General features: G+C 43.8%; 1 protein-coding gene across 1 annotated transcript; it reads left to right on the forward strand.

Annotated features, from left to right (window-relative positions):
* Nucleotides 1–58,165: 58,165 nt before the first annotated feature.
* Nucleotides 58,166–121,129, forward strand: pcdh17 (protocadherin 17; the record flags this gene model as incomplete). Its single annotated transcript, XM_079737052.1, has 5 exons — nt 58,166–58,767; nt 59,519–62,299; nt 83,449–83,507; nt 84,502–84,674; nt 120,456–121,129. Exons 2-5 carry the CDS (start codon nt 59,804–59,806, stop codon nt 121,127–121,129), a joined length of 3,402 nt encoding a protein of 1,133 aa, XP_079593178.1. The 5' UTR covers nt 58,166–58,767; nt 59,519–59,803.
* Between the last annotated feature and the right edge of the window lie 11,504 nt (nt 121,130–132,633).

Raw genomic sequence — 132,633 nt, forward strand, 5'->3', positions numbered from 1 at the left:
TTGCAATGGAAGATAAATGTATTCTGGAGCTATCCATCAAGCCATAGTAGCTTCTAATCCGTTTTTTAAAACATTGATTATAGAATAATACTGTTACCTTTCCCTCTGTATCTGCAGTTTTCTGGAAAGTACTACAACCACTACCAACAGAGCTGTTGTACGGCACCTGTGGTATTTGATGGACAGAGAGGTGATGACTTTCCTATGTGAAGGACACTCTGTAAAGGCCCTTCACTTTGGGGATGCTCAATGTTCAAACGCTGCTGTTTCATAAGTGAAAAGAGTTGATTCAGCACATAAAACACTTCCATGACAGACACTATCTACACACACCGCAGGTATGGATGTAATCAATATATATATATATATATATATATATATATATGTGAAGATGTGAATGGCATCTTCACTGGGTTCATGTTTTAAAAGATGCACATGTTCCTGTCCGGCTGTTAGCCATAATAGTCTGCAGCTGTGGCTCATAGGTTAATTGAGCCACACCCATTCTGGTGCTCCTTAAGAGGGCCAGAGTTCTAGATTGGGGGAGGCTCGAGTTGTGCAAGTGAATTGACTGTTGTGCTATTGTTTGTTTTAAGTAAAAAATTTGCTTTTTACCAACAACATTGTGCGTCAAGGAAACTCTTTCTCACATTTGGTGGCAGTGGTGGGATGAGTCCTCTAGCCGAGTGGAGGGGACCCACATTTTGATAAACATTGTTCAAGGAGCGTCAAGGTGGACCGCAGTGAAAGGTGAGCAGGTAGACAAAGAGACCTGCTTGGAGAAGAGGTCACTGGTGGAGTTGAACTGCTGTCCTGTGGGGTTGGCCAGAGCCTGAAGGAGGAATAGCTTGGGAACCCCTTGTTGCTGACGTGAGCCTTGTGGGGAGCTATCGCCAAGCCTTGACAGAACAGCAGTGGCGGAGGACAGCAACGGCTGAGGACTTCCTGATGAGATCCAGTGGTGGACCAGTCTGCGGCCCAGGGAAAGGGCCGGTGCTCGGAGGCCAAGTTATCTGCTGGTACTGCAGAGGCCTGAGCGGATTTTGCAGGTGGTCTGGAGGTCTGGATGGAGGAAGTCTCAGAGCTGGGCTGTTTACTGTGAAGAGTGCAGTGTTTGGCCAAGAAGGAGTGATCTTGGAATGAAAATTGGAGGTCACCTGAGAGTCTTTTTGAACTGTTTATTTAGCATAAATGACTGACCACACAATATTTTACCCTTTTTATCTACTGCGCTTGAAACTGTTTTTGCAAGCTTAAAAGAGGGGGAAGGTAATGTGAAGATGGGAATGGCATCTTCACTGGGTTAAACCATGTTTTAAAAGATGCACATGTTCCTGTCCGGCTGTTAGCCGTAATAGTCTGCAGCTGTGGCTCATAGGTTAATTGAGCCACACCCATTCTGGTGCTCCTTAAGAGGGCCAGAGTTCTAGATTGGGGGAGGCTCGAGTTGTGGAAGTGAATTGACTGTTGTGCTATTGTTTTTTTTTAAGTAAAAAATGTGCTTTTTACCAACAACATTGTGCGTAAAGGAAACTCTTTCTCACTATCTGTATGTGTGTGTGTATCTGTGTATATATGTGTATAAAGTACTGGAAGGCCTTTTTTGAACTTAAAGGCCTTCCAGTACTTTCCATGTTGTACCCTCCTACACACATCTACAAATAGAGAAAGCTCTCTTTGACATGTTAAACTTCCCCTTTCTGTTTCACCAAGCGATGTTTCATTCTACACCATGAACTTGGAACTAGAATACTGAAGTATATAAAATAAATAAATCATACCCACTGTGTGTGCCTTCCTTCTATAGCTCAAATTGTCTGTTCAAACATTTTGTTTGTCGTGAGTTAACCACATTTAGCTGCTTCACATCCAAGCTCTAAAATAATTATAGCCATTCATCTTTTTTAAAGCAGGCACAACAAAGAAAGGGAAAGGCGCTCATTAGCTTCACAACCTAGCTAGCACCCTGCATTACTCAGCCTGTGTGATGGTTCCAGTTTTCTGGCTGGGGTGGATAATTGAGACATTGTATTGGAATATTAGCCAATTGACACCGGGGCCGAGGCCAATAGTGAGATTGTTACGTTCTCCTTTTCACGCTCCCAGTGTGTTGATCGGCCCTTCATGAGGCTGAAATCTTAATCCCAGTATATGCTTCTTAATCAGAAATAATCACCCTACATGGATCCATTGACCGTTAAATAAAGCGTTTACACTTTTAAATGACTAAATAACGGCCAGCGGAGTTTAGGTGAGGGAAAATAATGGAGGACACCACTGCTATTTACCTTGTTTAAAGGTCCCCTATTTATCACCAGGTGTAATGTTTAAATAAAACATAAATGCCTATAGTGACATCACAAGAGGAAGTGTCCCCCTAAATGTATGATAGACATTAGGTCAGGGTACCAGTCTTTACAATCCACCAGGTAGGCTGGTAGGTTTATCTGTTAATCATATTCCTGTGGACACTCCAACTTGTACTGTCACTATAGGCATAGATTTTTATGGCTATTCAACATCACAACTGGCGGTAGAATAGAGGCCATTTGAAGCCACCCTGCTCACCCTGCCCCCCTCTCCAGGAGGGGGGCAGGAGGGGCAAGCATAGTTCTGAAAGAAGGCGGTCTCTAAACTTTGAGATAAGAGCGACCCCCACGCTAGTATTTGTCCTTAGCAGGCATGTCGGTGCCTTTCAATGAGTTAATTTAGGAACGATAAATGACTTATTCAATGACTCAATGAATTTGGGGAAAATAAACAGAGGAGACAGTCCACTTATTACACCACAACAAATGGATTTCATTTCACGCATGATCGGCTCCTAATTGAAGAGGGTCACAATAGGAGACGAAGATAGCCTGCCAAAGAGCTCTATGGCCGTCACATAGAGCAGGTAGCCAGCATTCTAATCTCTACAAACATTTAGCATGATAGCACGCTAACCTCAACCAACACTTAACATGATAGCAAGGTAATCTCTACCAACAAACTGTAAACCAAGACTTACCATGGTAGCATGCTTCTGTCAACCAACACCCATCATCACCATGGAGTGTCAGAATCTGATAGGTTTCAAAAAAATATTTGTTGAAGCATTGATTAGCCATCAATAGCCACAGAAACACTTTACAATAAGGGTACTTCAAAAAACATAAGCTTATACAATAATAGTAATAAGTATTAACTAACAATTAATTAACAGGTAAAAAATGGTGTTCATGTTTAATAATGGTATGAATGTTAACTATGTTAATCGTGTTAATAATAATAACAATGGATAATGGTTAACCCTACCCTTAAAACTATCCCCTATGGTAATGCTAATGCTCTTCTTAATGCTGTAGAATGTTCCATTAACTTGAATGGTACTTCCAAACGTTCGGCGGTCAATTATTTTTGTGTAATTGACCATTGCCAAGAATAATTGACTGCTGTGTGACTCACGTCTTTCGTATGACTCCGCAAGAAGTCCTGTTACTTATCAATCCCAGCATATTCGGTTGCTAAGCAACGTCAACGTCTTTGGCAAACAATCTCTCAATTAATGAATGGTAACAAATAAATTGTAAAAAGACAAGCTGTGTGAAGTTATTTTTTCAGGGCGCAAGTCCGGTTTGCCTTGTCTGCGCTTATTTTCCGGATACTGACCGGCGTTCTATCCATCATCCCTTACATAATCCATTAGTTTACTGTCTATTAATTATTTATTGATTGCTTGATTACATTAATAATAGTCTTTTGAGTTTCTTATACTTGTTAATAAAAGCATTACAAAACCATTTATTGAGTCTGACTGCTAATTATGCTCTTTGCAGGTACGGGATCTTCACGTCTTTATATGCCCTTGATTACACATATGTTGATTGTGGATTTAAATGATAATTTTTCATGCCAAGAGTTAGACAATTTATTGTGCAATTGTTCAGTTAAAGGCTGTAGAGAAAACACAATGAGAAAGACTACACGTCTCGTATGTGACGTCACGCTCCCTGCGACTGGCGTGGACAAGACCGACAATCTCCCCATCGGCATAACTGAAAAGATCTACACATGCCCCGATTTATAATGGTTTTCACCTCTTTCGATGCTGTAATCCTCCCCTTGGAAAAAGGCGGTTAAGTGGAGCAGAGAGATCGCCATGTCTGTACAAGAGTGGTGGTGACGTATATCATTTGCGTCGAGAGCAGCGAGGGGCTGTAGTTCACAAAGCGGCCTCACACAAAACCTCAACATTATCAAACTTCTTCGGGAATTTTTTTTGTTTTCTTTGAATGAACAATTATAATTTAAACCCACAAACAACATATGTGTAATCCAAGGCATATAAAGACTGGGACCAGAAAATAATTACTTTCTCTCCATTGAAACCCATTCATATTTTACGATCTCATAAATCCCATGAAGGTCTACCGGAAGGGCCGGATTTACGAGCTCTATATATCCTTTGAAGGCTTTTATTTTGAAGGTAACTTTAAACCGGAAGTTCTGTTTATGCAAGTGGATTATGGCTTGACGCATATGCTTGATGAAGTGTTTGACGAACGTATGGAGAACATGTCGGAATTGTCAGCACGAGCACCCCAGACCAACAACTGACAGAGAAAAGACCGGAACAAGCACAGAAAAGATGGATACTAGGAAGAGGTCCCAACTAGAGAATGACTCTGCTAAGTTTGAGAATGTAATGCTATGGTAACGGTAGCTGGTTCTAGCTAGCTAGCTGTTTGCTAGCAAACTTTTTTGGCTTACATCACTTTCTTTTAGAGGCTTTGGCGTGCTATATTTGAGCTAGCGTATTCTATCATATGAAACTAGGTAACCAAACGTATTTAATTCTAACAGTTGCGTCATGAATCCAAGTGTAAACGGCTTAATGCTTATTGTAACCTGTCGGCTCACTGTCTATGTGGTCAATGTTCTTTGTGTTTCTTTATGCAGTAACTAGAAAGACCAGCCAGAAGAATTCTCAAACATCCCCTGAGGCCATGGAGGAGCCGGATTCGGCTCCCCCAGACCAGTCCGGGGGTCAATATCAGGCGGACCGTGGTCCGGGTCCGGAACCAGACGCCGTCCTATACGGACCCGGTAATATAGTCAATAAATTATGAAAGTATTTCAAATTTTGACGGGGTGCTTCTATTTTTTACCGGTGCAGCGTTTCTAGACTTTACGGTACTGGTTTAGCAAATCAGGAAATCCACTGACCAATTGCATTCGAGTTAAGCCATCCCACATGATGCTACTCAGCCAATCGAATCTGTGCATACCCGGAACAGGCTGCCTGGCTCACAGACAGTGAGACAGTGAGCGATCATGCGAGAGATGACAGAGGGAAGTGCAAGAATTACAGAAAAATAAGTCAGATATGTGTGAGTAATACAGCGGGAGAAGAGTGAGAAAGACAGCGGGAGAAGAGTGAGAAAGACAGCGGGAGAAGAGTGAGAGACAGCGGGAGAAGAGTGAGTAATACAGCGGGAAAAGAGTGAGTAATACAGCGGGAAAAGAGTGAGTAATACAGCGGGAGAACAGTGAGTAATACAGCGGGAGAAGAGTGAGGAAGACAGCGGGAGAAGAGTGAGGAAGACAGCGGGAGAAGAGTGAGGAAGACAGCGGGAGAAGAGTGAGGAAGACAGCGGGAGAAGAGTGAGGAAGACAGCGGGAGAAGAGTGAGGAAGACAGCGGGAGAAGAGTGAGTAATACAAAGGGAGAAGAGTGAGAAAGACAGCGGGAGAACAGTGAGAAATACAGCGAGACAGAAAGGAGACAGAGTGAGCCGGAGAAAAATAACTACACATGGCGCTCTCTAAGAAGAGAAAAGTGGACAGCGAAAACAGAGCTTTCAACCAAGAATGGACGGACTCATTCATGTTCATTCTTCCCACTGGGAACACAAAACCAGTCCGGCTCGTATGCTCAGAGACAGTGGCACTCATAAAAAGTGCCAACGTGAAAAGCCACTATGGCAATCACAAAGTTTTTCACCAAACATACCCACTTAAGTCTGAACTGCGGTCACAGAAAATAAGCAGTCTCAGAGCCCAATATGAACAATCCACCCGGATCCTGACCCATTCATTCACTGCCCAACAATGTGCTAATGAATGTTCCCTCAGAGTCACTTAGATTTTGGGTCAACACAAAAAGCCATTTACTGATGGAGGGGTTGCCACGGAGTGCATCAGTGCAGTAGCAGAGCTACTAATTGCAGAGCTTTCGGACAAAGAGAGCTTTCGGACAAAATAAAGCAACTACCCATGTCAGCATCATCAGCCCCAAAGAAAAGGGAAATGTTAACCCAGGATGTGCTAGCCCAGCTGGATGAAGCCATTCATAAGGCTTAGCTGTAGATGAGTCAACTGATGTGTCTGACAATGCTCAGCTGTTCATTTATGTAAGGTTCTTCAACCAAGAAAAGAGAGTTCTGTGAAGATGTGTTAGGTGTAACATCCCTTAAGACCAGTACAAGAGGAGAGGACATCTATCTGGCCATTTAGGAGATGTTAACAAAGCGAGGAATAGAGCCAAAACAAGTGGTTTCAATAACCACAGATGGAGCCCCTGCCTGGGAGAGAGAAAGGAGCTCTGGCAAGAATGAAAGAGGACAATCCTGAGCTCATCTCTTACCACTGTATAATACATCAATCTGTCCTGTGCTCCACCCTGTCAGATGAGCATACTGAAATGATGAACACAATGATGAAGATGATCCATTTTCTCAGGGCATCATCTTCCTATCAGCATCGCATGCTTAGGGAATTCCTCAGAGAAGTTGTTGCAAACGCTGATGATCTGTTGCTGCACAACAACATGAGATGGCATAGCAAAGGCAGGGTGTTAGAGCGCTTTTGGTCCATCAGAAGGGAAGTAGCAGCTTTCTTGGAAGACCTGAGAAGTCAGAAGGCATCAGAGTTATCTCTCTTTTTAAAAGATGAGAAAAGGATGGATATTGTGACCTTTTTGGTTGATATCACTTCAAACCTTAATGAAATTAATTTGAAGCTACAGGGCAAGGACAATACAATTTGTGAACTGATGACAGCTGTCCGCTCCTTTCAGAAGAAACTTGAGGTGTTCAAGGAAGACCTGCAGGGAGACTGTGCACATTTCCCAGCAGTGCAGGAACAGGTTCAGGGACAGAGAGATGAGTCTTCTTTTGGTGAGTTTCTCGATAAGCTGATTGTAAACTTCTCCAAACGTTTTTACAGCTTCCGCTTTGGACAGCAGCTCACCTTGTTCATTCAGAACCCATTTTTAATCACAGATGTCAGTGGGTTCTCAAAGGAAGTCACACAGCACTTCAAATGGGCAAATGAGGTTTCTGGCTCCAAATGGTCTCTGAGACAGCTTTCCCAGAGGAAAGTTTCCCTCTGAGGAAAGTAGCCCTGTACCCATTGACCATGTTTGGCTCCACATACAGCTGCGAGGCAGCTTTCTCTGCAATGAACATAATTTAAAGTAAATATAACCGCAAGCAGTGATTAACGGGGTCCGAGCAAAATGAAAAGTCAAGAACACACTAATGGAAGATATATAAATATGACATATAATTATGAAGGAAAGATGTTGATGTTCCCCTTAATGCCATACTGTGCCTCAGCTTTCAGGTGACTGGACTGCAGAGCAATGGCCAAATGTCATGTTCAGCATGTTCATAATTGTCTAATCGAGATTCAAACTCTCAAACTAAGGATTACAGTACAAGGCATTATCCCATTGAGCCACTGACAAACCTGAAATGTAGCCTCATTCACATGGTGAAAATGTCGATTGATAAGCACACAACATCCAGAAAACTCCAAGCAAACATTTCTCATATGAATTAAGGGCTTTCTTAAAAGCAAAAACCTGGAAAATCGTTGCAATTCTGGGGAAATTAAACATTTGTTGTCAAGAACACTAACGGAAGAAATATTGATATGACAGAGTTCATTAGTCAGATTCTTGGAAACTAATGAGCCGGAATATTGATTGCCTGATGAATTTCAGGTGCTGTTCAATATTGTGTTTCTTAAATGAGTGGCAATGACAGAATGTCATGTTCAGCTTTTCAAAATGCTCTAATCAGGTTTTGAACACTCAACCTAAGGATCACCAGTACAAGGCATTATCCCATTGAGCCACTGACATTCCTGGACTGCACAAAACCTCATTCTCATCGTGAAAATGTAGATTGATAAGCACACAACATCAAGAAAACTCCAAGCACATATTTCACAAAAGAATTAAGGGCTTTCTTAAAAGAGTATAGATCTGAAAATGTGCAATGTTAATGGTATCCACCTAATGATAGTCGTATGGTAGTTATATAATAACAAAATGGTCATATAGGCAAAATGGGTTGAGACTGTGGACGTTTGGCTTTTCTATGAAATTGTGGGAAAAATAAACATTTTTAGGGCAGAAGACCGGGGTGAAAAAGATGCATCTGATTTTAGAGATTAATATGATGAAAGAATTTTGAGTCCAGGTAAATCTGGTGAGGAGAAATAAGCCTAATTCATGATTTTTTTTACAATAGCGCCACCTTTGGGTGCAGTAACACAAATTTGGGTTTATGGGTAGTGGGGGTTATTGGTAACCATACCTGAAGAAGGCATACTGCAGCCTATACCGTAAATTGAAGCGTTTTCAATTTACGGTATAGGCTGCAGTATGACTTTAACAGAATTTGAGGGAAAAAAAAATGTTACAGAAACAATAGGGGACCAAGCAGATTCGCTGCTCGGACCCCTAAACATTGATTCAGGCTCACCAATGAGCACCTGCACATGTGCAAGAGAATGGCCCTGACATCATTCCAGCCTAGATTTAAACTCCCGGCCATACAAGCTAGATCTCAGTTCTCTCACTGAACATCAGAAAGTGGGGCAGTTGGATAAAAGAGGGAAAGAAAGAGAAGCTAAAACTGTTCAATTGTTAAGATGTGTTGGGATATCTGTTTTTGAAATTGGTTGAGACTGTTAAAACATTCATAAAAGAAAGAGGGGAAACACAAGCTGCTGCTATACTTTATTTTTCAAAATTGAAGTATATATTTTATCTTTATTTTAAGATTAGTATTATATTTATTTTCCCCATTTTGACTTTAAATGCAGCCCTTCTTTTCCTTGAAGAGATTAGTTTCAGTTGAGTCAGTTGAACCTCCTTAAATAATACATATCTTCAGTATTATCTGTATAATTGTATAAAAGTGAAAATAAATATTGTCAAAATGTTTTTGAATTGTTCTTCCTATATTGATCTGCCAGTCAGTTGTTGATTACATGCAGACGTTGATACAACTACTAGGCTACTTCAATATATATCACACTGAATCATAACGCAAGTTAGACATTATGATGTTCCGGACCTTTGCTTGAGGACATTTTCTCCAACTGAACCTATTTGAATTTTAGTGGAATACCCCAGGTCTAGTCCGTTTTTTTCTTAAATGTTGATGTTCAAGAATACGTTCTTAAAGTTTATAAAATTAAAATAATATACGTTTTTTAAAAGAGCTGTCTGAAAGTGTGTTTTTGTGCTTCACCGCCATAACATTGTATTTACAGTATGTCTTTTGTTATTTGACCTTTTATCAACCTTGATAACATATAGTACTCATTAACTGTTAATAAGTGCATATTAAAGGACTTATTAACCTTAATAAGCATTGTTCCTGCTTTAGATCCCGTACCTGCAAAATGCATAATTAGCAGTTTAATAAAGGACTTAATAACGTTAATAAGCATTGTTCCCCCACAAGGACCTTAATATAAAGCGGTACCAGAGTTTTCACCCAGACATATGACGAATAAATCAGCCAGATCAGTCTGTACAATGGACTGTACCAACTGGTAGGTTGGTCTAATAGTCATACATCTCAGTGGACACTCCCTCGTGCTGTCGCTCCATTTTGAAAGGTTCATGTCCACCAGAAGCCAAGACAAATTTAGCTTTGGTAGGGTTTTTTAAATGAGGTGGTGCTTAAAGCCAATGGCGGGCATAAAAATAATCATTACATCGTCTGTTTGAGCGCGTCTTGGCTGTCTACGTGATTTAGCAGGAGTTTTTTCGGGAAAGGAGGGAGGACAAAGGAAGGGATATAGCGTTTGTAAGGCTGCATGGAAAGCAACCCTGTTTCAGTTGGACGATATTCATATTACAGATGCAAGAAACACTCAAATCTTGAATCCATACAAGAGGTCGTAAGTGCAGGAAATAATATTTGCTTGGAATTTAGTACGTTTCTTTAAACCATAGTGCTTTCTAAAAGAGTATTATACTTTGCAGCCAAATATATATAGCAATTGTGAAACATAATAGGCAGAAACTCTTAGTATGTAGAAAGATGGGACTTGGGTGTTCATTTTGTCAAATGTAATAGGGGCAATCTTTATTAGAGCTAAAAAAAAAATATATAATATATACTGTATCTATATAAATAAAATATGCACATAATCGGTGTAGCAGAAATTGAGGTGCAAAAGAATATGAACGGTGTATACATATTTACTCTTTATGGAGATCACACATTTACATTACATTTACATTCACATTTAGGGCATTTAGCAGATGCTTTTATCCAAAGCGGCATTTTGTCTGTTGACATTTGGCAGGAGAAGACACAGTGGCCCTTAATAACCTTGCCTCTACAACATTACCTGGTCTATTCTCTCCAGGAAACATGTGCATTTCATTTACATTTACATTTAGGAAATTTAGCAGATACTTTTATTAAAAGCGACTTACAATAATTACATTTGTCAGAGAAAAAATTCAGTCCCTAGCTCCACCTTATGTATGGCAGGGTTAAAACCACCTTCACCAGCTTCGGAGGTTGGGCATAGCCGTAAGCCTTTGAAGACGGACTGCAGGCATTCAGGTTCCACATTCATCCCCTCCCACGAGGAGTTTGTGAGGAGGGCTTGACCGTGGCAACCGTCACCTCTACTACACTCTCCACCTTCTAAAACCCCAAGGTCTCAACATCACTTAACAGCCGCTCAAGAGCTCTCAATGATGATTCTGTTAATAAGGCAGATAATGGCAGATTGGGCTTTGTAATCCTGATTTGCTGATTAATAGAGGCACCCGTGAATGGGACATGGTTACCATGGCATTAAAAGTATACATATAATCAGTACCCTCTCTTCTACTGTAATAACCTGCCACTGCCTCAGGGCTCCATCATTCTGGCGGGATGAGGAGCGACGTGTTGTTATAGCAACGCATAATGCAGAGGCACCGTATTCAATAACATGCCCACACAAAGTCCCATGGTTGCCGATGAATTCTCATTTTAAAAACATTGATTATGTCATGTCACATTGACACACATCAATTTAGAAATCAATAAGGGGTCCTTAGTATTATCAAGTCAAAAGCTTTCGGCCATCAACTTGTTGCCATGGAGTTTTGGCACCATTTGGAAATGTTTTTTGATGCGATTCCCCGACAAAAAACTAGGTTATGGAACGAAGGGGCAAAATCTCATTCAGAAATATCATTTTCATCTACAAAATTTGAGCGACGTGTAGAGACGTTGGGGTTGGCTTTTTTTTTAAAGACGCTGGCATGCAGAGACGCAGCAGACTTGTGTATTGATGCCGGCTGCTTTTCAAAGCGTTGTATTTAGAGAGCAGTGTGGTGCCTGCTGGGACAGATATTAGGGAGAAGAATCCGAGGCTTAAGTCTGAAGAATCGCAGACACTCAATCCTCTCCTTTCAAAAAACACCTCTGTTTATCCCCCCCCCCCCCAGACTATAAATATCACCAAGTGTTCAATGAACCAGCAGAGTATTGTACTGTTGGCGTTTTAAGTTTTCTTCTCAATAACATGTTTCATTGAAACTAAACTGATCCACTTAATATTTAGCATTCAGGGCAAATGAGTTGCCAATATTTTTGGACATTGATTGGTGTTCTCACTGAAATATATCTTACCCCTAATTTGCGGTTGTGAAACCTCTCATTTGTGCTAATCCAAAACATCCAGACAGAGAAAATTATGTGTTATATGTAGGAACCATCGCTCTGGATCACTGTAAAGAAACTTTTGGTTCATCTGCTCCAAAACAACATCTATCTCCAAATGAAAAGTAGATGACAGCTCTACAGAATCCTCTCTCTTTACAACTCTATCTTTGAGTTGAGCCCTTTATATCTCTAATTCTTTATAACCCTCTCATATAAATATAGAAGCATGGATGTGAGGTAAGAGTTGAGGTGTGTGTGTGTGTGTGTGTGTGTGTGTGTACGCATCCGTGTGGTTAAACAGGCAGTTGATAGTTTCTCTCTCTCTCTCTCTCTCTCTCTCTCTCTCTCTCTCTCTCTCTCTCTCTCTCTCTCTCTCTCTCATTGTCAAGGGATAGGAACATTTTCATTGCGAAAAAAACACAATATAATACTTCTTTAAATCATATTTACAGTCAAAAGTGGTTCTCTAATATTATGTAAGGGAGTAATGGTCAGGGTAGAGCTGACTTAATCAAAGCAATTTCCGGTCCGAGGCCATAGAATGGCTATGAGTTACCCATTACGCAAACATTATTGTCTCGTTCTTGCTCATACTCTGGCTCTCTCTCAGATCCGATTTTTCTGACTTAAATATATGATCTACGTAGCTATATTATACTCATTCTAACGTATCACGTTCATCTGGTCATTGATGATAATTATTTTATATCAATGTATTAAATATATAAATTCACTTCTCAATCATTAGTAATACCAACAGTATGATTTATTCAGTCAATTCACATCTCCCATATTGAGCCTCAGACCTGTATTTTGGATTGAAAAAGTGGCATTTATGATAAACAAGCCAGAGACAGTTGTCTCGATCCTCCCCTTGTCCTGTCACCTTGTCCCCTCACCTTGTCTCCTCACCTTGTCTCCTCATCTTGTCTCCCCCCCCTTGTTTCATCACCCTTTTTCCTAACCTGTCTCCTGTATTTTGTCTATGAAACATTGCTATCGCTGCTCTCTACAGCACCTTACACATGATTGAAAAGTGCTGCCTGTTACCCAGGGCCACCTACATGAATAATGTAGAGCCCAGAGACGGGCCTTCCTATTGGACGGCCAATGGTCCTGACGATTTACTGTAAGGGAGGGACTACAGCTACCACAGCTCTGCCAAGACTGATGTGAGGCTTCCAATGCACTTGAAGGACACTGAAATCCTCTATACTAATTAGTCATTTAGCAGGTACACTTTTATCTAGATTGGCATACTGTGAATTCCAATACATGTCATTAAAAGTGTATGTGTGTGTAAAAGAAACACACCCTCCTACACTAACCCTTTTGACTTATTTAAATGTTGCTCTGCATTCAGAGTTCAGAATTATCCGACTGCTTATAACGCAGCCACTGTCTTGGCAAAGAATTCTAACTTTGTCTGTTAGCATTCACAGTTGTGCGTAAACACAGAATCGAAACTTGTGGATTTGTTTGTTTTTGGGGCTGATTAACATCTTGACATAGACAATGTGAACAATTAACTTGAGGTCTTAATAAACCAGCCACATCCTTTGAGGAACAGGTAGTGGTTAGGTGGTAGCTTGCTCAAGGATGCCAACAGGTAAACTGAGGATATTTGGCCTTACAAGACCACACCCCATTCAGGCCTGAGAAATGTTCTGAATAAACAGTTTGCCTGTTTTGATCAAGATCTGATCTGTCTCATTTTGTAAATACAGTTTTGTAAAATAAATAATAAAAAGCTTTTAACAAACTACTTAAAAAATGCAGTTAGAATAAAGTGGCATCTGAATTCCATACGTGCCAGTAGGCATTCCAAAAAGGTGTCATCGTCTACGATGCGATGAGTAGTTTAAAGTGATGAGGTTCCTCCATAAAACTCAAGGTCATGGCTTACAAGGAAGATAACAATTATGATTAGAAATGTTAAACGCGTCATCTAGAGCTGTTTGTCTGCTCTAGGCTACATTAGAAACATTCTAGTTCATTCTAGTTAACGAAAACCTCAAATTATTATTTTTAGTATTGTTACACTAATTAAAACATCCCTCTTAATATTATAATCTGATCCGCTAGATGATACTAAACTTTAAAAACTGCACCTTTGTCTATTCGTCAATGTAAGGGTTCACTGGGTCGTAGTTATAGTGTTGATTACATGTGACTGTGTGCTTAATGAGTTCATAACCAAAATGATCCATGAATGGACGGACACTCAAAGCCATCGCTTCCAATTAATCCCTATGGAAAAGAATTCCCACACCTAATGTTGCTCGAATTAGAGAGCTATTTTTGCCATGTGTCGTTTGACGAGCATTAGTGTGGCTGTTGTAAGTTGATCATAAAGAGTGGGAGCCAGCTGTCTGGACCTCCCCAAGTCGTGTACAGCATAATGCACACTCCTACTTCTTGTTAGTGCATATCATCCTCTGACTACCTGGCTCATCACTTAACACTGTTAATACTCAGCCATATGGTTCTGTATGCCCTGCCCTAGTCAACGTCTAAAATTAAACTTATTGATGAAGCGTTGGGTAAGCACTGTTCAACTGGTGAAAATGCTAAGTTAAATACACAATGAACTAAAATAGAATAGCTGTCTGCTGTTTAGATGAAGTTTTAATTGTAGGTCTATTAGTTTACTAATATTGAATTGAGCTGCTGGTCATCTGTCCAACAGTTGGTTCTATAAATGGATGTCCTGTGAAGCTCAGCGTGTGGAGGAGCATGAAATGCATGAAGAGCACAGCTGCTGTGACCTCCTCCCTCTGGGTTGATATCATCCATACAGTTGACACACACGCAAGTTAAACATGATGATTACAGATACAAAGCGTTCGCATGTAGCTATTTGCCACGGGGCACCATTAGCATTAGTACATTGATGATCATCATGGATATAACGCTTCCGTTCTTCCAGTTAGGCTAATAAGCTAAAATAAATGACCTCACTCAGCATGTCATTAGCACCCTTAGCAGGGTGCAGATGTGGAGGCCTCTGTTCGCTGCGGAATGACATTTATTCATATAGAGCTAAAAAGAGAAAGGACATATTATTTCTTGGCTGTGAATTGTCCTCAAACAATGCATTCATAACCAAGACTCTCCCAGTCAACTTCAATAGTTCAGCATAAATGAAAAATCCTTTCACAAGAAACTAAAATAAACAATGAGAAATGAAGCTTCGCACAATTGAATTTGCGAAGGGACGCGAGGCATCCAGGCTGATAAGTGACTCTCCGGTGGGTTTACACCGAGGTGATTACACCACAACTCTTATTCTCCCATCAACCGTTTGAATAGCGGAACACGGTGGCACGCTTAGTATGAATCACAACAATAGTCGGCCAGATGCTTATTCCGCCAGACGACTGTCTCCCCTCTACGGTCCTTTGTACTCCTCCATTCACACGAATCAGACGGCCCTGCTGTGCGTTCGCCAGTTTAGACATTTTCATGACCGCCACGCGCACGCAAAGAGACGTGTTGACAAAGGAGTAGGTTAGTCGCTTTTATGCTGAAGTACTGCTATGACTTTGGAATGGCACTGCAGTGGAAACGACCACGCAAAGGACAAACTAAATAGACCCAAAATGTTTCTTAATAGTCCATTAGCTTTCTTTTAAAACATCCAACATTCTTCGAATAAACATGCCAAATGTGAGATTTATTGGGATATTTTAAGTGGATTTATGACCGTCATAACCGACAGTTTAGCCATGGCTTATCGGTTGTCTGTTAACAGATAAACACCAATCATTGTGAAATTGCGCATTCATATTTAGATGTATGGAAGTAATCATTCTGTAATGACTTGTTCTTTTCCAGAATATATTTTGTAATGCGATATTTGATATGACTTTATGACCTTTTATTATAGAATCTTGTTAAGATATATTATGTATGTTTGTGTGTGTGTGTGTGTGTGTGTGTGTGTTCTTCTCTACATATTATTTTAAATTGGTGAACGACCCTGTCAACGTTCACCAATTATTTTCATAAATTCACAATTGTTTTATATACCAACAAACATCTTGAAGGAGGTTGAGTTTTATCTTCTGAACTAAACCGTCCTGCTTCCTGCTTTTCGGTAATGAGAGATATTTCACCGTGTGTGTGTGTGATGAATGACTAAGGAAGCTTTAATCAGGTTTTGATATTGAGACAGGGTGAGAGATTTGGTTGGAAATAAAAGGAGCACAAGAGATCAAACCTCCAACAGTGACACCCACCTGCTGGGTGTCATCCAAGCGAGCTCCCCTTAATAAAGCAAAGCATCGCTCACATCTTCAATATCCATCTCGAAATATTTCAGGACCTGCTCATCGCTCACCATTATCAATACTGATCATCTCTATTGCATCTGCATATTCTAATGTTCCCCTTTTATGAGACACACAATATTATATACCCAGCTTCAGGGCTACCAATTAGGCTCAGATATGTATGTGTGTGTGTTCATGACAGAGAGAGAGAGAGAGAGAGTTTATGTTAGAGACTGTGTGTATGTTTATGTGTGTGTGTGAGTGTGAATATAAGTTAGTGAGTGTGTGAAGGAGAGAAAGAGAGAGAGTCTGAGTCTGTTAATTTGTAAGAGAGAGAGTTGTGTGTGTGTTAGTGAGAAAGCGTGTTTGTGTGTGTGTGAGTGTGTCAGTGTGTGTGTGCATGTGAGTGAGTGAGTATGTCAGGGAGAGCGAGACAGAGAGATATTGTGTGTGTGCCCCTGTGAGAGAGAAAGTGTTTGTGTGTGAGAGGGAGAGCATGTGTGTGTGTGTCTGTGTTTGTGTGAGTGAGAGAGCGAGAGCATTTGTTTGTGTGCGATTAAGAGCATACAGGTGTGTGAGGGTGTGCATGAGCATCATCTTCCTCCCTGGCGGGCGTTCTGGTCTGATTTAATTTCCCTCCCTGGAGGTAAGGAGTGACGCCGTTCCTTAGCGTCATTACATAAACGCAGGCAGAGATGACCTCTTTGTCTCCGAGGCGAGTCATTTAACCTCCCCTTCGACCGCCCCTACCGTTTGTCTCCTCCAAATTCTGGCAGGACGCCGACGCCGAAGGGGGCGAGGGGGATGGAAGGGGGTGGACATACCAAGGTCGCCGGAGAGGGAAATGAATTAGCAGGATGGGTGCCAGCAAGGCTTTCTACAGCGGGGGTGAACTCACTCCTGGGAGACAGACTGCTGTCTAAGTTATGTGGTAAAGACTGAGGAACAGATGACAGAACAAGCTCCGTAGCGGTCGCTTCACGCTGCAGCGTCGAACAGAGCCAATGAGGAAAGTCCTGTCATTCACACGTGCTACGATGAGAAGTAATTAGGGTGTCAGCTGCTGGGCCAAATGATCACAAAGCGTTCTTACTTATGCAAACACACACACACAAACACACACAGGATGGATGGTGGGTAAAGTTGTATAGTTTAGTGGATCATTTCGTAATCTCAGATGAGGGAACACCATGATGAGAGTGGTTCTATGTTATTGAGCATGAGAACAGCCTAGAGGACGATGTAGACCAGTGGATGTGTAGCAAGAATACTAACAAGCGGTGTGATCACAATATCATCCTGGGTCCAATGAATATATAGACGTAAATATGCTAATCAATTCTGACATCAGACGTGTACACGCTGTTCGAATCACATATTTATGTGCATATTCACCAGACATTGCATGTGTGTATGGCTGAGCGTTTGTGCTGATATATTTGGGTGTGTGCGGGACATAGCGGGCCGCAGTGGAGGGCAGCCAGCACTGCGTCCCGGGAACATGAATAATGCAGGAGCTCAGCGGCAGAAAGGCTCTCAAAGAAGACATCCATCCCCGCACATGACAACATTTTGTTTTTGATGATCATACATGTGGAGTCGACCTAATCTCCCAATTTGACAGAGCCTGTCTCCCCAGTGGACGGAAGCCCTCCCCCCGCACTAGACAGAGAGGAATTTAAGCGGTCGCATGGCGCGCAGAACGGAAAACCTTCAGTCAAACGATAAGAAAGACGGAGAAATACAATAAACCGTGTCCTTTTGAATCAGGCCTGTCAGTCATGTTGCATTGAGAGAGAGAGAGAGAGAGAGAGAGAGAGAGAGAGAGAGAGAGAGAGCGAGAGAGTGAGGGGAAAAGAGAGAGAGAGACAGAGAGAGAGAGAAAGAGAGCTGAAATCCTGCAGAAGCTGCTGTAGAGCTCAGAGCCCATCGCAGTGAGAGTAGAGATCAGCGGGGCGCTGATTCCACCCAACACGAATACTTCCCTAATTTGTCCCTGAAGGGTTCTCGACGGCTGAGATCAGTTTAGAGGAAGACCTGCTTGGCCCTACTCCTGACGCAAGCCCGGGCCCCTAGGCCCTACACAGGCTGCTCTCTCTCTTTCTTCTCAAGCCCCTCCCAGGTTATTGCTCCAAAGGTCAAACCTCAATCTTCCTCACTTGGATGAAAGGCCTGCAGACTGTAGTATTTCAGGTAGGCGATGTCTGTGTGGTAGGGCATCAGATTAAACCCAACAATCGTTTGTACTACCATTTTGGAGAATAGTTTAGGTTATCATTGCCTTTTTGTTTACACAGGTTGTATTTAGTTGTTGGGTACTTACAATATAATAATTAGAATAACTGTGACTGTGTGTTTTTACTCTCCTGTTATGTATTTTTTATAAATACTTGTTTTGCTGTGCTTTTTAAACTCACAGGAGAAGGGATTTTCAGCTGGTCTACACTCCCAACTATCCTAAAACCTTCCCTAAAAAAATTAACAAAAGTATCTATTTCTCACTGATTCTGCAAATGGATAATGGTTGTCAAAGCGCCCTTAGAAAGACATAAAAGCAGGCCGACGGGCAGGCAGACAGTCAGGGTGAAAGATAGACAAGCAGGCAGTCAAAGATGTAGACAGACCAGGCAGACAGTCGTGGACATAGATAGAAAGGCAGGCAAAACCGTGTTGAGAATGTGAAGCATCGTACCTTATCGATTATGAGACAGAAGGTGAGATTTCATCTGGAGACAGGCCTTTCTATTCACAGAGCAGCGGTGTTGCTCTGTTTTATTATTTGTGATTAAATATGCATTAGCAAGACAGGCATGACCCTGCCACCATACCGACTGACAGGAAGTGTTCTCCACGGTGTAGTACTGGCTCAGGTATATACTCTCCTCTTACTGTCTTTGGGATGCTCTGAGCTTCACTCCGAGGCCAAACCGTATTATTAGACATGCCTGCTGCTGCCTCTCCAGGTTTCCTCCAGCCTGGGGAGGAAAACAGTGGGAGTATATGTAGGGCTATTCTGGGGCCACATACACTTCAGCACCATATTACATTTATTATGATGTGTCTAAAACATGTGGAGAAAAGAGAGCATGTGAGCCATCTTGAGCCCCGGCTGTCAACACAGCTAAGACGCTGTGGATGGTAGGAGGTGATTGAGGACTTGGTGTAGGTGGTGGTGGAGGAAGAGCTGGTAGTGGTGATGTTGGTGGTGAAGGAGAAGGAGGATGCGGAGGAAGTGGTAGTGTTGGTAGTCAAGGAGGAAGAGGTGGTGGTGGAGGAGGTGTTGGTGACATTGGTTGTGACTTTGCTGGTGGTGGTGGTGGAGGAGGAAGAGGTGGTGGTGGAGGAGAAAGAGGTGGTGGTGGAGGAGGAAAAGGTGGTGGTGGAGGAGGACATGTTGGTGGTGGTTGAGGAGGAAGAGGTGGTGGTGGAGGAGGAAGAGGTGCTGGTGGAGGAGGAAGAGGTGGTGGTGGAGGAGAAAGGTGGTGGTGGAGGAGGAAAAGGTGGTGGTGGAGGAGGAAAAGGTGGTGGTGGAGGAGGAAGAGGTGCTGGTGGAGGAGGACATGTTGGTGGTGGTTGAGGAGGAAGAGGTGGTGGTGGAGGAGGAAGAGGTGGTGGTGGAGGAGGAAGAGGTGCTGGTGGAGGAGGACCTGGTGGTGGTGGAGGAGGACCTGGTGGTGGTGGTGGAGGAAGAGGTGGTGGTGGAGGAGGACCTGGTGGTGGTGGAGGAGGACCTGGTGGTGGTGGAGGAGGACCTGGTGGTGGTGGTGGAGGACCTGGTGGTGGTGGTGGAGGAGGACCTGGTGGTGGTGGAGGAGGACCTGGTGGTGGTGGAGGAGGACCTGGTGGTGGAGGAGGAGGACCTGGTGGTGGTGGTGGAGGACCTGGTGGTGGTGGTGGAGGACCTGGTGGTGGTGGAGGAGAGCAGCGTTACTGAGCAGGGGTTGGGATCAGGGACTTTGAAAGCAGCCTTAATAAATACTCAATCCTGGTTAAACAATACGACTAGAGACAGACGAAGAGAGCAGTGACGCTCAAGCAGAGACATAGAAAGAGAAAGAAAGAAAAAAGCAAGAGAGTGAGATCGTTCGAGAGTGGGGCAGGGAGAGAGGAAGAGACAGGGAGGGAAAGAGAGATAGACAGAGAGGGAGGGAGAGAGAGCGATAGGAGTAGGGAGGGAGAGTGAGACAGAGAGAGTTAAGTGTGTGAAAAGATGTGTGAAATGTGAATGTGAAAGAGAGAAAAGGGAAAGAAGATAAAGAGTGAGGAGTTGAGAGAGGTAAAGTTAGAGAGGGAGAGAGGGAGAGAGAGTATCTGGTAAAAGGGTGGAAGACAGAGAGTGAGAGATAAATTAATCCTATGGCAAGTCAACTAAACAGGCTTTTGAAAAACTCCATCAAGGGGTAATGTCTCAAAATGAGTTTCCTGTGTATACATATTGACTGGTGGAATGGAGGTTTCACAAAACGATGACAACATCGACCTTGATTTACACATTGCAAATGTTCCTTCACATGACGCCTCAGAACTCTGAGGTTTCAACTCAAAGATCCCGACCTCCGGCTTTCTTTCCCGCTCTGTTAACTCAAGGGGGGGAACATGAATGCCCGAAGGAATATTGCCTTAAAAATATACAGCACCAATTTATTCTTCTCAGTATGAAACTTGAAGAAGGGAGGAGATGACTACTTGCTGGCTAATTCAATGTATGAAATAGCTGTTGAATGTTTGCAGTCATGTCTGATATTGTTACTGATGAATGATGAAGTTGGTGCGCCGACTTTTTACTCGCCAGATCAGACGATTTGTTTAATTCCAAATATCATTGTGTGTCCAGAAGGGGAGTTTGCTGGGTAAGCAATTGCTTTCCATTAGCCTCTTCCATTGACTTGAAGAGTAGATAATCTGAGGGGAATACACTTTTAATAACTCTTTTTTTAAACAAATGATAGATACAAGATATATATTTGGGCATTATTTTCAGCGCTGTGATTATTAGACCTGCGATGCGCAACTGACAGGTTACCCTGTCAAGGCTACGGCCTTGCGTCCTGTCATTTTGTGTGTTTTGACATTTTTTCCTTTCCGCTGTGTCTCCTGTGTTCTCCAGGCTGTTTCCCTCTCTTGGTGTGTGAGTCTGTTCGGTGGGCGTGGCAAGCCATTAAATATCTGGGCTCCCTTATTACAATTCATCCCATTCACCTGTTCCAAGCCGCACACCTGCTATCCAACTCCATCTCATTAACCCTGCAGTATAAATACCCCAGTTCTTCACTCACTCATCACCAGATTGTTGTTTCAACCACAGTTGTTCGATTAATTGGTACCCTAGCCTGGTACGGAGGTAGCCTACCAATTAGTCAATGGGGCAAGCAAGAGGAAAATAATCGCTAACCAAGCCAACTCTCCTCTGGTATTATGCATATTAGTATCTGCTACATGTGAACTTCCTAAAATGGCGCAATTTGATTGGTTTGCTATCTCGGGATAGCAAATGATTGAGATGTCAAACTCAGAATATTGTTTTCATCGAAAAATGTCTGTCTCGTCACGCTAATTGAAACAAATAAATCCCGGCAAAAGGTGTTATCTTGTTTAATTTTGGAGTGTTCATGTGTAGTATATACTAAACAAATTATTAGTGGGGAGTGGGGAATAGCCCCCTCGAGGGGGCTATTCCCCACTATTCACTGAGCCTGAGGCGAATAATTGTTAAATGATGAATTTGGAATTAAACAAACAACTGAATCTGTGAAAACAGGAGAACGGACAATTTACATTTATTTCGATGTATCCCTTTTATTACATGTTTACAAGTCAACCTAGCGCTACTTCATCATTACACCACTGTGCTGTGAAGTTGTTGTATTCATCGCTCAAGAAGAAGCCTATCGACACACGCTCCTAATGTTCTTCTGTGGTGTTTGTGTGGACAAGTTCTTACTTTGAAAATCAAAAGCTTATCTAAAATTCCAGAGAGAGAGAGAGAGGGATATGTATGGGGGGGAGGGAGAGCTAGAGTTTAATAGGGAGGGATGGAGGGAGGGAAGGATGGATGGAGAAGGAGGGAGGGAGGGATGGAGGGAGGGAGGGATGGATGGAGAAGGAGGGAAGGAGAGAGAGGGAGAGTGTGATAGAGGGGGAAGGAGAGGTAGAGAGAGTGATAGGTAGAGCAGGAGCGAGGGAAAGGAAGAGAGAGGTAGAGAGGGAGGGAGGGAGAGCTAGATAGAGTGATAGGTAGAGAGGGAGGTAGAGGTAGTGAGAGTGATAGGTAGAGAGGGGGGAGGAAGGAAGGGAGAGGGAGAGTGTGATGGGGAGGGAGTGATGGGTGGAGAAGGAGGGAGGGAGAGAGTGATAAATAAAGAGGGAAGGAGGGAGAGGTAGTGTGTGATAGGGAGAGAGGGAGGGAGAGAGTGAGTAATAGATAGAGAGGGAGGGAGAGGTAGAGAGAGTGATAGGTAGAGATGGAGGGAGGGAGAAGTAAGAGAGTGATAGGTAGAAAGGGAGGAAGGGGACAGGTAGAGAGAGTGATGGGTAGAGAGGGAGGGAGAGGTAGGGAGCAAGGGAGGGAGAGGTAGATAGTGATAGTTAGAGAGGGAGGAAGGGAGGGAGAGTGATGGGTGCAGATGGAGGGAGGGAGAGGTAGGGAGGGAAGGCGGGAGAGAGAGTGAAAGGTACAGAGGGAAGGAGGGAGGGTGATGGGTGGGGAAGGAGGGAGGGAGAGAGTGATAGGTAGAGGGTGAAACATAGAGAGAGATTATTATTTATTCAGTTGAAGGTAGAGAAAGTGAAAGGGAGAGGCAGACAAGAGAGCAATGGAAGGAGAAGGATAGAGGAAGAGTGAGCATGGATCCGTGTGAAAGCTGATGTAATCCAAAGGAAGCCCTTCTCCAAGCATATCTTCAGAATGTTTTTCAGCTCCGTGTGACTCAGTGTCGTTGCCCCGGGCAACCTGTCAATGCCTGTCTCTAACCCGTTGAACTTTGGCTTCCAGGGGTTTGCTTGTCAATTCTGATATAATTTTGTCTTTCTTCGTGTGCATTGCTGTACTGCCTGGATATGGAGTGTGACTTCAGCGTTTAGACCTATGAGATTCTTGGTGCTGGCAGACCTAATGTACATCAGAAATGTATTTTATTTATACAAACCATGCATAGATGACTTTCTGATACCATTCGGAACGAGAGAAGCCTGTTCTGGTGTTAACACGGCCTAGGTCACACCATGATAACATTATATTCCCTGACACTAGTTTTAGACATTTTTGGTAAGAGCAAACCTCACTTCTACCAAATCGTTTTGGTAGAAGTGACCTGTACAATCATAAATAATTGCATTTTACTTGTTTATTTCCATTGCATTAAAAGTAAACAATGTTTCTCCATTTGTTTGTGCTGCTATCAAGTCTTCCAACGACAGATGGTGTCCAAGATGTTCTCCAGAACTGAGGCCACAGTTTGTGTGGGTAGGACTAAAAGTCTAGCCTGAACTCTGCAGAGAGTTGTGTCTACACAGAGTAATCCTCTCCAGGAACAGGACAGGGCTGGGTGTCGAGGTGTAGTAGGGTCCCCACAGACACCCAGTGAGAACCAGCCCTCCGAGCAACACACCAGGCCTCTCCTTGACTCTGCTGGCCTTCTGAACGCCTGCCAAGTGAAGACCCGACTCTGAGGTCAAACATCACTGGAGGGTTAACGTGAAGGATATCCCTCACAGCTGAGCCAGCACTGGAGGCCCAGCGGTGTATTCCGTACAGCAGAGCGTGCTCCTAAGATGGGTGAGGTGTTGAACTAACTTGGAAAGCACCGAGGTCGTGTACTCGGTGGTTCTCTTCATCTCCTTTTCCCAAGTTGTGTTTCTTGATTAATTGCCTGAGTAAAGGAACGTAAGCAGACCCTCTTCCCCCTCTGGTTCCCCTGGCTCCCCCACCTCCCGCTGGGTCTCCTTTCAGTTGCTGCCAGCCAGCCTGGGTGAGGGTAAGGGAGGGTGGCGTGCATGTGAGGCAGGGGAAGGCTGTGCAAGCAAAGGTTTGATGGTGATTTAATAGAGAATCGATTCCACACACACATTTTTTGCCCTCTAGCTTTGATAGACGTGGACATAGAGAATCGTATTACTTTTCTCATTAAAGATCTATTTTTGAATAACTGATTAGTACGTAACATTTGCCTCTGCTTTGTTTTGTGTTAACATATGTCTGTCCATGCGGTACCTATTACCCTGCTAACTGTCCCTGAAAGGAGGGATCCGTCTTTTGGGTCTCTTCTCAAGGTTTGTTCCTTCTGGGTTTTGGGGACCTTCCTTTTAAGTCCTTCAAAGGGCTTAGGGCAAGGGAGGGTGGGTATAATGTGGGCCTGTGAAGTCCTTTGAGGCTGGAACTGGGATTAACGGTTATACTAATACAATTGACCTGAGCTGACTTTTGGCTGCTGCTTGTTGTGATTGACGTCAGAGTTAGATAGCGGACTGAGGGCTGTATTGTGTTTGATGTGTGGTGTGGTATATGTGGTGTCCTAGTTAGCAGGGTGACAGTGTGTACAGGATCTGGACTGGAGGAGGTACTTTATGAACCTCATCAGTGCAAATAATTATTCTAGGCTTGATCCATACAAGATGGGCAGGAGCCCTCTTTTTTGTTTTGTTTTTTTCTAATTAGATTAATTAATCTCCCTGCAGAATGGTATTAAACATCCGGCTAACAGGGTGTCTGTCCTCTCACTGCCCATCTGATACCAGGCTCCCCAGCGAACTGTTTGTTTTCAATTAGCCGGGAAACCGAAAAATGTTTGGCAGAGATGGAGGAAAGAGAGAGAAGAGAGAGGGAGGGGAGGGGGAGCGAGAGAGAGAGAAAGAGAGAGAGAGAGAGAGAGAGAGAGAGAGAGAGAGAGGGAGAGAGAAAGAGAGAGAGAGCGAGAGAGAGGGGCAGAGAAGGAAGAGAGAGGAGATAGAGGAGAAAGACGAAGCAGGGGAATGAATAGCAGTGAAGAGAGAGAAGGAGGAGACAGAGGGAAGAGAGACAATAGGGGGAGAGGAGAGAGAGTCTCTGATTCTCTCTCACAGACACACACACACAACACAAAACAATTAATTAATTAGTCAAATACAAAATGTTACCAGCTCATCTAACTAGATTCACAGCTAATGAGAATATTATAAACAAATGTCTTAAGTTCGAACTGCTCTCTCTGATTCTGAGTCCCTCATCCATCCTAGACCCCCAAGTAATGCAATTACAGCTCACCAGAGTTTACACACCAAATCCCACCTGGCCTGTCAGGCTCCATGCAGGAGAGAAGGGTGAGGAGGAGACAGCGTTGATTTGGTTAAGCTGGGAGGAGCCGAGGCACATGCTGATAGAGAGGAAATTAATGGAAGGTCTCCTTCTCTCTTCTCCTCCTCCTCCCTCCCTCCTCCCCCACTCCTCCTCTCTGCCGCGACTCCTTCTCTCCTCCTCTACCCCTACACCATCCTTCCTAATCCTCCTCTGTTGCTGTCTAAGTTGTCTTGAAGACATTTCCTCCTTTAGAGGAAGTACAAAATCAGGTGTGTGTGTGTGTGTGTGTGTGTGTTTGCGTGTGCGTGTGTTTGTGCGTGTGTGTGTGTGCGTGTGCGCGTGCGTGCTTGTGTGTGTGTGTGTGTGAGTGTGTGTGTGTGTGAGAGAGACAGAGAGAATGAGGTAGATGGACTGTGAGAGAGAGAAATTGGCTGAGAGTGTGATGCTTGACCTCACTTGAACCGTATCGATCGGCATGGAGGTGAAGGGCACACTGGCTGCACATGGAAATGAGATGGAGAGGAGCACGGAGGAGGAGCTGGGGAATAGATGGGAGTAGGATGACAAGAGGGGATGAAAAAAAAGTCAGTAGAGAGAGAAAAGGGAAATGCGTAATGAGGAAATGGCCTGTTCTTTAAAGAACACACATATATATATATATATATATATATCACACACACCAACCCGACCGAAAACTGAAGTCAGTCTTAATCACGTTAATCTCGACATGGCCGCGCCCCATGATCAACCTGAATACATCAGACCAATGTAGTGCTCCCACCCCACCTCAGATAGGAGAGAGAGTAGAAGTGGAGGAGAAGGAGAGAAGGAGAAGACGAGATGGACAAAGGGGAGAAGGGAAGGAAAGGAGGAGAAGGGAGGATTGAGGGAGGAGGAGAGGATGGACGGAGGAGGGAAGGTTATCATCCCAGCTGATATACAGGTGTGCTGGACACGCGGTGGCGGCAGTGTTTGAGGGATGCGCAGAGACGCTCTCCACTCATCTCCACCTGCTCTGCGACGACAGCAGCCGATTTATGACCTCTGTGCATCCCTCAAACACAGCGCCGCACGTTGGGGAGATGATGGGTGGAGTATGGCAGAGCCAGAAGGAGGAGGAGACGCATTACAGCTGACGGAGATGTTGTCAGGATTCTAAACACCTGTGTGCACTAAACGCCTCCCCCCCCCCATACCCCCCAACTCCAGATGTTTGTTGTTTTGTTCTTACCGGCGCAGTACTTCTTTTCCCACATTGTCTGTCCGTCTGTGCGTATGTCTGCAGCATGCGTTGGCCTGCTGCTCATCTGCTGTAGCGGTTTGTTTTGTCATCAGTCTTTTGTGTTTTAAAGTGTCTTTGTGTGGTAAATAGTGTGGGCTGCAACACAGTGAGCAATGGGTACTGAAGGACACGAATGATAGCAGAATCTTAACCAGGTGGCTGCCCTGCCAAGGAAACTATGATGGTAGAATAGGAAAATAGAAGTAGGTAGAGAGTCACTCGCTCTGTTGTTCAGTCTCTCTCTGTCCATCTCTTTCTCTCAGTCTATCTCTCCCTCTCCCTCAGTCTCTCTCTCTCTCCCTCTCTCTCTCTCTCTCTCTCTCTCTCTCTCACACACACACACACTCAGTCTCTCTCTCTCAGTCTGTCTGTCTCTCAAAGTGCAAGTCTTTGTTTCTCTCTCCCTCTCTCTGTCTCTCTATTTTCTCTCTCTCTCTCTCTCTCACTCTCTCTCTCTGTCTCTCTCTCCCTCTCTCTCTCTCTCTATCTCTCTCTCCTGAATAAATGTAATGCATCATACAGTGGGATAAGTCCTCTGCCTGGAGTTGAGGTGGATTAAAGCATCAAGTTTTATTAAAAAAGGGAAATTGCGAGTGCAACTACCTTCAACTCAAACTTGGCTCAAGTGTCTGGGCAAATATATGGATGCATTGAACTTGGAGAGGCAAAGCTCTTCTTCCAATCCTTATCATTATGTTTTAATATTGGCTCATATTTTCTGCTAAAGCTACTGACAGGACCTGCGCATTCTCTGGCCTTTACCACCAGAGGAAGCATGGGCTCTCAGATTGCCTGTACAGTACAGTAAATTCACACTCGATTTTGGGATTAATTCAAATTAAAATGACTGAAATACTAAATGCTGAATCCATGTTGGCAAAACGATAGGTGGAGCTGCCAGAGGAGTGTAGAGTTAAACAGAGGGAAACAGCCACTGAGTCCCTATATATATATACTGTATATCATATATATATATATATATATATATATATATATATATATATATATATATATAGATATATACACTGTATATGTATATGTACTGAGAAAGAGATAAAAGACAGATAGAGAGTGAGAGAGAGTGATTGCGACAACTAGCATATTCCCTTTGATCGCACCCATCTGTGCAACGTAAAGAAATATATAAAGAGTGACCACCAAGTCAAACCCCTCTCTCTGTGTCAGTCGTGTTTATGTCCCCTGGTCCATGACGGTCTGCAGTTTCTAATTACACAGATTGATTAAAATGACCTCCCGGTTGGGTTGGTGTTGGTGTGTGTGTGTGTGTGTGTGTGTGTGTGTGTGTGCGTGTGTGTGTCTGTGTGTGTGTGTGTGTGTGTGTGTGTGTGTTTGTTTGTCTGTGTGTTCATGCAGGCCTGTGTGTGTTAGTGGACGGCTGGCAGTTTGGAAAGTCTCTGACACTCAACCGTCTTGCTTCGGGGACAGGGTCAGACTACCAATGACGGGGACTGCAGCGCGATGCCTCCAGTCCCTGTGGTCTGTGTATTGGTAACGTTGATGACCCCTGCCTGCAGGGCCTCGCGATTATCAACTCGCACCCAAGCAGGTTGTCGCCATGGCGTGGAAGGCAACCCGTTTCCACTCAATTATCCCGTCTTGGGCAGACAAGCCGGCGCCCAGGCGGGAACAGCTGTTGTTCCGCCCGTCAGCCTGTCTAGACGACGCGGTTCATCAGCTGTCTTCGCCACGTCTGTGAGGAACCTCTCGGTGTCGCCGACCGCGTCTATCTGTGATTTCAGAGACGTGTGATGGCTAATATGGCACGCATCAGCAGTCATGTTTCTCGCGTAAGGACGTTCATTAATTTACAGCGTAATTGAAATGTCGCTTTGTCGCTTTTTCTGTCTTGGGCGGTGACCAGATCATCCCCGCCCTGATGGTCTCAAACAAACCCTCCCAAGTGTGTGCGCACCGACACACAACTCACACGCAACACACACACACACACACACACACACACACACACACACAAACACACACACAAACAAAACAAACAAAGGCTTGCCGATGCTCATCAACACAGATAACACACGGATCAAACTAACACACATGTTCATCTGACACAAATCATTTCCTTAAGCTTATAGTTTTGTTGCGATTGTTGATGTTTTCAATTTGGTAGATTTCTTGTGCATGTGGGATTTGATATTATGTTTTAACAGGCTTGGAGAGAGCTCAGCACAATAGGACTGTTTGATAATCAAGGGATCAGACCGCAATGTTGTTAATAATCGCACAAATAACAAGCGGGCAAGACATTGTTCAGATATATATAAAGATGGTGATGAATTTCAAGATATTGTCTTGATTTACTGTCAGACAGACTCCCTCTCCATGTTTTTATTACTTTTAAATGATGAGCTCCACAGCAGCCTTCAACACTTCATACTGTTGACTGACAGTATGAATGCCAAAGTGACATCTGTCGCCAAAGTTCTCGTAGCTACTTCATACAGAAAGAGTGCGACGGTAAAATTGTGTACATGTGTAAAACACATGTACACAAAAAGTCTTCAGTACTCACCAGACAAGAAGAGGATTTTTTTACTGCATACATTTTGGATCAGGAACAAATTCTAGAAAATTATTCTGTTGCTTCCAAACCAATTCACCTCTGTTCTAATCTCCAATATAATCCCAGATCTAATATAGGACTGGCTGTACCAAGGGCCTGGGCAAGGCCCCTGGAGGCTGTATCAAGAGATTAAAACATCCAAAACCTCCAACATTTCACATTTCAAACTTTTCAATTAATCACTCTACACCCCACCCCCACTTCTCACCACCACCACAAGCACCACCACAAGCAGCAGGCCTACAGTTAATTCCTTTAGGAGATGAAGGCATTAGCATGCCCTTACCTCGCTAAGCTCTTCATTTCAACAGATTTAAAACAACAATGAGTGTTGGAGCCCACAACAGGCTGGCGCTTCCTGGTTGTTCAACAAGTAATACTCTCCTAATCTCTTCGTTTTGTGTGTGTGCCAGAGAAAGCGCTGCAACTAAGCCACCACCACCCAATAACAGCGAATAACTCCATTCCGCTAAAGCAGCTTAGCGATACGGCAAAATTACACATTTCACCCCATCATCTGCGGTCCACTTCACCTTAAGTATCCCATGATTGCCTCACACAAGATCAGCCGTTGCAGATGTGTTGTGTGCTTCTTATGTTCGGTAGTGTTGACGGTGGACTAATGTAGGAAACAAAGTCTAAACATGGCCAGCCTTTTTTGGGTTCAACAAAACAATACGAACGAGAAATGTTCAAAAGCTCAATTAGATTCTGCATAGTTTGGGGATAATGTATTCTCTCCTGTTCAACCATTAATTGCGTGTTGGAGTGTGTTAGTGAGGAGCACCTTCAAATTGATTGTTTTGGTCACAACGGGTGTATGAGGCTGTGTTTGCATGTCGCCCCTACATACAAGGACAATTATTTGGATTGGCAGTGGACATATGGGCTTGTTAGCGAAGGTAATTACAGCGCCGCTCCTCTGCTTTGGATCCTGAAGGATAATAGAGACATTTATTATGATGTTTTGACTTTAATAAGCTTTCATTGAGACAAGTTAAATGCAGAGGCCTTAACAATCATGAATGCCTTTCGACTCAATTAGTTTTGACATTTTGTTTGAGCCTCTGCTATCAAAATCTGTTCAAAATAGACGCCATGCAGGAACGCACGTTTATGTTAGGAGGAAGAAAATGGCCATGTAGCTGAACAACAGTTCAATTATTCTACCTTCTTTTTTTTTTCTATTGCTATCTGAAATATATTTCTTCTCCTTTCCAGCCATCTCAAGCTAGCAAATTGATGGATCTCCTGTGTAGTCTTCCCAGCTTATCTTTTGAATTGAGTTCAAAACATCACAGTGTTGGTCGTTCGAGAGGCCAGGACGAAAGCGGCACAGAGTAGAAGTGGGGTATGATTAGAATTGGTGAATTGTTGGCTTTGGTTTACAACAAAAAGTAACAAATCCTCATGATGTCATCGAAAAAACAACAAACAACGAGTAGTTTCATTAGTATAATTGCAAATGGAATGAGGGTTGTTTTAAGGCTATACCTGTCTATTTGTGTATCTATCTGTGTCTTTTACGGTGGAAAAATAGCCGAGAACTTCATGTTCAATTGTCCCATTAGAAAGAGAAGATTACATTGTTTATTGACATTTTATTTTATTTTTTTACTCATCATCTATTTTGTCAATAAAATGTCTTTGACTGCTAGTAAAGCGCAGTATAAATGAAATCTGTTCTTATTCTTAGATATTATTTCCCGTGTGATTGGATGAGAATGTTTTCATATCTTTATCTATCCCACCTCCACCTCAAGGCTGGTCCTTACTTCAGTAGAGAACACTCAACATTGTCATATAAATAATCACACGCATATCATATCTATCCTCACACCCACACGCTCACACACACTCATATGTTTACCCACACACAATACATGCTTAGCTACACAAAACACACACACAAAACACACTGTTACCCTGCTCACACAGACACACGTCTGTATGGCACAATTCATAGCTAATGGTATTTTTGCGATTGTTGATGTTTTTAACTTGGTAGGTGTCTTAACGGCCTATGTAATGGGCGTGTGGGAGTTTAATATTATGTTACGGGAATAAAAGGAATGGAAAGAGCACAGCACAACTGATAGCACTGTTTGATAAACAAGAGATCAGAGAGCAATGGTTTTAATAATATCCCAAATAACAAGCTGGCAAGGTGTTGTGGCTGTATTAAAAAAAATACAAATACATTATACATATACATTTAATGTTAGTCTCTCCAACACATCACATAGACACCTCCATCAAATTTGTTTAATGCCTTTAAACATTTTCAAGTATTTGAATTACACAGCAGCCTTTAATAATCCTAAATTGAATGTTTCTCCGTCCCTCCACTTCATCATTGCTATTCTCTATTTGTCATACATTTTATAGAAATCTCTATATTCTAGGCATCTCTATAATCTTTTTGTCACTATATTCAATCCATCTTTCATGTATCTCTCTAAATACACTCCATCGTTCGATCTAGCCTTATTTATGGTCCGTCCATCTCTATATTCCCTCCATCTTTATTTTATCTTTTTCTTTCGTTCAATCATTCTAAATTCAATCGATCGTTACATCCTTTCATCTTTAGATTCTATTCATCTTTAAATTGTATTCATCTTCCATCTTTATATTATATTATATCTTTCTCTATGAACTGATTTTCTACATTTAATGTTATTCTCACCATCACTCCCCTGGGTCTTCTAGGGGTCGTGTGGGGGTCACGGTTGGTCATTAGGCCCCTACTAGAAAAAAAACCTGTTCCTCCATCCTTCATGATGACCTCTGACCTCAGCTGGGCGGCTCCTCTTCTCCTGGGATGATGCAGCCCCTATATCCCTCTCTCTTTCTCTCTCTCTCTGACCTCCACTCTTCCCCTTGCTCTCATTCATCCTTGATATCTATCATTTTAACTTATTTTCTTATACACACCCTCCCTGACTCTATCGCTCTGGCTCTATCTGCCTCTCTCTCTACTATTTTCTGAGACCAACTGTCTCTCACTCATATACTCTCTATTTGTCCATCTCTCTCATCCTCATTTTATATATCTCTCTCATCCTCCCTCTCACTCCATCCCTCACACTCTTATTCCTCTCTCCCGCTCTTTTTTTCTCCCTTTCTCCCTCCCTTCTCTCTAATCGTCTCTCTCTCTTTCTCTATCTGTTTCTCTCATTCTCATATTTCACTCATCATGCTCCTTCTCACTCATTCACTCCTATCCCCCCCCCCCCCTCCAATCAGTCCCAGGGCATGCGTCAATGTCCTCTACAGTGACGAGTAAGAGATAAGGATGCGGGTCACATGATCGGTCACGTCACACGATGACAGCGTTTTTCAATGTCACCTTATTTTGTGCTTGGTTGTTAGCATGACACCAGGGTACAGCACTTGCCTGTTTACCTCTGCACGTGCTGCACTTTTATAAGCCCGCCAGAGTAGCTGGCTACCTCAAGTCTCTTTCCCCCGGCCTGCTGCCCTGTAATGGAACAAGGTGGAGGAGACGTGTGTACCAGCAAGTCATCCTCAACCGCTGCGCTAAAAGCTGCCAGCGCTAATAAAGTGTTGTCTCACTAACACAGTTATATGGGCTAGCCGTGTACATGAATGCGCATGTAGGGCTCCCTGTGTGTGTGTGTGCACGTGTGTGTGTGCGTTTGTGTGTGTGCGTACGTGTGTGTGTGCGTGCATGCGTGTGTTTGTGTGCGTGCGTGCGTGCTTGCGTGCGTGTGTGACAGTGAGAGAAAGAGAGTTAAAGTTCCTGATTAAACATCTGAGCCGCTGGAAGGGCCTAGTCTTCTGTTAAGAGGTGTGAAGGCTGAGAGGAAAATGTTGTCCTCCACATTGTGGTCCTTTTGTTAGGAAGCACACTGAGACTTTTTTACTGCCCGGTCTCTTGAACGTTGGGTAGTTCCAAACTGAAGTCCAAACTGAGTCGCAAATAAACAGCTGATCGTCTTTTTAATGTATTTTCACTGCCTAGTCACTTAGTTTTGACTTTATCTAAAGTGACTTACAGTGAAGTTACAGTGATATGTCCTGAAAGAGAAAGTATGGTTATGGCATCTTTCTCCAGGACGCCTACAGGTAGACTCTGGACATGGTGATCGAACCCAGTACTTATTGGTTGAGAATCACACACCCTTACCATTAACCATTTTCTCTCCCCCGCCCCTCTCCCCCGCACACACACACACACACACACACACACACACACACACACACACACACACACACACACACACACACACACACACACACACAGACACACACACACACACACTGCGAACAAAATACTGCTTTCATAAATACCACAACAAGCCCAAAGAAAGAAATCAACGTCATTTAAATGTCATTCAAATGTCGCCTACACGTGTCATTACATGTTTAGGCTGCTCTTAATGCTTTTATGTATTTGGAGATAAAGTCATCGTTCATTAACCCAGCTAATACGACAATAATCTCTTTGAAGCTTTTCTGCAAATGTCAGTTCACAGTAATGTGTTTTTGTAATGGCCAACTAATGTGGCCGTGGATGGTTAGGTTATTTTGCCTTATCGGCTGGTTCACAGGAAGGTCTGATTCCAGGTCTGATACCAGGTCTGGTAGCAGGTCTGATAGGAGGTCTCACACCAGGTCTGCTATAAGGTCTGGTACCAGGTCTGACGCCGAGTCTCATACTAGCTCTGAGACCAGGTCTGCTATGAGGTCTGCTACCAAGTATAATACCACAGCCTGTTCTCCCACCTAAACAACAGATTATGTACTCGGTCATTATGATCCAAAAAGTTCATTCCAAATGTTAATTTTATGAATACATTTTGTTCAACCAGATAATCATTCCAAATTAATTATATTTAAAATGTGCATTTCGCTCATAACTTTTGCAATGAGATAGAGGACTGATTCTCAAATATCTGTGTAGGATCGGTAGGGTGTATGTCAAGGAAGTACTTCAGCTGAAAAACTTGAAGGGGGCTCATACCATGTATGAACACAGGGCACACACGTAACCGTTTTAGACATGCTGTATGTATGCCAGCCTGTGTGCATGTCTTTGAGACATTCTTGACTTTTAACTTGTTTTGAAGCATGTCTACATCACGCATTTTGTGACCTTGACATATAGCGGCCCCTGTGCAACAGAGTAGCGTATCGTGCTGCATGACACAAAGCTTTGTGCTCATAGTGGTGCTAAATCATGGTCGTTATGTTCATCTCCCCTCGCCAACACCAATAAGGAAGACGTTTGTGGTTGCACTTCTCCCCCGTGTTTTATTCACTTTTTCATTCCTTTGTATTCAGACTTATGCCTTATTTTGACTTGTCGGTTAAATAAAAGTAGAAGTGATGATTAAAGCATGAATTATTAATACTTCTCTTGAAGTAACAGTCCCCCATATGACAGTTATAAAATATTCAGCATTTTCCCTCTCTGCTGCTGCTGAGGCACTGAGCAAAACCCTAAACAACACAGTCACATGAAAACTACCATGTCATTTTCCCCTTGTCTGGGACCAGGTACAATTCCAGGTCTGATACCAGGTCTGGTACCAGGTAAGATACCAGGTCTTAAACCAGGACTTGCACCAGTTGTTCGTAATGTTGGCCCTTGAGGTCATGTTTCCAGAATGCTGTTAGAACAACAAACCATATAGTCTTACGGTGTGATAACGGTTTTTTTGTGTATTTGCAGTGTCTATATGACGCATGTAGAACACATGTATGCTAATATTAGAATGTATGTAAACATGTCTGATACTAACCCTCAGGGGCGTAGGAATGAGTTTAACATTGGGGGGGACACATATCGGAAACCTGACAGATCCGGTATAATTTTTAGGTGGGACAAATGCGCCTGTCTCTGATATTGGAGGGGACACGTCCCCTCCATCCCCCCCCGGTTCCTACGCCCTTGCTAACCCTACATGTCTATGTTAATTGTAGACAACCTACATGTATGCTAGCCTTCGTGCATTTCTTTGAGCTACTCTTGAACTGTTTGGAAGCATGTCTACATCACACATTTTGTTACCTTGGCTTATAGCGGCTCTTGTGCAACAGAGTAACGTATTGTGCTGCATGAAACAAAGCTTTGTGCTCGTAGCGTGGTGCTAAATTCTGGTTAGGCTAATCTAACCTTAGGTTCACAACACCTATAAGGAAGGCATTTGTGGTCGCACTTCTCTCCTGTGTTTTATTCACTTTTTTATTCCTTTTTATTCTGACTTATATCTAATTTTGACCTAATCGGTTGCATAAAAGTTCAAGTGAAGATTAAAGTATGAATAATTAACGCCTGCAGTTACAGTACCCCATATGACAAAATATCAAATATTCACCACTTCCACAGTTTTCTCTCTCTCTGCATCTGCAGGGGAACTGAGCCAAACCGTTAACAACATAGTGAAGTATAGTATTAATACCATCTACCTTTACCTGGTAACTAACATCTCACCATCACCTGCTAACCATGTAACTATCACTTGATAACCATCATGTAACTATTAACTGGTAACTACCATTTTACCATCGCCCGTCTAATAACTACCATGTAACAATCACCTGGTTACTACCATGTAACCAACACCTGGTAACCATGTACCTATCACCTGATAACCACCATGTATCCCTCACCTGGTTACTACCATTTTACCATCACCCATCTAATAGCTACCATGTAACTATTATCTGGTTACTACCATGTAACCATCACCTGGTTAATACCACGTAACCATCACCTGGTTACTATCATGTCAACGTCACCTGGTACCTGCCATGTAACCATCACCTTGTATCTGCCATGTTACCATCACCTGGTAATGTAACCATAACTTGGTCTATCTATGTTACCATCAATTGGTAACTTGCATGTTACCATCGCCTTGTCTCCACCATGAAACTTTCCCCTCGTCCCTTTTATGTAACCATCACTTAGTGACAACCATATTACCATAAGCTGGTCAATATATGTAGCCATCACCTGATAACTAACTACCTTGTAACAATCACGTGGTATCCAGCATGTAACAATCACCTGGTTATTACCATGTAACTATCAGCCGCTAACAACCTTGTAACTATCCCCTGGTAAATACCATGTAACCATCTCCTGGTCTCTACCATGCAGCCATCACCCGGTAACCAAAATGTAACAATCGCCATATCCACAGCTTCATAAAAGGTTCATTGTACGTCAAACAAGTATGGCTTCATGTTTATGTGCACTGTATGTTTCTAAAGATGGTGAAAATAATGTCCCATATGTCTTCCTTGTCAATTGAAAAACCTTCAGGCAGGCATTAGCAGACTTGTTATCAGCATGCAGGTATAGGACAATATATAACAATATATATCCAGTCAGGTCATTTTTATAAGTAAAGCCCTTAATCACAGTTACCGTCTCAAAGGCCTTCAGGCTTACATTTTATGGCAACCCCTAACCCTGAACCCTCTAAAGAACAAGGAACCACTCCCCTAATTATATAGAGCAAATATCGCCAACATTGCAGCCATTTTACAGCCTATATGTGCCCTGCCAATAGCTTACAGGTTGAATTGAGTAGTTGGCGTAAAACAGCAGTTCAACTACAATATCTGGTGGCGGTGGAGGTTTGGAGGTGCCGTTGTATGTGTGAATGAGAGGCATTTTATGCTTCATGAATGCATTCCTTTCGAACTCAAAAAAATGCATTCCTTTCAAACGGAGAACCACTAATTATGGAAGACAGAGCATTCTTCCCTTTGTGGTCACAAAAGCATTGGGAGATCAAGATCCTTTGTCAACTCATTGTCCTTTGATTCCTGTGTATGCTCATCTTACACATCATACAGATGTATAGAAATAAATCTTACACCTCGTACAAACTAATCCACTGATATACATATATATATATATATATATATATATATATATATATATATATGCATGTACATGGAATGTCTTTATGTTGAGATAACCAGTTATTTGTTTTATTATTATTATTATATATTAAAAATGTCAACAATTCAATAATATTTTCTTATTTTATTTGCTATTACTATTGGTAGGCTATTATAGTATTATGTTAGTGAATGCCAATCGTAATTGTTATATATGTATTATTATAATTAAGATATTTATTGCTTATGATACTATAATGCAACTAATAATACTACTAATAATACTTACACTACCAATATTAATAATATTAATAATCATTATAAACCTAACAACATATGTTAAAGGATAATTCCGGTGTAAAATGGATTTGGGATATGTTTTGTATGATAACGAGTTGAAACGTTCGTTTTGAAGCACAAAAAACGCATATAGACGCTTTCTTGGCTGTTTTAAGCCGATTCTATCAAAACACTATAAACTTGGAACGATGGGGGCACTGGTTATGGTAAAAACTAAATATTTTAAACCACTTAAAAGGCTAAAATGAAAACAAGGCCGTCGGCGCCATTTTGTTTTTAAGCCTCGATAGGTAGATTGACGAACACAGAGATTGTGACATCCGTCAGCAACACGCAAACTCTGTGTTCGTCAATCTATTTATCGAGTCTTAAAACAAAATGGCGTCGACGGGTGATCTTCGAATGGTATTGTGTGTATAAAATGTCATTTTTAATAAACAATCTGTACACCTACAAAGTTCTCAATGCCTCGTTTTATATGTTAAGACCCTTATTATACTACCAAGGAAGTGTCGGGCTACTTTTAGCCTTTTAAGTGGTTTAAAATAGCGATTTAGTTTTTACCATAACCAGTGCCCCCATCGTTCCAAGTTTATAGCGTTTTGATAGAATCGGCTAAAAACAGCCAACTGAAGAAAGCGTCTATATACAGTTTTTGTGCTCCAAAACGAACGTTTCAACTCGTTATCATACAAAACATATCCCAAATCCATTTTACACCGGAATTACCCTTTAACAGTTTCCCGATAGTCAGAGTCCTCTTATCTTAGGCTGTTATATCTCCAGGTTTCCTCTATTGATTGACTCTGTAAAAATTAAAAGTAAAAAATAAGTAAAAATGACACCTCGTGTATGTTAACTTTGGTGGACCAGGTTTTCGTTCGGACGGTCCAACGCAAACCTGGGCCAGTTTGATGATCAACATGGAACCATGGCCCACTGATACAGTCTCCCAAAGCCCTATCTCGAATCCCAAACTACTGCAATATCTAAAGGTTGTTTTAGACTAAGGTATCAGGTATTTTGTGAGGGAGAAATCACAAAAGGCTCTTACATTTGCTGTCATTCTGTCACATCGCACTGGCTGTTAGCGTTGGTTGTTAGTTTTGACTGTTTAGCTTCAGCTGTTAGCTCCAGCTGCTGCTTTCGTTATTGTTGAGCAGAAATAAGCATTTCAGAGCACAGAGAAATATTCTGACACAAAGACACTCCTGTCCCATAAGGTAACCCTAACCTATCTTTAGCCCTTACCCTGGCTACAGCTCCTACTCCTAGCCTTGAAACATAGCCCTAAACCTGGGCTTTGCACTAGCCCCCTAACCCCATTAACCATAACCCTGAGCCCGTAAGCGTCCAGCTAGCCATAACAACCACCTCCGTGGACACAATCACCTGGCAAAAGAGAGCGAGTGGGAGAGCGAGAGAGAGAGTGAGGGAGCGAGAGAGCCAGATATGAAAAAGCCTGAGTCTGAAATGCCATTGAGAATTTATGACTCCCCTCCTCGGCAAGAAGCCAGGTGATTGGAAGGCAGTAAAGCCAGGCAGCTACAAAACCGTTTTCATCCTGGCGTCTCTGAATTCTGGATTAGAGTCGGTCTTTAAAAGACAACAGCTCCGCTATCATGCCTACTACCCATTCCCAATCAAGGTCTCCACAGCACAACAACCTTTCTTTGACCATGGCCAGTGAGAAGAAACTCAGGGTTGAAATCGACTTAAGTTGCTTTATCTAAAGCCTCCGTGTATATAAGACTTGAGAGAGTAGAGACTGGACTTTATCTGGGTTATTAATCATGGTTCCCCTCTGCAGAGAAAACAGGCTAGGACATGGTTATGGATCATGAGCCATCAAGACTAGGAGAAAATTATCTATTGGTTCAAGGTCATTTTGTACTTGACGCAACTGAACAGACTGAAAACGAATCACAATTGTTTCCTTCAGAATATGTCCCTTCCCCTCCTAAAACAAACCCTGAGGAACATATCCTCGAAAGGGCTGAGGGTCCAACACAGCCCCCATCAAAACCGTAAAACAAAGGATGGTTTGCAAAAGATTTCCTTCCCTTTATTGTGTTTCATAGTATTCATAGCAATGTTACGTATTTTAAACACATAAAGCTACCCACACATAGCCACTAGGAAGTAGGATCGAACACATAAGCCGTAATTACCATACATAGCCACTAGGAAGTAGGATCGAACACATAAGCTGTAATTACCACACATAGCCACTAGGAAGCAGGACCCGACATATAAGCTGCAATAACTATTCCAGCCACAGAGGGCAGCACCTTTAGACAGGTGAGGAGGGCGAAATCAATACGTTACATAGGCCACGCCTACTCGGTATTAAATCAGGGCCTGAAGCCAACAAGGGTATAAACATCCGGCAGTCCATACTAGGGAGTTAGATACAGAGGCCTGCAGTTTGTCGCTCACACGCGTGTCCATACAATTCCCCTCCTTTTGCTTCATAGTTACCATACCGAAATACTTTAACAAATAAAGTCAGTTAAAAGCGATCCGAATTAGACTACTTTCTTCAAGAACGCAACATCAACAAAAAAGAAAGCTCTGGTCCCGAAAGACAAGCGAAACATTAACTCTCCTTTTTTATGTGTCATAGTCAGTGTTGGGAGTAACGGAGTTTAAGTATAACGGCGTTCTTTTTTCAGTAACGGAGTAATCTAATTACTTTTCTCATCGTTGCAACGCCGTTATCGTTACTGATAATGTAAAGTGGCGCGTTACTAAAATTTGGTTGAATTAAGCGCGCGGTGTCATATTACACACCAGCTGCCTGGAGAGAGCAGGGGTGGGGTTGATGACACCGTTGCAAACGCGATGATGATTGGCTGGGTGGGCGGATGCCCTGCTCACGCTGTCTCACTGTACGCTCTGACTACAGCTCAAGACGACGACAATGGCGACGAGCCAGGGAAATACAAAGGTAGCGTTCTCTAACTGGGAGTACCGGCAGTACTTCTCACTCATGGAAATTAAAGGCAAGAATGTGTATGTATCATGCACGCTATGCCCAGGGAAAAAAAACTGTATCCACGTATGCCTCAAGTAACTCAAATCTAATGAAGCACCTTATATCAACCCATGCGACTATGATTACAGAGATTTGCACTACTTAATGGCCAGATCTTCCTTTGTTTCTTTTGACCCAAGTTTACTTTTATGTGTTTTATTTGTGTGTTTTTGCAATCAAATATTTAAGAGTTGGATAGTGTTCTGTTTATTGTGCAATTGTATACAGGTACAGAGAATTACACTACTTAATGGCCAGATTTCCCTTTATTTATTTTTACCTAAGTTTACACATGTGTGTCTTAATTTTGCACTTGAATTTTATTTTCAATATTTATTTTCTATTTGTTTTTATTTCTATGCATCATATGGCAGGCTGCAATCTATTGAGTTCAAATAAATACCAAATGTTCTAAATTACTGTATATAGTGTTTTTATTCTTCAATCAGTTAATATAAACATCTTTGACGTTAAATATGTTATAGAACGTAGCAGCGTTATAGAACATGAAAAATAACGCCACAGTTACTTTGCTGAGTAACTAATTACCTTTACAATGTGGTTACTGAGTTACTAACTCAATTACGTTTTTGGGAGAAGTAATTTGTAACTAACTAATTTCTTTTTAAAAGTAACTTGACCAACACTGGTCATAGTAGTCATAGCAACAAAAAATATAGTTCTCAACTTGGATTCTGTTCTCTAACAATGACAAGGACTTCTGTCTTTGGTCAAAACGTTGTCAGATATGAATATATAATAACTGCATAAAGGTGGTAAACCTTGAGACAGTAGAATATCTGTTTTACTGAATATTTTATGGACTTTAGATTTTCTGAAGACCTTACTTCCATTATGTCTAGTAATATTCCCCTACATTTTTCCCTGACACACAGTCAGGGAAGGGTTGATAATCATGGATTATGAAAGTGCGAGGAACACAAATTTGCAGTCTGTGTTTGCAACTTCTCTGTAAGATTGACAGATATTTCTGGAAATGGTAGGGTGGAAAATACACACATTCAAACTTGCGTTTCTTGAATCGATGGTGGAGGTTGTTGGTGAGATGAATCTCTGATTGATTGCTCAGCGATTCATTGCATAAGAAGAGAAATAGGAACAACTGCATGAATATATTGTCATGGACAGAAAATGTATTACTGCATGTTTCACAGATACATATTTCACTTAGGATTCTGTCATTGTTCCCCTGACTTTACCTTTAACCAGAGAGGTTGTAGTTGATGAGGGGTGTTGTTATTAACATGATATTGAGTAAGGCATCTTCTGGTTTCTCCTTCCAATTCCCGCACTCATTCGCTAAGAAATATATATTCTTTATGTAACATATATAAAATTGAACTTGAACTTGAACTAGATTCCTAATATCAGCAATTCCTTTAACTCACGCTCTTGACTCAGGTTTCTAAACACACCTTTTGCCTGTCACGCCAAAATCCATGGCTTAACCAATTGCAAAATATTTGTCTGCGCCTCTTCTTCTCTACTTCCCAGACCAAAAGCAAAGGTTTGGTCAATTCAATGAGAGTTGCAACAGTCATGAGTGATGTGAAAATTTAAAAAGTTGGTAAACGCTAGGCTATTTTGCTTCATTGATACCGGTAACCTTATAAAAAATTACTTGAAAGTCGGCCCTAGTTGTCTGCAGTTCTTTGGCGCATGGAAGAGTAGAATACAACCAGCAGAATGGGAGAGTCTCTCTCTCTCTCTCTCTCTCTCTCTCTCTCTCTCTCTCTCTCTATCTCTCTCTCTGCCTCTCTCCCTCACTCTCTCTCTCTCTGCCTTTCTCGCGCTCTTTCTCTCTCTCTGTCGCTTGCCCGCTCTCTTTTACACATCTGATTGGCTGAAGATCTTTCTGCAACCACACCATCAGTTTAGAGTTGTAAGTGAAGCATTTTGTCTGAATGGAAGACATAATCGTTCTCCTATGGACGCCAGGCCGCTACCCATCATATCAAGGGATACCAAGGCCAGCCACACAGCACTTCCAGAGAGTCTGGGTTCCAAAAAGCAAAGCAAACAGTGTCATGACGGCACGGGTATTGTGACAGTTTGTGGAATCACTTGCGAACGCAGGGCCAGAGTTGATCATCCGGTTCCCTGCTTGGTACGAAAGTGATTGGCAAGGCGTCCCTTCGCAGACTAGAAGTCATATCTAGTTGCCCCCTCTCCCTCCGCCTGCAGATCTGATCTGCATCCTAAAGACCCGCCTGGCTCTCATTAGTATCCAGGGGATGGGCGCAAGCAGGGACCAGTGGTTGTATTTGCATTCCAGCATTAACACCTGCATTCTAATGCTGGAGCAGAGAATAAACAGGAGTTATGGTTCCATTACCATGTTGTACTGTATTCAAACCAGCACTGAGGCTTCTCTACACGTCCACAAAGAGCTCTGAGACATTCTGCGAGAGCAGCTGTATGCTGATTCTGTAACCCCCACGTCTCCTGAAGAAGCAATGTAAACAGGACTGGATGTGTAAAACAGGTTTCCACCATGGATTCCGATCGTTACTGTATCCTCCTGCATACATATGGTCTGTGATGGTCTAAATTGGAGATTTTTTAAAAAAGTATTTGATATGTATTTTGAGTATGACAACCATCACGGGAGCTCAGGCAAAGGAATGGACAGCATGATGATGAGGAATACATATTGTTATGGTTGGATGTGCATTGTTGAACTTTAAGGTTTATGATGCTGATTGATTTTACCAAGGATGAATTGTGTTCAGATTCATTTGAAAATGTTGGTAGCATGAATCTTTCTGGATCTGCATGAATTCAGATTGAGATTTTTCTTATTGTCTAGCAACAAGGTGACAGTTTAACAATAAAACACTGAAAAAGCAAACTGACAAATGGGTTGCAAACCAACCTGTTAGAGGACATTTTGAGTCTGATTCTCCGCTGACGGCTTCCAGCACAGATTGAATAAATCACCCCGTTCTCACGCTGTGTGTTCACATGCATTTCGCTGTGCATGTTTGTTGAAGGAGCTGAAAGTCACTGTAAGTCAACTGTACACACACCCACACATACACCCACACACACGCCTGCACGCCCACACACCTACACACACACACACACACACACACAAAATCACACACACACACGCCATCACCTTGGTCAATACAACATACAACACACAAACCTGGAGTTTGTACACATGTACTAATTTGACCCAAATAGGCTCTTTGAGACTCTAACCACACCACTGTGTCGTAATAATTTTTGTGTTTTCCAGTGTTCAAGTGTTCCAGTGTTCAGCTGAACTGGGACAGAAAGACTGCAGAATTGTAGTGAATCCCTGATGTTTGCTGTTGGTGCTTGTGACCTGACTGATGCCGAATGTTTGTGCATGACATTCATACCTAATCATGGACTAATGTGTATCTTATGAGGACACCCTTTGAAATTATTTGTAATTTTGTCCCTGTGAACAGTTACAAAAAACTATGTTTTCCGGCTCATGTTGGTGAGCTACTGAACCTAGCACATTGGTAGTGCCGGCGAGTGTGGATGTGGTATTCAGGGGCAGGCTAGACAGGTGGTTAGAGTTTGTGACTCATAGACCAATGATTTATCGTCAACCTGTTGGCATTCTAAACTTTCGTTTTTCAAGTTGCCGCTGTAAATATGATGTGTTTGATCCAGCCTTTAATGTAACAATATCTGCCCAGTGACTAGGTATGCCAGACCTTATAATGTGATACAATGCACCATCTTCTCATTGAGACTCATGTCTTTGCAAATTGACCCTGACAAATTGACAAAATGAACTAAACTACGCTACACTATATTTGCTGTACTACACTAGTATATTACCATGCTGTGCTGTGGCTGAGTAATGTTATGGTCCCAAGGTTAAGAGGGTGTTATAAACAGGTACAGTGAGCGAAAGTGGACTCCAAGCTAGCGGCCATGTCCCTAGGAAAGCAATAGTCGCTCTAGGGATTGTGGGATATATTAAGAGAGGAGAGGATGTTGAAGAGGTCAACCTGAGAGGTCAGGACCTCTCAGGTGATGTTGTTTACTGTTACTAATGTCTTGTCATTCTGACCAAGCATCGGACCACACCAGGAAATCCCTTATCTCCTCCTATTCTTCCTCAACACCTCCTTCCATTCACTTAATCTATAATCCTCTCATGCTTTCCTCCCCTGCTCTCCTTGCCTCCCTTCATTTCCCATATCCTTTACTCTTCCCTGGTCCGCTTCTCCCTTCCTCTGCTCCTTGTTTCCTCCTGCGTATTCCCTACATCATCATTTAGGAGCAGGCAGGGGTAATAGGACACATTTCTCCGGCGTGCCTACAGGTTGGAACGTGTGGTCATTGGTTGTGCAACCCGCAACCTTCTGACTGAAAGTGGACCAGCGTAAGAGCAACGTGACGCTTGTGGTTGCTAAGAAACAGCGTTGCTGAAGTGGAGAGGCAGGTGGAGAACAACGGAGCAGGAAAACACTGAAGAACAAGAAATGGGTGCAGCGTGGGACTTCTTATAGAAAGGGAGGGGGTGAGAGAGAGGGAGGGAGACGGACGGAGAGGTAAAGCTGCGCGAGAAGGACAGCGGAGTGTGTGTGTGTGTGTGAGAAATAGAGAGAATGAGAGATGGAGGATGTATGTGTGAGATACAGAGTCTATCTGTAGTGCATGTGTGGATGTGAGTGTGTGTGAGTGAGGGAGAGCATATGTATTAGGGAGATATAGTGTATATGGGTGAGAGAGAGAGAGAGCGAGAGAGAGAGAGCACAGTCCACAAGTATATTCGAGAGAGATAGAGTTTTTGTGTGAGAGGAAAATAGAACCAGTATGAAGTAGGTGGTGTGTGTGTGTGTGTGTGTGTGTGTGTGTGTGTGTGTGTGTGTGAGAGAGAAAGAGCGAGAGAGGGAGCATGGCACAGCAGTATGGAGAGAGAGACGAGAAAGACAGCATGGGGCAGCAGCATAATTTCCGTCTGTGTAATTGTGCGACTCCACCAGATCTCTCCAAGCTATGTGACTAGAATACTGTAATTACACCCGAGTGTCTTTAATTCTCCACAGTTATGGGCCGGCTTCCTCCCACAAACAGCCTCACATAGGCTAATGATGACCCGTCTCCACTGCTAGGCCTCTTCGGTCGTGGTAATGCCAATGAAATACAAAAGTATTAAACAGCACAAGGTATAGGGAAATGATGTTGTGTTACACAAAGCAATGAAAGGTAGAAGAGTACACAAGTACACTGTAAGTTAAAATGGCTTTCTTTAGGAGAGGATACTAAGCAATGTTCTGGCTTCCCCTTTGAATGTTACTATTTAGTTATGCATCAGGCGCCATTATCCAGCCATCTGAATTAATGTCATTACGGACGGAGCAGGTAGAGGTTAGGGCATCCGGCTCAGGGATGCATAAAGGTAAGACTGTGGACCTTGGGGATTAGACCGAGTAGTTGGAATTTAACACCTAGTAGAATGCAGGATGCCGGCAATAAGGTGACAAAAGAAAGAAACATGCTTTGTGAGTCGAGGTATTTTACAACTCGGCAACATACATCTCCCGTACTGAAGCTATCCGCTATATCTGCTGCTAGGCAGCCAAAACTGCATGTAGGCTGTGTCAGTGGGGATTCAGCCAATGAGCAAAAAACCCACCGCCTCTGTCGTTTAGGTTGTCTTTGTTGACCTTTGAAATATGGCTGGAAATAATTTGCATTCATAAAGCTTTCAATCATATCTGTGTACAACACTGCCAGGCGTGTGGACACTGTTAGCTATCAGCTCATCTCTGACCAGCATTTCTCCCGCCTACGCCCTGTTTGGCCTCGACTACGTGAGCTGAAGCGGTCTGGAAAGTAACTCAATCAGTTACTGTTTCCTTCACACTTAAACTTTGAGCGGAGAAATTAATCCAAATGCAACATTTGTGTGTTTTTTTAAAAAGACCTTCAAGTTGAAGGCATGATCTGCTGCTGTTGCTGCTGCTGTGGTGGTTGGGCTTCTAGATGTTTCTTAGAGTTTTCTAAAAGGGTTAGGGTTAGGGTATTTTGTTTTGTTATACCTGTCATCATGTGTTTATACTTTAATGGAATATTTATTATTTATTGACAATGATTAAGATGATATAATCTGTTCTGTACTCCATTGTTTCGTTTTATTCTCCTTTCGATATGTTGCTTTGTCCTATGTTTGATTGTCTGATGATATATGGGCCTAGGTTCTGTATCTCTATTGTTATTTTTTCCTCTTTTTCATCGTTCTATAATGATCTATGTGTAAACTGTGAGGGATGATTTGATTCTCCTGCTCCATGTAAAAAATGAGAGACACTTTTAGAAACCCTGTGTGGAACGACAGACACGAGATGGTAAACGGCTGGCAAATGTGTCAGATGGTTTCTATCTGTGAGTGTGCGTGTGTGTGTATTCTTGCCTGAGAAATGTGAAAGACTGCATGAAATATTAAAATACCTGTGTGTATGTGTGTGTGTGTGTGTGTGTGTGTGTGTGTGTGTGTGTGTGTGTGTGTGTGTGTGTGTGTATGAGTTATATGTGAGCCTCCCAAATATAGAAAAATAATTGTTGTCATTTCTTGCAGAAAGAAAAGGCAATTGTCTATGTTCTTTCATTGGGTACTTCTTTCTACTGCTATTCATTCATTGATTAATATTGTTAATGCGTTCTTTATCCATGAAGGACTCGCATGATACTGTCTAAGAGAAGGAAACAGAACTTTTACATTTTCAGAAAACATGCAATAAAAAATGATATTATCACCTTGTCAGCCCATTTTGCCAAATGCAATGAGACAGGATTTAACATTCTAAATAACAAAAGTAATAAATAAAGAACTATTCTTTACAGCTGAACTTGATTTTATGAAAATGAAAACATTACGATGAGAACACTCCACCTAGGTGTTTTCCTTTAATAACTTAACATATTTTAGTTTGAGTTCTGTGATACCACAGAGGTTAGTCAGGTTGTTCTCAAGTAATTTTTATCCAACATTGGGGTCGGGACCCAACTTGTGATCAGAAAAGCACATTCTGAGAATTCTGAAATTCAAGGTATGGATAATTGATGGCAAGTAAATGACAAATAATGTAAAAGGTTTGAAAGGTGTTATTGAAGGTCTTTATATCAACAGGCTGACTATTCATTCGTAGCCACCAACTAACTGTTAGTAACCACTTAGTGTATTACTGTGAATCACTTAGTGTGGCGTGATGTGCATACGTTCATTGGGACATTTATATCATGGTCAGATCTGATTAGGTTTAAACAACAATGTGCGGGGAAGCGGTCACAAAAAAAACAAGAAGGTGGGTTGTAAAAATGTTCAGTCCTGAGAGTGGGGTCATAGGCAAAGGAGGATGGGAAGCACAGCTTTAAGGTGACTTTTATTTAAAGGGAATCTTAAGGATTGTTTTCTATTCAGGGTCCTGTCACTCTACCGTTGGAGGGTTGTTGGGGATAGCCAATAGTTTCCATGATGTAGAACCAAAATACTAATTAAAGGTATATCCAAACATAAAATATACTCATAAAATCTCCCGTAAAAAAATCAATAGCGAAGTTAACAAACAGCCGAAGAGACAAACAAAGCAAGATGAGGGAGTTGATAGTTAATTCTTTGGATTGTTTTTCCGGCCAGGTTAAACAACATTATTTTACAGACTTCCCTCCCGCTTGATGGAGGAGGTTGTGAAGCGATGTAGAAATTGGCAAGACTCTGGCTCGGAGCTCTCATCCAAGCATCCGCACCTCCCGGCTCATTAAGCACTGCAAACGACTCAAACTACAGGTGTACGCAAATCTATGGGAAGCTATGCATCTTTTGGAAAGGTAACACCCACTGCCACGCCCCCTTTTTGCTGATGGGCATCTTAAGTGAAGCACTTCTTACTTGGCCCAAAACCAACCTGCACACCAATTTTGACACAGATGGGCCAAAAGTTTAAAAATAATAGTACAAATTATGAAAACGATGTATTATCGACTACATCATTTTTTTTAACCAAATCAAAGAATAACAATCAAGTGAAAATAAGAACAAGGCAGACTGAAAAATAATGATATCAGCCTACACATTCCTGTTGTCGTACCTGATGGTGCCCCGGGTAACATCTACAGGGGCTTCACAATCACAGACACAGCCACTGCATTGCTCGATGTTCATATATTTCAGCGTTTCTAAACATACCTACAATACTAATGTCGTTAACCTCTGGGGCATAACATTTGAACTACTTGTGAGTGAAAGAATGAAAGAAAAATATATATTATTTAAATGTATGTAGTTTTGGATTCCGAGTAAATGCCAGCTGATGATAATATTTACTACAGATATATGGTATTAGCTATTTGCTTTGATACAGGAAAAAGTGACACAATTGTATTTCCGTAAGAATCAGATGAATCACAGTAATGAACACATGCTTCCAACTGACCTTCGGCTAAAAATAATAAAATTGTGGGACAGATACATTGATGAAATACTTATATACAAATATAAAAACGTATATGTAGCCATTTGTAGTAATTATATTTAAAATGTTTACACCACTTGGTATTCCTTATTATAAATAAAATGTTCTACAAGTACTATTTGTCTTTAAAAAGGTTAATGTCGACAATTAAAGAAGAATGCATATGAAAACACAGGTGTATAATGTGGTCTTTAGAACCTTACTTCAGCCAAAGTTATTTTATTTGAGGATGTTTTACTCCTGATTGAATAAATATAATGAGTAATTGGACTAAGCCATGGATGCTCACAGACAGACAGGTCGACAACCGAACATACAGAGTTTCTTTAATAATTATTTGCCCTTTCAAATCACAATTAAACTAATTGATTTAATTTGGAAGTGATACCTAAGTCGCCACTAGATGGCACTAATGAGTTGCTTGTCTCCTGCCAAATCGTTCAACAATATTTTTGTGATTGAACCATTTAAAGCAGACAGCGGCAGCCTGGCATTAAATATAGAGTTTATAATTCGAAAACAAAATTGACACTTTTCTTCTAAAACTACAAAAGGCAAATCCCCAAAAATACAGTGGAGTTGTTCAGTTGCCCTACAGAGTGGGAGTCGTGTTGGCTGACAACTGATGTCAAACGTGTCTATAACCCAGTACGTCTTTTATTTTTACGTTGACGTCTTCTCAAAAGTAAAAAGTACGTTAACGAACATCTTGCCGAACCTTAGCAGTGTGTAGCGTGCGTGTGCGTGTGCGTGTGTGTGTGTGTGTGTGTGTGTGTGGGGGGGGGGGGGGGGGGGGGGGGGGGGGGGGGGCACGTCTGTGCTGTGGGAGTTATACACGCACACACTAACACGCCCACACACGAACGCTGGTGTGGCACAGCCGACGTTCTCTCACTACTGCTGGTGGTGGTGGTTAGTGAGGTCCCCCCTTCACTGTAAAGCTTCTTTGAGTGTCTAGAAAAGCGCTATATAAATTCAATCCATTATTATTATTATTACTGCGGGAGGTGTCTGTAGCGTGAGATGCGGCATACCGCGGCGCGGCCTGGTACGCCGCAGGGGGGGGGGGGGATAAATATAGGAGGACTGAATGTTAAATATATATGCATCTATAGAAAGAATTACAAATAAACGATATATGTAGAGCTATATCTTTCAAGAAAGTTATTTTCACCACAGGCTTAAAATCAAAAAAATGAAAACGTAAGTGTCAAAGGTCTTTGACGCTTTCAGAGCTAAAGTGTCACTGAACAAACAAAAGGAGGGAATAGTCACAATTCAGTCGTTTTCTGTTTGTACATTCATTGTATACTTCCATACAACAACAAGACTAGTGAACAAGTGCCGAAAGAAAGAGAGAAAGAAAGAAAGAATACTCTGGGTCATGGATGGGTCAAGGAGGTGTGTAGCTTTGTTCTATTTATGAGCACATAAGTCAGACACGGTGAAACCATGAATGGCGGCAGCACAGATCGCTTTGTCGCTTATGTTATGATACTAATATTTTATATAAATATACATTATTAGTTTAGCCGTATGAGAGCAACAAAGTAGGCACACACACAAACACACAAACAGTGTCTGTGCGAGAAAGTAAGAGAACGCAAGTATGCAGAGTTTGTGTAAGTGCGTGTTAGAGAGAGAGAGAGAGAGAGAGAGAGAGAGGGAGAGAGTGAGACCCCATAGATAACCCAACTGTGTGTGTGTGCGTGTGTGTGTGTGTGTGTGTGTATTTGTGTGTGAGTGTGTTTGTGTGTGTGTTTGTGTGTGTGTGTTCGTGTGTGTGCGTGTGTGTGTGCGTGTGTGTGTGAGAGAGAGAGAAAGTATGTGAGAGAGAGGGAGAGAAAGAGAGAGAGCGAGAATGTGTGTTTTTAGAGAGAATGAATGTGCATGTGTTTGGGTGTATGTGTGTGTGTTTGTGTGTGTACTTTTACCTGAGAAATGTGAAAGACTGGATGAAATATTAAAATACCTGTGTGTGTGTGTGTGTGTGTGTGTGTGTGTGTGTGTGTGTGTGTGTGTGTGTGTGCGTGTGTGTGTGTGTGTGTGTGTGTCTGTCTTGATGAAGCAGGCTTTTCCCCTGGCCTGTGTGTGGGGACCAGGGTTGAGGGGGGTCTGCTGGGACACTGGGGGGTAATGAAGAGTTAGGGAGACAGACAGATACAACGCACACACACACACACACACACACACACACACACACACACAGGGCAGCGCCAGTCTAGTCTCCTAGACAGAGGAGAGAAAGAGAGAGAGAGAGAGAGAGCCGTTTAAGAGACCCATCCTGAGCGCCACTATCTGTTCCATGTCAGAGGACTTGATTGAGGCCTTACACAGGACAAGACCTCCAGAGAGATCACGGAGCGCTTAACACGGCCTACTCCTACAATCACAGTCTTCTCCAATTTAGTCGTCAAGCAGAAGCTTTTGTCCAAAGTGATGTACAGTGAATTGATATGCATGTCCTTAAGGGGCGTCTAGCAGGGATGCTTACAGTTTTGACTGTGGCAATTGTGTATTGGAAATCCAGAACTTTTAGTCTGGGAGTTAAACACACAGATCACTCTAGGACACGCTGCCTCTTTGTGCTGAAGTTAAGTTGTTTGAGTGTGGGAACAACGCAAATGTATTTTTTTAAAACAGTGGCATGAACATAATGAGTGTTCATTATGAAGTATTTATATGTGTGTATATATATATATTGTATAGCAGCAGGGGCGTAGCCACACGGGGGACAGGGGGGGCCCAGCCACCATTGGACAGAGGTTGGTCACCCCGCTGACACCCCCCCCATATCCTGAACAGAAACGGTCTAAAGAAAGCTGAAAGATGTGCATTATTATTTTGATCTTACTTTGACTTATTATTTGTATCTAAAGTGCTATATGTCCATATTACAAATAAATTTTGCACTTATAATTGCACTTTAAAACTGAACCCCCAACATGAGTCCTTAGGGCCATGAGAGATAGCAAAAGAGAGATGTACTTCTCAATACAGGAGGACTAATGCACGACACAGATATAGACTCTGTAGTAGGTGACCTATATAGGATTAGTGTGGTAATTTCCAACATTCACACAACACACTTCCTTTTTCGGAATCACCAGAAATAATGCACTGACCCACTATGATTCCATCGGCACTGTAAGAAATTACTTTGACCCATTTAAACCCTTTAGGATTTAGTCCAGGCTCTCTTTTCTCTGGGTTTTTAGAGATTGAGACGTAAAACAGTTAAGACTGGTAAAGCGTTAGGATAGGAAGGACCGGGACAGCATTAGCCTTTCATCCTGTACTGTACGGCTGTGGCTGCGGTGCATTTAACATGTGGAAGAGGCTAATAGTATTTAGGATGCTGTAATTGAGGCTAGTTGTATTGAGCATGTAGATGAGGCTAATAGTACTTTGCCTGCTGTGATTGAGACTAATAGCATTTAGCATGTTGTGGATGATTTTAGAAGTATCAACCACAGCATGCAAAATATCGTTGTCCAGACTTATAGCACTTGTTGTGGATGATGCTACCATAATTGATAATGTGGATGATGCTAATAGCATTTAGCGAGAATCGGATGAAGCTAATAGTATTTAGCATGTTGTAGATGAGACTGATAGTATTCAGCCTTTAGCAGATGAGGCTTATAGCATTGGGCATGCAGGGGTTATGGCTAATAGCGCTGTGCTTTATTGGTAAAACACAGACAGTAGATAGTATCTCTAAGTGGGGCCGGTTTACTGTAGAAGTATCAAGGTTAGTGTCAGAGTAAAGATTTAAGTAGACAAGTAAAGATCTCGGTGTAAAGTTAAAAGTTTAGGGTAGAAGTAAAACCTCTTTGTTACATCGTAAACTGACAGTAAATTACTGCATTCAAGCTGTTTTGTTTACGAAACCAAAACAAAGCAAGATAAAATTGGTGTTCACAACCTCTATTTTCATTTACAACGTCCATATAAAGTTTAGCTTGTGTGTCAACGATAAAAACAAGTCCAACAAAGTTGTTTTATATTGACAAGTGGATGTAATGAATAATCTCTGATAATAATTAACATCACCATGCATCTCATGCCAATGTTTGAGTTGGCACTGATCCCAATCATTACCGGGCCCAGACTTATTTCATTCTACTTTAGAAAATGACAAAGAAATAATTAAAACCGAGCCCTTATCACAGGCCCTCAGGTGATGTTAAATTAATAAAATCCTTGATTGTGCTGAAGGTCTGACCCGTAATGATTCATTACGGGTCACGGATGCTGAGGTAAACTTTGTTGGTATACCTGGTTAGAGAGGTTCAATAGAGGTTGCTGGTAGAAGATATCCAAACGTTATTGGTGAGGGTACTACGGGTGGAATATGTGTGGCTATTCACATAATGTGGTTAGTATGAGTTTGAAACTCTACATATTCTTCGTTAGTGCAAGTTTAGGCTCTCGTTAATATGAGTTTCACGCTCTAAATATTGTCTGTTAGTACAATGTTAAATCTCTTGTGAGAATGAGTTTGAAGCTCTACGTATTGTTTGTTTGCACAAGTTTGAATCACTTTAGTTAGACTTTGAGGCTCTACATATTATTTGTTAGTACAAGGTTTAATCTCTGGTTAGTATGAGCTTGAAGCTCTACATATTGATTGTAGTGCACGTTTGAAGCTCGTTAGTGAGACTTTGAGGCTCTACACATAATTTGTTAGGACAAGGTTTAATCTCTGGTTAGTATGAGTTTGAAGCTCTACATATTGATTGTAGTACATGTTGGAATCTCTGAGTTAGAAGTTCCTAAGTATGAGGTTGAAGCTCCACAAACTGTTTGTTAGAAGTGTGAAATGTTCAAGCACTGCTAGTGTTCCCTGTCCACTGCGGAGGGTGCTGAAGTTAAACATAACTGAGTGCAGCTATCAACACTTAACTAACTTTTTTGAGCTGATTCAAATCTGCTCAAATGTAATGTTCCATTTCCAGCGGGGACGTGAGTATGGATGTCTCCGTGTCCACAACAGTGACTAGCATGTCATCACAGGAGTGAGGCTAAAATTAAACCTTTTTTCTCTGCTCTGAAATTAAACTTTTGAGTTGAAAATGAATTGGTGGAAAAATGCAACTTTTGAACACTGACTTGATTGGGAGAAAAGCTTCATCATGCGTCACTATTTGTGATCCTAAATCCTATGGAAAGTTACATGGCCTTTAGAGAAACAGGAAGGACTGCTTTTCTGATATCTGAGAGAATTTTTTGAAATTACACTGTGTCCGTTGTCAGAAACAAAGCTGCTGTGTTTTCTATTTCTGTTTGTGTTGGATCTGAGAGAAAACGGATGGAACTTTAGTAACAGGAGTATTAGTCTCAAAAAATCAAACTTTAGATCAACATCTTAAGCCTGATGGCAGACTTGCTCAAATCCAGCTAAACGGGGCGTTTCACTTTCTTTCACTTCAAATTAGTTTTGATGATCATGTGCTGGGAGCTGGCATCTATAAACACATGTGACATGGAATGGATCATTTACATTTACATTTAGGGCATTTAGCAGACGCTTTTATCCAAAGCGACTTACAATAAGTGCATTTGTTACAATAACTACATTTGTCGTAAGAAGTGAAACAATATATCGCTGTCGGTACAGTAAAGATGTTCATAGAACCAAGTGCAAGTATTACCATCGCTAGGCTAACCCATTCCCCGTGTAAAGCAATGATAGCAGCTACTGTAGATGCTGGAAACAACCTCACTACTGGAAACAACCTGACTGGAACCACAACAACAGATACAAACTCGTCTGATAGGAAGAAAAGATAAAATGTCCTGTACAGACTACCACGTCCTGAGAAAAAGGGTCTGTAAAAGTTTCTAATCAAACCTGTGTAGTAGGTGTGCTATGAAAAACAATTGCTTGAATCTTCTTCTGATACCTCTTTCTTGCCACTTGCAAATTTGTTACTCTTCGGAAGAATATCTTTGTTACAAAACGGGGAACATTGCGTAACTCCACCACCCGTATTTTCTTAACTGAAGATTACAGTTTTAAAAATCCATGAAGATGTCCCATAATAATGACAAAAGCAATAGAATGCTTAACCACGTTTCATAATCAAAGCTGAATCTACACTTCCATCTATTTTCAAATATGGGAGAGTATTGCCTCATATGCGTGTTGCTGACCAGTTGGACCACTGCAACATCCGTACGTGATTTTCATTTCCAATTGATAGGACAAATGAAGTCAAGGGACTAAATTGTTTGAGTGACATACATATAAATTAAGCAGTTCTCTCCAATATTACAAAGAAGCTGTGTGTGAAGGTTCCCTTTAAAAAATATCCTGCCAAAATAATTCAAAATGTTATAGTTAACTTGTGATAGTTGAACTACCATGGAGTAGTAAAACCCCTCCATGGTAGAGAAACTCCATGTGTTTCGATGCAGGCCAGCTGTGTCATGGGTGTGTGAAATCAAAGGAATGGGTGAGCAGAGCAGACTGAAAGTCTCTTTCTCCCCTCCAAGAGCAGTACCCCCACCGCTCCACTTAGGATAGAGGGTTGTAGTACAGATGCTCACCTCCAGGCCGTTTGAAATGCCTGTATGGCTGCTGGCTTCCTGACGGCTGGGCTGATGAAGAACGCCGCTAATAGCCGTTTCCTCTGCACACTCAGGTGATATTTCAAGATGTTGCTTCCCAGATGTTGAAGCTTAGTGAGCTGCATGTGGATTGTTTTGGAAGCAGCTCTCCTTTTCACTTGCTCCTCTTTGCTTTAAAGGTTGGTTAACAGCCCGTTTGTCTTCTCCCGGGGAATAAAATGTGATGTTGAACGGTTCCTTATTTCCGCCAAAATCGCGGAGCTGCTTGTCTTGTTATGCAAGCGGCGGGGTTATCGCCAGCAGACGGTTCTGTAAATACTTGAACTATCATCCCGACCTCCGATGTCTCCCAAAGGTCACGTGGGCTGCATCACCTGCTCCCCCGCATATAAATATACAGTGGCAGTAAACTGTGTATTCTAAAAAACGTTTCACTTCAACTCACACACACATAGGAATGCACATACGCATACAGACATACACACACACACACACACACACACATACTGACACACACAAACATACACACATACACACACACACACACTTACTGACATACACAGACCGACATGCACACACACACACATACACACACACATACACACAGATACACACACATAGATACACAGACACAGAGTCAGTCACACAAACAAGCATGCACACACGCAAACAGACACACACATGCGCACACATATATATAAACACATGCACACATTCATAAATGCACACTCACTCACACACACACACACACACACAAACACACACACACACACATACACACTGACATATGCACACACACACACACACAAACACACACACACACAAATGCACAGATGTGCAGTCTGAGTGTGTGCAGATGTGAAGAGGAGTAGACAGTGACATGTGACATTTGCATTCATTACTGATTAGTGTCTGGACATGCAGGCATCAAACCTGCGGGCTGGCGCGCCAGCTCCCTGCCTGTCATCTTCCCTGACGGCCGCGGCGCTGTCAGTCCCCGGCGTCAGACAGGAAGTGTGCGAGAGAAGGTCAAGGACTTCCTGTGAAGCAGATCATCCTCACCACTGAGGTCTCTTGACACGTCCTCCCTACAAAAGAACATACACGCAATGATATTATGTAGTCTTAATTATAGACATAAGTAAAACAACAACCACTGGTTTTAATATATATTTCATTATTTTATTTATTTGCATAATCATAATACTGCTTCTAATATATCTATCTATTTATCTATGTATCTATCTATACATATGATCACATGATCTAGATCTATATTTATATTGTATGTTATTTATCTTACATAATCGTGTACATCTTGTATATATATTGTACATAGATATTCATATAATAGTTTTTATAAAGCCCATTTTGAAATTATAAATATGTATTTATATGGAATATCTTTTCATAATCAGACCAATTATTAATCCAGCACCTTAAAAAATATGCTGTAAAAATGCTTCAAAAAGAACACTTTTACACTTTGTTTATGTGCAGTAAAATACTGCACTAGTCTAGTGTATTATGCCGAGTTCATGATTATGAACGACTTTAAAAACCGAGGTGAAAATGTTGTGTTAAGTGCAATGATGTGAGAGTGACTCCAATTTACCCTTCTGCTTCCCCATCTCTCTGCGTCCCAACATATAGCGGTAATAAAGACTAAATCAACTATAAAACTCTACTAAATGATCAATGTAAAAAGGCTATTGCTATGTTCTTATTGTCGCCTGACCGATTGTTACTTTCTACTATAGGCTACCATTTTATCCATCGCTAAACATAACTACAGATAAAAGTCATACTATTGCCAATATGTTTATGAATAGAAAAGAAACGGGACACATTGTCCAATTAGGCAAGTAAAATGACGATCGATATCAGGACGTCAATAGTTTTTTGACGCCCCCCCCCCCGTCTGTCACTCCTCCAAAACATCTCACCAGCCATCATTAAGAAGAGGACAAATGCAAACTGACGATGAATCCACACAGACTGCAACCTTGTCATATAAATACAGACTATGACAGCAACCGAAAAAAGCTGACACGCATATGTGCATTAGGCCAAACGACTTAGGCACACACTTCACAGCTTGTCTTGTTTTCAAGTGATTCTAATTTAAAATAGAGAGTGCAAGTGCGCATTGAAAGTAATTTGAAATGAACCATTCGATTAAATTACATAGCCAGCCTTAGTGAATCCTAAACAGAGTCTATACTTTATGTTCATGTTTTCATATTTTTTTCCATCATCAGGCTGGGAACGTTAAAGCTGTTGACTGTTGAAACACAACAATGCTCCGTGAGATTTGAAAAGATGCATCGCCGGTAAAACGCCAGCGACCAATCAGCTACTCTATATACAGAGAGCCGTTTTTAAACCCCGCCCTCTTTCCCGCCTCTTCAACCTGATTGGCTGGTGGCAGCGCAGCGACAATGTTTAATGCACCATGCGGTGCATGCACAGTTCAGTCAGTGAGGAGGCGCTCGTTGTTGCGACGCTACGCGGACGTGCGTAAAATACCAAAATCACTTTCTATTTCACTGTCATTGAAAAACGGATTCGGTGACGAGCATAAGATAAGGTGGGGGAGGTTAGACGGGACGTTGTCACTGGAAACACGCCTTTCCTCTCCAAGCTGCTGTCGCTCAGGTGGACCTGAGCTGGGCAGCGGGCAACGGCAAGGACACGACACCCGGGTATCCCACACATCGCTTCTCTCGCTGTGCTTTAACGTTCCCATCGGATATAGATTCTCCATCCGGATTGTTCACCGTCTCAGAAACAGTTTAGTCCAGAGAGTGACACTCCGTGACTCCAAAGCCGGCGAGACATCCTGACAGCTTGGGGGACGTCTCGGAGCGCCCTGGCTCATTGACATTACAGGCAGACTTTTCTGGACCACTTTTTTTTTCTTCTTCCGACGTCGTTCGGCCGCTGCGCGTTGGAGGACTTGTGGCTTCGCGGGCGCACGGGGGAAGAGAACAGTGCTGGTCCAGAGGGTGCCGGGACTATAGGGCGCTGGGTGATTTTCTAACTCTGCTCTGGATATTACTCACTGTTGTGGAGGATGAATTGTGCCAGTGTTAGGTAAGTGGTGGCTGTGTCTGTTTCTCTAGGTGTCAAATGTTATTTGCGTGGAGTTAGATGTGTGAAACCGCTTCCTCAACAACGGGCACACGCCTCACTCCCCCAAGCCAGCCGACGCAACAGCTACTTGGTGTATTGAATCTGCCAGGGAGGGACGGACGGAGATGGAGAAGGGGGAGATAGATTGAGAGAGGGGACGGAGAGAGACAGAGAGGAGAGCAATGTTGGAGAAGTACTATATATGATTTAAGCGGCAGTGTCTCAGGTGACTCCGAAATTTGATGTTTTGTAGGGTTTTGTCTTAATGTGCGGATTATGCGGATTTGTTAATGCGCGTAAGAGGCTCAAGCGTGACACATTTCAGTTTGGTCCATTAGTCTTTAGTTCCGCACAATTACGAAAAATTGTATTATTTCAATTATTATAGTAGCCTACCTATTTATTATGGGGGGAATGCATGTAAGACTGTTATAGTTTCTATAATAGTTTTATTTAGCGTGCGAGCTTCCCAACAAACCTACATTTACACATATTTTCATTCTAAATCTCTTGATTAATTATTGAATTTAGAAATCAACCCTTTTCTAATGCTGTATTACAAGGTTACGGCGATTCTCTCGCCAAGGTGAAATTGTGAAGAATCTACCGTAGAGATGATTTACGCAAAGAACACGTTTCAATAACCTATGCAAAAAAAGCGATTTATATAATACCTCGATGGCTAACCTACTTTCTCTATCTTCACTCTTAGGTGGTAACGCAACGCAACGCAAGTACAATGACTATTCTGTTTGGTGGAGAGCGGACTGCCATTATTGCTCCAATGAGTCCGGGTACTCAGCTGAATATCAATTAGGATCGTCGGGAGAGAGCGGAGAGCGAGGGAGAAAAAGACAATCAAAGGTGGATCTCCGGGACCACACACAATGAACACAAGTGGTTGTTTAGCGCTGAGTACACATAATACCTTGGCCCGTCACATCAACAGGTCGGAGTAAACACACAAAGGTTATCAGCGTTCTTGCGGAAGAGGGGGATGTATCTTTCTATTTTCTTTTTCCTACTGTTATGGGCTCAAGCCCTGACGCTGAAAAACTTAAATTATTCTGTCCCAGAGGAGGAAGGGCCAGGGACGGTGATCGGAAACATTGCCAAAGATGCAAGAATTGGGTTGGAGCAGACGGGGCAGGGGCAGGCAAAAAAAGCAAATTTCAGAGTGCTTGAGAATTCTGCCCCGCATCTCATTGACGTTGACCCCCAAAGCGGACTTCTTTACACCAAACTGCGCATCGACAGAGAAACACTGTGTCGCAGGAACCCAAAGTGCCAGCTCTCCATGGAGGTGTTTGCCAACGACAAGGATATCTGCATGATCAAAATAGACATCCAAGACATAAATGACAATTCTCCAACCTTCCCCTCGGACCAGATTGATATTGACATTTCAGAGAATGCAGTCCCAGGCACACGCTTCCCTTTGACCAGCGCGCACGACCCGGATGCAGGGGAAAACGGTCTTAAAACCTATCAAATAACCCGGGACGACTACAATCTATTTTCCTTGGAGGTTAAATCCCGAGGGGATGGCACTAAATTTCCAGAATTAGTTATTCAACGGCCCTTGGACCGAGAGGAGCGCAGCCATCACACGCTAATTCTATCAGCCACGGACGGCGGTGAGTACCCCCGGTCAGGCACGATGCAGATCAATGTTAAAGTTATTGATTCGAACGACAACAGTCCTGTGTTTGACCAGCCTTCATATGTCGTGGAAATCCCTGAAAATTCCCCCCCTGGTAAAGTACTTATTGATTTAAACGCCACTGATCCTGACGAGGGCAACAATGGTCAGGTTGTGTATTCTTTTAGTGGCTATGCCCCAGAGAGGATCCGGGAGTTGTTCTCCATAGACTCTAGGACGGGGGTCATAAAGATCCAGGGGGAGATTGACTACGAAGAGAGCCCAATTATTGAGATTGACATCCAGGCCAAGGATTTAGGGCCCAACCCAATTCCCGGTCATTGTAAAGTGACTGTGAAAGTGCTGGACCGGAATGACAACTGGCCTTATATAGGCTTCGTGTCTGTAAGACAGGGAGCGATCAGTGAGGCGCGACCCCCGGGCACCGTTATCGCTCTCGTTCGCGTCACTGACAAAGACTCCGGCAGGAACGGCCAGCTGCAGTGCAGAGTGCTTGGCAACGTCCCATTTAAACTTGAGGAGAATTATGACAATTTATACACGGTGGTGACGGACCGACCGCTGGACAGAGAGGTCCAGGACGAGTACAACGTTACCATCGTGGCCAAAGACAACGGCATCCCTCCCCTGAACTCCACCAAGTCCTTCACCGTGAAGATTCTGGACGAGAACGACAACGTTCCACGCTTCACCAAGGTGGTGTACCTGCTGCAGATCCCCGAGAACAACATCCCTGGGGAGTACCTGGGCTCGGTTCTAGCTCACGACCCCGACCTGGGCCAGAACGGCACGGTGTACTACAGCATTATCAATTCCAACGTCAGCGGCGGGGACGTCAACACCTATGTCAACGTCAACGCTGCCAATGGTGCCATCTATGCAGTGCGATCCTTCAACTATGAGCAGATCAAGTACTTTGACTTCAAAGTGTTGGCGAAGGACGCCGGTTCGCCCCACCTTGAGAGCAACACCTCAGTGCGCATCACCGTGCTCGACGTCAATGACAACATCCCGGTCATCGTCCTGCCGCTTCTGCAGAACGACACCGCCGAGATCCACGTCCCACGGAACGTGGGCGTGGGCTACATCGTTACCACGGTGAGGGCAGTGGACAACGACTACGGCGAGAGCGGGCGGCTCACCTACGAGATCTCTGACGGGAACGAAGACCACCTGTTTGAGATGGACCCGGTGACGGGGGAAGTGCGGACCGCCCACCCCTTCTGGGAGGACGTGAACCCCGTGGTGGAGCTGATCATCCGGGTGATGGACCACGGCAAGCCCACGCTGACCGCCGCTGCGCGCCTCATCGTCAAGGCCTACAACGGGCCGGTTGCGGGAGGCGAACCCAGGATCAACGAGGAGAACCGCAACTGGGACATGTCGCTGCCGCTCATCGTCACGCTCAGCATAATCTCCATTATGCTGCTTGCTGCCATGGTAACCATCGCCATCAAGTGCAAGCGGGAAAACAAAGAGATACGCACGTACAATTGCCGCATCGCAGAGTACTCGCACCCGCAGCTGGGGAAGGGCAAGAAGAAGAAGATCAACAAGAACGACATCATGCTGGTGCAGAGCGAGGTGGAGGAGCGGGACGCCATGAACGTGATGAACGTGGTGAGCAGCCCCTCCCTCGCCACTTCCCCAATGTACTTTGACTACCAGACCCGCCTTCCACTCAGCTCCCCCAGGTCAGAGGTCATGTACCTCAAGCCCACCGCTAACAACCTCAGTGTACCCCAGGGGCACGTGGGGTGTCACACCAGCTTCACTGGCCCAGCCACCAGCACCACGGAAACGCCCGCCAACCGCATGTCCATCATCCAGGTAAGACCTGTAACGATTGGAACGCCTGTCCTGTGTGTTGTCTTCCCGACCAACACCTCCCTCCACCACCACCACCACCATGTCATGTCTCATTCCACACTGCTAGTTTGTGAAGATGAGGAATATTCATGATATAAAGGTTTTTTGTTACGTGCGCAATCGTGCATGTTAAATGAGCAGTATATGGAGGAGCATTAGGAGTCAGGGCATTTATAAGAAGAAGGTGATAAAAGGGATTTCTCCCAGCCGATCAAAGGATGACGTAGAGCCCTAAACAACTCCATTATCATTCAGTTTGCATCATACTTAACTATTTATTCCTTTGTTCTATATAAAGTAGTGCTGATTCACCTCCTCGGAAGCTGGGTCTTATTGACAGGAGTATTTGGAGAGCAAGCGCAGAGGTCTTGACAAGTGGTTATGAACCGATGACCTCTCCCTCGGAAGGGAATAGATTATCTTTTCATGTTATGTATAAATAATTACCTCTTTGGGGTTAGAAATATACGGTGCTGTGCTGAATCTAATGAAAGAACTTAATCAATAAGGTACTGAGGGCTTTTCTTCATGTATCATATTATCTCTCCGCGGCTTCATTTGGTATTCCACAGATTCACGCAGACCTTGATAACTCATGAATTGCAAATCGCAATAAATAGAAACCCACTGTCTCTGTTAATAATTAACCAGATGCTTGTTTAGATTCAGAATTGAGTCTTTGGTTCAACTCAAGTTGTTTTCAAGTAGTCCAATCAGCGTTCGTATCTGTATATATTCTGGATTCTTTTTTTAATTAGCGGCATTGTAGGATTTTGAGACATACCTGACCTGATCTCTTGTTTTGGTCTTGGAGGATTTAATTTATTGAGATAAGCAGGTTGTGCTTCTCTTTTCATGGTCATTTAATAGCTCTTTGCAGGGAGTACTTAGGGGTATAAGTCTGGAACGTGACGACGTCTGTGTCTTTGTGGCACTAAGCCCATTTAAAGTCTGTTGTGTCGAAGCCGGATTAAGCCCGCTTCTTAACGAACCAGTATAAAGCCATAGGTGGCATACCCATAGAAAGGAAACCCAGCCTTTTATTTCTGAATTGAAATAAAAGCATAACAAATAAAATGGTTTATTTTGACATGAATATTATATGCCTTTTATGAACATAAACACCAAACAGGCGTTGGCCCTGTTTGGGAGCATCGTTGTGGGAAAGGTCATTGGCTTACTGAGATAAAGTCTAGAACTGCACCACAAGCATAACCACATGATGAAACATGTGTGTGTGTACATGTATACATGTTTGTCTGCAAGCTTCAGTAAGTCAGTATGTGTGTCTATATGTGTATCAGTACGTGCGTGTTCGAATTTGCAAAGCAGCACAGGATGATTTGAAACCAGTTTGGTGTGATCCGTTCCTCTTAATAACGTCAATGATGATGTTGGTGATGATGATGATGAGGATGATGATGGTGGTGCATTGGTGATGATGATGATGATAATGGAGGTGGTGATGATGATGATGATGAGGATGGTGGTGTTGATGATGGTGACAATGATGATCGGTGGTGGTGGTGGTGGTGATGTTTGGGACATGGGGTTAGTACCCGATCACAGGCGGCCGTGTGGTTGTTAGTTCCTGGCCCAGGTCATCCCATCCAGCCGAGGGATTAGTCTTTCCCTCCACCCCGGGTTCTGTCCTGGCCAAGGGGATGTGTTTGTTTGTGTGCGTGTGCCTGAGTGTGTGGGTGTGTATCTGGTTGGGAGGGGGCTTAGTGTGGATGACTGTGATCAGAAACGACGTGTTCTCACCAGGGAACACTCCCATCCCACCCCCCACCCCCCTGCTCCAGTTCTGCTCCTAATTCGCCAGATGAATAGGGCAAAGATCAACGCACAGACCATTATGGGGCCTGTCCAATCCGAGCAGCTGACTACATGTGGTGCCGTCGGTCCTGCCCACGACACCCTTCCTGCACAGAGCATCGCGTCCATTAGCGGCCGTGCAGTAGTCGCGTTGGGGAGCTGGTTGAAGAAACAAGACGCCATGTTCCCCGGTGCTCTGTGTTTGTTTACAGGGCTGCTCCAACACGCGGTGCTGTGCCGCTACTCGCTGTATTATTCAACACAACCTGTGTACTGGGAGATGGCTGCCGGCATCCGGTTTCCTCTTAATTCGAACACAACCATATCCTCTTTCTCCCTTTGGTCCCTCGCTCTCCATCCCTCCATCTCCCGTCTTTTTTCTGTCTTGCTCTCTTTTTCTCTGGTCTGATTCGCCTCTCTCTCCTCTTCCATTCAATCCCCCTCTATCTCCCCCCTTCCTCCCTCCCTCCCTCCATCCCTTTTTCCTCCTCTCCCTCCCTCTCTATTTCTGTATCCGTCCATCTCTCTGGGAGCGAGGTATGTAAGCTGAGAGGGATCTGAATCTAGGGATGGAGTGCATGTCAGGAGCCAGGGCAGAATTCTCTTTCCATCGATCTCTGGCCTATCTGCTGTCTCCGAGTCGCTGGGCTCCGCTCTAGAAGAAGGAGGGGAATAAATAAATAGATGACGACAACTTAACCACATCAGCTCTGCCTTGTCCACAAGGACATCTCAGGTCTGCTCTGGGCGTTCAGGCCTAAAATGGAGCTATTGCTAGCTCCCAAGTTCCTACTGATGTATATCATATCACAGGCACACACGCACCCACACACGCACACATTCACGTACGCCTGAACCATAACGCGGAGCATAGAGTTGAAAAGAGGAAATAGAGAGTGTGATAGAGAAGAAAGAGATGTAGAGAAGGAGCAATGGGGGACTTCAGAGGAGATAGTGATGGGGGAAAAGAGATTGATAGGGGAGGAGTGATGGAAAGGGATAGTGAGAGAGAAAAGAGAGTAGAGGGAAGGAATCGATTTAGCATTTTATCGTTCACTGTTTCATTTATTATATCTGAATATATATATCATTATTCTTTTTGGGATAATTTTACACTCGACAAGCTTTGTCAATGTAAATGCACATGTCCCAAGCCAATACAGCCCTTTGAATTGAACAGAAGTGAGTCATCTGAGAAGGGTGTGATTGAGTGGGACAGAGTGAAGGAGAGAATAGAGTGATAGGACAGAAGAGTGACAGAGAGAAGCAACTGATACAGATAATGCAGTGCCAGGGGGACTAGAGAAGAAAGTGTATCTGTGTATCTTGAGGTTTCCATCTCTGTTCGTTACCCCAGATCCAGCAGAGATCTTGCCTTCATTAGCCGGTTGGAGGGCACCACCCCCCAGCAGATAGTCGGGCGTAATAACTTCTAATTCCTCTTGAGGCGTTGAGGGTATGACTTAGTGAGGAATCAAGACTGCAGCCAATCCGCCCCGAGATTAAATCCTCTTGGAAGAAGGGATCCCAGTAAGTCTCTCTAGAGGCTCACTGCCGGGAACATCACACAGGATTTGGTCAGAATACCATAAGGCCACTGTGTCATTCGAGGAACTTTTACCTATCTCCATCACTGATTCTATCTTGTTCTCTCATGTTTACCTCCCAACCCCTGCAGATTAAACAAATCTTTAATAAGCCTTAAATGATCATATCTTGCATTAGTTGGATAATTAGTGTGATGATTTGATTTGCCGTGGAAGTGCTTTTATGAAACATTAAACACTCACACAGCACAGGGAGGGACACGTGGAAAAGCTGTTACACGGAGGTGACAGTGGTAGCTGATCTCACCTATAGGGGGCGACAGAAAGCATTTGAGGTGGAGTGATGAGGGGAGGGCGAGGTTGGGTCAGGACAGGGTGGAGTGCTGAGGCAAGAGAGAGGGAGGTGAGGAGGAGAGAGGTTTGGCGAAAGAAGAAGAGTGTTATCAGTGTGTGTGTAGTGTGTGACCTAGCCGGAGTGTATTCTTCTGAATAGATTGACACCAGGTCCCCCCGTTGATGGTACGAAACCACAGCTTCCTCGGTCTACTCATTAAATATAAATTAGGAGTGTCATTCAGAGGTCTGTTGGTTCACACGATGCACTCTTCCTTGCCAAGGAGTGTGTGTGTGTGCGTGTGTGTGTGTGTGTGTGTGTAATGTGCGTGTGTGTGTGTGTTGAATGTATTATGCTGTGGTGTAATACCCCTATTGAGGGTTTAAAAGGGGGATGAATGGAGGGAAGAGGCTTAAGCTGCATATTGTCTGTGATTGAAGTGTGTGTTGGTGTGTGGGGGAATACAGCGGCTGTGTGTGTGTTGGTGTGTGGGACTGGGAAGTATAACGTGTGTGTGTGTGTGTATGGAGTATAGCGTGTTTGTGTGTGTGGTGTCCTTGGGTGTGTTACAGTGTATTGTGGGTGTGTGTGTTGATAGTTTAGGGGCTTGGGCTCTTCTTCGATGTGTAGGTTTGGTTTGGTTTTTGTGTACAAATACACTCTGTCTTTATATACTTGATGAGCATTTTAATGTGTGTGTTGTCGGGGGGGTGTCAAAGGATGAGTGGTGGGTAAGAGGATATGTATTTCTGTGTGGGAAAGTATTTGTGCGCTTGTCTTAGGGGGTTTTGAGGAAGGCATGGGTGTGATAAGTGTTAGTGTGTGTGTTTGTGGGTGTTGGAGTTTTGTGTGTGTGTGTGTGTGTGTGTGTGTGTGTGTGCGTGCGAGAGTCAAAGCAGAAACAGTTTGTGTGGGGTCAATAAGTGTGTGTAGGTCATTGTGTATTCCAGCCATCTCTCTAGTTGTCTTTAGGAGGGGAACAATCTTGTATTTGTCCGAACCGCACATAGCCCTCCTCTGACACACATGCACCCACACAGGCACCCACATACACACAAACACACGCACTATACACCCTCCTCTCTGACACACACACACACACACACGTACAAACACACACACCCACACACAAATTATCCACACACATACTGGCATCCTCCTCTGAAACACATACTCACCCACATACATTCTATACACACATACACAAACACACACACACATATACTCTCCTCTCTGACACACACACATAAACACACACACACGCGTAAAAACACACACACATACGCGCATCCTCCTCTGACACACACACATCCACATACATTCTATACACACACACACACATAAGCAAGCACATGCACATAAACACACACACTATACACCCTCCTCTTTGACACCCACACACCCTCCTCTGACACACATCCACATACATCGCTGACACACAAACATGCACACACACCGAGACACACATTCACAATCCACAATTTCCTCTGAAGCTTGTTTCTTGCTGTATTTTCAATGAAACCCAACACTTCAATCGCCATCGAGCCAGAGAATTGAAAAACACTCTCTATTTAATTTCACCTCTCTTTTTCTTCCTGTGTCTGTGTGTGTGTGTGTGTGTGTGAGTGTGTCTCTCTCTCTCTCTCTCTCTCTCTCTCTCTCTCTCTCTCTCTCTCTCTCTCTCTCTCTCTCTCTCTCTCTCTCTCACTCACTCTCACTCTCACTCTCACTCAGTCTGTGTGCGCACACGAAGGGACTGATAACTGTGGGACTGTTAGTCAGGCGGATCTCCAGCTTATAAAGAGAGATGGTCAGTTCTGGGAGGCGTGCATGTTCTTAAGAGTCTGTGTGGCTCCTCGTTGGTTCTCCGTACTTTAAACGGTTACATTAAGGAGACTCTTGTATGTTGGGATGTACTGGACCGGGGCAAGTAGTGCTGCTGTACACACAACGCTACATGCTGACAGTTTGAATTATTAATATTCAAGTTTATTTTATCTACCCTAAGCTCACATGATCAACGTTTGAGGGGGAGGTGGAGACAGCTCTGCAGCCAGAGGGGTTGGGGGTAGGGGAGTGAAAAATGACATCTATATTTTTCCCTATGTGGTTCGAGAATATGCGTCCCTATATGGCTGCAGGATTGTCATGCATCTGTGTATGTGTCAGTAAGTGTACCTGAGTGTGTGTCTGTGTGTGTTTTTTTGTGCATGGGTATGTGTTTGATGATGTAGCAGCAATAGACCTGAGAACAAAATGTGTCTATATTTACCTCCCATCCAATGAATAACTTATATTGTTTAACAACCTGCGCACACACACACACACACACACACACACATACACACGCACACAAGCGCATGCACAGATGCACACAAACACGTACACACATGTTCATCAACCCCACCATGTCAGGGAGGGGTTTAAAACCTTCAAACTCCATAATAAATCAACTCTCAATCCCAAAATAATCCAATTTCAGGCAAAATACTTTACATGTCTGCAAGAGTGCAGACAGGGCTGTATATGTATTATGCATTTATCTATAGGTGAATACAGATAAATAGATTAAGGCTATGGTTGAGTATATATATATATATATATATATATATATATATATATATATGTGTGTGTGTGTGTGTGTGTGTGTGTGTATATATATGTGTATATTTATGTGTACATATACATATTTTATATATATATAATGTATATGTTTTAGGTGAACTTGGGATTTATCGGATGTTCATGATTGTTGATCATGAACATCTATCATATTGTAATGATTTTAAATGTATGGTTTGGTACTTCGCTTATTTTTGGTGATCATTAAGCGGTCATCATATTTAATAGATGGTTCTTTTGATGATCCTAATCAGTGTAAATGAGAGCTACTGTATCATGTAAAAATACATATTTCTAAAAGGGACTCCACCCACCCACTTGATCTTCTTTCTTTCTCAAAGAAGAGCAAGTGGCTTTTAATTAATTACACAATTAAAAGCCTGTGTGAGACGCAGAGCGGCGAGAACGGAGCGACGGGAGGAAAGTGTGGTTGTGATGGATGAAATCGGTGGTAGAGGTGGAAGTAAATGTTTTATGACACGCAGTTAGAACCCTAACCCTGGTGAATAGTGAAGTATGAGGCTTGTAGACCAAGGTCAGACTAACATTCTCACATGAAAGAGATACGCATGGAAACACATTGACAGACAGGACGGATACAAAGACATACAGACTGACAGGAAGAGAGACAGACGGTAAGACAAGTGATGAGACTGGCAGACGGACACAGAGTGATACAGACAGACAAACTGACTGAGATCCGAACAGTGAGTTCTCTGTGTGTGTGTGTGTGTGTGTGTTTGTGTGTAGTAGTAGTGTGTTTCATATTTAATGAGCCAACAACAACAGATCAGTGTGTTCTGGCCCATGTGGAATCACTGGTTGACCTCTGACCTCAAGCTTTCAGTTCCTCTGTGAAGGAGACATGACCACTCAAATTAGCCTCAAAGCATTCATTCAGCCTGTGTGTGTGTGTGTGTGTGCGTGTGCGTGTGCGTGCGCGCTGGACAGTGGTGCGGCTTTTAGTTCCTACTCCAACATGGATACATGTTGCTCACAAAAATAGTGGCATCACCAACTGGGCCAGACAAAGGTAACATCATCAGCTTGATCTTTTCAGTCTATGATTCCATCCTTCTGTTACCAGCAGGGATATTATAGAATTATTATCAATATAATAAATATTATTTATTTCTAAGGATTTTGACCTGCCTGATTCTGGTTACACTTAGCGCGCATACTTGGTCCAATCAGAACAGCCGACAGCAAATAGTCTATGTGTGTGTGTGTGTGTGTGGGTTGTCACAGTGTATTTGGTGTAGTGTGCCTAATGCCTAGTGTGCGTGTATTTGTATGTGTGTGTCTGTTGAAGGGTTTTCCACTGTCCGGGCTGAATGGGCCCCAGGGCCTCCTGTACGTCCCTCCTGGGGTGCTGGCTCTGTCATTCCCTGCGGGGGGTAGTCAGGGGAGATGGGGGGTGAGGCGAGGGAGAAGAGTGAGGCTGTTGGATGTCGTCTCTCTCAGCCGTAAATCAGATATTCTTCCAAAGTCAAACAAAATGGAGGCCGCATAGTGAGCTGCTGGCACTGGTCCAACCTGAGGGTCTACTATCGCTACCTACCTGACCTTGACTGAAACACACACACATGCATGAACGCACACACAGGCACCGCACACACACACACGCCCGCACACTTGCACACATACACACGCACACACAGCACACATGTACACACAAACTCCTTACCCACAAATATGCTCACACAACGCTCACACACCCACCTCAGCGCTTACAAATACCCTCCACCTCAGCACACACCAATTCTCACACACATACACACATACACACAACGACACTCTCCTGAGCCAAGGCAGTAAGTAATGTGAGTTTCCTCTACCCTCATTTCTCATTAGTACGTGAGAAATAATGTTCTTGTCCTCTGTCCAGCATTCTCTCACTTTCCCTGGCTCGGTCACTCCATGTCTTCATCTATTCTCTCTCTCTCTCTCTCTCTCTCTCTCTCTCTCTCTCTCTCTCTCTCTCTCTCTCTTGCTATCCCCCTTCCTCTCTCCATCATTCTCACTCTGTCACTATCTATATCTATCTCTTTCCCTTTCTTTTCCAGTCCTTCAAAGTAGCCTACAGTATAGTGAATAAAGTAAATGAAATAATTGGAAATGTCTTACACAACCTGTTCATTGATCGATGGAGTTCAATCAATCGTGAATCTAAAAAATCATTCCACATCCCGGCTTTGTGTTTTGGTTTAAAGTCGCCCCACGGACACAGCACACCGTCGATACGGAAATGACATTTCAGCCTTCCGTTTAACGAGTGTTCTGCCAATACTGGATGTGTGTCTGTGTCTGGGTGTTAGTGCTTGTGTGTGTGTGTGTGTGTGTGTGTGTGTGTGTGTGGGGGTAGGTGTGTGTGCGATGTGGGTGCTTGCATGCGTATGAGTGTGTGTAATAATAATAGTGGAGCTCCTGCTGTCTGGGTTGTTTCCCGTCGTCTCCGGAGCGCCGCTGGAAACACGATGCGTTGATGGAGCGCAGCGTCAGACGGAACGGAAAACCCCAGTCTCTAGAACCTCCTCACCATGTGGGGGAGGAAGCATCGAACAAGCCCAGTCTCTAGAACCTCCTGACGAGATGGGGGAGGGGTCCCGGACAACACCAGTCTCTAGAACCTCCTGACGAGTCGTGGAAGGAGGGAACGAACAACACCAGTCTTTAGAACCTGCCGATGAGGTGGGGCAAGTGGATGAGAGAGGAGTGGAGGGAGAGCTGGGGGTGGAGGAGGTGTGTCTTCTTCTCGGTTGCGCTTTACAGATGAGGCCTAGCGGACCCCAAGCTGCTTTTATGTCTTGGAGGGAAGTCATTTTTAAAACCTTTCTACAATCAAATCAATCAAGCTCACCACTATACTCTATTGATCCCATATCTGTTCGGTGCAGATGCATCTCTCTCTCTCTCTCTCTCTCTCTCTATCTCTCTATCTCTCTATCTCTCTCTCTCTCTCTCTCTCTCTCTCTCTCTCTCTCTCTCTCTCTCTCTCTCTCTCTCTCTCTCTCTCTCACTTCTCTCTCTCTCTTTCTATATATCCCTCTTTCGCTCTCCCTCTCCCTCTCTATTTTCCTCTCACTCTTACGCTCTCCTCCCCCACCTTCCCTATCGCTCTTCTCCCCCCATTCCCTCATATCTGTCTCTCTGTCTGTGTGTGTGTGTGTCTTTTTCTCTCGCTCTCTCTCTCTCTCTCTCTCTCTCTCTTTGACCCTACCTCTCTCTACCTCTTTTCAACCTCTCCCTCACCCCTCCCCTGGCCTGTTTCCATGGCGTTGTGTGGGTGTCATATCAGATGAGCGTAGTGATAGCTCATGTTACTGCTTCACCAGCGGCAGATTATCCTGTCACCAGGGCCTATTGATCCGTGAGCACTCTTAATAAATAAAGTAGCGCGGCGGAGACGTCGGATCCATGATCACTCCGGACAACACCCTGATATTTATACCACCCGGCGGGTAGCGCATGATGGATGTCGATAGTCTCTCTTCTTCTCCTTGCTCTACTGTCTACCTAACTCCTCCCCTCCTTTGGTTCTCTTCTCCTCTCTTTTCTTCTCCATATCGCTCCTCTCCACCTCTCTAATCATTTCTGTCCTCTCGCCTCTCCTCTCTCTTCTTCTGCCCTCCTCTCCGCTCCTCTCTTCTACTGCTCTCCTTTCCTCTCCTCTCCTCTTGCATTTCCACTCCCTTCTTCTGCTCTCCTCTCCTCTCGCATTTCCTCTCTTCTGCTCTCCCCTCTCTTCTTCTGCTCTCCCCTCCCTTCCTTTCCTCCCCCCCTTCTTCTGCTATCCTCTCCCGTTTCCTCTCTCTTCTCCTGCTCTCCTTCCCTCTCCGGTCCTCTCGTGTCTCCTCTCTCTTCTCCTGCTCTCCTTCCCTCTCCGGTCCTCTCGTGTCTCCTCTCTCTTCTTCTGCTCTCCTCTCCTTCCCTCTCCGATCCTCTCGTGTCTCCTCTCTCTTCTTATGCTCTCTGCTCCTTCCTTCTCCGGCCCTCTCTCCTCCTTGGTTCTCCTCACTCTCCTCTGCTCCTCTCGTGTTCCAAAATGCGTATTTCTCCCATTCCCTGCTCATGTTGCCACGTTGATCAGGAATGAAATAGACCCTCTGCTCCTACCCCTCCCCCTCCTTCTCTCCTCCTCCTCTCTCCGGTTGCTTTCATGTCCTCTCAGAGGTCCTTGCGGAGGTCGAGTCGACACACGGGGATGATGTACTCCCAGGTGGGAGAGACATGAGGAGAGCCCAGGGAGTAACCAATCAAATGAGCTACTGGTGGGGGTCGAGGGATGTGTTGAAGAGAGCGAGGCCAATGGAGTGTCTCTGAGGGCCTGGGGGGGAGGGGAAGGAGGAGGAGAAGGAGGCAGGGTCAGATGGGGTCAGAGCCCCAGATTAGGGCTGATTGTTTCCTCTGCAGCCTGGCTGATGGAAGGTAAATCTGGACTGACACGCAGCTCTTTGGTGGGATGCATCAAAGAAACGTCACGTTGCCTTAAAGCACTCCCCTTCTCCAATTCTTCCCTTCCCTGATTCTCCCTGTTTTCACCTCTCACCCCCCCCCCCCCCCCCCCCCCCCCCCCCCCCGCTTAAACATCCCTGATGACCCAGCATGTTGTCAAGGTCACCTTCAAGAATCACTGACTTTATCCTCCCACCTTGAACAGAGGAGTAGTATATGTGTATGTTTGTCTGTGGGTGTGTGTTTGTGCGTAGTGCGTTATCGTTCCTGTGTGTGTGTGTGTTGTGTTGTGGTGTGTGTGTGTGTGTGTGTGTTTTTGTGTGCTTATATGTCTGCGTAGTGTAGTGTTGGTGTGTGCTCTGTCCTGGGCTGTTGGGGTATATTCTGGAATCCTTTAATCTGCGGAACGGAGGATTTCAGATGGAAATATTGTCTTTCCTTTCATGTGTTTAGCCCACATGGATCTTCTCCCTTCAATCATAAAAAACTCTCATTGATTTTTTTTTTTATTCATGAAACATTTCTTCTCATTGGTCGTTCTGTTTTCATCAAGAAAACTGGCTCCTGTTGGTCGGTTTCTTTTAAATTATGAAACATTTGTTCTGTTTTTTAATCAAATATCATTGTCTCTAATTGGTAGGTTTTAAAAAAAAAAAAAACATGAAACACCTGTACCATTGTTCGGATTTGTCGTTTGGTCTAATAACAAATCATTCCCTCTCATTTCTTTTTTAACATGAAACACTCGTTCTCATTGGTAGGTTTTAACAGAAGAAAAGGGCTTTAATCATCTCCTTAACAAATGGAATGTTCCTACTTCGAAAAATTACCACAGAAAACAGGTGTTTTTCTTGACAACTGTAAGAAAAAATCAAAACCTCCGAAGTAATTAGGTTGTATTGGATGAAATGTATATATTTGTGAATATATAAGAACTTTACACCAGATGTAGTAGATGCTCATTATATATATATATATATATATATACATGTACATATATATATATATATATATATATATATATATATATATATATATATATATATATATATACAGGGTGCGATTTGTGAAAAAACCAGAGAGGGGGATAATTTGGAGAAACATTTTAAAATGTTTCAAAATGAAGACGGACCCTGTGTATTTTGGTTGTTAATTATTACGATGTAATCGTGAAAATACTTTGGGTGGGGGGGATAATTTTTATCCCCACCGAGGATAAAAATAATTCAGCAGAGGGTAGGACGTGTAAACCAGAGGGGGGGATAATCCCCACCATCCCCACCGGCAAATCGCACCCTGTATATATATATATATATATATATATATATATATATATATATATATATATATATATATATTATATGAACTCAAGAGTCAGGGGTTCTAACTCAACATTTTGCAGTTAGCTTAATTGACTCCTAAGTGAGGTAGCTCCTAAATGAGGTAATAGGTTCTTAGGTATAACTAGGCTGTGATCTGTCTCAAGTTCAGAGCTAGCTGACGGATAAGCTAACCAGAGATAACGACTTGGCTTATCTTGGAATCACATGGATAAAGCTTGTTTAAGATGTTAATTCTATTTCTATACCTACAGTACAGTTACAGAGATATACATATGATCATTCCACACCATCTATGGATTTTTTGGGCTTGTATCTCGCCCCTGCATCGATATCAACCTGACCTTGTGTCAAGAGGTCATTGCTTTGGTGTGGGAGAACTTAGGTCATAGCAGCAGAGCTGTTAAATGTGGTAATATGCTACTGGATGCAATATTTGGATTGTATATGGGATAACAATGTATGTAATAGCAGAAAGCAGCAGTCGGATATTGGATCAATCAGTCCTAATAGATTATACTAGAGCTTCTGGGGTCAGAGCCTACAAAAAGCCTGGGCCGGAAACAAATAACTGCATGGGCGGAGCATCGCCTTGTTACGCCCCTGTTTTGTTACGGAGATATTCTACCAAAGAAACCATAACGGCTCGAGTCACTGGAGAGGAGATTAAAATTTCTGTATTCTTATGGTGGCCAGTCTACAGTGTTGATTTGAATCCTTAACAGACAGTTTTTTGTAGTTTTCTTCAGCTAGCTAAGTTTGTCAGTGAGTCAAATTACTCCGTGACCCATCCTACATAACATCAATTTGTATTAAAAGTCGTACCAAATATGACGTGAAAGAAAGTGAAATGCCGCGTTCACTCAATTGTTACTGAAACCAACAACGTTAGACCTGCTAGAGAGTAACTATATAAAAGACTACCTACCTTCAAACACATACACAGTTACACATACACCCACACCCACACGAATCACAAATTATACATTTCTAACATCTCACAAGCATTCCTTTATAAATTGTAGAACTTGGGTTACTCTTTTAAAACTATTACAGTTTGATAAAATGTATTAAAATGTTGTTGTCTTCAGTGTATATCTATCCGTGGGCGTTTAAATATGTCTAGTTAAATATATGGACTATGTGTTTTAACATGCATTCAGGGATTTATTATCTTTGGACCTGTCTCTAAATAATTCCTGATTTTTAAACCATATTCATAGTTAAAGTTCTGCACACAGTCTAAGTCTTTCCACAAGTTTTTGCCATAAATACATAGAAAGCAGGGAGAAACATGAACGTTGTTCTTGCTCTGTGAATATATACTAATGAGAGTTCACATAGCATGTAGGACAAAGGGATTTCGAAAGTGTCCAAATTGACACAACGAGCGTATTAAGGGTTATATTTATTCACTCAGTAATCCCACTCCCTCTGGGTGTGTGGGTCAACCATGTAATGGATGGTAAAGTTGTTGTTTGTTGTTGTTTTGGTTAAGAACAGAATTACCCCAGAATGTGTAAATATGGACATTGATAAATCAATCACACGCGTAGATGAGGGGAATATAATTATTGCCAAGGATGTCATGCTTGTTGGTGTTCTCTGTGTTTGGACAGGATTTAGCTAAGCCCTTGATTTAATTTCACATGCATCGCAAAAGAGTTTCCTTATTGTGTGTGTGTGTGTGTGTGTTTTTGTGTGTACAAAACCTAGTAAAGGGCAAATTTGATACCAATTTCAATACCACAACGACAAACTGACACAAATGAGGGCATTGAATGTTATATTTATATAAAAAGATAAATATATCAAGGATATAACAGTATAACAAGGACCGACCAGCAGAATGACAGTGGTACACATTAACAATCATTTAGAAAGAAAGACATTGATGAAAACAATTTTTGTCTCTTGGTTATTCCCATAGTAAAAGGCCTCTGAGATTGTCAAGCATGCATAAGGTTCAAGTAACGAATGACAGACATGCTTGACAGAAAACCTTATTTGGCTGTGATCCTGTGTGTATGAGTTAATCAAAGGTCAAGGTCATTATATTCACCTGTTATTCCAATTCGTTGCTCAATTCATTGCTGACTTTTCAATTAACAATTTAACTCTGATAAATACCAGTTGATAATGGCAATTTAGCCTGGACAGTTTAACCGCGTGCAACTCTGAAAAGACAAGTTAATAATGAACGGTTTATCTCAGTTTCACGTTTGAACTTTTTTCAAATCTGATAATGTCCAAGTGATAACCTAACTCTGTTTCCAAAGTCTAAAATTGGGCTCCTCAGGGGTTCTGCTGGGTCCTTTGCCGTTCTTCATGGCACTGTCTCGACCAGGTTGCATTATCCCCAACATCTGGGAATCTGGTTTGCAAAAATATAGCCTGAATGTTTCAAAGTAAAGAGGTTTTGATTTAAATAGAGAGATTTTGCCGTGTTTGGATCCCATTAACCTGCGATTGGTCTTATACTCACCAAGCGCGTCTTCAATCATAAGGTTGTCTTCCAGGGCCCACATTTACAGCGTGTGGTAATCTATACAGAAACAGTAGGGGGAGGAGGAAGAGGAGGAGGATGAGGAGGTGGGTGAGAATGAGGCAGGGATGAGCAAGAGCGGGAAGGGGGAGATGAGCAAGAGGGGGTTGAGGAGGCGATAGAAGAGGTGACGAGGTTGAGGAAAAATAAGGGGGGAGGAGAGTGGATGAGCTGGAGACATTGGAGGGGGTGAAGAGCAGAAGGAGGAAGAGGTGGTTGTGAGGAGGAAGAAGAGAACGGGTGAGGAAGAGGAGGGGATAAAGAGGAAGGTTGAGGTAGAGGAGGAAGATGGGTGGTTGGGTTAGGATGAGGGGGGGGGATGAGGAAGACGTGGGACAAGATGGGGATGGGTGAGAAGGTGGAAGTGGAAGAAGAGGGAGTGAAGAGGCAGAGAAGGAGGGATGAGGAGGAGGCAGAGGAGAGGTTGGCGGTAGTGAGGAAGTCTTCTGCGTTGCTCTTAAGGAATAATAAAAAGGCATTAGCGGGGCAGGTTGGAGCATTTCAGCTTTGAAGTGTGATGTGCTCTGTTCTCATACCTCTGGCCTATACCCCCACACCTTCACCTCTCTTCCATTATCTCACGCTGTCTTCTCCTCTCTCCTCGTTTATTCACTCCTCTCTTCTTGCCTCTCTTCTCTTTCCTCTTTCTTCTCATCTTTACCCAGTCCTTCACTCCCGTATTTTCTCCTGATTTCTTCTCTTTTCTTGACTTTTCCGATCTCCTCCTGACCTCTTCTCCTTTCTTCTCTTTTCTCTCCTCTTATCTCTTCCCTCTCTCCTAATTTTCCTCTCCTTTTATCGCTTCTCCCTTACAGCAACACTGATATTACTCTCACAGGATCTTCTTTCTGTTATCGAATCCCTGCAACACTGTCGGCTTGTGATATATCGCGCTCACAGTTCACACGGTGCACACCACTTCCGCTCCGAGTCCTTGAAATACTAACGCTTTTAAAAAGCGGGCTAATCTTAATTGATCCCAAGTTATGTTTCCATTAATACACGCTCATACTCATGTTTCATGCGTTTTTTGAACCACAGACATATGGGGAAACATACAAGGTTTCTGCTTTGAAGTGAAGGCCATCAGAGAGATGCTTTTTGTCCACGCAGAAATACGGGCACGGGATGGATGTGAGGAAACATTATGACATCGGCCAATTAAGGCGGTGACACTGGGCTAGGGCCCAGCGTCTCTGCCAAACTGCCAGCAGAACTGCTCTGGTTGGCTGGACATAACTTCACGACGCAACACGATTAGCTAAATTCAACTTGAATCACTGGCATTTGCGTGTCGCATTCAAATCGAACAGCTTCTGTATCTGTGATCGTGAAATACGATGACTGTTTGGTATTTTTATAACTCGCCTTTTTTCAAAGCTATTTGTGCCTTGATTTACCGGCTCTCTCTCCTCTCTCAGAAGAGACATGGCTCACACGTGGCGAAGCGCACCGAGACCTGCCCGGTATAACTACCGTGTTATCTCCTACACTGAATACCAGGCGCATTGTCAGGCCCCAGGGGCCTCACGTGATGCGGGGGCATGAGACGTGGCAAGGATCACAGCGCCGGTGATAAACGTCCCCGGGCCTTAGCCTTAGCTTTGCTAATTCAGATTTGGATTCAGAAGTTGAACGACCACACAGACATAGGCTTGCTTTTGGTTCATCAGCTGAGCATAGAAACAAACATCATAAAGCAGTCCATATAATGTGCAGGGCATGTTGTAATACACATTACCTTATGTACGTATCCTTCAACATCATCACCTTATTTACATTACACAACAAAGCGTTTAGAAATATAAGGGTTGTCAGCTGTTTCCAGATGATGGACTAGCTCCCACGAACAGCAGAGGAAAGGTTTGTGTTCTGCAGGGAGACTGTGGTGATTAGAAAACAAAATATTTTTCAAGTTTGTGGGCAGCGGAGCGTGAAAAGAACGGAATAAACAAACGACACACAATAACAATCCGCCTCTCCTCAAACACAATCACTCTTCCTGATAAAGTGGCGTGCTCCTCACAGTCTCAATCCTAGGAATGCAGTATTTATATTGACCGTACACATCAGTTCCCCCACTGCATTGCTCATGAATGCATGCCTAGTATCTGCATGTACTTCATCATCCAAATCCATTCAAGGTTATCTCAAACCAGGAACCCCTCCACTTCTCTGATAGACATGTTGAATGTGTCCAAGAAACAAACCAGACGCTTTCGCCATTGTTGCTCGAATGGGTGACCAATCGACACGATTACCAGCAAAGAGATCAAAGCGATCAATACGGATGAGCACGGCTATTCCTGCTTTGCACCGACAATGCTGAAGCGCACCATAGACATATACTCAGACTACCCAAAGTTACCTTTGTTACTCAATTTTGCTGATGTCCGGCGATTGATCATTGCGATAAGCCAAGGAGGACATATAGTTACCGGCTGATCACTTACAACCGGTTGGCAGACACTGGATAACCAATGGCGGGAAATTACTATTAGACACTATAGATTATATCGCCATCAGATCGTGCCATTTTATGCGATATGGATCTCACAAACACACACACACACACACACACACACTCATGCAGACAGGAACATCACACACACTGAAGTGGCAGTGTTTTCTCCAAGCTGAGCGTATATTTATAGGGGACAGCAAAGGACAAATACATGGATCTCACCCATGGGGAGGGGTGGTGCTTGTCCTGTTCCACCCATAAAACAAACACGCCTGATCATGTGTGAAAGAGAAGCTGCAATATGATGCAATTTGTCTCTTACACACACACACAAACACACACACACTCACACACATAGACTCACAGATACACACACACATGCCCACACACACAGACACACACACACAGATGCAGGCTCGGACATAAAGACAACAAACCAAACATTAAAACCAACAGATGAATGAACTTGTTAAGTGGTGCATTGATGTTGATCTAGATGTTGGTGCGATGATTGGCTTGGCTGTTAGTGAGGCTAGCTGACGTACCATGACGAGAAGCTCCTGGCCCCTTCAAACAGATACAGATTATAGACCCACAAACAAACAAACACACACACACACCCAGTGTTTACCCCAACGTTCAACTTCCAGGCGTCCACCGGGGAGTAACCGAACAGGTTGGACTGAACAGAATATTAAAAGCTCTGCTGCTGACTGCTCGGACTAACCACCCTAACACACCACCGGAAATATTGAATCCCCTAACATCTCCGCTACCTTCTGCCTGTGAATGTGTGATGTGTTGCTACGGGTTCGTCCTCTTCAAACAATATTCTACATGAAAATATGTATGTATACAGTATATGTATATCTTTATATTAGTATTGGGCAGACATACTATTGTATTGATCAGCATAAACTAGTTTTCAGTTCAATTCTCAGGAATGGATGAATAAGTAAATAAATCGAGTACATTTCAAATTTTTAATTGGTTGTCATATTCCACTTAACCAATGTATCACTGTTATTACTGTAACACTGTTAATTATAGCCCTCTGACCCTGTGCTGTACATACACTTGGATGGTTCGGATTGCTTGAATGGCGTCATTTTGTGTTATTTTTGCGTTGCATAAAAAATGTGCAGTACTGCTCATCTAACGCTCCAAGGCCATGGGCGGACGCTGCTAAAGAAACATTTTTCCAGCCGTCGGTCTATTCATCCTCATCACAGTACGCACCTTCAAAGCTCTGATGAATCAAAATGGCGTCCAAGGGTAAGTCCCTGGTTGTGCGAACACAGAAGGGGCGCGTTATTGAAAAACAGGGGAAGGAAGAAAGATGGCTTCGGCCGCTCACCTTTCTTCACAATACTCCAGCTGTTATTATTTTATTTTTTTTCAACGCTGAATACATTCACACATCCGGCTATGGTCAGAACCCTGGGCTTTGATGGACTGTATGGGTGCTCTGTGTTATCTGGTCCTTGCTCTCTGAATGGTGAGGGTGTGAGGGGCGGCAGTGGTGGTGAAGGGGGTGGAGGTGGGACGCGGCGCTACAAAAGGTCAATGTGTGTGTGGGTGTGTTTTTGTGTGTGCGTGGGTATGTGTGTGGGTGTATTTTTTGTGTGTGTTTGTGCGTGTGTGTGCGTGCGTGTGTGTGTGCCTGTCTGACATTCACAAACCCTTTCACACTCGGCCGGCCGCGCAGCAGCGGGGACAGGAGTGCGTTATCGACAGGCCGTCATGTCGCGCACAGAGAGAGGTATCCGCTGCCAGCGCAGAAATAGAACATGTGCTAGTGGGAGCGGGCGACTTCAGAGGGGAAACCACGGGTCACAGCACTGTGATGACGATACAACATGGTTTGACGTGGTGTGCTGGCTTGGGTCACAGCGTTTAGTAGGTCCTTGGTGGTCCGTACATTAAGCACAGCACTTTTTTGGAGGAGTGTGAAAAAACGAATCCTCCCGGCATAACTTGTAAGACTCGCGGTAAATGCCTTTCGGCTGAATGCAGTGGGAGACCGGTGACCCTGCAGTAAGGTTCATAGAGCACGGATATTGGGTTGTGGTTTGAAGTACTTATGCTGATTCAATACACCATAGTTTTTGTGGTTCTGATCGTTAGAGTTGCGGTGTTCAGTGGTATAATGGTAATGCAAGAACACACCCCTATGTTTCCATACTGATCTAATTAAAGCCAGCAACTGCCCCTGGGGGGATTCATTTACCCGCTAATTATTAACACACTGATCTCCTGCCTTTGTTTCTGTTTAGGTTGTTACATTTTTTTATATATCTATTTCTGTGTGTGCGTCGCTATGGCTACGCTCCGTGTGGTGCCGTGGCGACTTGGGAGAATCACCCGTGTCTCGGAGCTCTCGGGATCTGAGTGGCATTTTCATCATCTTAATTAACATGATTAAAAGACTAATATTCCCTGGTAATAACCCACAGGGAGGAGGGGGTGAGAGCCCGACACAAAGGGAGGGAGGGGAGGGATGGGAGAGGGAGGAGATAAAGGTTAATGCAAAGAGGGGAGAGAGAGAGAGGATGACAGAGAGCGGGAGGAGAGAGAGAGAAGAGCTAGGAGGAGAAGAGAGAGAGAGAAAGAGAGAGAAAGAAAGAAAAGAGCTTGTTATAAAAAGAGGAACCCAGGAGGAGAGAGAAGATAGACGCTTTTGAAAAGAGGGAGAGAGAGGAACAGACCATGGATCAGACCAATTGTGTTGGGGTGTGTGTGTGTGTGTGTGTGTGTGTGTGTGTGTGTGTGTGTGTGTGTGTGTGTGTGTGTGTGTGTGTGTGTGTGTGTTTGTAGAGGTTGAAAGAGAGATAGAGCTGGAACAAAAAAGAGGAACAGAGATGAGAGAGAGGAAAGATAGAAGTTAACAGAAGGAGGAAAAGTGAGGGAGGAGGCAAGGAAGAGAAGAGAGACACATGGAGAATAGAGGTAATGACCGAAGAAAGAGGAGAATAGAGAGAAGAGATTAACAGGGGGAGAGGAAAATGAGGGAAAGACCCAGATTGACTGAACGAAAGACGAGGGGACTGTTTGAAATGTTTGTGTGTGTGTGTCAGTTTGTGTGTGCGTGTGTGTGTGTGTGTTTGTGTTATTTTTGATTGATGAACATTTAACACCCGCTTAGTGTGACAGTCTGTCTGAAAGATAAATGTGTGTGTGTGTTATGGTATAGATTTATGCAACATGAATCCTCTCTGTTTTTGGTGCACATGTGGTTGTTTTCTGAAAACCAAATGGAAGACATCCGAGACTCAGAAAGAGTCCTGCTTCCTCTGGCAATATTAATATGAGAACAAACAAAGGAATATAATGCACAGCAAGTTAATTGCACATATATTTATACATATTAACATACACTAAGCAAAGTCACAGTGTAGTGTGAACTGTGATTCATTCAGACTCCCAGGCTCTACCTTTTCATATATTTTCCCTGGGTCATCTCCCCACCTCCCTTCCCCCAAGGGGGAATTGTTCAGTTTAAAGTTCATCTCTTTCGCCCGTGGTCAAACTTCAAATAAGCTCTTTTAACAGCCTGCAGTTCATCATCAATACAAGTTTGACCTCTCCAGAAGCGTCCTAGCCATAAAATGAATCCAATAATAGCACACTCTTTTATCTACCCTAGTATACATCATATAGACATTAGATAGTGTGTATATAGAAGGTGTTATCTGAAGTATTCGTATTAGTATTATTATTAAAAATTCATTATTATTAACGATCATGGTCAGAGGTTACATTTTCTTATTTAACGAAGACAACCACGCATCATAGACTATTCAGTGAAAAAGGATGTATGGATGGCGTCTTATGTTGGAGTGAATCTCCAATTCCTCACACATACAATCATCAATCCCACCAACATAAACACCACCTCGTGCTCCACCTCTGTTGTCTTCCCCCGTGATAGTGTTCCCTCTCTGACTCCCCCTGTCACTAAATTGCTTTGTTCCCTCCTCCGTAGACGGACAGCTTTCCCACTGAGTCCAACTACATGGGCAGCCGCCAGCAGTTTGTTCAGAGGTAAGACTTCAAAACACACCGGCCGTGGCCACCTTGAGGCTGACAGCGGAGCGGGTGTGAAAGCCTTGCCTTCACCAGCCGCTGCTGCCAATGGTGTGTGTGTATGTATGGAGATGTATGCTATATTAAAAGCCCATCGTCTATGTTGTCAAAGGTGCTGCCAAGTGCTATTAAAACACGCCACTTAGGGAATTCCTTGATCGTTGTTCTATTTTATTTTTTGCAAACGTCTATCTTCTGTTTCTTGCGAGTTCCCCGGTCCCTTGTGATCGCAGGCTGTTAGGAGTAATGGGTTCGCAGAGGATGTTTTCACTCCTGATAACGGTAAGACTTGTGAGGAAGGAAATGGGATATTATAATTGAGAAAAGGCTTTTATTTACCTGTGATATGGGTGTTCAAATTCATTGCTGCTACATCAAATCCTTCAGCACAAGGACCAAAGGGAGGTGAGGCGGAGAACGAGACGATCGACAGCAGTCGAGTGTCTACAAACATTTTAGTGCGATAGGCCGACTAGCCCATCATCATTCAGTTACTTATCTCGTATTTTAAAATATCTTGTTCTTCCTCGACATCCCATTCTGCTTCCTTTTTCACTACCGTCGCCCCCTTCAGCACCTATCATACTCGTCCCTGGAAGGTAGGCTTAAGGTGAGGAATCTGTTCCTTCCTTCTTAAGGTTTCTCCCTCTGGGCTTTAGTTTTTCCTTTGAGCCTATTAGAGGACTTAGGGCAGAGTAGAGAGCTCTTTATTATCCCCACAGCAGTGATTCATAATGCAGCAAGCACTACAAAAAACCACCAAAACAAACATTTAAAAGCAATAAAAAGATATGAAGATGGAAACCACAGAAACATTCAATAACGTCGGAACCGAAACAATGCCAACCCACGGGTGGGAGTGTGCTGTCATGCGGGTTCTCAGAGAGGACAACGGGGGGGACACAAATACAATCAAATAAATAGACCTGACCTCCCGCCTCTCTCTCCCCAGCAGCTCCACGTTTAAAGACCCGGAGCGCGCCAGCCTGAGGGACAGCGGCCATGGAGACAGCGACCAGGCAGACAGCGACCAGGACACGAACAAGGGCTCCTGCTGCGACATGTCGGCCAAGGAGGCCCTCAAGATGAAGGCTACCGGCGTCAAGCCGCCCCCTCTGGAGCAGGGTGAGTCCGAGACTAGCCCCACGCTACGTCGCTACAGCACAGCTGTGTCGACACAGGTGTTGTTGTGTCCGGCGCTGAGGCGCACAAGGGCCGCTGGGAGCTGTACCGCTCCCTGCTTGTGGTCTGTTCGGGTGTGTGTGTGTGAGGGAGATTGAGTCTGTGCGTGTGTTAGAGTGTGTGTGTGTGGGTGTGTGTGTGTGTGTGTGTGTGTGTGTGTGTGTGTGTGTGTGTGTGTGAGAGTGTGTGCGTGTGTGTGTGTCCGTTTGCGTGCGTGAGAGTGCATGTGTGCGACACAGTGCATGCGCAGTGTGTTTGTCTCTGTTTCTGCATCTAAATTCTGAACACGTCGTGCCTTTATGAAAGCAGACAAGGCCATTACACTTTCATAAGACCCTCCACTTCAGGCCCCCTCCCCGACTCTCCAGTCCCTAGTCCCCTACTCCACTCTCTGAAACATTGATAATGGAACACGGATAACGCGACTTAGCTCTCTAGTGGAGCTGCGTGGCACCGCAACGCTAAATATAAATTATGACTGCAAGCGCTCCGACTCGGGCAGATAACACATGACACATGTAGAGCAATAATAACTCAGATAGGATTTTCAGATGGGACACGCGTCCTCCCCCCTCCCCATTCTCTATCCATCTTCTCCCTCCTCTCCCCTCCCCTCCCCTTGACGCTGGTTGTCCTCACAGTCTTACAAGACAAGGGAACATGGTGCCTTCATACGCTGGCGTAGTGTCTCCCCCCATTCAGCTGATGGAGATATTCCCTGAGAAACTCTGAGACAAGACGAGGCCGCACAGCGAGACAGAGACAGGAAGCGTCAGTTTGAGGCCAGTGAGTGGATCTGGCAGCAGACGAACAAAGAACACGGGTTCTCCTTAATGGTGTTATTAATCCACCAAACAGACGGCGCAATGCGTCCTCGCCGAAGGACAGCCTGGGTTGGTGCGAGGCAGCGTTGTGCAGCGATGGTGTTTGGCTCGGTTCTCCACCAGGTTTCAACAGAAAGGACCGGCTACACTCTGGCAAGAGGGATTGGCCAATTATAACACTCCATATGTTTGTCATTCCGAAAACGGTCCCATGTAATGGGCCGTGCGGGGCAGGAAGAATCACATTTGTACATGTGGGGACGGAGAGGCGAGGTTGGCGGACAGGCTGGGCCAGATTAGACGTAGGCGCTCCTCCACCCGTCTGGCTGCCAAACCCCTCCGTCTCCCACCACATCCACCCGTCTGTGTGTTCTCTATTAGCCTCCTGAAGAACTGCTGTTCACAGCCCAGTGCACAGGAGAGTGTGCACGTGCATGCACATGCATGCTGACACGCACACTCGCATGCGCTGTCAGACACTCTCATACTGGCACACAGAGTGTCTCACGCACACACACACACACAAACACATACTGACAAACCCATTGTCTCACACGCAAACACACACGCTGACACACAGTGTCTCCGACACACACACACACTGACACACACAGTGTCTCCCACACACACACCCACATACACGCACGCACACACACACACACACACACACACACACACACACGCACACACACGCTGACACACAGTGTCTCATAGACACACATGCTGATAGACACAGTGTCTCCCACACACACACGCTGACACACACAGTGTCTCCCACACAGACTTACACTCACACACACTGAATTACGGTATCTCACTCTGACACACACCCACACAACCCCACACACACCCACACGCACACACACACACACACACACACACACACACACACACACACACACACACACACACACAGTGTCTCACACACAATCACAAGGGCAGTGTCACACATGCACACAAACACACATGTACAAACCCATACACACTCACACACACACTCAGGCTGCTGGTATTGTCACGGCTTTTACCATTGGCGTTTCCCATGATCCTTTGCTGTGTTGTCAGCTTGTTTGGGGAAACCGATGAACGTGAGACTTGACTGTTACTGCCAAGCATCTGGCTTTGTTTAACAAATAACACACCACTGTTTGCACTTGGTGTGGGTGTGTAGGTGAATTTTGTTTAGGGTTTAAAGCTAGCTGGTGTGAGCATTTCTAGGAAGCAGTGATCACAGGTGTGCAATTGTGTTGATGTGTTCATGTGGGTGCATCTCAGTGCATGCTAGCCAGGCCCGGCTTTCAGACGTTGTAGCAATGTAGGTAGAGTGGGGAGATCAACACAGTGGTATAACAGTGCTTTGGATGAGTACCATGTACTGTTTCACATGATGAGTAACCTCCATCTCTTCAAACCAGACTCAAACACAAATATGTTTCCCTCTCTCTCTCTCTCTCTCTCTCTCTCTCTCTCTCTCTCGCTCTCTCTCTCTCTCTCTCTCTCTCTCTCTCTCTCTCTCTCTCACTCTAGCTTTCTCTCTTTCCTTCATTCTCTCTCACTCTCACTCTCTCTCACTCTCTCTCTCACTCTCTCTCTCTCTCTCCGGCCCTAGGGACGTTGTGGCCTCATTCAGAGTAACAACAACAGCAGTAAAAGTGAACAAAGCAAACAGTTACACCATAAGCACCCTCAGTCTCTCTCTCTCTCTCTCTCTCATCCCAGCTTCTATCACCCCCAGTCCGGCTCTCTCTCGCTCTCCTCTCTCTCCCTACACCCCATCCTCCATCGCCCCACTTCCCATCCCGACCCCTTTTACTCTCCCCCATAAATCTACTCCCACCTTTCTCCCACTTTTTTCATTGTAGCCAACCTTTATTTAAACAGGTAGGTCTGCACACAGCCACCTGGGGAGGAACACAGCAACAGGACACTCGTAAAAAGTCCCAGACAAACAATAAAGCACTGCAAAATAAAAGCCCAAAGTAGAAAGCAGAGGTCATATAAATGAGTGAGTAGGGAGGTAAAGGCGGTGATACCCGAGCCAACCATGGAAACGGTGATCCATTGGTCACACATACACCCAGCAGTTCATGCTTCTCACCGCGGTGCCCCTCGCTAATTAATTGATTAATTGGGCTTACAAAACTGGTTGAAATGTCTTCATTAAGCTGAAGCATATCAAATGCATTTTTTTCTGTGGTGGTTTTTAATTGGTGATTAATTGATGTGCCTGCAGAGGCTGAAAGGAAGAATATCATAGCTCAAGGAGAGAGGGGGGAGCGGGAGATAACGAAGGCGGGATGAGAAGTGGCCATCGCACAGGGGTGAAAGGAGGGAGGGCACGTAGGCTTGTGGATGACCTATAGTAATTAGACTGTGCTGCACTGCGATAATCACATCGCTTCACGCCTCGCTTGAGAGGGAGGTGGATGTATATTGAGATGATGGCGAACGATGGCTGGATCAGTTGATACTGATGGACGATAATTATGGATGAGGATGGATAATAACAGTTGATAATGATGGCTAATGATGGATGTTAATGCTGAAAGGAAAATTATGGACGATAATGGATGATGAAAGATAGTGATCAATGGATAATGATGTCTAATTACGGATGATAATGATCAATGGGTAATGATAGTCGATAATGATGGTAAGGATAATGTTGGATGAAAATGAATGTAAAGACAATGTTGGATGATAATGATTAATGAATATCGATAGTCGATGATGATGTTAAGGATAATGTTGGATGAAAATGATTAATGTATAATGATAGTCGATAATGATGGTAAGGATAATGTTGGATGATAATGATCAATGGATAATTATGGTTGATAATGATGGATGATAATGATGGTAAGTGATGGAAAATAATGCATAATAATGTATGATAATGATGAATCATGATGGATAATTAGGGCTGAATAATGATGGAGAATGAATGGATAAAAAAATTATAATGTGTCCCGATTCAGAGTCCCAGTTGAACAAACAAAGCACCTTTCTCGACGTGTCAGTTAAATCTGCATGATCTCCTACAACTGTACGCACGCACAGAAGTATGCACAGTCATGCACAAACAGGACAGATTATTGCATAGACTGTGGCTGTTTACACCGGGTGTTGTTATTGGCTGTGGAACAGTCGGTGATGTATGAGAATATGTTCATCTCTGTCCTTCTTTCGTTTGCTCTGTCCGTATGTGTGTGTATGTGTGTTTATTTTGTAGTGCGAGGATGTTCTGCAGATATTTTCTTTAATTGTGACAATTGAACAGCAGCAGAGGATGACTTTTGGTACCTGGAGCTGTCAGCAGGCAATTGTATTTGTCTGCACCTGACGGCTAATAAGTGCCTCACTCTCTCTTGTTTATTGTAACTTTTAGGTTTTTGGTGGTTCCCCAGCGGTCATGGTGTTACGCTACTTATTAGCCCTGGCATAATGGCCTATCATAACTATTTGGTGCTACGGTAATAGCGCTGGCATTAGACACCATCATAATCTTCCGGTTCTACAGACCTATACCAGACATAATACCCCATCATAACTCTCTGGTTCTACAGACCTAGCCCTGGCATAATAACCCATCCTAACTCTCAGATTCTAAAGACCTAGCCCTGGCATAATACCCCTACATAACTCTGAGGCTACGGTACTAGCCCTGGCATTATATCCCATCATAACTCAGCTGCCCTGGCATAATAATAACTTTATACTAACTCTAAAGGAAGACTCAAAGATAGCTTGAAGATAACTCACACTCACTTCCTGCTCCCCTGCCGTTTCAGTCCGACAAGATTCCTGTGCAGTGTGGCGTCACGTTACACACACAGACACAGAGATTACTTCCCCTCTTCTAAATAAATCATCAAACCAGGGATTGTGTTGTGTAGCTGGATACGTCGGCTGGTGTAAATGATTTCCTCCCTGCCGTCCTTAGTCTTATTAGCTGGCAAACTTAGTAGAACTGGATTAATAATTAAAGGTCCTTCCACAGAGCCGCGGTAGGGGTCAAAGACTTGGCGGGCGGTGAGAGAGCCGTTGTTTGAGAACGATGTTTCCATGCCTCCCGCTGGTCCCCGGGGGGGTGTTGGTTTCTGGCGGCCGCAGTCGATAGGGCTCAAGGAGGACACAAAGCTGTGTCGATTCAGCACCTGAGCTCTCCCCTCTCGCATTGTGAACATGGACGTGAAATACCTCCTATGCACAGGAATCTGATGCGATGCAATAGTTTTGTTCATTTACCAAACACTTTTAGTGTTTCTGATGAATGACTTAAGATATGTCAGTCAAGATTTGAGGTAACATCCGTGTATAACATGGAGACACTCGTAGGAGTAGGATATGCATCAGGATGTGTTGTGCTGCCACACAATTGCTACTGGGACATGTCTTTAGTTCTGGATGCCTTCTATGACGGGCTCCAAGTAGAATGAGATGTGTACTCCCCGGCCCCCTCTTGGCTGCTTTTTCCTGAGACCCTGAAAGACAAACTGAACTCTTTAGATATTTGAACACTGGGTCACTTCTTCTTGTCTTTAGATACTGAAACACGGAGACACTTCCACCCGAGCAGCAAGATTTTCTCTCCTCTTTTAATCCGTAGCAAGATAATGAGCAAAAAGTTCAATTCCCACTTTTATTTACTGGTCAGAGGATACATGAGGTGCCCTTTGCGCGCTCGTAGCCATGGTAACCTCTAATTTTTTTTCCCCTGGCACTGTGGCCTTCAATAACCCTTTATCGCTCTGCGAGGAAAGGGCACTCTTTTCAACATCATTCATTTTTCATGAAACAGATAAATGCAGCCGCTTTCTTTGTGCAGCAGAGTATAGCTGTTACTTTTATTTGTTAAAAGGTTTCTGATTCTCCCCAAGGTGGCCTCCTGTCTCCGACTTCATCTCCCCACTGCAAGTGATCTGCTGGGTGAAATAAACACACACACACACACACACACACACACACACATATATAGACAAACACAAACACACACACACAGCCTCGCACACTTGCCCACGCCCAGACACATACAAACATAAACACGCAGGCGCAGAGAAGCACACACAATCACAAAAAAACAACACTCAGGCTCTGTTAACATCTGCATTCTCTGTTCTGCTATATCTCTACTGCCCTCACTTTCCCTCTCTATCTCCTTCATACCAGCATCCAAACACACGCATACACACCTATAAACATTAATGTTGTGTGCACATCAAAAAACACAAATGGTAACACAGCGACAAACATTCACATACAGACACACACGCACAGACACACACATGAGTTGCGAGGGGGACTTGGCTAAAGGTATGTTTACCATGGAGCTGCTGCCAGTAATCACACTTCCACGGTCAGCAGAGACTTAGAGGATCCTGAGGGAAGCGTCACGTGCAGCATACACACATACTCACACACACATAGACACATACAGACCCTGGAGGGACAAACAGTGACTTATATCAAAGCAGAGATAATCTGTTTTTTCCAACGTTTGCCTGATTGACTTGAGTTAAACTCTCTGCTGAAACCCAGTTAATATTCAAGCATTAGAGTCGGGATAAAAAAGTTAATATCCAAGCTTTAGAATCTAAATATTCTTGCTTTATGGTCCAGAATAGAGCAATAAATATCCAAGCTTTCGAGCTCAGCACAGAACAGCAGAGAGTCCTGATGTCTTATCATTTCTTTTTTATCCAATGCTTACTAAATATTCTGTACTGATTCAAAACAGAAATTAAAAAATTATGAAAAACTGAAACAAAACAGCATAACAAATGTATTAAATTTTATATCTTCAGTATTTCCTTTCGAAATTTGCATAAAAAAGCTTCGATTAATTCCTGGGCGGGATAATTTAGTGGTAACGGTGATCAAAGTGTGGTCTTACATGACCGGTCTCTAAATTCCCTGTCTAACCTCAACCTGCTCATGAATGACCTGTATCTGTTCAGTCTAACCCTTACCTGCTCATGAATGACCTGTATCTGTTCTGTCTAACCCTTACCTGCTCGTAAATGACCTTTCTCTGTACTATCTAACCCCTACCTGTTGCTTAATGAACAGTATCTGTATTCACCGTCAAACCCCTACCTGCTGATTAATGACCTGTCTCTGTATTCAGAGTAAGTCTCTCTGGATGAAAGCTTCTGCTAAAAGGGCTGAATTTCAAATTGTCATGCACCAGCGAATACAACAAAGGCTCTGTGAAGTTTAGCTTTCATTCAAACATTAGTATTCGTGAGGAAAAAAAAAATGTTTGTTTGTTTTAGCATAATGTGCATCCACAGCGTCCTCAAAGCAAGGCGAGCGGAGAGAGAGAGAGAGCACGCGCTTGAGAGAGAAAGGACATTTTGTAATGTTCTCCTGTTTCACACGACATTAAAGTAATTGTTGTGCAGGTTAATGGATGAGCATCTGCCTTGTGGAAAGCTCCGTAACAAGCCTGCGTACAAACACGCCGGTGAACAGGTAGCATATGGCCGCGCGTTAGCGTCGCATGAAGCCGGCACATCTGTCTGTTTAAACGTGATTAATGGGGGCCGCAGGCACCGACGTTGACCGCCCCCCCAATCCTAGTCCTCTCAGCGAGGCGTCCGCCCTGGGGGCCTCTCGTGGAGCCGATCATCTGGTCGACACGTCCTCCTCCAAACCACTGCGCATCTGCCTGTGGGGCTCCACGCCGTCACCATCCAGGAAAACCTTCCCTTCCTCTTCTTCATGCCTGTTTTTTGTTGTTGCCGTGCTTTTGTGGCAAGGTTTGCTTTTTATCTCCCCGCTGTCCTCCCAATCCCCGTTGTTTGCAGAACAATCCGGCCCACTTCACCCCACTTCACAAAGCCTCTCCGAGAGAGAGCGGGTCGAGTGTGTGTGTGTGTGTGTGTGTGTGTGTGTGTGTTGGGGGGGGGGGAGGCGGGGGAGACAGAGCCAAGCGCTTGGAGCAGCAGGGTGCTCTCTCTCCTCCTGGTGCTGATGCTACGCGCCATGAGATGGAGAGGATTTGTCCCTCATCCTTTCATCTTCCTCTGCCTTCCTCATCTCCTGCCTGCTCCCCCATTGGCTGCTTCGCGGCGCCGTCATCACTCGCCGCGTTCCTGCGGGGGCAGAGATGAGAACAATCTGCCTTTCAGACGATTCCTCCCAGAGCTATCACTCACTCTGACTCCGTGTGAGTGTGTCTATGTGTGAATCATGTCTCTGTATTTGTCTTTTAGAGTTGGCACCCATCTGTGTGGTCACAGTGTGAGTGCATGTGTTTTTGTGTGTGTGTGTGTGATTGAGTGCACTACCCTTGTTGCGGTTTGCCATGTGGTTGTGTGTGTATTGCGTTTGTTGTGTCTTGTGCTGAGGGTCCTAGTGGCTGTTGTGTTTGTGGGCAAGTGTGTAGTGTGTATGATGTGTGTATCTTGTGTTGGGGGGTCTAAGTGGCTGAGGTGGTGTGGGTACGTATATAGTGTATGATGTGTGTATCTTGTGCTGGCGGGTCTTAGTGGATCAGGCAGAACCTCGCGGGTGGAAGGCGATTTGCGGCTAAGCTTACAGAATCCCACAGAAAGCCTCAAATCTTTTTTGGGCAGTGGGAGGGGAAAATGTCACAGTCAGGATTTCTTCACTCTCTCATTATGGAAGATTTACAGGATTAGTCTCTTTTCTTTCAACACAAACACTTTTATGAAATTTCTTTGTTGTCGCCATGGCTGTGACGACGGAGGCCCATGTCTGTCCGTAGTACTCCAGTCGGACCCACGGTTGGTCCAGAAACCGACCCCCCTCAACCTGAACCAGCCCCAATGCTCATGGATGGATGCACTGTTTTAATTAGGCATCTCAGATACATGTCAATAAGGTGCAGGTGGGGTTAAGACTTCTTGCTTAAGGACGTTTCCAGGTAGACTTTGGACATTGAGGATTGAAACCAGAAGCTTAAGGCTGGCGGTGAAATAGCCTAACCACCAGGCTGTCTTGCCTGTGCAGTAAGGGTAGATTGGCGTGGTAGTGGTTGTGAGAGGGGCATTTGATAGGCTGGAAGTCCTCCTATGAGGAGACACTGGTGTCTGCCAAGAACGATGTAATACGGCCTAATGTTGCACACACTGTGAATAACAAACAACACAAACAGAAGCAGTCAAAATGAAATGCAGGAAAAGGCCATTACTAGCCGTGAAGGGAGAGTCCTCTGGTGATGTATTAAGCTGTGGCATGTAGTGCGGGAGGATTATTTCAGTCAGAGCCGTGGAGAATTTAAGTGAAAGTTTTTTTGTATTAATGTCCCATTAGCCGCGAGACACAACAGTTTGTCCGGGAAGTTACTCTTCTATTCATCGCTCTTCATCCTCCGGTCGTGACGACGTACGGATGCTAGCCGTGTTCCACTGCGCGCTCTGGGAGTCTGGGATTAGCGGTTGTTTGTGCTGTTTGTGTGATCTGGAAGAGGAGCCCTTGCTTTCTCTAAGATCTTGGCAGCAGGGGAACTGCCGTTTTCTTACGTTGCATTTTTCTATGTTTGTAGTCAACACATGCACACAGAACTGCTGCTTTCACTGTAAACACACCCGCCCCTCCCCTGACCCCTGAACCGACACCTCCCTCCTCCCTCCACCATCATCATCACCACAAGCAGCCACTCCAGTGAACCAAAACCCTGCCACACCGGTTTAACGACCCGCACGTCTTGTCCTCACCTGTGACAGCGGTTTAAAAGAAACGGTTGAAATACCAAACACGTTTCCCTTGGCTTGTCGGTGTTCAAAATATTGAGAAACCAACTCTTGGCACAGTGAAGAGAAACCAATACCCACTGTTATTCTCATGGATCTCACCGCAACAACACTTGTGTATATGTCGCAGAGTTTGGAGGTTAAAAAAAAGTACACCATTGTTAGTAAGCGTAAAGGACAGTGCAAGGGGTTCTCAGGCCAGTTAGAAGTAGCCACGGCGATGTGAGAGGGACGAAGCGCCTGTGTGAGTGTAGCCCCTGCTGTGTGAGTGTAGCCCCTGCTGTGTGAGTGTGCTGTAAGTGAGGCTGATGATCGCTGGACGTATGGAGGATGGAGCCCCAGGGCATGCTGGATGCATTTGCAGGCCCAGACATACTGAGCCTGCCAGACAGACAGCAGAGGCTGGTACCCCTCTGGGGAGTTGTCTGTGTGTGGCTGTGGGTGTGTGTGTGTGTGTGTGTGTGTGTATGTGTGTGTGTTTGTGTGTTTCTATGCATTCCTTTGTGTGTGCTCTGTATGTTACTCATTGTAAATAAGTGTGTTTTTGTGTGTGTGTGTGTGTGTGTGTGTGTGTGTGTGTGTGTGTGTGTGTGTCTGTGTGTGTGTTTGAGTGTGTGTGTGTGCCTGCATGCATTCATGCACGAGTGTGTGTGTTTCTGGGTAGGTACATTATGCATGTCACACAGTGAATGTGCAGGGTGGGTGGGCGTGTGTGAGAGTGTTCTCAACAGGTATAACATGGTGTCCGGCGCAGCGGTAGGGAGATTAATAAAACATCGTCACTTCCTGGATGCATGCCACCCCACACACACAAACACACACACACACATCACACGCACACACACACACACACACACGCACACACACACATTCACACACAGCACCCCACATGCCATCTGTCCTCCATGTTAGGACAGCGGGCCACTTTTCTATCTGTCTGTTTGCATGTGTGTATTTATGTGCGTGCATGTGAGTGCATGTCTGTGTACATGTGTGCATGTGGTTGTCTGTTTCTATATATTTCTGTGTGTATGCTGTATGTATGTGTGTGTGTGTGTGTGTGTCTATTTGCATGTGAGTGTGAGCCCCTGTGTGGTTATAAGCGTGTGTGTGTGTGACGTGTGCGTAAACATGTAGTCGTGAATATTTGAGAAAGAGCAATCCAGTTGTCATACATGTTTCAAGATTGTTCCTTCACACTTGTTTCTTATTTGCCTCCTGTTTCTCCCCATCATCGTTTACTGAACAACACTTTATAATAACATTCTGCCCTGAACAATGGCTGTCTAATGCATCCAGTGCAGGCTTATCTAAAGGCTTGCATGCTTTGTCTGGTTGTGATGTGTTGTAACGTAATATGTAAGATCATGTTTATCTTAATGTAAGATGTTACTTTTATGTGAGGAACAGGTGTGTATTCTGGTGTATATTTAGACTTTTTTGAAGAGGTGTTGAAGTGGCTACTCTTACCAGTGAGGTGTTTGCGCTTTCCATCTGAATAACTATTAGGATTGTTGTGTATCAGTAGTGCTGTATTAGTATTTGTGGCGTTATGTTATGTTCCCACATTTTTATTTGTTTATTTCCACCCACTGAAAAATACAACACATATCAATAAAAGGTGATATGTATTGTTGGTGTTGTTGCTGTGAGCTGGGCCGTAATACAGGAAAAGGTACAGATTCAAAGCAGGGAGACAATGGCTCACGTTTGACTGTATGACTAAATATATTTTCAACAATGTTCAACATATAACTGAGGGTATCCCAAATAATTATGAAAAATCATTACGATTAACCTTGGTAACACTTATTAATCATGTGCATTGAGGATATGGGGTAGGTAGAGAGGGACGAGGGATAGAGTAAAGGGAGAGGTTCAGCTGTATTATAAAATTAAGAATTCTTTTGGACCTCTCTGAGAAGAGGTGGTTCTGTAGCCAGCCTTGCTGTAATGTCTGAGGCAGACAATGTCAAGTGTCCTTAAGATCTTTCTGGCCCTGTTTGTGTGTAACTGTGTGTATCTGTGTGGGGGTGAGTGTGTGTGTGTTTGTTTATGCACTTGCTTGCCAGTGTATCTTTATGCGTGCATGTGTCTGTGGGTGTGTGTGTGTGTGTGTGAGTGTGAATTTGTGTGTATGCCTCAGGTCATACATTTGCATTTCATTTGCATCTCAATCATTTAATGACTTGATGTTTTGCTTATGTTATTCCATATTTTACAACATGAATAAATCAAGTCAAGTCAAATTAATTTTTAAAGCATATTTATAAACAGCTCACGCTGACCAAAGTGCTGTACAGTTTAGAGCAGGCAAGTAAAATAAAAATACAACTTAAAACATAACCATCCACCTAGGCAACAATACACACAGTGCATTGGTTCAAATCGTCATAGGCATAGGGACAGCTAAACCCATATCAGGCGGATCCAAATGCTACAGCATAGAAGGAGGTTCTGAGCCTGGACTTAAGGGAATCAATGGAGGGGGCAGATCTGACATAGACGGGGTGCTGATCCACATCCAGGGGCTGCAACAGTTGAGGCGCGGCCACCCCTGAGCTTAAGTTTGGATCGCAGCATAGCCAGGAATAAGGGGTTATGAGGGCTGCCCATTCATGGCTTTAAAGACAAACAGGACAACCTTGAAATCGATACTGGTTCAGAATAAATGGAGATAGGCCAGAATAGAGCTAGTTTAGAGGGGCCAGAATAGGGCTAGTGAAGAGAGGCAAGATTCGGGCTTGTGTATAGAGGCTAGAATAGGGCTAGTGTTGGGAGGCCAGAATAGGGCTTGTGTAGAGAGGCCAGAATTTGGCGAATCTAGAGAGGCCAGAATAGGGCAAGTGTAGAGAGGCCAGAATAAGGCTAATATAGTCTTTCTTCCGGTTACCCACCAGGAGCCTGGCCAAGTCATTGTCGGTAATGGCTGCTAGGTAGCATAACACTCCATGTATGGATGGATATCATTAAAGATTTTAACGGTACTGCTACACTTATTGATACTGCTTATCGATCCAATACTTTAACAGTACTCTTATTCCATAAGATAACTCTTTGGGCCCTTTTTTGCACCCAGTGCAATTGATTTTCTACACCGATGCTAGTTTGCACCCGGCGCAAAGCTGATTTCCCCCCGCAGCAAACTCGCACCACTACACTTGCGCCCTGAGGGGCGTGTCGGCAAAAAGCAGAGGGGCGTGTTCCGGCACGAATGATGCATGGTGCTATCTTACAGATCAATAAAGCAATTGCGCCACTGACCGGCGTAGACCTCGTCTAAATAGCCTAGCGGATAGCGCAGTTGGTGTTGCTATTTTGAAGTGCCTAGGCAGGTCGGGACTGTAACATAAGCTTACACACACGTAGGCAATACACAGGGAAAAAATGCAAACATTTAGCCTCATTGAATTATTATGATGTCAAAGATTGTTCAATGCTGCACTTTTATAGCATGTGGATTGTGGAAAAAAAAATCCCAGAGGGACTACATGAATGAACACTGTAGTAGGCTATGCCATGCGTTAAAATAATAATAATAAAAATAATAAACTCGAGCAAAGTATATCCCAGCCTTCCAAAACAAAATCTCGTTTTAGGGTAAATGATAACGTTGGTTAAATTATTCTGGAAAAATCAGCTGATACAGCGGTAATAAGTTGTACTTTTAAATCAATGCATCTGCAAAAACCATACAGCAAACACATATTTTCTGGACACAGACATCGTGTACAAGCCCATAACTTTTAGGATTGATGAGTATTTCATCATGAGAATACATAGTTTTACCGCGAGTGAGTGTTTAAAAGAATGAATGAATGTGGGTGATGCTTGATGCGTGTGTGCATCTATCTGTTAAACACACGCAAACTAAACTCGTAACGCATAATAAAGTCCATGGCAATGTATATTAACGGGGGGACACATGCATATTATGAACATAAGTCGATAAAAATAATGTATACAATACTGGTAAGAAATTATGTTTGTTAATGTATTGCCACATATCATTAAATAGACCCACAGTTACTGCCACAGGACCGCATATCATATATGGATTAAGTTCTCTTTGCCGAAATTTTCATGACGACTCAGTGTCTGAAGTTGTAGAAGAAAACGCTATTCCATGTGTGAATGAGGCCTATTATTTGGCCATAAACTGAGCCATTTGAAGTTTGAAATTCATGTGGTCATGCATCTGTCTCAGCGGAGACTGCAAACGCACTGTCAAAATATCAACTTGTCAAGTTCAAATGCGCTGGCTCTTAAAGGGTATGGGAGATGGAATTCTCATTGGTTTGTTGCACTTTATGCCCAAAACACACCTACGGGTTTCAGACCAACCCATTTTAGATTTGTGTCGGGCGCAAGATTAATTTATCCGCCGGTAACTTAAAATAGAAACAGCGCCAGAGATCCGCCCACAAAGCTACTTGCGTTTCGTGCTTCTCACTTGCGTCATATCATGTACTGTTTGTCTACTTGTCTACTTAAAAACAAATTTTGACGTAGCCCCCTATCTCTTCACAGTGTTACCGTTTATCACAAAGGTATAAGACTACCGTATATGACTCGCATTATAAGATTTGTTCATCTGAATGAACAAGATCCGAAGATCTGAATCCGCAAAAAGACCCAAACTACTAGCCCCCCCCCGTCTTGCACACAGGGGCTCAGGGAGAGAGATCTCTCTTAGATTGGGATGAGCGAAAAGGCATCATTGACGAATGCTTAAATCGTATTGCATAATAAAAACAGAGTTGGTGGGATAAAATGTGCAAGATAACGTTTATGTAGCAATAATAAATAATACATATATTTTCTTTGTTTCTCAAGTACAGAGAGCAGAGCCTATAACGTCGGAGCTTATCGATACTACGGTAATTAATCATTTGTTCTTGGGGCCTGTTTAATATCACGGATACCCATCCCTGGCTCCATGTGTTACAATCTGATTCCTTCTCGCTACCTCTCTGATGTAACCTCCACATCAAAGACAATGCCCCAAATACATCTTACAAATCAATTGTTCTTCTGCTGCTAGAGACATTGTATTTAGCTGGTGTTCCACTGAGTCCGTAATTGATGTTAATATCATTTGCCATATTCTTCCGAAGATCTCTGTACGGTAGCGGTACAACGTTGGTTGTATTTGGTGGTGGTGTGCTTGGTTCAGAGTAACGTCAGCAGCAGCTTGAATAAACATGACTTGTAGGCTGTAGATGTTTGTAGTTTAAATATGGGGAAGCATAGTTTAACTTGGGATGCATCTTCTTTTTTTCTGAGAGATGTGTGTTTTTGTGTGTGTTTGGTTTTGTGTCATTGGTGTTTGGGTGTATGTCTGTGTGTGTGTGTGTGTGTGTGTGTGTGTGTGTGTGTGTGTGTGTGTGTGTGTGTGTGTGTTTGTGTGTGTGTGTGTGCGTGCATGTGAAGGGGGAGTTGATGACATAATGTATGTGTCATCATGAATATAGATTAGGCAGTGGAGGGTTTGACTGGAGGAACAATGCTTTGGCTTCTGAGGACCCGTCCTACAACGACTCCTTAGAGGGGAGGAACAAGTATGTGTGGGTTTGTGCATGTGCGTGTGTGTGTGTGTGTGTGTGTGTGTGTGTGTGTGTGTGTGTGTGTGTGTGTGTGTGTGTGTGTGTTGCTCTCTTGATGGTAGAGCGAAATGTTATGTTGCCCACGGCTGTGAATATTTGTGAGCACTTGTGAATATTTGTGTTACCCTGAGGCACTGGGTCTTCACATTGCACTGCATTAAGGAGACAAACTGGATGTGTGTGTGTGTGTGTGTGTGTGTGTGTGTCTAGGTGTCTGGGTGATAGGGGGATGCCTATGTGTGTGTGTGGGGGGTTGTGTTTGTGTGTTCACGTGTCTGTTTGTGTCTTTGTATTTGTGTGTTTTCAAATGTCTGATCTTGTCTGTGAGTTCCTTTTGTTTCTGCATTCGGCTAATGCGTTCAAACCAATGTGGCTTATGCTGTGTCCGGCCAAACCGCCTCCCCCCACTTCCCTCTGCCGCGGGGGTCTTTAGATGTTCCCTCTGCACCAGAGATCAGAAGGAGAGGGCAGAGAGGAGATGTTTAGATCTTTAGAAGGGAGAAGAGGAGGATGCAGTTGGTAAAACTAGGATACGTTATAATGTTTTGATGGGAGAATAGAGGTCGACAACGCAGACCACTAGGAGATGTTTATATCTTTATTTAGGAGTTGAGAGGGAGACATGAAATAGCACTATGAGATGTTATGATCTTCAGATAGGAGATGAAAAGGAGAAATTGAACACCACCAGGAGATGTATAGATTTTTAGATGGGAGATGATAGGGAGATCGAGTGAGGAACATTGGGGAATTATTTGGACATTAAGATGGGAGATAAGAGGGAGGTGGGGAGGAGTGTTGGGAGACATTGAGACCTGGGAGTGCCAGTTTTTTGTTTCTTTGTTTTTTTGTTTATTTTTGTATGAATACAAATTTGAAATTGGTGTAGATGTTGGATCAGGAGAAGGATGCACATGTACAATGTCCAAGTGGTTTACATTACAAGTGCATACAACAATACATAAAATACTATTAATAAAACTAAACTTGAAGGAACACGTGAAACAATGCACACTATAAACTAAACTATAGCACAGTGTGTGGCCCCAGAGATATGAACAGCAACAGTAAACAGGAGCTGAGCAGAAGCACAGAGATGAGGGATAAGAAACAAACAGCAGCAGAAAGTAGAGGGGGAGGAGGTGGTGAGGAAGAGAGGAGGAGGAGACAATGAGAGGACCGGGAGAGGAGGGATGTGGGCGCTTAAAGCATCACCCCAGCTCCCTGGAGTCAATCACCTAATATCACTGTAAATACTAATCTACAAAACACTCGACACCAAATGATACTACTGAGGGACATTGCTTGCTTTTTCACACACATGTATACACACAGTAACACACAGTAACACACATACAGTGGCTATCACATATGGATGCAGAAAAATTACAAGCTCTCTCTCGCTCCGTCTCTCTCTCTCTCTCTCTCTCTCTCTCTCTCTCTCTCTCTTTCTCTCTCACAGACAGAAACAAACAAACAAACACACACCACACCCACACAGCATGGGATTCATGCTGTGTGGGTGTGTCTGGGGAATCTGGATATCTATAGATGCTACTGATGCTATAGTTGCTGTATGCAGAGGATATTGAGGTTATATGAGAGAGAGAGAGAGAGAGAGAGAGAGAGACACACACACACACACACACACACAGACTATTAGAAATACTAGATGAGGGAGAGTATGTGTGTCTCTATGTGGGCTGTAACTGTGAGTGTTTTCCTCCGATAACCCCAGTTTGTTGCTTTCTGATCCTGGTAAATTAAGATAAGAGGATTGGTTAATTAAACTGTCACATGGTAACTCTATGAGGGATTGCCATGCCAACGCTCTTTTAATTGGCCGACTCTCATTGTCCCGCGGCGGGCTCCTGTTCCGCTACCGAGGGGTGAGGCACCTCCCCCGGTCAGTGTTATGAAACCAGTTAGGGAGGAGGGGTAGGAGGGGGGAGCTGATTTGATTTGGACGTATCCAGTTGGGACCCGGGCGCCAGAGTAAGCCGAGACGCCGCCTGTTGATAAACTCTCAAATCAGATGGAAACTCTGCTATCATGTTCAGCACCAGATAATGAGACACATCCATCAAAGCTGGTATCTTGACCACAAACTATTCCAATACATAGTGTTTGTACTCCATAGTGTTTATACCTCGGGTTAATGGACTGTGTTGTTGTTGCTAAGAAGTAGTGGCGAGAAAGTTTTTGTGGGGTGGCTGAAAAACTGTTGAAGGTTGTCTTGCCACTGCTATTAAAGGAAACAATGTGGGTAGTATGCAATGCAAACTTTGTGTCTTAACTGCTGGTCACAGTTTCACTTCCATACTGTAGTTTTGGCTGTTACATGAGGATGATGTTACAGTCACCTGTTGATTACGTCATCTGATGACAACATCAGTTGATCCCTGCTGGTCTCCAATGGTCTCTACTGGTTTGTACTGGTCTCTACTAGTCTATCCTGGTTTCTTCTAAATGATCCTGGTCTTTGCTAGTCTCTAGTGGTCTCCGCTGGTCTCTCCTGGTCTCTCAAGGTTTCAACTGGTCTGAGCTGGTCTTGGCTAGTCTATGTTGGTCTCTGCTGGTCTCTGAGGTCCCATACAGGTGTGCCGATCAAGAGTGTACCTCAGTAGATTACGTCCGTGCCACAACAACAGATCCATTATAGAGTTGTGGAGGGGCCTGGGAAAGTAAACAACCATGTGTGATAGACGTCGCTTTAATGCTGGTGGGTGTTTCTTGGAAACCGTCTCTCCACGTTAAAGCCCAGCCTCATTAAAAGACACAGGCTTGTGTGTGGTCGTTATGCACTCTGGTCTATATTTATGTTGTTTTTTATAGTTTTTCTAAGAAAATAATGAATGAGAAATGTAGTCAGTATAATGATACAGATTTGTTTTTGGAGTGCAGTGTTGTAAGATAGTCTGAGCTGTTCTACCACCCCAGCCTTTGACAGAGCGAGAACACGTTGTAGTCCTTGCAGATAGAAATGACACTATTTAGCTTTCTACCCCTCTGTGACTTTAAATGAATGTTCATATAGAATGTGCATATGCTGCAAACGGCTATTTGTAAATATGTTCTATGAACGAAATGCACAATAAAATTAACACATTTGATTTAAACTGAACTCTGAACAAAGTGGTCTAGTATGGATTATGGTAAAGGCTAGCAGGGTATGTAGATGAAGTTACTGGGTAAGCATGGCTAGTTTTGCGGGAGCTAAATTTAGCTAGAGCATTAGCATGGCAAGTGTTGCATGAGCTAGCTGAAGCTACTGGGTTTTTTTGGTCATTGCTTGGGGAGATAGCTTAAGATGTTGGGTGAGCCTGATTAGTGTTACATGAGCGGCTGAAGCTCCCGAATTAGGATGGTATATTGTAGGTGATAGCTGAAACTACTGGTTAAGCGTGGATAGTGCTGGGTGAGCAAATCAATCTCCTGGATTAGTTTGGCTAGGGTTGCAGGTGATATCTGAAGCTAATGGGTAAGTATGGCTGGTGTTGCGTGAGAAGTTTTTTGGTGTCATGGTGCTTTAGGCTCCTGGGTAAGTATGGCTAGTGTCGCAGGTCATAGCTGAAAGTACTTGCATGGCTAATGTTGGGTAAGTTAGTTGTTACTACTGGGTTAGGAAAGCTAGTGTTGTGTGATCTTACTGAAGCTGCTAGGCTAGCACGGCAACATACTCTCATCAAGTGATCCTGGAAACAACCGTCCATCTGTCCCAGAAATTGATCACAATCTGCCTTGATTCAAACCAAATCTGCTCCCAGGGGGGTGGGGCCTCTGCTTCATCTCTAAGCCCCTTCTCATTCTCCTCCTCCTCCCCATTCCCCAGAGGACGAAGGAGGATCAAGTTTTTCATCCACGCTGAATCCCCTACCCTAGATTGTGATGATGCTGCTCAGGATAAGTCTCTGTGTGGGCGCGTGTATGTGTGCACGTGCTTGCGTGTGTGTGCATGCATGCTAGCTGTGTCTTGCTAAGCACTGTAGTCGTAACCAAGACAACTGCATCAGCATTCAGGAGGAGTGACGCTTCCTGTTTCCTGTTTCAGCGAGTGATCCATCCTGCCTCCAAATCAACATCCCTGCGTACTGACCACTTTTATCTTGAGCTACAGTTGTGTCAGCCAGTGTGTGTGTGTGTGTGTGTGTGTGTGTGTGTGTGTGTGTGTGTGTGTGTGTTTGTGTTTGTGTGTTTCAGTATCTCGTGTGATGAAGTGAGCTTTCCTCTGCAGCAGGGAAAAAAAAGCGAGAGAGAGAATAAAATGTGAGAAAAAAGGAAAGAAAATCAAAATGGTTGAGAGAAGATCACCTCCATTGCAGGCTCCTTATTCACTGCTCTGGACTTAGATGTAGTCACACTATCACACACACACACACACACACACACACACACACACACAATCAGTATCTCACAAGCACTATCTCAAACGCACATGCAAACACAAAACACACAGACATACACACACATACACAGTATCTCACATGCACATACAACCACACACACACTCGCTCACACGCACACACCTTTACACTATCACATACACACCAGGCATGCGTGCAGAGCGCTGGTGTCCAGCTGTTCCATCGACAGGACAAGCAGCTGAGCATCCACCCTGATTGTTCATTGGCCAATCACAAGCCATCCTGATTGTTCACTGACCAATCAAGGGCCACCAGACTGCTGCCAGGCTGCATCTTCCACCCACTGGCTTCAGATTCACCTGCACCCGTGGTTTTATCCCACAGGGCTCGCTGTGTGTGTGTGTGTGTGTGTGTGTGTGTGTGTGTGTGTGTGTGTGTGTGTGTGTGTGCCTGTGTGTGTGTGTGTGTGTGTTTGTGTGTATGTTGATGCGTACTTGAGTGGTGCCCGTGTGTGTGTAAAGGCAGGGGTGCATGTGGAGTTTGGACATGGTGGTCATCGGAGTGGAATGAGGAGCCAAGATTGAGATGTTTATTTTTTGTGATCGGAGAAGAGGATAGGGGGTGAGAGGAGAGGGGAGGAGAGGAGGGAGATGAGAGGAGAGGGGAGGAGAGGGCTGAGACGAGGGGTTTGAATTGGAGAGAGGAAGAGATGAGAGGAAAATACAGGAGATGTCAGGACAGGAGAGGGAAGAAAAGAAGGTGAAGATGAAAAGAGGAAAGGACAGAGGAGGAGAAAAGAAAGAAGGGAAAAGGAAGGCAGAAGGGGGGTAGAAGAGACGGCGAGCAGTGAGGAGATGAGGAGAGATATGTGTGTTGTTTTGCTCCCCATGTGAAGCCATCCAGCCAAGCCGCACCACCACCATTTGCATTCATGACATTTCCCTGAGCTCACTGAAGCTCACAGTACGCTACTCTCCCACCTGCCTGCATGCATGCACAGCTGTGTGAGTATGTGTGGTTGTGTGCTTTGTGTGTGTGTGTGTGTGTGTGTGTGTGTGTGTGTGTGTGTGTGTGTGTGTGTGTGTGTGTGTGTGTGTGTGTGTGTGTGTGTTTGGGTGTCTTGGCTCTTTGCAAGGCAAATATAAAATATAACCATTATGGTACAGTGTAAGGCAGATCCTTTTAATGTGTGGTCCACAATTAGGAGGATTTGGGAGTGTAGCTTACATCACATAGTTGTTGAGAGACTGTGGAGAGTTCCGGAGAGAGGTTGAGTGATTGAGAGAGACGGAAGGTGATGAAAAGATGAAGAAAGAGATGCAGAAAGGTGGAAATAAGATGCTTAGTGTGAAGAAAGATATAGTAAAAGATGGGGAAAGAGTGAGAAAGCAGTGCACTCCAGTGCCTTGCCTGGTAGCTGAATCGTATCAGTGGGTTAGTGTTTGTGTGTTTATGTGTGCATGCGTGCGTGAGCTGTTGTGTGCAAGCATGTGTGCACGTACCCACATGCATCCAGGCCCCCCTGGACTCCATTAATCCTGAATCTAACAGACTCACTGCTGAGGCTGCCTTTGATCTGGGTCTCTCTCCTTTCTCCTATCGCTTCTCTCCTCTCTCCCAGCACACTCTCCTCTACTCTCCCTCCACTCATCTCTTTCCTCCTCTTTGTCCTCTTTTTCCTTTCTCCTCCCATCTCTTTTCTCTCTTTTCTCCTCCATCGTCTCTCCTCTCCTCTCTCTTCTATCCTCTCTCCTCTCTCCCTCTGCTGTCTCGCTCCTCTTGTCTCTCCTCCCTCTCCTTCCTCCTGTCCCTCCCCTTTCTCCTCTGTTTTGCTCTCTCCTCTCCCTCCACTCTCTTGCTCCTCTCGTCTCTCCTCCATCTCCTCCCTCCTCTCTCTTCCCTTTCTCCTCTGATTTGCTCTCTCTCCTCTCCCTCCTCTCCTCTGCTCTCTCTGTGTTGAGGATGAGCCAGTTCTTCCGAGGTTTCCTCCTCCTCCTTATCTATTTCCTCCTTCCTTCAGGAATACTCATCTGCTTGTTCTGTTGTCCCTGTGTTCATTTTGTGTCCCTCATCATATGTGTGTTTACCACGCAGGTGTGTTTTTCATCAGCTCTGTGATTTGCAATTCTACATCTCTGAGCTCGTATAATCTGGTCCTCATCCTCTGTAATCCCTCTGATCTGGGACCCTAATCTCCAAGCACCTTATAGATTTATAACAGGCAGGGACTGTGGAGCTGTCTGTAGTTCATGTGTGATCCCAGTGGTTGTTAAGACCACGTGATCCACGGTGACGCGTTTCCTCTTCCTTTGTTCTTATCTTAAGGGGAACTAATTGGGTTCTTCTTCAATAACTAGGATTGCATCCCAATGCTTCGCCCCCCAATAGTACTGTATTTTAAAATATATAAATACATATGAATATATATATATTTATATATATATATATTATATACATAAAATAAATACTAAATATTTGTTTTTATTTTTTAATAATATATATGTACTTAGAACAGGTCCAAGTGTCTACTAGCATCACAGTCTGTGGAGCAGATGGGGAGGCAAAGCCAGGGTGAATTAGAGAGCAAGATGGAAAAGGCTTTTCTATTTGAAATCATTATCCCCCCCTGATGGGCCCACTAATAGAGCCTTATTGCATTTCCGTCAAAGACTTTTCTCTTAATCTAATCACACTTATGAACAAATGAGTGAGTTTCCAGCGTGCCCGCCATGCATTCGTCCACACCCCCCAGCGCACGAGCATGTGGCGTCTAGACAGCAAACCATGAGGAACGTCAATGCTAACTCAATGAAGAACCAGACCGGGATCAGGAGAGGAGCAGGAGGGCGAGGTCAGAGAAAAGGATGAGATCGGATAGGCGGAAGAGAAGGTGGCATGCATCGGAGGGAGGAGGAGATAACGGTGGAGGAGAATGCTTTCAGAGAAGAGAAAGGTGTTGGTGATCGGGAGGGAGGTGCTAGTCGAGCCCAAAGAGGAGGAGGGAGGTAGACTGATGTCGGAATGGAGGGGAGGTGGCGATGCTTGAAGCGGTTAATCCATCCCTAGCCAGCTATGCAGCGAGGGAAGCCTTCAGATAGGGGAGGCGGTGTGGTCCCACCTCCTCCTACTCCTCCTCCGTCTAGACTGTGCTCAACAGCAGTCAGAACTCACAGGGGGGCCCGGCCAAGGCTGGATCACAGCCGCCAGGGCAGAGTGGAGGGGGGGTTCTGTTGTTTACACCTGGCCAGGGTTGACTCCCTCTCTCCATCTCTCACCTCTCGTTCTCCATCTCTCCCTCCCCATCCCTCCCTCTTCCTTATTTCCTCTGTATCTCTCTCTATCTCTCTCCCTCTCCAGATATAGCATCTTATTATTATTTTCTCATGCGTTCTTTTATTTGAAGGTGAAGCTGTTAACACCCCCTTTACTCCCCTCCTCCTCCTCCTCCATCTTCCTGCGCATCATCTGCTGTTTACTCCATTGCAGTACTATGTGTGTTTGTTCTTTAGTTAACTTTCTCTCCTGAATGAGCATGTCCTGGGTCTAGGGACCCCCATTGTGCCCCTCTACCTGTATCGTATCATGTATGCCTACATGAGCCGTAAGAATGTGTGTGTATGTGTGTGTGTCTGCATGTCTGCGTGTGTGTATTTGATTGTGCGTGTGTGTGTATGTGTGTTTGGGTGTGAGCTTTGGAGCCACACGTTTGATGTCTGAGGTTGGATGAGGGGCCATTTTGTCTTCCCGTGCTGTAAGTACAGAGGTTCAGAGTTTAGGCTGGGGAGGACGAGGAGGATTAAAGAAACCCCTAGAAAACAATGAAGTGCAGTGGATGCTCAAGAACAGGGTGGAAAGAGGCTGTGATGAGGGAGTAAATCAGTGTTCATAATCCTGTGTCAATAATGACTGTTCAACGCTGCCTCAGCCTGCCTTGTTTCAGTCAGAGAGAGAGAGAGAGAATAACGAGAGAAAAGGAGAGAGGTTCCGTGTTTGGTTGTGTGTGAGGAGCTCTCTGTTATTTGTTTACAGGGTTGCTCTGAGTATGTCACACTGAGACCTCCCATAGCCCCATAAACACGCACGTACATCTATGCACACACACACGCACACACACATGAAACAACATGTATGTGAATACAAATCAACAATCACCAATCAACACAAATAAAACAAACACACACATAAACACCCACACGTACAAATGAACATAAACACACATTAACAAACACACTAGTTGACAAAAATGTGTTAATAATAACACACAAGCATGCATAAACACATGCACACACACATTAACACACATAAAGAACGCAAAAAGATCGCCTACACACACTTAAACACATAACCATTAACATAAACAGTATCACACAGGGTTTGCGCAAATACAATGCAAACAGACAGCTTTTGTTCATGGGAATGATGTGAAGTGTTAGCAAGCCTAGAGATGCTAGCGATTTCTCACATAAACGCACTAAGATATATAAACTAGTGATCAACCGATATATTACAAATTGTGCTCTGGCGAGAACTCCGGGTTTCCAGGGTATTATCGGCTCCCAATATCGGCTCAAGAAAATCGGTATCGGCGTATCGGTTATCGGCTAAGGCTGATGAAAAAAAATCTGTATCGGCCCTAAAAAATCTGTATCGGTCGATCCCTAATATAAACACACACATACACGCACACACAGTGTATTCTTCCAGCTAGGAGAGGCGAAGGAGGAGAGTATACTTCCAGGCTAGAGGAAGGAGGAAGGAGTGAATGGGAGCGTGGCTTTTGGAGCCCCATGTCCTAATTACAGCGGCTTAGACCGGCCAGGATTACACACAGATTGGCCACGCTTCTCGCCTCCACGTCTAATAGCGACGCTCTTCGCCCCCCTCCCCCAGTCTCCCTCCGTACCGCTCTCTATCTCTCCTTCTGTCTCTCCATCTCTCCTCTCCCACTTTCTCCTTTCTTTCTGGTTCTCTCTGTCCCTAAATCTCTTCTTTCCCTTTGTTTCGCTCTCGACCTCTTAATCTCTGTTTCTCTATATGTCCCTCCAATTTTCACTCTCTCTGGATCTCTTTATCTCAGTTTCTCTTTCTCTCTCTCTCTCTCTCTCTCTCTCTCTCTCTCTCTCTCCCTCTCCCTTTCTCCGAACCTCTCTCTGGCTCTCTTTTTCCTTCCATCTCTCTCTGTTCCTCTCTGTTTTCTGCTACCAATGCACCCTAAACCACATCAAAAAGACAGCGGAATGGTTGAGAGTTCATACAAGGTGTCTTCTAAAACCTAGTATGAGAGAACAGAGAGGAGAAAGAGAGAGAGGATATGTACTGAAGAACTATCAAAGCTTGTGTGATTTGATGAACGGCGACCGCAGTATTTTCTTGTGGCTGAATTCGTCTTTTATGTCTCACCTTGCGCTATCTGCTGGGATCTTGCTAAGTAGCGCTGAGGGCTGAGCCAAAGCAAGGCCGTTCTTATCTGCGGCGACTTCACTGCTAAAGGAGAAGCACTTTAACACAGGGCTTCTCCTACGGTTCATCTCGGGAACAAAGGATCACCGTTTCAAAAGGGTGTCGCTCAGAATCACCGGAGTGGCGTGTGCTTTGTCGAGCGGCGACCCGTACTTCCAACCTGATCACAGTGCATTTTTGGGTCCCGACCCGTAGATTAGGAAACAATGATGTCGATAAACGTGGAGACGTTGCAGTTGGAGGTTCTCTGAATATCACAGCGCCGCTCGTCCCGGCAGATAAACATCCCTCTGCGGCATCCTCCATCCGGCACGTTCTGTTTTCCCCTGTTTTGTTTGTCAGCGGCCCTCCGATTGTTGTCAGATAACAGAGAAATAGGGAGATCATCTTCCGCTGTGCTCACGTGTCAGCGCTGAGGTCGGCCTCAAGGTTGAACACGCTATTTACGGCGAGCTGAAGCCTCTGATAGATGAAATGAATAGCGGCCGGCACTGCCCGGGCTCCCGTATGAATGATATACGACCACACACAGGCTCACTATTCACAAACACACACACATACAAAGGCAGGCACCCAAAAACACACGCACAAACGCATACAGGCAGGCACGCAAAAACACACTTACACATACGCATGCTGGCATGCACACACACACACACACACACACATACAAAAACCACCACAAACATTTACATATGCACACAGACGCCAACACGCACACACACACTTACACGCCTCTCAAGCACACATCCCCCCACACACACACAAGTGGGATGGAACCAGCGGGAAAACAATTTTTAAAAACATACATGCCATAGTATGCACTCACACACGTGTGTGATAAAAGCGCCCATCATCTGGCATTTTTCTTTGAGATAAATTGGGAAAGATTATCTTCTTGTTTCAACCGCTGCAAATAACACAAAAATGCACGACCGTTGTTGTTTCATTCTTTCGATATACAAGTTCCGAAGACTGCTCGGGTTGCCATGATTACGACAATGAGTGAGATTATAAAATGTGACTTAGATGTGAAAAACAGTTGTGAAAAACAATGTGAAAAACAGTGTATTTTGCCTTTGCCTTATTGCCTTTGCCTTATTGCCTTAATGAAAATCAATGACTTGGCGTTGAAACAAATCAGTAGAAAATGAACATAAACTAATCAATTTAAAACCGTAAACTTTATTTATCGTGTATTTAGTTATGCTTTGATATTGTTTGCAGAACAGTCGACTGTATCGTGTTTCGACTGCTGAGAATTAGTTTGTAGGGACGGTCCCCAGGGGCCAGACTATCTGCGGTCTCATCCCAAACTTACGAAGTCTCAGTAAAGAACTAATAAGGAAGCGCAGGGTTCCATGTTGGGAGTTCGAGACGGAAATAGCTGCAGCCGTGTCAACATGGCGACCAGGGGATGGGAAATAAAATTAGACTCAAAGCGAACAAACAAGTATTCTGTGGAGGATTAACAGTAATATTCAGCAATAAAAAGTGTAACGGTAAATCAGCAGCGAGCTTAACTTCTTTAACTACACAACGCTATCCTGACTCCTGGCTCAGGAACTAAAACCAGGGCTGCTGCCCTGTTTTACACATCAATATCTTACATTTATCTAATACACTGTGTTGGACGGGTGAGAGAGTGTGTGTGTGTGTGTGTGTGTGTGTGTGTGTGTGTGAGTGTGTGTGTGTGTGTGCGTGTGCATGCATGCGTGTGTGTATGCGTGGGTGTGTGTGCGTGTGTGTGTGTGTTCATAGCATCACTCCTAGTGTGTGTTGGGCAGGCGTTCCACTCGTGTCACCTGACAACATGTTACTCTCTGGAGCGAGCAGACCAAATATTGGGTCGTCCTGATTGGCTGGGGACTCTGGGGGGTCTGGATCAGCTGGGGTTAGGTGGGGATTAATCCCTTCCACCTGACATGCACACACACACACTGCGGTCCCAGCAGGTGAACAGGTGCAGCGATGGTCTGTCACAGCTGCTGAATGAGAATCATCAGATGCCATTCCTCCGCGCCAACACACACACACCCCTTTCCAACACAAACATACACACATACACACATATATACACACCAACACTCCTGTCCAACACAAACACACACACATACACACACACACACACACACACACACACTAACATTGCTGTCCAACACACACTCCTATCCAACACAAACACAAACCCATATTAATTTCCAACACACAGACACATACATACAGACATAGACACACTCACACGCTGTATAACCATAGTGCGCTCAGCCGATTGAAAAATCCTCTGCCGGGCCGTCCTGTCCTGAGAGGAACTGAGTCTGTGACAGGCGGTCCAGCTCCCCGTCAGGACAGCAGGGCTTTCTGTGAAACCTTTGATTTCTTCAGCTATCTGGGATGATTTCAGACGCAGCCTCGCCTTTGCCGTCGCAATGTCAATACGTATAGCCCATTTAACGTTGTAGTTAATATGCACACTGAGGTTCTTAACCCTACCTAGCCCTCTCCACTGGGCCCCCTCTGATTTCAAGTGTGGTGTCGGGCCGCCTTCGTTTCCCGGCAGAGTCCCCAATCCACTCCTTGCTTTAGCCGGCATTCACACAAAGGTAATTGGCCCGAACCACCTCCACCAGAGAGGACTTTATTCTGGTGCTGGAGCTGTGTTGGGCCCCACAGTTGTGTTGCGTATAAAGAGTACAGCAGAGGGCTCAGCGCACAATCTTGCAGGGCCCCAGAGCTAAAGGTGAAGAGTCTGCTGGTACTGGCCAGCCTGGGTGGGACAATAGTGTTGAGCTCAACAGCGCCTTCTTTCACCCATGATTCTGTAGGTAGACAGTAGGTAAGGACAGTCTGATCTATTTTTGTATGTCTCTCTATCTCTCTTTATGAGGTTATAATGCTGTGGCCTTATAGATAGGCTGCTCTCAGGATTCCTTTTAACTCACTTTTCTCTCAGGTTATTAGGGGGGTGGGGGGGAAGGGGTCCATGTTTGTGCTTTTTCTTGACATAATTATATGCAAACCTATGTGAAAATAGATGGACGCAAAGTGAGCCAGTATGTTTATAAAAAATAAAAGTTGTAATATTCACAACTTAAAGCTTCCCTCTTAGCATTGCGTTTGTAACGCTGGAGTAGAACAAATCATTAGTCAAGTCTGAACACGGAAATCTCAGAATATTATGGATGAGCTCTCGCATACTGAAACACACACACACACTCTACCAATTGTTTTCAGAGGAAGGAAGTCGGACACAGGGTCAGAAAGATGGAAACCATTTGTATTTTTTGCAGAAATCTATTTTGCTTTAGCTTCATTAGTTGGATCCGGAAGTTGTCTGTAATTGTCTTGGCGCAGCATTTATAGTGAGCTTTTCAGATTCATGTCCCTTCAAAATAAAACCTTTCGTCACACCGGGTACCACAGTTAAGCTGAAGTTCTTTCTTCTTCTGTCAGAGGTTTGAAAACACAAGACACCACTAATGTATTCAAACAAGATAATTAATTTTTTAGATTCCAGTAGATTCCAAAAGACCGTGGAACAAACACTAAAGCAGGTATTGGCAGAAGTTTAGTATTGGAATAAATAAAAGTAGTATTGCAAAACATCTGGATAGTTTTGCAATAGTGCAATGTAGTATTATGATACACAAGCATAGTATTGATATACATCATAGTACTATTGCGATAAATCTTCCTAGTATTGCAATATGTGAGCCTAGCATTGCAGTATATGCGTGTAGTATTGCAATAGAGCGGTGAATTGTAGCGTTATGACCCGGTCCATCACACAGACGCCTCTCTCTCGTCTCTTCAGAGAAAACACGCAGCCATACACCGCAGCTCCGAGGTAATTAAAGATTTTATCCATCACCTCGTCTAACAGATATCCTGTTTCCATCAGGGACGAGGCCAAGTGTGCAAACATCAGCAGCACTTCCTTATGCAAAGCACACTTTATCTGACCTCTCCCCCTGCAGACCCGGCCACTCTAGACATGAAGCCAACCCTGCACCTCTTTACTCAATGCATGAGGAAACGCCTCGCCAGTTTCAAGAGAAAACAAAGTAAACAACAGCACTATACAACACTAGCATCCACACGAACGGTTCACTCAGTGGTAATTATGTTCATGTGGCCGAGGGAGTCTTGGAAACAAATGAGAAATACCCATAAATTCCCATTTTCTTTAATACTTTACTTTACTATACTACTGAGTCTTTTAACAGACGATTCTTTCCAAGGAAGTGAAGAGCATTAAGGAGCTTATTGCTTTGGTGTGTGTGTATATATATATATATACGCCATCTATTATGGCTTTTGCAGAGTAAACTCAACAGTACAGTTCCCTCCTCAGCAACTCTCTTCATGTCTAAACATTCTGGGGATGAAAGGCTGTCACTTTGTTTATTAGCTTGTGTTGCTCCTGTTTAGAGATGCGATTCTTAGTCTGAGTTTAGCCGTCTAGCAGATCACAACGAATCACAGGCTACATGTCTCAAGTCACTCCTCATGATCTTATAACTGATATCCTTAAGGAGGAAAAGTAGGTTGACGTCGTTTTAAAGACATCCGCTCCTGAGGCTATGACTAAAGTTAGGAAGCTATCATGCAGCTTTTGTGTTTCTGATCGCATTCATTTTACCATTAAATTTTTCTTTTTTTTTGTCATTTATCATACGCTTTTTTTCAAAGCCACATTCAGTGAATCCAGACACAAATCATTAGTGAGCAGTTAGTGGTAAATATTGAGCTTCTTTCTCAAGGATGTTTACAATTACTGTGGACATCGGGGCTCAAACCCAGAACCTTTATGCTTGGAGTCGAAAGCCGGTGACTAAAAGTCCCCACTAAAATGTTGATTTTGTTGTTAACATAGGAGATGTTCTTTATGCAAATACACGCACATGGGCTATGTGTATAGAAGCACCAACAATCTGTCAAAGTAACATATCTACAGTTTCAGCTGTAACACATAATTTCAGCTAAAGTGACATTTCCTGTGTGGTGTGAATGATTAATGTGTGTCTTTGCATTGTGTGACCAATACAGAGCAGTGTGTCTGATTGGATTACAGACTCTGAATGAGACCGTGTACAATAGACACATCACATTAGCTAGTATCACGCTGTCGATTCCAGCGATCAATACTTGGGTTTCAGTATATTGGTCTAGTGCCTGCGTTATGGATGAACGGGTTCAACAAAAACCTGCATCAGAACATATCGCTGTGTAAGAGACAACCCTGCTGGCTAGGATACACCCCTGCTGGCTAGGAGACAACCCTGCTGGCTAGGAGACACCCTTTTTAGGTAGGAGACACCCCTGCTGGCTGGGACACACCCCTGCTAGCTAGGTGACACCCCTGCTGACTAGGAGACAGGTTTTTAATTTAAAAAATGTCAAATGGTTTACTTTTGTGAATTGGAAACATAGATGCATGTTTTCATCGCCACTCCTTTGAATTGAATTGATGGAGCATTAGAGAAAGATATAGAATTTGACATTTTTGGTACAGAGAGACAGCCATTCAAATCAAATTGAATGAGTGCTTAAGAGAGGATGAGGAAGAACGTGAGAGAGAGGCTAAGAGAGTGTAATGTTAGAGAGTTATATTCATAGAGTTTGCTGTGGAGGAGAAGAGCAGGAGAGAAGAGAGGTAGGACAAGAGGAGGAAAGCAGCCCAAGGTTAAACATGAATAATCTATGTGAGATTTCCTGCCTTTGTGGATTATTAATGTTTTAATATGCATCCTGTGAATGGAGCCATCACCTCACCAACATGGTGGGCATCAGGACCCACCTCATTGTTTATGTCTGACATGCAAATCGGGGCATGTGTTTGTGTGTGTTTATGCTTATCAGTGTCTGAGTGTGTGTGTGTGTGTGTGTGTGTGTGTGTGTGTGTGTGTGTGTGTGTGTGTGTGTGTGTGTGTGTGTGTGTGTGTGTGTGTGTGTGTGTGTGTGTGTGTATGTGTGTGTGTGTGTGTGTTCATTTCTGTGTTGGTGTATCTAAGTGTTTGTCTGTTCCAGTCAGTCTGTGAGTGTTTTTGCAAGTCAGTGTGTGCGTGTTTGTGTGTGATAACAGTGACATTTTGGCAGGATCTATAGTTATCGACTTGCTGATTGATCGGTGTAATTCAGTGTCCTGGATACTTTGTGTACGTGTTTACGTTTTATTTTCACGCACATACACACAGACCCTCACACACACAGACACACACACACACACACACACACACACACATATGCTGCTTATTTATTAGTTTTACACAAAACTCAACTTGAGCAAACAGCAGACACATATTGTTACCCTAGTCGTATCAGTTGGATTGAATCATATCTCACTCTATCTCTACCGCACACTTTCCATCTATCCCTCACTCTATCTACACCTCTCTGTATCTCCACTTCTCTCAGTACCCCTCCTCACCCCTCCTCAATCTTGACCTCTCTCTCGCCCAACCGCTCCTTCTCAATCTCTCTCTCTCTCTCTCTCTCTCTCTCTCTCTCTCTCTCTCTCTCTCTCTCTCTCTCTCTCTCTCTCTCTCTCTCTCTCCAGATAGTTCCTGCTCTCTTCTATCTACTCAAGTGTGTTGTGGTTTTGGGTGGGGGCTGGTATGGGTGTGTCCCCCCTAGCTGACCACCTTCTTCTCCATGTCCTCCTCCTCCTCCTCCCCAACTTGGGAATGTCCCCAGTGGCTCTTCAGTGTCATTCATTATGTGTTGAGTGTTAAGCTCCTCCTGCAGGCTTGGGGGGGGGGGGGGGGGGGGGGGGGCTATGCACACAACTCCCCCACTAAACACACTCAAACAAGAGCCCCATATCCTCACCTCCTCCTCCTCCTCTGGGTCAACCCCATCACAACAACATATCCCCCTCCTCTCTCCTCCCTGATGTAACACTCACAATACACACACACAGACTCTGACCGCTCACACACAGATGTACCACGTGTGCGTGCCGGCTATTCAAAGTGTGTGGAAACAGTCTGTGAAAGACTACCTATAGAGTATGGTAACTTATGGTTCGCTATTTCTTATTGTGTAGGAATTATTTTAACTTTCTATGCGGAACAGCCAAAAATACACACAATCACACCAGCGTCTGTAGAATATACGTGGGTTCAAAATGTTACGCATTCCTCCTGGTTCTTCTTGGAAGAAGGAATTTGGATTATTTTGTGGTTGCAGAGATATCTTGACATTGAAGCACTTTGACTGCAAGTAGAAATGTAACTCTGTATTGTTATCATTCTCATGCTTCTCATATAAGATATATGACGGGCAAGGTATCTGCTCGTAACATGAGGAGTAGCGCACCTACGTACATATTATGTTTTGGGAAGTTGTCAAAGCTTCACTTGATTCATCTTAGTTTGTATGTGTGTATGTGTAATGACCTGTTGGTTGGCAATGCTGCTAAAGGGGAACTAGAACAATGTATTTTACTCCACGTCTTTCGTTCGTCTATCTTCTCTTTGTCTTCGTTCTCTTCTTTGCTTTTCTTTTGTTCTCTCTGTGTCTCTGTTATTGGGATCCACAACACCCATTCCAAGCTTTCCTAAATTTGTCTATTCAATTGGTTTCAACAGTAATGTAAAAGCAGGATTCAAGACACCGTTGGCGTGGCGTGTGTGTTTGAGTGTGTGGGTGGGTGTGTGTGTGCGCGGATGTGCGTGTGTGTTAGCCTATAGAGATGTCAGGTGTCATCCGTCGATCATTACAAACCGAGCGATGGAAGCAGGCGGATGGCTTCTGACAGCACGACGGCTTCAATCTGCGTCGTCTCCTGTCACCATGAAGCAATATTAATGTAGACAAATGAGTCCTGGGCTGGGGTGTAGTGCGGAAAACTACAGGGAAATACCCCTAGTAATCACAGTATACAAATGATATCCATTTGGCTAGAGATTTGAGCAACGATGTAAAGGTACACACACAACCTCAATGCAATGCAATGGTCTATTCTAAAATGACTTCTAATAAGACTCTAATATAGCCAGATGTGGTATATTATACTAATACGATACCAGATGCTGTATATTTTACGAATGCAACATACCATATCAAATAAGCTTAGATATGCCTTATTTATCCCAGATGGGAAAGGTATTGCTGGGTAGATTATTTTCTAGTGTGATTTTTTTCAAATTCAGCAATCTTGAGAGTCCCCACTCCTAACGATAGATTAAGATACATTTAACACTTTTTAGTTGTTCAGTTTGTGGAATGAAACGATTTTGCCAACACAGCATACTGCACACTAACCGATACCATTTCACAAATCTCGCCAACCTCTCACGATACAAATCATGACTTTTTTTCTGAAAATGTTCAGTGGTGTAAGCTGTTCCTCCATTTCAGTAAGACCACCCCACTTTTGCTTTTAGTGCCATGGCTTCTGTTATGATAGCCTGATGAACGGTTAGTATTACGTTAAGTCACGTGGCTCCTGATTGCCTATGGCTCTCCCAAGGGACAATCAATTGCCTGCGTCCTCTGCTTTTGTCGGGGCTCCACTCACACTACAGGATATCGGATAGTAAAAATGTAACATGTTTACTAATTGCGATTTCGAATCGGTAAGGCCCTAGTTGTTAAAAAAACACCACACGATAATCAGGCAAAAATAATCGCTAGAACCATCAAGATTCTGGCTTTGCTGATCAGAGTCGGAAGGCGGCGTTTACCCAGCATTATAGAAAAATGTATAAAATAGAAAAAGGTCAAATATATATATTTACACATTGTATCTATATTGAAACAACTTAAACATTTACCGCCCGGCATGTAAGTGAATAACTGCATATTATATTGACACAGAGCACAAGGTCAAATATATCTCTTAACTAATATAACTAACAAGCTCCAATGTGCTCGAGCTATAAAGTAGAAAAATAGCTATTACCCAGATAAGTGAGTGAGTTGTGTGCGTGAAGGCGTTCTTGATAAACCGAAGGCCTGTGCATGGCAGCGTGGGTTAGAAGGTTGTTTGAAGGTGTCGATGTACGTCAGTGTGTATAGTGCAGAACCCCACGTGGAGCCCATAAAGCAGGAGGCATCATCTGTCTCCAGGCGGAGCCCCACCTGGCATGTGAAGGAGGAGCGTTGCAGGGAAACACAAACGCTGAATTATGTTGTTGGCTCCGGATCTCCACCGCCTGTATGCTCCGTTCCACACACACACACAAACACATACATACACACTAGAGCATGCATGCATCTATACACACACTTACAAACGCACACACACAAGCACACACATACGCATGCACACACACAGATACACACACACACACACAGGCATGCACACATGCCCGCGGGCACACACGGACACACGCACAGATGTACACACACACGCTGTAATCAGCTCATCCCTGCAGGAGATCAAAGAAAAGCATACACACATGTGTGCATGTATGCTTGAATGCACTCACAGGCACAAACGCATAAACATGCACAAATAAACACACACAAATCAACACGGATTAACACAAAATCAACACACACACAGACATATGCGCACACATGAAAAACAAAGAGGAGGGGGTGTATCTCTCTCTCTCTCTCTCTCGCTCTCTCTCTCTCACTTTGTCTCTGTCTGTGTCTCTCTCTGTCTCTCTTTCACTCTTTGTCTATGTCTCTCTCATTGTCTCTCTCTTCGTCTTATTCCCCCTTTCTCTCTGTCTATGTCTCTCTATCTCTCTCTCTATGTCTATCTCTCTCTTTGTCTCTTGGAAAGCTTCAAAGCTTCCTCATATGATTTCATAAAGCTACTATAGTCGCCCTGATCAGAAATGCGAAACTCACACAATCACACCCACAAGATTGCAACATGAGGTACAGTCACACATACAAGCACACACATACCTAGGGCCACACGTCTGTGTCCAAAGCTGTTCACCACCTGTGCCTTTGTGTGTGTGTGTGTGTGTGTGTGTGTGTGTGTGTGTGTGTGTGTGTGTGTGTGTGTGTGTGTGTGTGTGTGTGTGTGTGTGTGTGTGTGTGTGTGAGTGCACCTCATATTGCGTTCACGGGATCTCTGCTCCACTCCACTCCAATCTCTGAGTCTCTGTATCTCTTTTGATCTTTTTATATATCGTTGTATCACTTTGTAACTCTTTATAGCACAGCATATCACATTACGTCTCTTTATATCTTTTTGTTTCTCTTTGTATCTTTGTATCTCTTGATATTTCTTTGTATCTCTTTGTATCTCTTCATGTATCTTTGTATCTCTTTATATCTCTTTAAACAGCATAAAACCTCCCCCACAAGTCCCTCTGAGGAAATGTCCTCACCTCCTGGCACCACCTCCTCTAGCGGCCTCTCTCTTCTCATACTCTCTGTCATGCTCCCTTTGGCACCTTCCCATTCTACCTCTCTCTCTCTCTCTCTCTCTCTCTCTCTCTGTCATTCTCCCTCTGGCAACCTTCTCACTTTCTGTCTTGCAAATTTAAATTTGGATTCAAAAAGCTTCATTGACAGGGAGGTGTCAACAACCTTTTAGCCTACCGTTTTTTGTTTTTTATATATATGTATATACATATATATATTATTCATAAACACAGCAATTTCAAAAACTGAAAATATACAATTAAAAGCACTCAACTGAGGCTGTGTAGGATGATTGTGTTAACATTGCACTGACTTTCGTCAATCCAACACTAATGGGTGATTGTCTCTCTCTCCCCACTCTCCTCTCTCTCCTCTCTCTCCTCTCTCTCCTCTCTCTCCTCTCTCCCAGCAGACGAGGACTGTGTGAATTGTACGGAGGAGTGCCGGGTGCTAGGTCACTCGGACCGCTGCTGGATGCCCCAGTTCCCAGCGGGGGGTCCGCAGGCGGAGGGAGGCGACTACCGCACTAACGTGTTTGTCCCAGCGGGGATGGAGGCGGCGCCCGAGGCCGACTCCTACGAGACGGTCAACCCCAACGGCAAGAAGACCTTCTGCACCTTCGGCAAGGAGCGGCGCGACCACACCATCCTGGTGGCCAACGTCAAGCCCTACCTGAAGGCCAAGCGGGCCCTCAGCCCCCTCCTGCAGGAGTCCTCCTCCGCCCCAGGGAGCCCCACCAAGGGCTGCTCCTCCTCTTCCACCTCCTCCCCCTCCTGCGCCACCGTCAAGAGCCCGGCGGACGGGGCGGAGGGCAAGCCAGCCCCGCCCCCCTGCTCCTCCGGCCACTACGGCCCCCCCGACGGCCAGTACCTGTCCCCCGCGAAGCCGGCGCGGGACCAGGGAGCCCACCCCCCCTCCTGCGACCCCGTGGCCAAGGTGCTCGCCGAGGCGCGGTCTCGGATCAGCCAGGGGGCGGAGCCAGAGAGGGGTCGCGACCCCGCAGACCCTGAGCCGGCGGCCCGGGACATAGACCAGCTGCTGCAGGACTGCAGAGGCGGTGAGGCCGGGGGCACGCTCAGGAAGTGACACCACGGCCCGCCACGCATAGGGGGGGGGGGGGGGGGGGGGGGGAGAGACGTGAGTGATTAAATGTGGAATCTCTTGCCAAAAGATGCCGGGATATTTGGCGTTAAGTTGACTCCTGATGTTCTGGTTCTGAGCGGGGAGGTGATTGGACAACAAGCTTACGTTGATATTGTGAATTTTGTTGCACAAAAGTTGGAAGTGCGAACTCCAAACCAACGACATGAACAGATAACGGCGAACAATGCTGATGACTTTCTAAACTATTTTTTTGGATTCTTTAACACGGGAGGATTATGCTTCCGCAACCGCCCAGCTTTTATCTAAGTGCCCACCGACGTTCATCTGTGTGTTGTTCCATCGTCCCCTGTGAAGCGCTCATATCCACACGTGTGTGTGTGTGTGTGTGTGTGTGTGTGTGTGTGTGTGTGTGTGTGCGTGTGCGTGTGTGTGTGTGTGTCTGTGTCGTTGGACTTGTGGAAGTGTTTTCAGCCAGCAGCCTCGAGGGACTATGACCCTTTACGGTCAAACCTGACAATCGGTGGAGGGACGTAGTCGACACACACGCTAAAGACACGCGCATCTGGGACTGTAATATTGGTGTTTAACGTGTAAAAGCTATTGTATCAGAAAGAAAAAAAAAATTGGTTCTTCTTGGGGAGTTCTTGTCAGGGTTTAGAGGATGAAGGACTGAAGAGGAGAATAATATTCTGTGTAAAACCATCGTTCACTCATTTATATCCTTGTGCAAGCTGTTGTCCACGCTCGCTATTTATACACTCTGGTATAGCTGTGCACACGAACAAAGATACACGCACTTATATGCGCACACACATACACAAAAAGTTGTGTAGCTGTTCATACAAATACTCTGACAGTTACATATACAGATAAACACAAACATGCACATACACACAGACGCACACGCATACACATACACTTAAACACACATAAACATATACTTACACACATGCACTACACAAATACACATGTTCTAATGCAGGCAGAGCCACGCCCCCAGCTCGTTATGTGTGTAATTGTCTTCAGCCTTTCACCACCAATCTCTCTACTAATCTCACTGCTGCTCTTTCTACCAATCTCTACCGATCTCCCTACCTATCGATACCAATCTCTCTACTGATCTCTCTGCTGATCTCTCTACAGATGTCTTTAATCTCTACCGATCTCCCTACCTATCGATACCAATCTCTCTACTGATCTCTCTGCTGATCTCTCTACAGATGTCTTCAATCTCTACCGATCTCCCTACCTATCGATACCAATCTCTCTACTGATCTCTCTGCTGATCTCTCTACCGATATCTTTACAGATGTTTCTACCGATATCTCTACCTGTCTCTCTACTGATCTCTCTACTGTTCTCTCTACCCATGTCTTTACTCTTTATCAATCTCTTGCTCTCTCAGTCTCTACCTTCCTACCAATTCCTCGTGCGCAGTGACGATTCATGTGTCTGACTCAGCCTATAGGCTTTCACAATCTTGTATAAAAAGGGACATTTTTCCTCCTCAACTGTGAAAACACATATCTATATGATCATTTAGATTAATATATGTATGATTTCATGTATAGCGTCAAGATTATAGCAACATATTTATACATTTTGCTAAGGAAAAAAAGGAAGAGGATAAATCGGAGCGTGTCCTGGAGGTGAATGGTTATTTATTGTACATTGCGAAGGACACTGCCATCGAAAAACACCTGAATATGAAAAAATGTCCCTTCACATTATCACAAAGCATATAATCATTCAGTGTGTAAATGTTCCCAATCTAAATGTGTTTACATAAAAAAAATGACATATTTTTATTGATTTTACTGCAATTTCTGTGCATTTGAGCCAAATCGTGATGTGTACAAAAGCTATATTGTGTATTTTATTAAATTAATATATAGTTGTGTTGCAATATACATTGGCTTATATTGTATTTTGGCAAAGGTTGCCTTAGTAGCCGTCGAACTCTGTGAGTTTGCTTTAGTTTGGGTTCCTGGCAGTTGTCCCCCTTCCTACTCCTCCTCCTTTCCTTCTTCTCCTCTGCCTCTCGCGGGCTATAATGCTCCAAACCTGAACACCTGCAAGTCCAAAAACACAGTCGCTGTTCAATCCTTAATCTGCTCTCCCAGAACACAACCCAACTAACGAGGACAAAGACAGCAACGGCCACCACAACAACACTTCTTAAAGTATTTTCTACGGAGCAGGGTTTTACCGGGCAGCTATCTTTCTTTAATGACGACTACTACCAGTACTGTGTGTGTTTTGTGTTTATTTTCCTTTGTTTCCACACATAAAGAAAAGGAGGAGAAACGTACCACTGCCTTACCGTGTGTGCAGAGAGCTTATTGTGTCTGTGGAGCTTGTGAACGCTTTCAAAGCCCTGGTCTGCCACAATGTGCATTTTATATTCCTGACAAAACAAAAAAACGAAACAGGTGTCCATGTTGTCTATGTATGTATATCCTTCACAACGTTTAAAACTCCTGACTTTCTGGAGAGATTTGACACAAAAATAACTCTCTGGAATCTGTTTTGGTAAACCGTTTCTGTGAATCATGATTCCACACATTCTCTCACTTTGTTGAGCTCAATATAAATATTTATTTTTAATATTCTGACACATTTTTCGGGCCGCCCTCTGAAACAACAATAAGGTGTTTTGTCTTACCTTCACAGATAATAATGTAGGTGTATCCATGGGATGTAAGGTATACTATATGTGTGTATATATATATATATGCATACCGTATATATGTCCAAATGGGCCTTGGAAAGTGAAATATCAGCCCAGTGTGGCGCCATCCACTTGTGAGTGGTTGCCGGTGTATTGATTCTGTGCGTCGGGGGGGGTTGGCCGTAGGGGAAACATAAACCTCACATTCTCGACTAAAACACATCTCATAGTGCAGCTCTCATATCCTGCCTGCTCTCTCATCCATGGGCCTGAAGCGGCGTGCTTTCGACAGACGCTCGAATGCCGGGATACTTTGGATAATAAAGGCAGGGTAGAAGGGGACTTCACAGCAACTGAATCAACCGCTCTGTGTTCTGTACACGGACCCGTGGAGCCATAGATAGACAGCAGACAGACTTTCTAAACTCTGTGCTTTAATAGCACACAGCACGGCAACTCTGTCATCTCAGTCTTCTTCCTCGCCTCACGCCATTTCACCATTTTCACCACTATTTTCCTCCGTACCGGCTCTGGAGACGAGAAGAAACAGTTTATTTTGTGTCCTCCTCTCTGACTGGCTGGCTGGCTGGCGTGGGCTCCGTGTGTGGCGTCAGGGTATGTTTTAGGGAGGCTGGAGGGCCGAACCAGCCGCAGAATAACATGTTTGTGTTCATTTCTAAATGAGATTTTTTTGTTTCTATGCTGTCTCTCCAACAGCCGGAGACATGAGGCGCTTGACATTCTGCTGGCAGACAGCAACACGTAATGAAAGAGAACGTAGGTCCCTGTACGCGCATAGACACTCACATAGAGCTGCCAGCCACACATACCCGACACAGACGCACCCATATACACACACACACATACACAACTGAATGCACAAGCACACACATACACCAGACACCTATGTACATGCGTATAAACACAAACGCACACACATTGCTGCAGATAGACAGACACACACACACACCTGCAGATTTACACTCATACACAACCACATATACACACACTCCTTCACGAAACCTTGAAGCCCACACACAAAAACCAGCAATCCAGACAATGCATTCTCACACACACACACACACCCACACAGTGACTCAGGTGTCTGGGAGGTTCATGCGTGTGTCCCATCAGGTTATCCGTGTGTTGTTTGAGTTAGCAGGCACCGAGGGGGGCTGAATCGCTGATTCCTATCGCAATGCCAACGCTGGCTCATGTGTTCATATCTTCTGTGTGTTTATCTGTCTGTACATCTTTCCCCTCAAACCATCCCTCATCGATCCATCCACCCCATAATCAGTCCATCTGTACTCTGTGGGACATCAACAGAGAGGTGTTGGACCTCACAGGGGCACCCCAATACCTTGGGTTTCAACCCAGCAACCCAGCACACAATGAGCCATTTCCCTTAAGTGGAAGGTATTCAACTTCTCTCTCTGGTTCTCTTCTGTCTCCCTCTCTCCCTTGATCCCTCTTTTTTCACTCAACTTCCCTCTCCCTCAATCTATCCCCATTTCCCCCTTCTCTCTCTTTCTCTCTCGCTCTCGCTCTCTCTCTCTCTCTCTCTCTCTCTCTCTCTCTCTCTCTCTCTCTCTCTCTCTCTCTCTCTCTTCTCTCTCTCTCTCTCTCTCTCTCTCTCTCTCTCTCTCTCTCTCTCCATCTCCCTCCCCCTATCTCTCTTCCTCCCTTTGTTTCAACCTCCACCCTCCCTTGCTCTGACTCCCACATCCTCCTCTCCTCCCAACCCACCCCAGCCTCTAGTCTGTCTACAGCCCCCCGGCCTGCTGAGGTCAGCAGTGTGCTGGGCAGCATGATGCAGGCTCTCTCTCATTATTCTGTAATTACAGGCTGGAGGATCGGTCCAGGCTGTATTCCAGATCGCAGCATTTCTGGACACTTCACACTTGATTTTTACCAAGTGATTAAAAAAGGCTTGTTGTCCCCGCCTCCTCCGTCTCCTACACCTCTTCCTCCCATCCTGTCCTCCTCTCCTTCCCTCTCCCCTGCTTCTCATCCCTCCCTCCCCTCCAATTCCACTTTTCTCTTATGCTCCTCCCCTCTTCTCCCATTGTTGATGCAACCGCTGTCTGAGTCAGAAAGGCAGTCTGTGTTTCACCGGCCCAATAACAACACACCGTAATGCCATCTTTGTTATTTGAAAAAAGCATCTGATGTTTGTTATCTTCTGGTTCTCCCATCCCTCCTCCTTCTCCTCCTCGCCAGCCCTATATGGCTTGGTTGTCAGGGTTGACTGGCTCAGCTGGTGAAAAAAAAGAGCAGGAACATTCATTTTGTGTGGACTATTTCAACTGCTATTGTCTAAAGCTGTGTTCATTGTGATCTATCTGGAAAAAAAGATGAAATGACTAAATAAAAACATGCTATTACTAATAGTGATTCATTCCTTGTTTTCATTCGGAATTGGTGTTCTTTCCCTGTCTAATTGGATTTCTGTATTTACTTCTGTTTTTTTATTCGCCTGGTTGAAGAGAAATAAACATTTGCGAACACATGTGTCCTCCCCCCCACACACACACACACCAACACACAAACCTCAAAGACAGACACGCGCTCTTTAAAGTTTAGCTTTGGGCGAGTGATTCCCAATTCATCTCATTAGTTCAAACTATGCAGCTTGCGCCTCAAGAGGCGAACCAAACAGTTTGAGATAATGTGTGCTAATAGCAGCAAGATGAGATGACAGATCTCTCTGTGTTGTCTTACTTAGTGTCTCATCAGCTGGTGGTCTACACAGGAACGTGTGTTTGTATTTGTTTTCCCTGTTAGCTTATAGTTAGCCGTCTGGGACTGTTGGAGAGGAAACAGAACAGAAGAGATTATGGTAGGGTCGGTCGGAGATCAGGAGATTTAAATGTTGTTTGTTGGGTACTCTGTTCTGAGGGCGTCCATGTAGAAAACCAACCAGTATGGTGTCCAACTCCAAGAGGGATACCCTTTTTTTACAGGTACTTCACTTGTCAGAACAATTTGTCTATATGAATATAGATTTAAAGGCACATTATGCAAGATGTATGATTTCAAGCAAGCTCATTTACATTTACATTTAAAGCATTTAGCAGACGTTTTAATAAGCGTTTACAACCAATCATACACACATTCACGGCGGAGTCAACCATTCAAGGCGACAGCCAGGTCGCCGAGAGCTTAGGCCTTGTTAAAAATAAAAAAAGAATCCTCCCCTTATTCTCTCGAAACCCCATCCAACAAAATGTAGGCCTTTCGGGATCTTTCTACTTGGATACGTGTAGCCTTAACGTTGGTGTTTCCATGACGGAATGTGTTTAAGAGTCAATACTTTGCATATTGTACCTTTAGATTATGCAAATAAAACGAAATCCAAAGTTGTAGACCCCTAGCGATTATAACCTAAACATTTTGATTATATTCATGGGATGGAGATCCAAATGGGATTTAACGGCAAAGAAATACATGTATATGGTAATTATATTATAAGTAAGGGATAATGTACAGCATGATGGTCATGATCGTGAAATAAACTCGGCCACGGTGGTGCAGGATTTGAATCACAGTTATCTTGCTTATTGCAAGGCTAATTACTTAACAAATAAATAATTGTCAACAAAATATAACAAAAAAATTACCAACCTGCAAAATATATATAACCAATCATTATTTATTGATATTTTAAAATGAATGTATTGCTTCCTCTAAAATCCAATAGTTAGTAAGATTCTATGGTTAGAAATAGCGTCCAAAGAAACGTTCTGTTATTCTTAGCTCTGCCATACAGAAATATCAGACCACTGAATGCCGTAATTGACCAATTGACCAACACTAAAAAGTTCCTAAAGAGTTCAAGCTTTTCCATCATGAAGACAAAAATACCTGTCGAGATAATGCTTCCATGATTCCAATGATTCCCCACTTTAGTATTTCAATGCAGTTATGTATATACAGGTATGAAGAGATAAATACATTAAGTCAATAACAAAGGTCACGAAAGTGAGGCATTTAGCAGATGCTTAGATCCAAAGTGACTTAAAACGGTTAATGCATACATTCACACACCAACAGCGGAGTCAACCATGGAGCTATTATTGTTGGGTGTCTTGCTCAGGGACACCTCTACACTCAGCTAGGAGGAGCCGGAGATGGAACTAGCAATCATCCGGTTACAAGCCAACCCACTCTACCTCCTGAGCTAAGACGTTTGTCACTGTACACACTGGTGACCTCTCTGGACGGATTTATCCATGAGAGAGACGTTTTTGCTATGCATCATTATCATTATCATCAAGTTCTCATCATTAAACCGTAGCATAAAAACCCTTTACTAAAATAAGCATATATCATAAAACTGTATGAATGTATGTTTGTATGTATGAAAACGTTAAACCACTCATTTTTATGTTGACTTTGAATTTAAGGGTGATGAACCAAAATTGGAGGTACATATATGCAAAAAAAAAAGAAAAGAACAGGCAGAACAGTCACATCAAACATTTGCCCGGCAGATTTCTTTAAAAAATATGGAACTGGGAGAGTTTTTTTGCTTAGAAACACACTTTTTCTAATGTTGATGTGTTTTCAGTTCATTACTATGAGTGAAAGCATTGTGTTTGTCCACAGAATCCCCCAGGCAGTCGGTAATTTAAAAAAAAGCTAGCGTACGGTCGTCTCCTAAAGGCCACACACATTCATTAGCATGTGGCAGAGCCTTGCTTCCCAAAATCTTCTGATGCTCAAGTTGTTCCTAATCCGAGTAAATCACACCGAGCTTCAAGCTCCAACTGCAACTTGGAAAAAACGTTACCATTATTTTATGGTAAATATATTACAATTACAAACATGGAGAATATGTCTGTGTGCTCTAAATGATTCACACATCATTAATAATGATGAGTACACATGGCTTAGTCATACACATGTTTCATGTAACACATTGCATTTACATTCTCTAACATGTTTTTTTTCCTCACTATTAATTCATAAGAGAATATCCCTGATATCAATCTGGTATGATTCACCATGATCATGGGAATAATACATTATGCCATGCCGCAACAGCGTGACGGAAAGATCTGGAACGGAAGGCATTGAGGGGGAGAGAACAGCCAGCTAGCGCGATAATAATCAGCCCCCCTCCCCACACACCCCACACACAAAACCTCCTCCTCCCTTCTCCTCCTCTATCCTTCTTCTCTTCCCCCCTACCTCCTTTTCCTCCACATTCTCCTCATCCTCCACCTTCTCATTCCTCCTGGCTCCTTTTCCTCTTCCTCCTCTATCCCCCTCCTCCCCCTCCTTCTCTAGTTGGATTAGATATTTAGTCTCAGGGGCAAGTGAGACTGAGATTGTATCTTTAGATTAAGACATTGCTAGTGGGTTGCATTTTGTGTTTTAATCAAAGGCTGTGATGAAGATGAGTGTGGTAATAGGATGTAATGAAGAGCGGGTTGAGAGCTCCCGGCAACCAGAGCTGTGAAACACCTGTTTCTGCTCTACTCTATTGTCAGGACAACAAGGACACTTATCTCTGAGCGTGTGCCAACCCAAGGAATTAGCACATTAAGATATGGTGCTGGCTGCTATTGTGTGTCACTGCGTTGGTTAGGGTGCAAATCTGCATTTTTACTGGGCGTTTGTGTGTCTGTTCTTGCGTCATTGTGTTGTAACCCAATCAATTAACAGAGTTCCATTAATTAGCTTGACGAGTAGACTCTGTCCCTTTTAGACAGCCACTCCCCCAAGACTCACCAATAAGGAAGAGGAAGATAAACACTTGTTTTAAGGTGTTTCAAGGCAGATTTAGTTCAAGAGCAGCCTTCAAACACAAGGCTATTCATAGTGCTTTACACAGGCAGGAATCACATTTTAAAACATTAAAAGGAAAATCATTAAAAGAAAATATGAGACAATGACTGTAAAGAGAAATAGGAAATAAAAGAATAGCAATTGAAAGAGAATAAAATATATTCCAGGTGAGAGGTGCGGAGCATGGTTGCTCATATTATTCGGCCAATCTCTTTGATTGCTGTGTACGTTTGTGTGAATGTAAGTGAATCTCGAGCACAACTCTTATATTTTCAGATCCTGAAGATTCTCACTAGCACAGAGGATTACCAGACAATCGTTCCGGTGTTATCTGTTTTGTTTTCTCACTCACCTTTACATCTTTTCAGGGTTTTTTAATCTTGTTTGCATTGTGCAGAGTTGTGTACTGAGATCTATTGTTCAATTGAAAATCTTAAGACTAACCTGTTGTATTGCTGTTGTACTGTATGCATAAATGCAAGGTACGATTTGCCGGGGGAATGTGTGGGATTTCCCCCTTCCTGATCTATTTATACTAGCCTGGCATTGCAGGACGAATTGCAAACTTCAGTTAGTCTGGAAGCTCTCAGTTCGTTTTCGATTTCCAATGGGTGTCACCGAAGGGTGCAGACAAAAATCCCTCTGGACGCAATTGGATAGGCTTAAAACCAATCATACAAGAAAACGGGTGACGCAGCCCTGAGTGACAACACATATTTCTTCTCAACCAAAGTGCAGTTGTCTGTTATTCTTTTGGTGAAAGTATGCATCCAGTTTGTTGAGTATTCTCTCAAAAGCGTGATCAACAGTTCATCAGCAACTGAAGCCAACTCTGTTGTTGTTGAACTGCCTCTACGAAGCGTCTACACCGCCATCGTATTCATCCCAACTCATATTAGATCAACGGTTGTGATTGGTCGGTCTATTTCGTGCTGGGCAACAATAAAATTGCATTGGATAGACCTTATCTCTGCCTCTGCAGATGTATCATTATCCCCAAAATGTGTCAAAGGGACCAATGCTACTTAAAGAATAGAGCTTATCAAGTATTTTAAGCTGAGTAAAGCGCTATAACGTGAACCGTGCGATGGAACGAAAACTCTGTAATGGAACACCCACTAACGCATTCGTGGGACAATAGATGACATAATTTTCGGATTTTATTCAATTGAATACTGAAGTTCATGAATAAGTGTTTTGGCATGCATGGCCGCGTATCACTATCAGTTGTTTTGGAAGGGGAATCTGTTTCTTGTATTTTTTGTTTTGTTGTGTTCCTGTTGTGCGGCATACAAATATGGGGCGAGGCTACTTGATGAGTTAATTAGGAAAAAAAAAGTATTACATATTTATGCAAATGCAGTCAAGAAGTTGAAATTCTAAAATTTGTGATGTGTTTTCATGGTTAAAAAATGGTTCAAAACATCCCCTCAGTGTTTTCACAAATCAAACCCTGCATAAATGTATTCAGTCACACTCTCCTCTCTCCCCCCCTCTCTCTCTCTCTCTCTCTCTCTCTCTATCTCTCTCTCTCCATCCCTCTCTAGCTCTCTCTCTCCTCTCTATCTAGCTCTCTCTTCCTGTCTCTATTCCTCCTTCTCCTTGCTCTTCTCTCTCTCCCCTTGCTCTCACTTCTCTTTCCTTTTTTCCCCTCTGTGTTCAGGGACTTTTTCAAGGGCTTCTTAGGGGGTGTTGTGCATGTGGGCCTGTGAAGCCCTTTGAGACTGGAACTGTGATTAAGGACCGTAGAAATAACATCGACTCAATATGATATTTGGAGATCATGTTTAGGCCGGTTTAAACCATCAAGGCTGAGTTGATGATCACTTCAGTAGCTGCTGCCATCCCTGGCAAGAAATCCAAGGCATTCAATAACAAACCGAAACCATTTGGTTGTACGTAAGTGTGTGCATAAAAATTGTTCTAATTCTTACAAAGGAATTAAGAGGTTGTACAGAACATGGATAATTATCTTGAACTTTATATCATAATTAGCATGTGCACATGTACTTCAGAAACGCTCTGTTTAGAAGATACAACTTTTATTGAGATCAAGTGCTACACATCCGAAAAACGAGAGGAATTACTCTAGAGGTTTTATGTTCATATGTCTGGCTTGTTTTTGCTTGCTGTTTCTCATTGGCTCAAGTCATTCTGCCGCTTTAGTGAGTGAGCAGTGAATTTCAACCAATCGGAAACCGTTATTCAACTATTCTCCTGTGGTTTGCTGTTAGTCTTTGATTTCTCTTCAAAGAGATTTTTACTCAGGCCGCTGTGTAAAACACTTTGTTCCTCTTCTCCTTCTCTCCTCTCTGCTCCCCCTCCATCAGAGTGCTATGCACATCTTCTCCCACCCTCTCTCCCTATCTCTCTTTTGCTCTCTACCTTCTAACCTTTACCATCCTCTCCCCTTTCTCTATCCTCTCATCTGCTTTACTCAGCTCTTCTCTCTCCTTTCCTCTCCTATCTCTCTTCTTCCCTCTCATCTCCTCTACTCCGACCTCTTTTTTTTCTCTCTCTCTCTCTCTCTCTCTCTCTCTCTCTCTCTCTCTCTCTCTCTCTCTCTCTTCTCTGTATCGCTCTCTGTCTCTGTCTCTCTCTCTCTCTCTCTCTCTCTCTCTCTCTCTCTCTCTCTCTCTCTCTCTCTCTCTCTCTCTCTCTCTTCTACCCTATTTGCCTCCCTCTCTCTCCCTCTCTACCTCCCTCTCCTCCTCCTCCCTGGATATAACAGATGGATTCATAATGACTTGGTATCTGGAGTCCAATCATCCAGTAATTACCCTTAACATGTCTCAATCTCATTCATTGATACACTTGTGATATAACATAAATATTTCAGTCTTACATTTTCGAAAAATTCGGGTGCAAATGAAAGCTCATCTTGGTTTTTAACTTTAATCCAGGAAAAATAACATCAATCCATTCCGGACATTCTAATGGCAACTGTCTAGCATGATTGATTACTCTATTAATGTGTCAGATGAACAGCCACAGTCATCGTGTTTTAACATATTACTCT

This window comes from Pollachius pollachius (genome assembly GCF_949987615.1).
Source record: "Pollachius pollachius genome assembly, chromosome: 5".
In the NCBI taxonomy this organism is placed as follows: Eukaryota; Metazoa; Chordata; class Actinopteri; order Gadiformes; family Gadidae; genus Pollachius; species Pollachius pollachius.